General features: G+C 37.1%; 4 protein-coding genes across 6 annotated transcripts in view; 2 read left to right on the forward strand and 2 right to left on the reverse strand.

The window, feature by feature from the left end:
• The first annotated feature begins 35277 nt into the window (after nt 1-35277).
• Nucleotides 35278-90076, forward strand: LOC117342218 (neuroligin-2-like). The gene is made up of 5 exons (XM_033904271.1): nt 35278-35422; nt 42426-42614; nt 59186-59984; nt 77587-77678; nt 84934-90076. The coding sequence occupies exons 1-5, from the start codon at nt 35302-35304 to the stop codon at nt 85923-85925; spliced, it is 2193 nt and encodes a 730-aa protein (XP_033760162.1). The 5' UTR covers nt 35278-35301; the 3' UTR covers nt 85926-90076.
• A 6346-nt stretch (nt 90077-96422) lies between these two features.
• On the reverse strand, nt 96423-103516 carry LOC117342738 (zinc finger protein ZFPM2-like). Its single transcript, XM_033904973.1, has 2 exons — nt 103269-103516; nt 96423-97330 (listed from the first exon to the last, which is right to left on the reverse strand). The coding sequence occupies exon 2, from the start codon at nt 97325-97327 to the stop codon at nt 96485-96487; it is 843 nt and encodes a 280-aa protein (XP_033760864.1). The 5' UTR covers nt 97328-97330; nt 103269-103516; the 3' UTR covers nt 96423-96484.
• Nucleotides 103517-119762: 16246 nt separating this feature from the next.
• LOC117341908 (fibrillin-2-like) lies at nt 119763-122489 on the forward strand. Its single transcript, XM_033903768.1, has 3 exons — nt 119763-119793; nt 120607-121241; nt 121398-122489. The coding sequence occupies exons 1-3, from the start codon at nt 119763-119765 to the stop codon at nt 122487-122489; spliced, it is 1758 nt and encodes a 585-aa protein (XP_033759659.1).
• A 13869-nt stretch (nt 122490-136358) lies between these two features.
• Nucleotides 136359-144179, reverse strand: part of LOC117342483 (midasin-like) — an 11387-nt gene continuing 3566 nt past the window's right edge. For 2 of the 3 annotated variants that reach the window (XM_033904654.1, XM_033904653.1), the window contains 8 exons: nt 143895-143959; nt 143312-143373; nt 141503-142331; nt 141021-141103; nt 140577-140626; nt 140211-140306; nt 137862-137922; nt 136359-137159 (listed from right to left, as the gene is read on the reverse strand). In XM_033904654.1, coding sequence (XP_033760545.1) covers nt 136884-137159; nt 137862-137922; nt 140211-140306; nt 140577-140626; nt 141021-141103; nt 141503-142319 — 1383 coding nt within the window. In that variant the 5' untranslated portion in view covers nt 142320-142331; nt 143312-143373; nt 143895-143959 and the 3' untranslated portion in view covers nt 136359-136883. The remainder of the gene's footprint in view (nt 137160-137861; nt 137923-140210; nt 140307-140576; nt 140627-141020; nt 141104-141502; nt 142332-143311; nt 143374-143894; nt 143960-144179) is intronic. The other variant, XM_033904655.1, reaches the window with a different exon arrangement.

The raw sequence follows: 144179 nt of genomic DNA on the forward strand, positions 1-144179 counted from the left end.
GATGCTGTAAAAATGTGATGTCTTTTTAAAGATACCAATCTGTATGAAAAGCATCTCGTATTCCAGTTTTACAGTTTTTGTTTTGCAATCATTATCTAAGAAAACTTACCGGGAATTTACACTGTAGTGTTCGCTATAAAAAAAACACTGGTTGGCTAGCAACCGCTGCTCTAAATCATTCGGCGGTGTTGGAGAGGGACCGAATGTGACATTCTGGCTTTTACAACCCCGAGTTGGGCAATTTAACCATGGAATTTAAGTTCACGTGTTGTAAGATGGGGATAATGCTAAGTCGTTGATGGAAGTATAACTTACGTACCTTCCACGATATAAAGTTTCAATAACGGATAGCAATTTGTTGTAGAGGTTTTATACCAACGACTGTTTCTCTGATACCACAGCTTGGAACAAGTCAGTTCAGTTAGGTTGATATTCCATAGTTTTATATTTCATTTAAGACTAGCTATATTTATAAAGATGAAGTACTCACAGAAATGGTTAACGACTCGTGTTGGCTTTTGCCATATGATTATACGGATTTATTAATTAGCGTTTAGTTAAGCACATTTAACCGGCCAGAATAGCCAGCTGGTTGGCCGGATAGTTCTGAAGCCTGTATGGACCCCCAGGAGATGAGGCTCGGCGTGGCATGTTCAAGGTAATAAACTGTCAAGATCGTCAACGCCAAACCTAGGGCAAAATTGCATTATTGCAATCGACCATTTTTGAACCAACGCTACGTTGGCATTGTGTGGACCATCCAAGAATAATGATGCCAATATGAGAGGCGCATTCTCTGAATCCTAATTATTTGGTGAACGATATTTGTCGTTTTTTAAGTAAATTGAAATTGTATCGCTTAATCAACTATTTCCTGTCGTACGAGCGTTCCTCTTCTACATGAACGACCGCGCCATAGAGTTTGTAGATCTGTGTTATCAATGTTATTGGAGGAACAGTTGGTAGATTTTACTACTCGATGATAGCTGGTTGTGAGTGTGATAAATAGTCGCTATATTCTAACGTTTTATATATCTAGAACCATTGAGGAGCTTTCCATTTTAATGACTATTACACTTTTCCGTAATAGTTGAAACTACATTTGATTTAAATACTGATGTACAAACTGAATTTAAAATAACACGGAAGGTTTTTATTTTATTTGGTTCCTGATGAACAGATTATGCTGAAGACGTTTATCTTCCGAGAAACCAGGTGGACATTTCCCCGCTCTTTGCTATCGAAGTATCTCCCATCAACCTGTCCGATTTGTCCTACAAATATCATACGTTACTATATTATAGAATATCTGGTCAATATCTGGTTAACTATCTTCGCTCAAACCAGTCTTCCTGGCGTCGACAAGAACCAGTCTCATGGACGCCATTGTGTAGTATTTGTGTAACAATATTTAGATTTCATTTAAATGCACTCCACGAATATCCGCCTATGCTAACACACGTGCCCGAATTAGCTTCAGATTGTGATGATATTCGAGTGGATGTGTTTACGGATGAGTGCCCTCAACTCACAACGCTGTATCAACTTGTAGTATCATACCGATAATAATAATGTACCTGTTTTCAACATATATTGTACACACATCGCATTTCTCACTTAATATTCAAGATAACCGGACGTTGAATACGTGATTTCATTGCAAATGATACAATCAATTAATATTTTTATGAAATATCGCAAATCCAATACCTTTAGGATGAAATGAAAAAAAGGGACAGAAAAAGGACGTATTTCCTATAATTAAAAATACGTATATCATCACAACAGTTACTGAATAAGTCTATTGTTTGATACACGTGCATGCTTACCCGAGGGATTCGCTTTGTAAATCAGTTCTTTTCGGTAATTACAAAATCTTATCAAAATGGTTGATATTTCTCTATCGCCGGAGGAAGGAGGAATGGAGCTGATGAAGCGACATGTGCTGATAACAACAATTGATGAAGGGTTGCGGAAAGACATGGAGTCAACCGAGATGATAAAGAGATCTGGCATGATTTCTATTGTCGATGGAGCTCCCTGCTATTGTTTTTAGGACTAATGAACGTGGATGTTTTAAAAGTTCATATCACTCACGGAAATCAACATCAGCAGGGTTCATCGTAGTCATAAACGCAATTGAAAAGACCAAAAATTAGAATCGTTGATTAAGTTGACAACACAGTTTGATACGTATATAAAACTCTCCAGATGTCATTGTATGCTCGTATTGTGTTTATGTTATTGTATCATAGATGCTTTGACTTAAATTTCCTTTGAAATTAGTAATTTGAAACAAAATTCCCTGCCTCCAAGTCTCAGCATCTCTGCGTGTTTCACAAATCATACAGATGGCCTGAATTGTGATGACGCTGTGTGTGGTTTACGTCATTCACCTAATTTGAACAATGACAGTGATCTGTTTTCTCATTCATAGACAATGAAAATACATGGTAGTTAGATTGATGATTTAGGGAGACGCGAAATGCAATAGATGTATACTGTCTATAACATGAACAAATGAATCACAATACGTGAAAATATTTTTTTTTTTTTTTTTTTTTGCATTTTGATGCATGAAGCACAAAAATTGGTATGTGGAATGTGTACCACTATACCTACAATGTATATATATATATAATTGGAACACTGAGTACACGTTGATTATAAAATACAGTATGACTGAAGTTCTTTAGAGAAGTAATCCAAGCCATTACATGATTCAACATAACATGTATGGACGTTAATACCCCTTAAGTAAAGAGGTACATAAATAAGAATGAATAGTCTACAAAGTCGTGACTTTTGTCAGCACAATCATCACACCACGATTTTATGAGATCTAATTTACGATGAACAATCACGGATATCCTCTGGCGCACGCTATCCCACCAAGTCATCAAGCAGGGCTTTGGTTTACATAGACTTTCCACGACACCGCCTCCCACAACAGAAAACCACCACACCGAGTCACACAGCAAAGTATGTTATAGACAACCACCATCCTACGTCACACAGCAAAGTATGCTACAGACAACCACCATCCTACGTCACACAGCAAAGTATGTTACAGACAACCACCATCCTACATCACACAGCAAAGTATGCTACAGACAACGACCACACCGCGTCACACAGTAGTGTATGTTATCGACAACCACCATCCTACGTCACACAGCAAAGTATGCTAAAGACAACCACCACACCGCGTCACACAGCAGTGTATGTTATAGACAACCACCACACCGCGTCACACAGCAAAGTATGCTACAGACAACCACCACACCGCGTCACACAGCAGTGTATGTTATAGACAACCACCACACCGCCTCACACAGCAGTGTATGTTATAGACAACCACCACACCGCGTCACACAGCAGTGTATGTTATAGACAACTACCATCCTACGTCACACAGCAAAGTATGCTACAGACAACCACCACACTGCGTCACACAGCAAAGTATGCTACAGACAAACAACACACCGCGTCACACAGCAGTGTATGTTATAGACAACCACCACACCGCGTCACACAGCAAAGTATGCTACAGACAACCACCATCCTACGTCATACAGCAAAGTATGTTATAGACAACCACCATCCTACGTCACACAGCAAAGTATGCTACAGACAACCACCATCCTACGTCACACAGCAAAGTATGTTATAGACAACCACCACATCGCGTCACACAGCAAAGTATGCTACAGACAACCACCATCCTACGTCACACAGCAAAGTATGCTACAGACAACCACCATCCTACGTCACACAGCAAAGTATGCTACAGACAACCACCATCCTACGTCCCACAGCAAAGTATGCTACAGACAACCACCACACCGCGTCACACAGCAAAGTATGCTACAGGCAACCACCATCCTACGTCACACAGCAAAGCATGCTACAGACAACGACCATCCTACGTCACACAGCAAAGTATGCTACAGACAACTACCATCCTACGTCACACAGCAAAGTATGCTACAGACAACCACCATCCTACGTCACACAGCAAAGTATGCTACAGACAACCACCACACCGCGTCACACAGCAAAGTATGCTACAGGCAACCACCATCCTACGTCACACAGCAAAGCATGCTACAGACAACTACCATCCTACGTCACACAGCAAAGTATGCTACAGACAACCACCATCCTACGTCACACAGCAAAGTATGCTACAGACAACCACCACACCGCGTCACACAGCAAAGTATGCTACAGGCAACCACCATCCTACGTCACACAGCAAAGCATGCTACAGACAACCACCATCCTACGTCAAAATCGTCATTAACGTTACCACTAGGCTAGTCGTCTAGTCATTTTGTGGATTTGTATAGATTCGAAAACTTGAGGAACTATTCAACAACGTTTCCAAATCCGCGTTATTTCTGTTATTTGTATTCGATATTTAGAGTGTTTTGAGTTTTTTTTTTTTAATTCCAGACCAATGATAAAGCTTATACCTAACTTTTAATTGCGCTTATCATATTGTGTCGTATATGTGCCTGTAGAAGTCCCATTAAAGTGATTAGGACCTTCGCCCTTATTAAGCAAAGAGTTCGGTCTATATAATAAAATGTACCCAGTTAACATTATAGTCGCATTAGCAGACATTGTATTATTTTAAATATGAGGTAAATCTGTCCTGGTTGTTGTCAGTTTGAAAGTTAATGGTAGTAATATGCTCTGGAAGTTTCCCAATAATAAGTTCTATCTGAAAACTTGTGAGATCTTCAAATCTCACAGATGACTAGATGATTAACTTCCGCTCAATAGATACGAAAATAAGACTGAATAACATCACGCCGAGACAAACGTTTCACAAACTACGAAACTGCGGCTGTGGTACTCCCCATGGATAGAATGTGGCATTTTACATCTGCTATGGCACACACAGATTGTGAAATTATATCTGATAAGTAGATGGTATTTATGATTATTTCTAAAAATAGTTCTTCCTCAGCTACTCACCTACCCAGTAGTTGTGTTGTTCGTTCGTGTATATACAATATGGCGTCATACGAAGGCCCTGTTCACTATATCGTTTGTGACACAATCTTATCTTGAGGCTTACTAAGCGAAAGACATATCTTATCTGGGGATTACTAAAGAAAGACATATCTTGTCTGGGGATTACTAAGGAAAGACATATCTTATCTGGGATTACTAAAGAAAGACATATCTTATCTGGGGATTACTAAAGAAAGACATATCTTTTTCTGGGGATTACTAAGGAAAGACATATCTTATCTGGGGATTACTAAAGAAAGACATATCTTATCTGGGGATTACTAAAGAAAGACATATCTTATCTGGGGATTACTAAAGAAAGACATATCTTATCTGGGGATTACTAAAGAAAGACATATCTTATCTGGGGATTACTAAAGAAAGACATATCTTATCTGGGGATTACTAAAGAAAGACATATCTTTTTCTGGGGATTACTAAGGAAAGACATATCTTATCTGGGAACTTACTGAGCCGAAGACACAATCTTATTTTGGGACTTTCGAAGCGAAATACGCAATATGATTTGGGGGCTTTTCAAGCGAAAGACACAATCGTATTTGGAGGCTTGCTAAGCGAAAGATACAGTCTTTGAAATAAGATACCTGGTTGAGAATAAGATATTTATTTGAATCGTCATGTTATATCATTTATCTTGTAATTTATTTATTCTTAAGCATGACTTAGTTTCTAATTTAGATAGTTGCTTTTGTGTTATATAATGCGGTAAAAAAACGAATTGCTTTTCTCATATGTTCACAAGATGTAACACATGTACGTGATATGTGTATCTCGTTTTTTGTTAGTGTATTGTATTGTTAAATTAGAATCAGGGAGCCACATGAAGCGATACAGGAGAATGATACGATCTAAAATCAAATCCTGTGGTAGTATAATCTCCGTTATAATACTCAAATACGCCAAATAAAACACGTGTCTACAGATACCAAGAGCGGTGCGAGATTTCTGTAAAATAAGAAAACCGTATGTCGCCGTTAACGTTTTTCCCATTTATAAATGTTCTAAGGATAAGATTTTAAGTAAACAGAATCCAATACCGCATAGTTTGGTTTAAATCACTGACGGTATTTGGAACGAGTCCCATTCGTCGGCATATCTGACAGAGAAAACACGTTAATATGTGGTCGGTATCACCGGGTGTGCATTTCTATATCCGTTTTTGTGACACAATAAAGTAAAGAGCTTCATGTTTTATTTTAAAGCTTGAAGAGATAGAGTTTCATATCAGGATGTCTTGATGAGCTTATGTTTGTTTCTAGTCGGTTAGTCTGCATCTCTGTAGAGCTTGACAGATCAATTATATAGCGTCCCTCACTCTGACGGTGCGGCAATCATTCTAGTGATGGAGATCTTTATTAATTCGAGTTGACAGCGAGGCAGATAGAGAAGAGTACATTGAGAGTTTGTTTTCCAGTACAAGCTACAATGTATGTGTTGGTACAAATCGACTCTTCCTCTCCGTACACCCCCCCCCCCCCCCCCCCCCCCCCCCCCCCCCCCTCCAAATGCATGCCATTTCCAGCTCTACGTCCTGAGATAAGGCCCGATTCCACAGTCTGTATTGTCGGCTTAATTATCATTCTGTACTCCGTGTATCACTCGACCCAAACAAAGATTTGCTCTGACGCTGATGTGCCTTGGGAAGTTTATGAGGACAATAAAAGCATTTTCACAAAACTACCATTACTTAGAACAATGTGCATGCAAAATAATCGATAGATCATATAATGTCGGCATGCTGTTTCCGAGGAGCTGCGATAATGGGACACTACCATATGTAATAATGTTCAAAGAATTAAAGAAAACATATCCCCTTACAGAGATATCACTTTTATATTTCTGAACTCGAATGTGACATTTTTTATGCCGATAAGGTCGAAGACGCTAATTCTTCGGTAGTCCCAGGTCGTTGTACCCCTGTAGTTCACCAATGGTTTAGGTTTACCATTTGTTTTGCACATTATTTCCTCATTTCATATCGCAACTAAAATGTAATATTTGTCTTCGATTGGTGAACCTACACGGCGTTGAATCGATAATAACATTTGGCAAACGTTGTCTTTTTAATTAAAAAAAATCAAATTAAGGTGAAAATGAAGCAAATACACACCTGTCAAATAAAACAAAATATCCTGAAACAGGCGTCATGTGTTATTTTAAGAAATGTAAAATCAATATCAGTACTTTGATAACTTTATATAATATTAGTTTCAGAGTAAGTAAACAATATGAAATATGCGTATAAGTACGCTTTTAAGCTAATGTTTATCGCTTTGGATGAAATACTAATTGTGTTTTATACATACAATTGTCGGGGAATGATGGCTGCCACACACACTAATGTAGTAATTATACAGCAGGCTAGGCATGGGGTTATCTCCTGTCTGACGCCAGTTCTTTTATTATGGCTATTGAACATTGTTTATAACTAAGCTTTTAACATTTCTATAAATCAGCCCCCTCTCTCTATGATAGGGTGACACAAAACGAAAGGGCTCGTGTACTAATATCATCCATAATTATGAGGGGATTGATCTGTGTATCTCGTCTTAAATCTCGCAAATATGTCCAAGAAACGACATGTGAAGAAAAATGCAATGTAATTGGAATGTGGTCCACGGACAATGTCTGCCACTCCTAGCCTAACCTATGTGGTCCACGGGCAATGTCTGCCACTCCTAGCCTAACCTATGTGGTCCACGGACAATGTCTGCCACTCCTAGCCTAACCTATGTGGTCCACGGACAATGTCTGCCACTCCCAGCTTCACCAATATGGTCAAGGGGCAACGTCTACCACAGAATCGCACAAGACCGAAAATATATGACCGGTGCTATATATATATGAATATGTACTAGCACTTCAGAAAACAGTATAATGTCGTTGTATACAAGCAGTTGAAGATTTGCAAAAGTATCCAGGTTTAACGAGTGTGGTAATACAGATTAAGCATGTTGTTAGCATGTCCCTTAAAATACGGGGGTATGCACGTGGTTTATTTCGATTTCAAGACAACAACAAACATCAAAAGAAACCAAAAAGTATAAATTGAATCAACTAAAAAATTAAAAATACTAATACCAAGTGTCGATTGATGTTTTACTCTACTCTACTCTACTCTACTCTACAAGAAGTTGGCAAATCTTTAAGACATTGCAAATGTACACCGAACCATATGGTATAATTGTCCATTACATTTCATTATCAAATTAAATTTCATGTTATGATATGTTGATACTCATGTAAGACTTTTAAAACCGGTAACACTTGAATTCTTATCCACACTATCCCACAATCCGACAGATTGAAGTAACACAACGAAATCAATGCTCTCTTTGTTTCCCTGCCTGGCCTATTTTACTGGGTACACAGTAATTATTATCTGAATACCTCGGAACAGCAGAAACTGTGCCTCATCCCTCCGTTGCGTTATAACTGTGGGTAGACGACATGTACTAACAAATGGCCATAGACAATTTAATCCCGTCAACGGTCAGCTACGAGTCGATGTCCACGAGCCTCGATTTGACCTTTAAGGTCTGTAATCCTTACATCAGGGGAGATAACCTCACATAACTAGATAATTTACTAGTTAAGATGTGTCATACACAAAGCCGACATTCCCCATACACATAAACCAATTTCCTAATAGTACACACGGGTTACACCTCGATATTAACGTTCCCCCTTTTAGATTCGATCTTCACGCTATATTCAATTTCTCTCTAACCTTTTGAAAGGATGGGCTTCCATTTTTTCTCATTATCACTCGATAAGTTGGGTCGTTATTTATATTTGGTTTTGCCCGGATGATAACCTCCGTTAGTTACAAGATAACGGATAAAATTGCCTCAATCAACAAGCAGACACTACGATGAATTTATAGGAATATTATTGCTTCATTTGCTGCGCGACATGTCCCATTTGCTGCGGGATTTGAATTATTTAATGCGGGATTAGCTTTCTACTAGAAAATTCTCGGGATTCTTCCCTGTGAAGGGTTAAGAGATGCAATGATTAATGAATAGTGCATATTATATGGGAATCATTAAAGATAGATAATTATATAAACGCCAAAATCAACTGCTGTGAAACTAAAATATGATTTTGTATATTTTATCAATAAAATTAAGCTATTATATACTGACGTTTTATCTATCGTTTGAAGTATGTATACAGATATGTCCTGTTTGTTGTGTATACATGTAATTTAGATCTCGACTGTGTTAACGTTTATGCTATTTTGTGGTTGCGATATCAATAATGATACGCATGCCATTCCAAGATACTGTGGTAGACTGGCGTCTAGAATGAGCAGATTAAAATCTTTTTTTAAATAAAACCAGTCATAAACCCCACTGAATCTATACAGTTAGTACTTGATCTACATAATATATATTGTCTGTGTGCTAATACGTTTGTTTGATATAGCCCTACAACATATTAGTAGAATGCCTGTTTATGAGCACCGCTAATTAAAATCAAAGGTTCGCGAGTTACACGTAGCCCACCTGGGTTTGTTGTGTAATTTCGACTGTAATCGGGCGTCTCTCCATGTGACGGCTCTGTTCTCCGCGGGTTGCTACATAGACTGTTTAAATTTTATATACTTTGCTGCTGGTGAGGTTTGTAAATTTGATGATAAGCGTATTGCATTCAAAATGTATAATTGACGCTGAAAAGCCTTTCAGATTACACACAAGTGTCTGGGATGATAGTACTCCCGGAGTTTCGGCTTCAAAATAACGTGAATCAGTTAACGCCGTTGGCTCCAGTCATTTTCGTATCTGGTTATCGATTTGTAAGGAACAGATATAATAGTTATATTGTATTTTAGACATACGTATATTGTATCTTTGTGTAAAGATTTTGAACAATATATAGTTGATGGCTAGGTACGTCACAGTACCAACAAGTCCTGTTATCAAAGTCTGAGAATGTTAAGTCACATTATCGATATATATAAATATATATTTTTTATTTTACATATTAGCTATCCTTTGAGAAAGAGCAAATAGGAAAAATCTTAATGAGACAATATAATATATTTTGTTAACTGGTCATGGAGGTCAAAACTGCAGTGGATATGTCGATATCGGTGAAAGATTAAACTAATATATCGACAACACATCACTTATTGGAGCAATGAATCATATATTTCGTTATATCCGACCGGTTAATGTAAACATTATACACAGCAGGCCATGTACTAGTCTGAAGTAGTGTATCACAATCGACTGGATCCTTTTTAAATGATTATCTTTACTTTCAATGGATTACTTAATTTTAATTAATTAGAGGTATTGTTTAGTCTAATGGGATTGATTTGTTATAAATTCCAGGTGTTGTTTATTCTAATCAGATTGAATCTTATTAAAATTAATTCGAAGATGTTTACTATAATTAGATTGCTTACTTATTTATTCGAGGTGTTCATATGATTGTTTATTTAATTTGATGTGATTTTGGGGGTTACTTCTTTATTCGAGGAATATCACATACAGTGTATATATAAGAAAAAAACTATTGTTTACTTATGCAAGATGTCACGTGTTTCAATGTTGCTATTCCAACGATATGGTGTTACTAAGGACCCTCGCGGTGTGAGTGATCTTCAGTTGTAACATAGTACAGACCGTTTATACAATGTTTGTGTTTACTCCTTACCGTTGCTGTCAACTGTCACGACCTACTCAGATCCACCTTGTTGTCTATAGTACCATTTCTTTATAACGTAATCCCAAATAGTCTGGGAAAAAATCACATGCCCATAATGGCAAATTACGGACTCAGCAACTAAACCCAAATAGGAGATAACTCAACTTAGTCTCCGTTGTGTTACTACAGAGCGCGAGATACCAGTACTTTAATGGCCTTCGTGATAAAAGTTTCCGAGTTGGAACATGTACCTAAAGACAGAGGTGACATTTTGTCTCTCCCCGGGTGGGTATATAACGCCTGCTTTGACAGTAGGCCCATGTGACATGTAGATTCTCAATTAAAGACAACTTTCGCTGACATGTGCAGAGCGCGTCATAGAAACTGATGAGTCGTTTCCCTATTCGAATAAAACTCGTTCCTGCCTTATTGAACTGCATTTCAGCGAGTGTAGTGTCTCACAAAAATAGACACGTGGTTCCAGGGGAACCATTATTTTTCGAAAACCTTACTAAACCCACGCAGTATCTCAAACCATTTCAAGAAGAAATAACTTCTGGATTTGCTTCGGAATAAATTATTGCCTTGACTGTCAATTGTATGATTCCTGAGTACAGAGTAATATCATAGTATTTGGCATATCCACATATTTCACACACAAAAAAAATATTTAAAATAAAAAAGATATAGGCGGCCTATATAGAAACGCCTGTCCATAGCTAATAATATCTGCAGCACAAGGAGCGATAAAAAGCATACTGTATGTCTCATCAGACAAGGATCTACTTACGACGAGATAACAGCTCAACCATCCTCCCCAATATGGTCCAAATGTAGTCACCATGTCAACCATCCTCCCCAATATGGTCCAAGTGTAGTCACCATGTCAACCATCCTCCCCAATATGGTCCAAGTGTAGTCACCATGTCAACCATCCTCCCCAATATGGTCCAAGTGTAGTCACCATGTCAACCATCCTCCCCAATATGGTCCAAGTGTAGTCACCATGTCAACCATCCTCCCCAATATGGCCCAAGTGTAGTCACCATGGCCACGACGAGATAACAGCTCAACCATCCTCCCCAATATGGTCCAAATGTAGTCACCATGGCCTCTGTACCAATACCATGACATCATAGTACTACAACCATCCTCCCCAATATGGTCCAAATGTAGTCACCATGGCCTCTGTACTAATACCTCAACCATCCTCCCCAATATGGTCCAAGTGTAGTCACCATGGCCTCTGTACCAATACCATGACATCATAGTACTACAACCATCCTCCCCAATATGGTCCAAGTGTAGTCACCATGGCCTCTGTACCAATACCATGACATTATAGTACTACAATCATTGTTTTGTGTTGCCACAGACAAAACATTTAGTATCTACTGTTTTGTCGAGGTCACCTGGGGCCGTGTATAGCCGTAATGGTAGGAGCAGTATCCACATCAATCGTACAACAGTACATACTTGTGTGTCTATAATCGTACAACAGTACATACTTGTGTGTCTATAATCGTACAACAGTACATTCTTGTGTGTCTATAATCGTACAACAGTACATACTTGTGTGTCTATAATCGTACAACAGTACATACTTGTGTGTCTATAATCGTACAACAGTACATACTTGTGTGTCTATAATCGTACAACAGTACATACTTGTGTGTCTATAATCGTACAACAGTACATTCTTGTGTGTCTATAAGTCTGCGATCCCTCTGGACACTATCTAGTTGGTGTGCTACTTTCGTTATGGTGTTAGGTAGTTCATCTGTTCTGTTAAGTTAAACAATGTCTTTTGTCTATCCCTGATGTGGTGAAGTAACTATCAAAGTCGTCCGTCAGCAGTAGGAACGGAATGACACAAATTCTATATAGCATACCAACGTACATTCTTCGTACTTTCCGCGTAATGAAATAAATTGTATTTAAGGGGGTCTGTTTTTAAGTTTTTATTTCAATAGGAGAGGCTTTTCTCTATAAGAAAACAGCGGAAGTCAGATGCTGCAGTAGCTCGGTGATATCAATGTATCTTGTGTATGAGACAGACTTTTACCCGTACAGTCGCTTAATTGTAATTATCGTATGTCCGTACTTGCAATAACAGTCGTAATGAACACATGCATTTACATATATTGCAGTTTATTTAAAGATTGGATTTTACTTTGGCAGTCGAAAGTCGTAATTAACAGGACACATGCCGCTAATTAGACCGATATTAAAAGGAATGAAAATACGTAGTGCATTTACATAGCGGATTCAGAATTGGTTTTTTGTCCTTTTCTTGTCAAGATTCCTACTCTACTTTCTACATTCTTAGAAATCTTGCTTGACTCTCAGCATACCATCTCCTACCAGGCACAATTTCCCGTTTTAATTTCGTTTGATGGAAGGCTGCTGAGTTTGATAATGCGTCATTTTCTGTATTGAAATGTCTTTGCTGATGTAATCAATTTTTTCTTGTGTTGTAATGCTAAATTTGTTAAGGCTTGTTTCTCTGTCGTATTGCTTGGGTACCCCTAATACATGGTCATGCGAGAGAATCATAACAATTACACACAGTAGGGTATAATGCTGTGTTGCCAGGTTCTTGTTATTTATAAAATATTTGCTTCGAGAAATAAAAGAGTTGGTGTGTGACAGTTTTGATCTGATGCACACGAGTAGAGCAGAATTCGCTTTATCTTCACTTTTTAATTTTTTTTTAACTTTTGTTATTCCTCTCGATCGATAACGGAGCTAGTCGCATAAAGCACATACAGAGTCGCCTGATTAAATGGCATAGAAAGCGATTAATTATCAATCCCCATCAGAAGGATGAGATTACAAACCACAGCTATGCTGATTCAACTCACAACCAGCGCAAAATAATGAAAAGATATAACTATTTAGGCAGCCATTACAAACTGACTCTCACTTTCAACGCCTTTCATTCTATAGACAAAGGGCAATGGAAGTACGATTTCCCATTACATTATACAGGCTTTCTCTCTTAATTATTCGTATTAATCGTCTGTAAAATCGTATGACCAGGCCAATTTAATGAGTTATTTTGGGTAAAAAATGGACGTTGTGCAGCATGTGACTGTCTGTCAGCCATATTCTGTAGACAGCGTCGGTCCATTTACACCAAAATGTATTCGCTCTTCCTGGAAATAAATCGGTATGAATACAAAAGAGTGCTGGTAATGCCGCTAGATATTCCAGACGAGATTTTAGAGAGGACGAGACAAGGGATGCAAATTCAAATATCAATACACTTCTAGAGTTACATATATGGGACGTATGTGGCTAAAAAGTTAATCTCGGAGACAACAAATCATCCCTATACACCGTCCCGAATAGCTTTAATCTACACAAAACATCATCTCCTTTCCCCAAAGATTTGATGTATCGGTCCGCAGTGACCGTTCTACATCTCGCATTTCTCTATTCGAGCAAAGAAAAAATCCATATGTTATTCCCAATTTAGGTATTATTCTAGAGAAACTATAGTGAGGATGTTGAGGAAAGAATTCTGCCTTTTGCTTGGTTCAGATAAAGCCATCACCAGTAAAATCATTTTGGTTACTTTATATAGTCATACCAAAGGTTTCGTTATTTCTTTCTCTGTTCTGTCAGTAGGACGGATTATTGTTTATTTGCATTATTATTGACAAAATCGCCTGTCATGCCGCAGACATACCGTATATAAGTCTGACATCTCTTTGATACGTCCTTCCTATAGCCATTGTAGGACCGGAGTACGTCCTACCTATAGCCATTGTAGGACCGGAGTACGTCCTACCTATAGCCAGTGTAGGACCGGAGTACGTCCTACCTATAGCCATTGTAGGACCGGAGTACGTCCTACCTATAGCCATTGTAGGACCGGAGTACGTCCTTCCTATAGCCATTGTAGGACCGGAGTACGTCCTACCTATAGCCATTGTAGGACCGGAGTACGTCCTACCTATAGCCAGTGTAGGACCGGAGTACGTCCTACCTATAGTCATTGTAGGACCGGAGTACGTCCTACCTATAGCCAGTGTAGGACCGGAGTACGTCCTACCTTTAGCCATTGTAGGACCGGAGTACGTCCTACCTTTAGCTATTGTAGGACCGGAGTACGTCCTACCTATAGCCATTGTAGGACCGGAGTACGTCCTACCTATAGCCAGTGTAGGACCGGAGTACGTCCTACCTATAGCCATTGTAGGACCGGAGTACGTCCTACCTATAGTCATTGTAGGACCGGAGTACGTCCTACCTATAGCCATTGTAGGACCGGAGTACGTCCTACCTATAGCCAGTGTAGGACCTGCGACTACTATGGGTATATTACTTGTAACCTGTCAGAGATTTGATGAATATCTACATTAATATTTATCCACGATATAAATCGTGTATATAAATCTTACTCAGACAATAAACTAGAACTTCCTTATTTTCGAATAATGTCGGAACATCACGGACGACTTTATAATGGGCCATTTCCAATATTGTTCTTTGGGAGAGCTATCATTTCAATTTGTAGTATGGGTATCTAACGTTGTGCTGTCAACATTTCGTGTAAATGCCATATACATGACTTTTGTATATTTAAAATGAAGACAGTTATAATAAATCTAGTGTCTTTGTCTATTCAGACCTAATGGTATACAGCATGAAAGTGATCAGCAAAAATAGATTACAAAATAAATAATCACCCCTGGGTTGGAGGTTCTATTATTTTCCGTATTTCATTCCAAACATACAAATGCATTAAGTAAGAAAGTCTACAGCGGATACATGCGTTATGGAAATATGAATTCATAGGAAGTGTGATTTATATACAAGATCACGATTTCTGCCCAGACTAATTTTTCATGTAAATAAACGCTTTGTTTGAAACCAAGCCAAGCCTAATTCAGTAGGGACAACCATCGTATGGAACCATCTTTGTCTTTGCTTATATTGTACACAAATAAATAGCTTTTGTTCTCCATGATTTTAGGTTAAAGCACGAACTCCATGCTAGAGATATATTCGTATACACGTTTGGGGTGACCAGACGATCTTTGGTGTGGACAGAATACGCAAACAGGCGGAGTATTATGGCAAAGCTATTTTTTGTAATGATGAATGTCCATACCTATGCGAATATTGAAACCCAAAGTATGTTTTATTGGAATGTATTATGTGAGTGGAACGCCAACTACATTTATTAGCGTAATGTGAACTATCAATGTAATACTAATTAATAGTATCAACGGAACATACGGAAAAACAACGTCGACGGATACAGTCACTGTACCGTCGTCAATATCAGGCATAGCATCTTAAACAAACGAGAAAGGGGTGAAATGAATACGCTGGGGGCATGTACGTGCAAATGCGCGGACGAGAGGTAATTCTACATGATTACAGAGGAGACTAGCAGCTGCTGAACCCCAGAAAAGACTGCACGTGATCCCGTACCGTAACTAAGAGGCATTCTAACTATAGTGAAACGGATCTTAATTAAACATGCTCAAAGAGTCATAGACAACATATGTTAAAGTTTTACGTAATTAATAACATTAAAAACAAACTATGATCGGCCATCCTACACGATTCCAGGAACCCCCGTCAGCGTAATACGTAGAGTAAACAGTGCGCGAGATCCGATAACATAAGCTAACAACTGATGCCAAAACTCGTGGCAGTTAAACCTATCTGAACGCTTGTGCACCCAGGTAGTTTATAGTTATAGTTTTATTTTTTATCAATTAATTGCGCCAATATTTGAATCCATCAGCGTATCAACAAGGAAATACGTGAGCAAAATGGTGATATTAGCCAAATTCTTTAATAAAGATCAAAATATATACCTCCCTTATTTTTTATTCTATCAAAAAAATGCTAGTATGTATTAATTAATTAATTTTTTTACAGTATATAATTAACTTAATGATGATTTGATAGGTGAATGTTACCCGAAATAGCCTACTTGAATTAAAGGTCTTTTGTACTTAGGCGTTTGATCTGTTACGAGTTTTGTATTTGTCGCCTCGTACCATCAACACTATAAGCCTTTAGAATCTTTGACGAGTCCGGGGACGAAACAACTCCATGGTGTTGTCTTTATTTATTTTTGTCCTTATGTATCTGACTCCCAGTCTGTTTTATATGTGTTGATAGCTTGTGTCTTCTGTTCGAATCATGTACTGACTCGTGTTTAATCATCTAAGTAGTGAGATGTATGGTGGGTACGTTTAGAGGTGAATCACCAGCGTTTATGAGTTAAAACGTGGAATGAAATCAGATGTACTCAAGCATTGTGAACGGTTTCCATAAATGAGCTGGGTAGAAAAAGTAGCATTCCGCCTGTAGACAATAATGTGTGTGCTTTAAAACGTTGGGCCTTGGCGGCTATGGCGTATATAATCATATAAATTATAGTGTTGTTTATCGATTATCTATTAGAAATGGTAATGACTAGAGGAAACCCAGTAATTGTTTTATGCCAGCAATGTCCTTGCAAAGAAAACAAAAATAAACATAGGCAATCTTAACGTAGCCTTGACTTCTTTTTAAACCTCCAAGTAATTTATACACGACCTAACCATACCCAACACTCAGAGTTAATGTACTGATAGGCATTTTACATTTAAGGATTAGTAACGCAAATTTATACCTTAGAAACAAATTTAAAATGGTATACCATAGAAACGAACCTCAAATATATAACGTGAGAACGAACCCCAAATTTCGCTATTTTTTTTTAGTGTGCTAATGGTAGTTTATGTACAGTTTTATATGGCAAGTATTATGGGGCGGTAATTTATCACTGCGCTGTTCCGTTTAGATTATCTGTTGCGCTAAAATTTTAGCACGCCAAAATAAGAACGTTTCCAGTATACTGGCTACCGAATATCTATTCAAAGAATATATCCCACAGAGGCTGTGAATATTGGAACGGAAGAGTTGATTCCGTCCGAGAGAGTAATCAGACGACATCACTGAGTAACTGCCATGCGGAACACACATTGTGGAGAATAGAACACATTGTATACCTGGTAGTCCTATTGACGGACGAGGAATTAGTTTTCCGGGATTTTATAACTTTTTTATTCTCCTGTATGATCTTTGATAAAATCTCGGCTTTTCTTCACAGCTGGGTTTATGCCGATCCCAGCAGTCGAATCTTACAACAGACACTCCATGTAACCGTTTGGTTTTATGATGATAAACGGACTAGGTTTCATCAAAGCGTGCGCGGGTTTCATATCAAACATACAACACACGTGTTAGCTGAAAAGATATTTGAAAAACGAAACCAGCTCAAGTTTGATTGACAGCCACATAAATAGCTGTGTATACGTAACACTTGCCCACCTCAAAGGCTATTTCATTCCTTTTGATGGTTAGATCACTGGTATGCAGCTTTAAGGTTAACTTGGTATGATCGGTTATTGATGGCGAATGTATCCATTTGATGGTTAGATCACTGGTGTTTAGGATTAACTTGGTATGATCGGTTATTGATGGCGAATGTATCCATTTGATGGTTAGATCACTGGTGTTTAGGATTAACTTGGTATGATCGGTTATTGATGACAAATGTATCCATTTGATGGTTAGATCACTGGTGTTTAGGATTAACTTGGTATGATCGGTTATTGATGGCGAGTGTATCCATTTGATGGTTAGATCACTGGTGTTTAGGATTAACTTGGTATGATCGGTTATTGATGACAAATGTATCCATTTGATGGTTAGATCACTGGTGTTTAGGATTAACTTGGTATGATCGGTTATTGATGGCGAGTGTATCCATTTGATGGTTAGATCACTGGTGTTTAGGATTAACTTGGTATGATCGGTTATTGATGACGAATGTATCCATTTGATGGTTAGATCACTGGTGTTTAGGATTAACTTGGTATGATCGGTTATTGATGACGAATGTATCCATTTGATGGTTAGATCACTGGTGTTTAGGATTAACTTGGTATGATCGGTTATTGATGGGTAATGTATCCATTTGATGGTTAGATCACTGGAATTTAGGATTAACTTGGTATGATCGGTTATTGATGACAAAGGTATCCATTTGATGGTTAGATCACTGGTGTTTAGGATTAACTTGGTATGATCGGTTATTGATGGCGAATGTATCCATTTGATGGTTAGATCACTGGTGTTTAGGATTAACTTGGTATGATCGGTTATTGATGGCGAATGTAGACAAATGTTTCTCGTCTAACAATTCACACACAAAAAAATCATTTTTTTAAACTTTCCTTACTTCCACGTATCTTACGGTAATTATTTTATTCAGTATGATGTCCCCAGCTTGATAAAGCAGTGAGTACACATGCGTTATTAAGTGATAATCAAGCATGGGGAATACTCTTATTATAATGTTCCATTATCTAAGATAAACGTACGTATTGTTGTTGTTTGTAAACTTTATTTAGGATCAACTTTACGTCATCGTCGAAAGCAAAATCCATCAATTATAATTTTGATAAAGATGTAGGTTAAAATAATTGGCTTGCGTGTGAAGCAATTACAGATGATGTATCCCTGTACTACTGAGTCGACTCAGTTTTGTGTTACATAAAGTTAGTGAAAATGTGTGAAGTATGTGGTAAATACGTAAAAAGGAAACACTTTAAAGATATGATCCACGGAGACCCTAAAGAGTTTGTAGGACTCATTATACCGTTACCAGTGGTATTACGCTTTGCTATCTTTGCGACGAGCTAGCAATTTAACAAATGTTGTTTTCCTTGTTGTCTGTCTGGAAGTCTCGGTTTCTAACGATATTGATATTTATCAGAATCGCTTAACCGTGAGCATGGATATACAAGGGTACTTAATGCTTCACGTGACGTGTTTGGAGTGTCAGCTGAGGGTACGTATAATGTGTAGTGTCATCTTTCAGTGTGCCAGAAGGGGGTAGGTCTTGTGTAATCGATGAGAGTTTCAACTGGGTGCAAGTCTTGTGGCGAGCGTCATCGATTGGAGTTTAAGCTGGGTGTAAGTCTTGTGGCGAGCGTCATCGATGGGAGCTTAAGCTGGGTGTAAGTCTTGTGGCGAGCGTCATCGATTGGAGTTTAAGCTGGGTGTAAGTCATGTGGCGAGTGTCAACGCTGGTTGTAAGTCATGTGGCGAATGTCATCGATGGGAGTTTCAGTTGGGTGCAAGTCTTTTGGCGAGTGTCATCGATGGGAGTTTCAGCTGGGGATAGGCCTTGTGGCGAGTGTCATCGATGGGAGTTTCAGCTGGGGATAGGCCTTGTGGCGAGTGTCATCGATGGGAGTTTCAGCTGGGGATAGGCCTTGTGGCGAGTTTTATCATTAGGAATAGACTGGGCAGAGCATACAAGTATTACACTTATAATTATTCATTTTCGGAAGTATTGTAAGGAGTTACACGCTATTTTTAACCAGGGGAACTGATTAAATTTCTTTCAAAAAGAACTAGTTACGTTTCTGACTGGAGGGACTAATTAAATTACTAATGAGACATACAAATGTCTGATGAATTCATTAAATTGAATTTTAAGAACGTTGGCATCTTGCCATACAAACCTATTTTCTTGGTGCAGTGTCATACTTAGTATCGTCAAGCCAGTGGTTTATTCCCAGTCCACAGATCGCCAATTACTGTGTTATTCCCTGTTCATCAGAATCAACATTTACGTATGTCGTGTCCCAAGGGTGACATTACCTTTCTGTCACATGTTCTCGCGTGCATCGCGCGCGTGCGAGTAAATCATTCCAACGTACATAATTACGCTACCCACATCCAGATTTAATTTCGGGATCCGTTCGAGAAGTATATTTCCCCCTTGTTTCATCTAAATAATTGCTAGATTTCAAATTGACGTTTCGTATGACAGTAATTGATAACATCATAGTAAACTTACAGGATTTGTATTCGATTGTTTCTGAGTAGAATGTCGGCTGTATACCACACAGGGGCGTAGTATAGTCGTAAAATAGCTAAATACGTGCTGATTTTGTATCGCCATAAACATCAGGCCTTTAAGAACTCCCCTTTAGTCACTATCAAATATGTTTTTTGAGGTAATTTGGAAATTGACATATTGCCCAGTTTATCTTGTGTTTTCGTCGGTTCGTACGGTTTGTTCGCATAAATGTTTAATTCCTAGCACATGCACACATCAAGACGGGTCTCGTAGAAAAGATAAAGAAAGATAATTAAATGCATATCAAGATAAACCATAACAATTGGAGATTATTTATGAAATTGAATTGCTTTCCTAGTTCAAAAGGAAACACTTCTGCTTTAACACATACTAGGATACAGGAAGAATAAATAAATTCAAGTGTTATTTTTTAATTTGGAATCTTTTGACCGTTCTTGTTCAGCAGATCAGTGATAGGTGGCAGCAGGTCACCATTAAGGTGTATATGTATAGCACTATAATTATTACACTGTCATTAATACTCCTTTATATGGAGATAATACCAGTTGTTAATATATCCGACTCCAACCCAAACTACTTAGATTTTACGTAGATATTCTGGCGGTATATCTCATAAAAGTGGTTTTAAGACCGATAATTGCTGGTTTCCTTTCTATCCGAGGTTAACATACGATTAAGGGTTTTAAATACGATTAAAAGTTTATAAGATTTTAACAGCCTTGCCTCTCCCCCGGCGAGGTTCTGTCCAGTTGACGAGAGGACCGCTCACAGTCCTGGTGTTTGATTGATCTACGAGGAACCTTTCCTCGCAACACGTTACCTTCTATATTATCACAACGATCCAGTCACAAAGCGCCTACTTGGAGTCGTCTAGAAAGCTCGTAAGATGTCGCGAGGCTATCTGTCATTACGGACACAGCGACGGGCACATCTAACGAGGGCCGGGACCACCAGACTATAAGTAATGTCGACCTTGGTGGAAATTGAATTACTACTAGAGTTTACTCCCCTTCAATCACGTATAGAAATTGACAAAACACCAAATTAAACAACCTCCTTGAGCAGTCAGCGGACAAAGAGTTAACTTAACCTCAGTGATGGTCTACAGGGGAACCCGGATACCGTTATATGTCACAGAAAATGCAGGACAAAGAAAGCTTTTAATGATGGGTAAAGCATGATCATTTTACGCCCACCTGTTTCTTGTGACTTTTGTTACAAATGAAATACAATAAAAACAAGTTGATATAAATACGGAAAGACCAACACGTTACTAATATGCATTTTTTACTAGAGAGGGTATCTTTTGTTGCAGTTTAGCAAATGATATTTGACATCATTTTGAATTCGAGGGAATGCCAGGCATCCTCTTAAAAGGTCAACAACAACAGACGAACTCTTCTAAGCAATATATGTGTTAATGATTAGTATCCACGGTTATATGGCCGCCTGGTTACTTGGTTAGTTATATATGGAGAATTGATATAACCTTTAACTGTGTATTACCCAGACAATGTATTCAACACAAAACCCACCCGAATTTGTTATCCTTTTTCTATGGGAAGGTGACAGTATATTGCAAAGTCTATTTTAGAAAAGTGCCTGTTTCTATCCCAACGCTTGCACTTAACCTCAGGCAGCCTCCATTCTATTGTAAAACTGTCATTTGGCTTTTTTAACTCGATCTTCCTCCATACGGCAAATTTTATTATTTTCTCAGCTAAAACGCTATAGTCCTTCTGAAATAGTGTTTGTCCAGACAAATCTGATTTACAGCGAATTATGTCCTATCCCTCGCTGAAATACATAAACATGCCTAAAATGTCCTTCTGCATAAGGCAGGACTGTGGCAATGGGTACAGACGAGCAAGTGTATTGGCCCGGCAATGTTTATCTTTATGGTCCCCGTGATGTCTACAAATGCATTCACAGATTAAATAATTAAAATTTAGGAGAGCATAAGAACACCTCCCCTGTACGTCACGGATACTTACATATATAGGCACACGAGTTAGGAAGGAAGGCGTAAAGCTTATAGAACTTGGCCATTTTGACAATCTGGAGAAGCAATGGCATTACAGTGGACTTCTGTTCCTTTGTAAATAAGGAAGGTCACACTTTAAACAACCGCCATGTCCGTACTTACATATGGAAATGCACATTTACATGTAAAATGTCAATGTTTGTTGAATATATTACTAATTAATCGAAAAATGCATTGCCTTGAGTTCTTCAATCGTCCTATTTAGATTTACTCACATCACGTGCCTGGAAGCGGATTGCTCAGATCACCCTATGCTGTCATGAAACATTGTTGTAAATCTTCCTTGTAAAAGAATAATATTATCAAGTCAAATGGAAGAGTAATTGGTTCGAAATCCAGCTTTATTGCGAGCCAGCAGTCGTTAAGGTGGCAACAAAAGATGTTGAGCGGAAATCAGAGAAATGGCTAAACAGAAGAAGTGCACATTACCGTGTCTGCTTAATTAGGCCTGGGAATCCATTGAACTTTTAACATCTTTTTAAAACACATTCTACAGACGGTATATATACATTTATCATATATAACTGTATGGCGGTACAGCATGCCTATTGCCTACAAAATTTAAAGATTTAAGTAGACATTGACGCAAAATGATTACCTTTTGCAAAGCCATCATCTTACATATTGATCTGGTATGATATTTGTCTGTTCAGGCAAGTTTTGAACAACACTTGAAGAAAAATAACTGATTTCCGTTCTGATTTAGCTGCGGATTAGGAACGCTCATGCAATCTTTCCGACAACGACCGAACCGGATATGTAAGACTTTCAGGATTTCCTATGAACGAACAATGTTTCCTGAAATGTCTTTGAAGGAAATCATATGATGTCGAGAGCAGGAAACAAGGAGTCCACTATACTTTTTGAATACCAATACTGTGACATAAATTACGACTCGTATTATCGTCCCTGGAATCCGGTACGGCGACTGGCTTACAACGCATGTGCAGAACGGGGATTAATGATACAAGACTGTCAGGGACATAGAGTTGCCTGAAATTGACGTTTCAATTCGAATCGACATGACAGCAATCGAGATATCGTTGTAGTGATGTGTCAGGGATAATGGTTGTGTTCCCCTCTAACAACGTTTGCTCCAAAGCGTCTCACCGAAAAGGCTATTCCTGGACAGCGGTGAGGTCGGACATCGGGCCACCAACAGACTATTGTCTAAAGGGAATGGCGATCACATAGTATCTGATGTTGACACAACGACACGATCCGTGGGAGATTCACATGTTACATTTCATTGATGTGAAGGTTTTTTAATCTTGTTTTGAAGCAAGGATAGTTTCAGTAGCGGAAAGAAACATTTTGCGATATAAAACTTAAACAGATATATACAGTAGTCGTAATGTCTCACAATTTAATTATTAGTTTTGTTTTCAAATTGGGTCTGCTTATTCGTATGTTACATTCTTTTCACCCTCTTCATTATCGTATCATAGGCGTATATACATCATCGAAATTTTGAGTACAAAAATCTAGAAAATTTCAATACAATTTCACAACGGCTGGCACTTAACAGGTGCTTGTAAGTAACCCCTTATAGCTCAACCTTGAGCAGTCAGAAAATTGATAAAGATGAATTCGTTTGCTTTACAGACATCAGAACGTCTTAACACCTTACACATCGCCTAAGCAAAACCTTTAACTCCAATTGCACATGCCGATGTTTTCAAACGCTGTGATTATCACATAAAGATTTGACATTAGGTTTGTTTTGACATTTGATAAAGGGCCCCAATGGATTGAGCTATCGCTGTGTGTGGGAAATATGTATGTTTGGACGTGTTCTTGAACTCAAAGCTTTTTGGAAATAGTTTCCGGGGACAAAGAATGAGTTCAGCTATCTCTGTGTTTGACTAGTAGGAACTTGTGGTGAAAAGCTTATCTCTGCCGTTTATCGCACAAGGAATGCGCTGCCATGATTGGGGTCGGGATTCGACTGTTCTATATGTGTTTTGCAGTTTCTCATTTTCAACGCATGTATCGCAAACAGATATGCATGAGTGAGTATGAAACGTTACCATGGGTACCAGTATAAGAGGGCATACATTAAGTGTATAGAGATACAGTCGGCGCGTGACCAAGGAAGACGGCTTGTTCGAATGATGTTGAGGGTAATTCTGTACATCGTAAAGAATGCCTCGCCCACCTGTTGCCGGTACTGACCTCAGCCGGGACAAAATGCTTATTCCTGACATGATTTGAACGTTACAAAAATAAACATATTCAGATAAGCTCCCTTGTATTGGCAGTAACATCACCTAAAACATTCCTACTGTCTTCAGTAAGGTTTGAAAAGACAAAGGGTTATTCTTCTTCAGAACAAATCAGACGTTTGTTAGGCTGAGTGGAGTATTTGTTTAAACAGCCTAATTTCCATACGGTTGTTTTGACACTGTAAGCTCTAACTTTATCTATGGCGTACGGGAAGCTATAAGTTACAATCATATACAAACACACAACACCATCTCTTTCATGACAAATGTTAGCTAGCATTCTCATACTGGAATGGCAATATTTCACTTGTTCGAAATAGTTGCGGCTATTTATCAGTTTTTATAGCGTTCCGCATAACTTTCCATTGACTTCGGGCAGGTAAAGCTATTTTGCACTGACGATATGTCAAAGAAAATTGTTTTTTTGTCTTTTTCTAATGAAATATTGTTTCGTTTCGTGTTTATATACATCAAGAAGGTTGTTTAACTAAAGACTCTTCCAAACAAAATTTGAAAAAAAAAATTGTCATTTTACAACGCATATTTAAAAACACTTAATGTAACAATAAAACAACAAAACTTGACTTCATGTATCAGAGCACCAAATCTTTGATAAACTATTTACTCCGTTGGTAGCATGGCCACCATGACAAAAAAGATAAATCGCGAGACTGATGGACGAGACGTGATTTTGACAGATCTTTAGCTGTGTTAATGTTGTTATGTTGGACCAAGTCAGATGTGACTATTGCATGTCTTCAACCACTTATAACGTTAATTTTATTTTCGTTGCACTGGAATCTGTATCAAAATAGCATTGTACTCCCTATTAGAGGAAATAGAAAATGAGTTTCTTGAAGGGACAGGAGTTCAAAATATATATTTGTATGGAAATTATTTTTTTTTCAATAAATTCTTGAATCGGTCGACGAACCCTTTCAGAAGCTTGGCTACGTTTGTTGATATTGATCATATGTGTTTAACGTTATTTACCAGTTCACCTTAAACTGATTTTTATTCTATAAGCTCCTTCTGTATAGACGTGTTGAAGAGTTAAAACTGAAAATCTGAAAATATCAGCTGCCTTCGTTAAAATCCTACAACATTAAACTGATTACAGTAAACACATTTAAAACCTTGTACAGATACTTGAATATACCGTTCAATACATTTTATCTTGAATAACCAATCAGTTTTACGAAACATCAAGTGACTTTAATCAGGATAAGTTTGATGAATCTTGTATTTATTTTGAGGAGATGTATTTACATGACTTAATAGCACCATGAATCGTTGTCCTTCACATCGGTGTGTGTAAACATGGGTGAAGACGGACGGATGCGTCAAAGACAGCTCATACCTTCAAAGATTTTAATTGGGGAAGCAATTCCATGAAATCCTCTTCTGCAATTATTCCTAGCACATTATATCAGGTTTCTGCGCTTTCAAGATAGCATAAATCGCTCTTTTCTTAATTTGAATTTCACACTTTAAATGTGGAAGTGTGTTTTGTGTTGATATAAAGCTGAACACCGGATGTGACAGTCTCCAGGAATATTTTCGGTATTAACGCACGATCTGTTACTTGGTTAACATGTTCTTGTTTTTAATCTCCAAACAAGTAGCTGTCATCTGAAGAACAACTTCCATGTAGAATCCATTACCGTATCGTAATCATATTTTTCTACAAACACCCCACATCTAATTGCAATAAATTAATTGTTAGTAATACCATCGCTAGTTGCCATTCCCAGAAATTATTAAGGTTGCCAGTATCAGAAAAGAAATCCTCCCACGTTCCATCGATATTGATTGGGTTCAATTGTTCCGACTAAGATTCTATAAAACCGATTTTAATTAATGCCATATTGATCAAAATTTTGATGCGGAAAGCACTGTGGTTTTTCTAACAATATCCTGCATTTTCTTTTTTATAGAACCCTGTATAATTAACGACAATTAATTTAAGCCGTTTTCAATCAGAAACATTTCTAATCACATTAGATAATCCACACTCGTGATTCAGACATCTCGTCATTTTCGTATTTTACGATAAATTTTATAATACAAAATTATTGCTTCAAAACGTACGTATAAAACTAGATTAGTGTTAAACAACATAATACTAGATTAGTGTTAAACAACATAATACTAGATTAGTGTTAAACAACATAATACTAGATTAGTGTTAAACAACATAATACTAGATTAGTGTTTCACAGCATAATAGAAAATTAGCGTTTCAAAATGTAAAATTAATGTTTCAAAACATAATACGAAGTCAGTTTTTTCACAACATAACACTAAATCAGTGTTTAACATAAAATAAAATTAATGTTTCAAAAATAATAATATATTTGTGTTTCACAACATAATGATAGATTAGTGTTTTACAACAAAGTACAAAATAAAAGTTCTAGAACAGCTACTTTAATACTGCTTTATATCAAAATTATTTAATCTAATTTATACAACAATAATTTTTAGTGGGAATTGTTTTTGTTTTATATATATATATATATATATTTTTCCAATTTTTCAGTTTTCATGTTGTGAGTGCGCGGTAATACATATCGGTTTGAACTGATGACCTAATCGATAATGCAATGACCCCTGCTGAATAGCGTCGGTCCAATAGAAGCTTGACCCCAAATTTTCATGTCGGCAAAAATACGATAGGTCACAATTGGGCAAAAACGTCTTTTCAACTTTCTAGTGAAGTCAAAACTCCAATGATTAAGATGGATCAATACCGGAGAACAAGCAATAAATTCGTGTTAAAAGTATGTTTGTCTGATGTTTTCGGTAAAGTGGATCTGGCATGTCTATGTAGAGCGTCTGTCGACACTAGTGAAATATCTTCTTTGCATGAAAGCAAACATGTCTATATAATTCCTAGTATAGACAACTTGACACATTTGTAAAACATAAAGGTCATGCCTTTGTCTTAACCATGTTAATGTACAAAAAATGTGTTCCATACACTTTTACCGAGGACGTTTTTAACCGTCAAATGATATAACTTATCTCGTACAAAACATCACAATACTGACGGTGTGTACCGTCACATGATATAACTTAACTGGTATGAAACTTCACAATACCAAGGATAGTTACCGTCACATAATCTAAATTGTATTAAGGTTCATGACCAGACCTCCAGTAAATATTATTTGCTATTGAAATAATTTGTACAAACACCAGGGTGTTTGCGAGATTAGCTATGGTTTTACCTGTGTTTCTTTTGAAAATGGAACACTCTTGTATTCATAAATGCCTACTAACTCTTCCTAATAAACCAAATTGTTGGTTTTTTTATTGCGAGAACAAGTAGAAACTTCAAAAAAAATCTATCTCAAAACAGGTAACAGGTACGAAATTATACTTTTCTATGGATAACCATATGGCATTTACAAAGGTACACCTGTGCTTGAATTCTAAAAATTCATCTTGGATTTTGACTTTCAGTGTTGCAAACTCACCTACCCTATGTATCAACAGACCACTTCAGAGGGGTAGGTACACGTGTCAATGATTTTTTTAGTATTGATAATCAATACTCAGGTAAAATATTGATAGCAGTACCTTTCAGACAAATTGATAAACAACTTATTTTATTTTTATATTGATACTAGTTCCAGAAATGGCTCTGGATTTTTTTGAAAGGAAATACATTTTGCCATTGGATTTGCTAATATTGGGCAATGTATAGGTGAAATACACAGAGAGTATGTCCTTGGATTGTAAAAGTGCAAGGTAACCTGGGGTCCATTGCGGGTACAGTATACATTTTTCAATGGAATCTTACGTAACAACGTGTTTCAGTTTCGTTAAATACCCAATGCATTACCTCACCAGCCAACCTGTTTGGAAGTCAGAAAGGTGTCTGCGGTCAAGCATGGCGGTGATACAATAGGATTCACTGAGAGTGTTGTCTCAATAGCCTTGGGCATATACGACCAGGTTGTGATTACCGTAGTCGCTTCGTAAGAAGCCCTGGGTTTACAGGTAAAATAAATCTGAACGGAGATTTTATATCGGAAGTGTGGACATGTACCTTAATGATCACAATACCGGGGACATTAACCATCACATGATATAAATTAAATTGCATAAAACATTAAAGTTACATGTACTGCATGATTTAAAAACACATATCACGTTCTCACAGCTATATATTCATGGAATACTTACGCTACCCTGCGGGCTTCAGTATCCACGCATTAACAATAGGTATAGTAGCGTCCATCTACGTCCTGTACCTATCACTGCTGGTAATGACAATAGATAGAGTAGTGTCCATCTACGCTCTCTACGTATCACTACTTGTTATATTAGTAAACAAGGACACTTATCAAATTGCTTTTTTAGAACTCGACCTGTTTTGCTGCCTGACTTATCTGACAAATAGCACATTATCATCAACTTTTGAGGGGTTGATTAACCATTTCAATGTTGCATTGATTTGCTATATGTTTCATTTTCGGAAATGTTCTTAGTTTTAATACTTTCGTTATTAAAACTGTGTGGTAAAAATCCATATCTATTTAGTTAAAAAAGGTCGTGTATGTGGTCTATATATTTCACGTATATACAAGGAATATAGAGGTCTTGATGTGTCGCACACGCAACCTCTTCGTGCTAAAAGCTCACACGGGATCAAGGGCAATTTAATCAAATTGACACATTTGCCAAAGTAAGATTTTTGTTGTCAGAAATATGTGGCCCTACAAGCGTCTCAGCGACGTAGGCGACGCATTTTAGACATCGTAACTCATTTGAACAACACCAATTTATTATTTCCCAGTGTTTGCTTGAAATATGACCAAGAGGTTCGTAATCCTGTTAAGAGAAATTGCCATTACTAAAGGAGAGAGGAAAAGGTCGGCCATTCAGGCAGGTTAGCGTCTGGTGATTAGAGTCTGTAAGCGTGGTTTATATGGAAACCTGACTAGCTGTCAGCTTGGTGTGGATTATGTATCGCTAGAAAGCACACACTTCAATGTTATATTGTTAAGGGCACAGAAATCACTATTTTGTGCCAACATTTCCCATAGCTACTATACATTTTTATATAGAATCTGACTGTTTTAATAAGTAGTAAAATGATTTCAACGCCGGATTGATGCAGGTTTAGTGTTATATATAATACTGAACTCGTAACACAATATAATATTATAAAACTGTAGTGGTAGAATAATGATGTATACAAATAAAACTAACAAAGTTGGATAATATAAGGCCATATACAATACTGTAAAAGACGCAAAAATAATATCTACAAAGTACAGGAGCATTGGCATCATAATTACTGTCCTATTGTTTGCACAATGCTCTAGTTTTAATATTTCATATTTGTTATACATGTATTTCCATTATCGAAAAAGTATTTTTATGTGTTACATTGTAAAAATGCTTCAAGAAGAAACATCAAACTACGTTACTAGACAGCGAAGTACAATGTAAGAGTTATCTGTGTTTTATATTACCATTAAACCATCACATGATAGCGTTCTATCATGTACAAAACGAACTGCGCATGTCAGTTTTGACGCCATATTGTCTCCTCTTTGTCTCTTCCTGTGTTTGTGACTGACATATTTGTAAAAGACTGCGAAACACTACTTTAACTACAATCGAAGATAAAGTTCGTCAAATCATATGATTTTGTAAATTATTTACATTTTTGTTCAAGTTCATATATATGGTAACCTGTCAATCACAGAAGGCACTTGCTTTACATGACCATCTAAGTAGTAACTAGTGCATTTGTACAGTACAAAGCAGTCCATTTCTGTTGCATTCTCTACAACTGAAATTGCCAGTAGTTGGTTACCATTCAGCCCCTAATTAAGGCAGTAAAGACGAGGACATTTTCCGGAAATAGCATTAAGCTTGACTTATCACCTAATGATTGAATTTCTTGTTGAAGACACACAGCAAACCGCATTTAGTAGAACCACGGGATTACAGTATTGACGCCGAATCGGCGAACCAAACATCTACCATAATTTCAGTTTACGTCTGTGGAGTCTTAATCGCTGAAATTGATGGATTACATCATTACAGAAATTTCCAATTAAACGATCGTTCCTTACACGGGAAATTTCCAATTATTATTCGTTTAAAATATCTTGTTTCCGACCGAATGCAAATAATCTTACGAAATAGAATGAGTTCAAATATTACAAAATGTTCAAAATCACATTGCTATTGCATCACGTTCTTTTTTGTTTTCGCCAGGCTAATTGTTCCCATATCCTTTCGCATTATAGAGCGGATTCGTAAAAAATAGCGACCAATATATAACTGATGCTGTCGATCACGATCATGTAACGTATTTGTCACGGTCTTACTCTACGCGATCGTCTTCAATGTAACTTTCAACATATCCCTTCCTGCAATGGCCATGCAGATTGTAGATGTCTGGTAAAAACAATATCTATATCAACACCTCACTCTATATTACAAGCACACTGTTATATATTGCTATCATGTTTAACTTGAAGACCAGATATAATCAATTAAACAAGATTATGATTTTTTAAAATAACGCCCCTGCTGATGAAATGAAATCTATTCATATTTAATCCGAATACATTTTTAGTTAAGTACATTGATACAACTAACCGTTTTTAGCTGAAAATGCATTTTTTTTTTCAATCTAACAAACGAAATCCGATTATGAACAAGACATAGCAGTGATTTTGTTAAAGATTCTTGCCAAAATGCAACACATTCATTTCCGTTACATTTAAAGTACAGCAAATCGTTAAAACACAATTATGACTCGGCGTTATGTCGGCCGTTCTTGTCTTATCAGAAAATATATCAGTGATCATGCGTCAACACATACATCATTCGGTCCCCTAGTTATGAATCATTTCATCCTCCAAATACCCGTTTATAAGTTAATCAAGAGTCAACCCTACACATTTATTTTCGTCTTTCTATTTTTCTCTCCCCGTGTTTTCAATCCCGATGATGTGCCTGACCTGTATGATATCATTGTAACGTAGGGTGTCACCTTTCTACACCTTTCTGCCATTATCTGTGGACAACCCAAGTGCTATGCACTTTCCTCAGGACCGCTTTAAAGATAAAAACCGTTAAATTATTTGGGGTGTTATATCTGTATGGTGGTTGATGAAGTTCCTTTCTTGCCTGTGACGAAACTGAATTTATTTGCTCTGTTTTAGTAATTTGTCACGGTTATCACCTCAACTGTTTGCTACGAAGGTGGGAAATTTCTATTTTGCTGATCCCAAGCACAAAATCTCATGTCATTTATAACATTTACCCCAGAAATAAACGAATGAAACATAAAATTAAAGCAATATTTGTGAAAGTTTTGACAATGAAAACCTTATTTTGACAAAGTTTGTACAAACACAATCGGTTTTCTTAATATATAACAATAAACTATATGTTTACTGGAAGTGCAATTATGATTCTGCTACACATTTATCGAGAACATGAGATAAATTGCACTGTATAACCATTTAGAAAATCATATTGATCGTGTTTAGTTCAAGGGAAAAACGACATTCACTTTCTTTCATGTATCAAAGAATCTCGACAACTGAAAACGTAATATGATACGATGCAAGCTTTTAAATAACAAAATGAAGCTGACTTCAAATGTCGGTAATTCATGCAGAATATTTCAATCGTTAACGATCTTCAATATCCCTCTCGTTAATTACTTGTTGGAATTGTATTTTTATCATTGCTGTGGTTATATATGAGGCTTTAGAGATACTAAGTGATTTTTATCATCAGCGAGTTTGTTAAGGAACTGTATCAACGTTATGAGAGTCGTCGCTTACTTGTGATCTTAACGAAGTGAGATTAATAATGCTATGTTTGTAATTAAGATACAGACGCCGATGAGTGTGGTGTGATCAGATTGTTTCAATATAAATACTAAACATTTCACAGTCATCAATAGAAGTCTAAATTAGGTTTCTATTGAACTGTATCACGTGTGTTATCTCATCCTCGGCGGCAAAACATCCCTAATTGGGTACTAGTAAATATGCATTCACAGTATAGATGCTTGTTAATATTCTAGATTGGTCTGAATCTCATCGACATAGAAGCTGTCTCCTCTGGCAATCAAACAGCTCGTAAATAAGCTAGGAGAATCAAGGAGATTTTTAAACAGAATTGCTGCATAAGAACATCAATAACTTAATTTCAGAAACGACTTAAGTGACTGTCCAGTTGGTTTAAGTGACATTCGCCTCCAACAGTCTGACCGGACGTAGTCAATAGGTAACGAGACCAATCCTAAACCTATAACGCCTGCAATGGTTTCTCGAGACCAATACATGGGCAACGCATGCTAATACGGGATGATATTTCATTTAAAACAGAATACATTCCACGCAATGCTTTCTGATAGATGCTAACGTAAGCTTAGCCTAGCCACGACCTCATTTATAAAATGAAACCACCACTCTCGATCTGATGGGTTGCAAGCAAACAACTCTGCATAGCAATCTCATTTTCTTTCTAAATATTTACTTAGCTCTGTATATTTATTTCGTAAATTACAAGTACACACACATAATGATATATGGATCTGACGATTATGCAACAGAGAACGCCATCTGTCACCGTTATAGCCCTAAAATAAGTCGTATCTGAGTTTCGTAAAGTACTACAAGCAAAAAATGAGTATGCACTGTTAGGATCCAACCAGAAAGCATTGTCTAGGCATATCTTATAAAGATCGGATCTTTATTCGCTCCGATGTAGCCAAGCTAAATCCATTTTTTTCTTAAAATACAGTTTTATCGAGATAAATGGATCATCATCTAGACACATACATCATCTGTACGTGGCGGGAAGCTGTGGTTCCCTGTGATTTGTATTTTTTCTGTATAAACAGTCTCCCCCATTGGACTATTTTGATATATATTTACATTTTCATACGAAGACTATCTAAATAATTAATATGCTTGTCTAACGCTTCTTGTTTCCATGCCAGTTTAAATCGACAGGAGAAAGCGGACATGCCTTGGGTCTCGGATTTCATTATGATTTACTTAAATTTCGCTAAATATAGTTTTTGTGGGAAGAAACCCAAGGGAAAGCTGGAGTCATATATAGATACCACGAGTATACCTGCTCATGATAGAATTGATATATATTGTCTAGTGCAATCGAGTACACTTCATCGTGAATAAATTACATAAGCAATGTGAGAGAAATATACCTTAGAGAATTGTTATAGGTAACAGGGTACGGCCATTCATATTTTTACGTATTTTTCTAAACCTGTTCTGACATCTACATGACTTTGGAAGCGATGCGTATACTACTACTGTACTAAGATTGCATCATATCCTAGTATCAATGTCTGTTAATCGACCGTTCATACTATTTATCAAGGCTGAGTAGTGGCGGAGTGTATAGAGTGGCTGCTGCATGCAGTTTGAAATTGGTTGTTTTATCCTAGATTGTTCTTTTTTAAAGTCTTCGATCTAGTAATATTTGTGGTGAACTTCACTAGAATCCAAAGACCAACATTTATTTGTTCAATGATAGAATCAGAATAGCTACAGAAGTGACCAGATGTCGCATAAAGTCTAATTCGGTCCACTGGGTGGTCATTGAGGTCAGTTATTGATACGATTGTCCGAAACATTGACCGACGTGTCTGTCGAACGCATGTACATCGTATTCACCGTCAGATAATTTCGATCGTGCGGTCAAGCAGGGGTGAGCACCTCAAACAGATAAGGGGAAGATGGACATCTGTTTGGGCTTAATTAAATTACGTTTAACAATAATATCCTTTCAAGAATCTGCTTGCGTTCGGAGAGAAAATATAGTTCCTGTATCTGTAACAAATTAAAAGAGGTTGACCACATACCGGTCGCTAATTGATGCTCCACTTGTTAGTAGCTAAATGTATTTTGATAAGTTCTTAATACGTCATACCTTCAGTTTTGCTGATAGGATGAATTGAAATGTGTTTCTCATCTCTTTGTCGCTAACGCCTTTATAAGTAACGCGGATATATATCGTTGTAGTCATGACAGCTTCGGCTAGCGTATAGTGCAGACTTGTACTAATCAACATGGGCTTGCCTATTAATTAATATTTATATCATATTATAACGTTTCTAAATCAAATCAATTTGGATATTAAGACAATCGTTACCTTGAAATACAATTAAGTGTTGTGTACCGTTGTATGTATGTGTTTTGCCTACTTGCATGGTACAGGTGAGAAATGTGGGCAGACTACAGTTGTATTTTGAACATATGTTAATAAATTGCTTATGCAGTCTTTTGATTTATTCTTCTCAGACTAAATAAGCTTGTTTTTAGATTATACGAGTTGAATATATATCTTATTATTTGTCTTTGACAGAATGGAACGACACGACACCCCTCCCAGTCATGGTATTTGTCCACGGCGAATCTTATGACATCGGAACCGGAAACGCCTACGACGGAAGTGTCCTTGCCAGTTATGGGGAGGTAATCGTTGTGACGGTCAATTACAGACTTGGAGTTCTTGGTAAGATTTAACATTGAATCACATGTAAAACAACACCACACTGATCCGTTCATGAAGATACTATTTATACCTGTGGTTTTGATTTTTTTTGTATCCATCTGGTTCTGTTGTGTCAGATTAATGCGCGGAGACGACAGACAGTATTCATACAAACGTTGTAAAGATATGAATGGCCCGTCTGTTTTAAACTATCACGTGACAGTAAATAACTTTGGATTGGTATTCGGAATACTATTTATTTGACAAGATTGTAAAATCCATACATTTATTTACATTTAAACGTGAGCATTGACATTTACACTTATTCTTATATTTATGGTTAAAATGTACAACTCCAAATTTTGTGATATATGGAGATCTGTGTACAGAGTACAAATATCAGTAGAACAAGAATGAAAACGTATTGGTAACAAGTTACTGATAAGGGATGCAAATAGATATTATACTGTATAGCCTTTCGCCCCGTTATTATACTGTATAGCCTTTCGCCCCGTTATTATACTGTATAGCCTTCCGCCCCGTTATTATACTGTATAGCCTTCCGCCCCGTTATTATACTGTATAGCCTTCCGCCCCGTTATTATACTGTATAGCCTTCCGCCCCGTTATTATACTGTATAGCCTTCCGCCCCGTTATTATACTGTATAGCCTTCCGCCCCGTTATTATACTGTATAGCCTTCCGCCCCGTTATTATACTGTATATCCTTCCGCCCCGTTATTATACTGTATAGCCTTCCGCCCCGTTATTATACTGTATAGCCTTCCGCCCCGTTATTATACTGTATAGCCTTCCGCCCCGTTATTATATTGTATAGCCTTCCGCCCCGTTATTATACTGTATAGCCTTCCGCCCCGTTATTATACTGTATAGCCTTCCGCCCCGTCATTATATTGTCGATGACGAATCAGTCGTATGTAACTTGTAAGTTTTACTAAAATGTTTTAAAATTGATGTGATTTGCGTTACTTAATGATTATGAGATGTTCAGTATACTGTAGAATGTAAGTTATCAAACATATACTGTACAAGCATTATTTACAAAATTGGGAGAGCGATGTACAAACCTCGCCAAAAGCTATAATACAGAATTCAAATAACATGATACTAAATACCTCTTGAAAATTTAAAATAGAGTTGCATTTTGAAAATATTCCGGTTTTTTATCAAAACATTATCATCAAAACGGCAGATAATGATTTTAGATTCCACAGATACTCGTCCGGTTCTGTCGTTTTGTGTTCTGAGATAGTTTACTGCAATTAACTTTGGCTGTGCACGAGTCAAATAGTCCATTTTTGGAACAACTACGAATATTTATATGTATGTGTTCCGAACGCTTTAACCAATGATCAAAGTTTTCATCTTCATGCGGTACACACTGTTTATAATGTCTGAAAATTTGTAAACATATTCGGAATTTACTTTATGACATGCACGTCTAATTCCTATTTAGTCGATATGCTGCTCTATACACAAAAAGGGTTACAGTTACTTAATGTATGAATAACCTATATCAATATATTATAATGATGGTAGTGTGAAAACCTACTAACAGCCCGCTCAGACGTACTTTTTAAATGCTAACAATTGATGAGCACTGTACAAAAACAAAAACAAGACAAAAAACCACTAAATCAGATGTTGGTGTGTTGATGTATGTAACTGATTTAGACAGAAGATTTATGTCAAATCACTGCAACCTTGATTACACTTAGTTGTTCAGGCGTACTTAGAGAAATGCAAGAATACCTAATTACCTCAGCTCCTAGTTTCAAATCGTTCCCGTGTTTCAAAAGTATATATGCATAATATATTGAATCAGATTCATAAAAAATCTCAACCATTCTACCCAAAATCTTTTTCAACGATCATGTCAATTATAAAGTGCTTTTCCACGTCAAAAATACACCCTTCAAAATGTTATAGGGTTACCAATTAGTACCGCTGTTTCCGTGGCGGTAAACCATTCTGTTATCTCGGACTAATTACTACCGTTCGGTTGATGACGAAAGTACTGTTAGCAGTTCGTGTTTCTACCTGTGGGATAAACGAACCACTTGGGTGACCTTCCGCGGGGGAAACCTTACACTGTATCTGTAAAGGTCAGATGGAACCTACGGGAAATAAGGATCATATGTCTTAATGGGCAAAAACTAAGTGTAGTGATGGCCATCCGTTAGACCGTCAGCTCCATTTACTCCAGATCACAGGCAACCGGAAGAAATATGCGAATTTCCTAACGAGTAAAACGTATTCGTATCTTTAGAATTACTTGAAAAACCTTTCACCGTTCTGGAGCTTTGCAAATAGATTTTCCGGCTTTCTAAAACGGAAGAGGCCGTGCAGTTTCGGCATTAACGTAACTGTGCTTTGTATCTGCGTATCGAGTAACTTTGAAATTACCAGGCATGCTTCAGCGACCGTACATGTGTTCCGATCAATACAGAGCGAAAGGGAGTTTTGTAGGTGACAGGTAATCTACATATCCTGCCGAAATATACGCCAACATGTGTCGGTGAAAACGGTGACACTAAGATCAACATACTGATATAATCTTATGTCGCGGAGTAATATTTTTACGATGTAATAGGGTTTGGTATCTGGTAAGATAAGTGTTACCATCTTATTTATTTTCTTCGATATGTCTTTAAAACAAACCTGAGATAATTACAGCAAGCTGATGAGTAAACATATCAGGATCGTGTACGTAAATACATGTTTTGTCATTTAACATCCCGCTGATTAGGTGTATTCAAAACAGTTCCTTCGTAAATTATTGGTTTTGAGAGAGCACATGTCCTATTACTGCACATGTACAAACTTATCGTTATATTAATGACAATCCTGGTCGCTAAGAATACCAGCAAATTAGTCCTCGGCCGTTAATCATTACCTTACGCACGTGCTATCAACATGGATGTGAATTGTTTCGTTATAGTAACACTTTGATAAGGTTATGTATAAATAACGACTCACTACCATACACGGAGTAAGACTGTTGTTTCCATAGTGAAATGGATCTGTGATCGTCGCAATATTTCAAGGTGAAAAATCAAAAGTATATTTCTATGCTTGCTTCTCCAGTTATCAATATAATTCTCGTGATTATGTAATATTCATGATTAAACTCGTCAAAAAGTCATTACTTGTGAAATCAATAACATCTGTACTGATGTAAAATTCTCCATGTCAATGTTAAAAGGTTTTGCTTTTTTGTTTTTTTTATTATTATTTCTTCTTTTTTTATTTCTTCTTATTTTTTTTTGTATTAAATTCCTCCTCTCATCCAATATATACGCCATAAACAAGTACATGCGTATCAATCAATTTTCTGTTCTTCATTTATCTATAGCAAATTTGATAAATGAGGTGTCAACGTGTATTTCATTCCATGATAAAGGAGTGAATAATGATCTGAGTTCAAGGGCACAGTAACACCGGTATCTCAGAGTAGTGTTTATCTTAACGTAGAAATCAACGAGGTATCTCATCAAAACTCGTTAACATTCCTCACCAATCTTCCATTGATACACATAATGTAAAATTCAAAATAATCCAGGAACTTTCAGCTCGAACGATAAAATATCACTTGCGAAGTAGGTATGGAAATGCAACATTATTTCTAAATACTACCGATTGACTATCCAGAAATTAAAGAGAGGCTTCAGGGTGGTTTTGGTGAATATTGTAATACCGAAATAAAAGACTAAAATCAAATCAAATTAGAAACACCAATAAAATACGCAGATCCGGAAATATTCTTTGATCATTTTTTTTTCTAAATCCTTGATTGATATGCCCATCACTTAACGTTCATAACTTTATTGTATTTTTTTCTCATAATTACTGCATATTACTTAAAAAAAACTGTATCAACGTAAAGTGATCAAATAGCTCATAAACCAATGTGAAAAGCATTATTGTACTCGAGACATTTTTTTTTTTTTTTTTTACAGACGCAAAACGTAAAAAAAAAAAAAAAAAGATGGAAAATACAGCTTACTGTAATACGTCTTTAACAATACCTAACAAATCCTTATCATTGTATTTGATAGAATTAATTCGATATGGATCGGTTGATAGGAATTTTTACATGTTTACAATCAATATTCGCCGTTTATATGGCCAATCGAGGCACCAGCAAAGAGGGCTCCATATCAGTTAAAGCAATCTGAATATTTTCCTGGTAGTAGAAAGCATACCATTTACATTTCTTGCACTCTTGGTACACGGGATTCTGTATCCTAACACAACATCGATGGAGTTTAATTTTAGGAAGTATACACTTTTTACTAAATGAGAGACAAATATTGGATGCGTCACTGGATTCACACTGTACTCAGCATAAAACGTTACAGTTATAACTGAGAGAGGCGATATTAAAAATAGATTTCCGTACATCATTTTTAGATTCATATCAGGAAATGAAAATTCCAATCAATTAGTATAACTTAGGCTGTGATCTGCTAGCACACAAATGTAATTAATAGTATAGTATTTAATATCAGACTTTGGGTGTGATATGTTAGGTGAGACGATACACAGTTGTTAGATTCAGTGTGAGTTAATATAAAAACAGATTGTTAAATTTTGTGATAGGGTGACAGTGAAAAGTTAGGAAAGGTTCTATCTAGTAAAAAGGAATCTACAATGGCATCAGTAATCCATTCACTGCATCAATGATGATGTAAGAGTATCAAAATACAATCACTCTAATAAGCGGTTTGTTTCTAAACTAATAAATAATTCAAAATCATATTCAAAAATATATATTGTTTTTCGTGTGTAGACTTCAATTGAGACACGTAATATTGCCCTTGGAGTTATTTATCAGAACAATTTTTGATAAGAGACCTAGCTCAACATATTGACAATTCTATCAGGTAATAGTGATGACATCACATCAACCTAGCTGTACTATAAACTACAAGTGGCTGGATAAGGATGGTGAGACATCAATCCAATGTATGTTTTATATGTATGTACATTTTGTAACAGATGTCACGCGTGATAACATTTACTATTGGGGAGGTGTTAAATAGATTTGTTAGTGGGAGTGTGCTGTTATTTGATATGTTTTATAACCAAGAACATTATTGGAAGGAAGGTTTTATTTGTTGTATTCTCGGTTTTTATATTGGCAGCATGTGTGAGAAGTTTGATAAGGTATTTTAGTTTTCGTTTTACTATTGAAAACATCCAGAAGAAATTCATTTAATTGGCTTGGATAAACTGTAGACTGAACCTTTCAGCTACATGGTGTTCAAAACCATCGACGCAAGCATCTGTTTTGTAGGAGTGTTATTGAACCTTTGCAAGGTTGACGAACTTTATTGAACATCTTTTAAGTGATCTGTTTTAACTTAATCACACCGTCAAATAATGGCGAATTCACAGCCAGTAAGCATTCTTATAAATTCATAAGTTTATCACCTTGCATAATATTTCCATTTCTTTCCGACGGCACAAAACGTGTCCTTGGGATGCCCACGTGGTATCACGTGACGAATAGTGACCAAACATTATCATACGACTCTATACATTGGCGTAAATGTAAAGTTGTCTCTCATTGTGAACAGACTTTTTATATCATGTACATGTACACCCTCCTAGGTAATGGCACAATCACATTATCTTCTCCAACAACGATGTCACTCTGTCGACGAGGACTAACGAAGATCAAACGGCAATCCTACTCACCCTAAAACCCTGTTAGAGAGAACCGAAAACAGATCGGTCTTTAACGAGAGGTGCACATTGTAGAATACACTACATCGTGTCCCAGACATTGACGCTTGCTGTAATTGACTTTTTACAGGGTTACCACCTATACGCATGCGCCGTTGAAGGATACTCTTCCGCATTAAGGCAACGCTTATATTATGAATTTAGAAACCTACATATGTATCAATATTATCAAAAGAGAAGGAAGTAATTTAAATGAATACCTCTTGTTACCTCACTACAGGAAATGTTGCTACCAGACAATGTCTACATTAGTAATATTTCCCGTCTGTACTAATTTTGGAAAGACTTCAGTTCGGAAGTATATATAGAGGACATGTTGATATTATATCCGCGCAGATATTATCGACGGTGAGTGTTTAAGATTGTTGAACCCCCTGAACGCCTGTTACAAACACATATCGCTTTGTATTCCTCTAGGGGATGAGATAAGTACACAACAGTTAGATCTGGTAATGCAGTCTTAGCTACGATCTGCATTTCTGACACAGAATATAACGGGATTTCTCTAATAGAATCGGTCAACACTGATGACTACATAAGCTTATTGCACTCGGAGGAGAGGTTAATATCTTTAGCGATACACTCACTTATATAAAACACTGCACCGTTCATAGATATAAATTCCCAGTCAGATGATAAGATGTAGGATTTATTGATATTTCTTACTATGTGTATGCCGTACCTATTACCAACACGACTGTTTCGGAATCAGTCAGTGTTATAAACGAGTCCGATTGGGAGCATTTCAAAATATGTTTTGACAACTTTAAAAAAAAATCTGAATATCTTTTCCATAAAAAGGTCGAGCTTTGCTTAGCCTCAATGTGTTTGACTGGCTGATATGTATATACACACACATATATATACACCATTTGATCATGAGACAAAACAACTACCGCACGCGATAAAGTCTCGATCCCTCACGAGATGTCATCCCGAGATTCTTCGTAGAAGACACTGTGCATATGTGTACAGAGAAACAACAAAATGAAGGGCACTGTTAATATCATCGTACTTGTCTATGTCGGTAAAATGAAACAGGTATTGCCCTTGTTGTGGCTAGGGAACATGAGTAGTTGTCTCCTTCCATCAATCAACTTATACTCGAGTCTCGACGAACATGAGAAATATTGGTTAAAAATAAATAGAGGATATTTAATGGTTGCCCGTTTAATCTGAACATATAAAGTAAATGTGTATGGCAGAATATCAATAGTTTACACGGGTGTTTTATTTTTTATCTTGGTTTCAGGATTTCTGAGTACCGAGGACAACAACGCTAATGGTAACTACGCCTTACTGGACCTCCTGGCTGTATTGACCTGGCTTAACTCCAACATTGGTGAATTTGGTGGTGACGTCAAGCGTATTACCTTATTTGGTCACGGATATGGAGCGGCGTTGGTGAATCTCCTCCTGCTGTCCCCAATGGCTGACGACAGTAAGTGTGGTTTATCATTCCGCATAAATCCATCACCAAGGACCATTAAAACAAAGGTTTTACTTCTAAAAATAAGACAGCAAAGAATACCGATAACATAAAGACTTTATCTGCTGATAGAATGTTCAACAATACTTACCCAAACAGACATAATAACCATTACATCATTCAAACTTAAAATCGATCAAACCAGCGAAAAATATATAAACAAAATAAAAACATTAAATTAAGACTCCTAAAAAAGTACAAGGACACTAAAATGCGGTGTTCAGGGGAGAATAACTGTCGTCTTCATCGATAACACCCATTATACAAATTTAGGTCAAATTGACAACACCCGTCATATAAATATAGGTCGAATCAACAACACCAGTCATACAAATCTTTGTCAAATTGACAACACCCGTCAAACAAATCTAGGTCAAATCGACAACGCCCGTCATACAAATCTAGGTCAAATCGACGATACCCGTCATAAATATCTAGGTCAAATAGATAACACCCGCCATACAAATCTAGGTCAAATCCAGGTTAAGTCACACATTTAGGCTGGCGACAATTAACTACTAGGCATATCAACATATACCAAGCACGTCCTGTTGAAGCTATATGTGGCCACCCTACTTACCTAGCATTGATCAATCAAAGTTCTTGGGATAAAAAAAGAATATAAACACTATAATGATCAAGTCGTGAAGTAATGCATATGTATTGTTAGTAAAATCACTGAGGAGTACTACCCAGTTACTATATGACTAACTTTTGAAATGTAAACAACCATTCTGATAAATGACAGCTTCAGAGAAACATAAGATACATACATGAGGGAATTGTATCTCCGTTTAGCTAAACTGTGGCCAGACGTTAACTTTAATCTCATCCGGGTTATACCTGAAGGGCATGACCTTGACCTTAGATATAATTGTAACATTCTGACAACGGGCGTGACCTTGATGTAACGCTGCCTGATACATAACTATAACAATCTAACAAAGGACATGACCTTGACCTTATACATAACTGTAACAATCTAGCAAAGGACATGACCTTGACCTTATACATAACTGTAACAATCTAACAAAGGACATGACCTTGACCTTATACATAACTGTAACAATCTTACAAAGGACATGACATTGACCTTATACATAACTGTAACAATCTAACAAAGGACATGACCTTGACCTTATACATAACTGTAACAATCTTACAAAGGACATGACCTTGACCTTATACATAACTATAACAATCTGACAAAGGACATGACCTTGACCTTATACATAACTATAACAATCTGACAAAGGACATGACCTTGACCTTATACATAACTATAACAATCTGACAAAGGACAAGACCTTTGATATTAAATAGCCTTATACATTACTGTAACAAAATGACATTTCCTTTTGACAAATATTATAAAGCTGATGTGAAATTTGATTTAGTTTGATGCAATAGACCTACAGCTGATAGAAATAGTTCATACAATACAGGATGTATACTCAGCTAGATGTTGATCCATGAACATTATTTTCAGATTACGATTTAAACATTGCCGATCAACCTACATGTATTTGAGAGTAAAACAAGTCCGGTGATTATAATCAGAAAGTAGATGTAGTTATATTTAATGCATACTATGCTTATTATTATAAGAAATATATTTTGATTGGAAAATTACAATTTCATGATAAAGTTTACAACCCAATACACGTGTATTTGTAATTAAACATGTTTTTTTCTTGTAACGCGTGTATCAGTACCACTGGGTATACCCGTACACCGGAAATTGGTACTAATCAGTATTTTATGCATTTACACCGTAAATACTAATTGTCCCTTTGAAACCCTTTATATATGTGACCCGTATATGTCACTGATATCCTCTGTATAAGACATTTTTGTGTCCAAAATTGCGCATGTTGCCTAGTACCGATCACAACTGAGGACAAATCATTATATGTATCCTTGAGACCCCCCCCCCCCCCCCCCCCCCCCCCCCCCCCCTGAGGATAATGATAATGTCGTATTTATACGATTGACTCGTGTCTTATATGCATGTACATGCCAGGTACTGAAAGTCAATTGTGTTTTGCTTTAATCAATGTGTCGTACATGCACAGTAATGATCAGACCCGTACACCTGGTCAATTTATTCCTTCCTGGTAAAGGATTCATAATGACAACAAAACCACCGGGCATACATACAGACTTATAAACCATTATACACACCCAGATAACACGTAATATGTTACCAGGCTTCGTCGTCAACTGACGCTGTGCGTACGGTACCGGGAATCATGTTTGCAGTACTTAAACACAAATCTTTTTTTCAGAAAATGCTTAATATACGGGATCTAAGGATAATACATATACTGTCTTTGAGGGGGGAAATAGCTACAAAATGGTGTCAATGGATAGAACACTACAAGTCTTTGCAAACCCTACATGTGTGTCATTCCTTCTCCAGTTACTTAGTACCAATTTCCGGTGTACGGGTTATCACCGTGAAAACGATTTCCTAAAATCCGTATGACCAGTTACGTTTCACGCATACGTCATCAGTTTATGTTTGATGGTGTGTAAGTAGGTTGATATTTTAGAAGCATGCGTACATATATATGACCTTAAAATAACGGGTAAATATAAATGGTGTACCCAAGTAATATAACAGAACGCATTCCACTTATGGATGGTAACTCTCGTTTTATCTTCAACGGGCATATCTTACATAGCGATTGGTCAGGTTTTCACATCAAATCCAAGCAAGCACAAATGTCCATGGGTACAACAAATATATCTAGTATACAGATGTACCAAAAATGGAACCCTTGGCTTTCGAAAGTAACCGACGTTTTGTTTTCTTTTTGTTTTTATGATCAATTAATTGCTTAAATGTTCAATTTCAGTTGCTAAAAAAATGATGATGTCTCCAACAGGTAAAATCCACTGTTCTGAATAGATTGAATGTCAGAGTCACACTGTGCTTCATTAACATTAATGAGTTAATTCATGGCGGCCATAACATTTGAAAATGCAAAGCACGTGTGAACGCGAGTTTGACATTTAAACCACCCGCACTGAATAGCGTATATAAACACATGGGCGTGATATTGGTGACGTCATAACGTCTGTCTTACTAATGCACGTGCGTAACTCCATTGCGTATAGCACAATACGTCGTTTGGTTAGAGAGTTGACGTGACTTGTATTTCTCGTCATAAGTGTTTGTATCCGTTCAGTATAATTAAAAAAATCAACGAACATTTGACAGGGATGACCGACACCAAAAAACTGCACATGCACGGTACCGATATCAATAGGCCTAAATGCGAATGGTCCACCCTCCCTTGTTTTTTTTTTTTGTTCAATCCATTTGTTTAAACATTGGAATGCGTATATTTAAAAAAGGTTCGTATAACAATTGTAATTTTTCTCTTTATAAAGGAATTATGCCAGAAAGAAATCTGCCATAGAAGTATAATTTACACGTATACTGTAGATTTTCTTTTCAGATAAAGCAGCCTTTTAAAGTCATTACAACTGTACAATATCATCATACGTAATATTGTCTTAAAAACATACCATAACAAAATCCTTTAATTACTGAAATTCAAAGTGTTCGCAATCGTCCTTTAAAAAAAAAACCCATTCAGTAGGTCCTACAAGGAAGCATTATATCACTGGGCTGCGAGGACGCGTCATTCGCAACCACGTGACACAATTCGACTTTCTCGTGTATCACTGTATCTTAAATCCATTTTACTATTTAACAGAAGACATAACCGTTTAATGGATATGATTGAGAGTCGTTTTAATACCTTTCCCCTTCTACTTTATAGAATATGTCTAATATATATGTGTTTTATCTACAAATTGGCGTTATCGATAAAATATATCTATATACATACATTGTATAATGTGATTTGATTGATACCATGAAATCGCGCGCTAGACCTTTCGTTTCTCCCACCGTCCTCGTAGGTAGCTAATTTTCGACACGATACCGTGTCAACCAACAAATTGTAGCCTGGAAATCTGTTGATAAACGAGTTTTACTAGATTTTCACACACTGATTTTCCAGATTTACTTAGATCGATGTCTTTTAAGCTTATAGACACGAAATTGGAAACAAAAAACGAAAAGTGGAATTATGCGATTTAGGTAGGTGTTAGGTCTAGCTATTTGTCTAAATCAATGAAATAGAATACCTATTGACGGTCTACATCAGGCTTGTCCATTACTCATGACGCTGCGCAGTGATAACTCTGCGTTTTAATGCAGACATAATGTCACCGCTATCGAGCGCCATTGGAGGAGAGGCTCATGGGAGATACGAAATCAGCAATCATCGGCAAAGTATTCAGGGCCTTCTGTCTTTGAGATACGATTGTGAGGAATACTCGGTAGAGAGCACTCCCTAGAGCTCTGGCTCAAAACCATTCCATACGTCGCCCTTCCAATTCTCATTAGCATACAGTTGTTGATCGCGGTGTTGATGTGTAAACAATTCCAGACCTCTTTGAAGTTACCAAAATGTCGGATTGTAGAACTTCAGTACCGCCATGTATAATGGTCGTATATAACATACACACTCATCGCTGGTGGTATCATTGAACAACTCATTGAACTTGTCATCAGGCAATGTGGAACAGCAACACTGCTGATCTTCTCATGCTTAAAGGTCTCAAACAAATTTAAATGAGCATGGATTCAAACAGACCCACATGTACCAATTGATTCAAATATATATATGTGTGTGTGTGTGTGTGTGTGTGTGTGTGTGTACGCGCATGCAGATGTATATACATATTATGTAACCTGAGTGTTTAGTATAAGCACATGTACGTGTGAAAAGCATGTGCATAACTATTTTTGTGCATTGCTTGTATCTGAATGTCCAAATACCGAATTGTAAATTGTACGTAGATATTTCAGCTGAAGCGAAAACAGCTTTGCTTAATGAGTTACCTCCTATAAGTCATACAAATCCAATGATCATTTCAAGGCTCTTTTACATATTTTAAAGAAATAAAATCTGATTTTGTCCTTGATAATTGATATGATATAAATTTTCCATCTCTGCTTGAAGCTATGTCCATCTTTTTTTCCGCTGTGCTAATTACATGTTTATATTTTAACTGTACATTCTTAAACATCATCCGATTCACGAGTCTTAAGGAAGAAATATTATTTTACTATGTTTTAGTGACAATCCAGTGCTCATATATTGTTGATTAGAATATTTGTAAAAGGAACCATATATTACTACATCGTACGCAAATCACGTGCATAACGATAGATGTAGCATGTAGCCCTAACTCTAACACAAATTTAAATAATACCCTTACATCCCAAACAACTAAATATAAATAGTATATAAGGACGTTACCTCAATCCAGCATGAACAAAAATATATAAATATCTATTATACTACACATACATACTTATAGGTAACGCTTTAAACATAATATAACACTGTGGGGTAGCGTACGGTGTCAGATAGTCTATAGCCTTAACACAATCACAAGGGAGCATACAGCCTTAACACAAATCACAAGGGAGCATACAACCTTAACACAAATCACAAGGGAGCATACAGCCTTAACACAAAGCACAAGGGAGCATACAGCCTTAACACAAAGCACAAGGGAGCATACAGCCTTAACATAAATTACAAGGGAGCATACAGCCTTAACACAAATCACAAGGGAGCATACAACCTTAACACAAAGCACAAGGGAGCATACAGCCTTAACACAAATCACAAGGGAGCATACAACCTTAACATAAATTACAAGGGAGCATACAACCTTAACACAAATCACAAGGGAGCATACAGCCTTAACACAAATCACAAGGGAGCATACAGCCTTAACACAAATCACAAGGGAGCATACAGCCTTAACACAAATCACAAGGGAGCATACAGCCTTAACACAAATCACAAGGGAGCATACAGCCTTAACACAAATCACAAGGGAGCATACAGCCTTAACACAAATCACAAGGGAGCATACAGCCTTAACATAAATCACAAGGGAGCATACAGCCTTAACATAAATTACAAGGGAGCATACAGCCTTAACATAAATCACAAGGGAGCATACAACCTTAACATAAATCACAAGGGAGCATACAGCCTTAACATAAATTACAAGGGAGCATATAACCGTAGAATACAACTTAAAGACAAAACACAAGTGTAAAGTAGAATACAACCTTAACACAAGTCGCGAGTGTAAGGTAGCATACAACCTTAACACAAGCCACGAGTGTAAAGTAGCATACAACCTTAACACAAGCCACGAGTGTAAAGTAGCATACAACCTTAACACAAACCGCAAGTGTAAAGTAGCATACAACCTTAACACAAGCCACGAGTGTAAGGTAGCATACAACTTTAACTAAAACCACAGGTGTAATGTAGCATATAATTTTATCTTCAACATTAATGCGTGAACTATATTTTGATACATTAAGGTAGTATATATCATTAAGAAGCCAGTGTGACAGCCATGTTTTTCCGGTCCATTAGTATGAATCTCGGGCTAAGTGACCTCGACTGTGAGTTAGACCAGCATGTCGTGACAGCTTGATCCCTCAAACTATCGTCAAAGTCAGCCTTTATTTAATGTGTACCACGCTAATGATTCGATTCTTATCTAATTTACTGGGCATGCGTCGCTTCATCTTATAGTACAGGTACAGCAGGCTATAATGGTTAGTTTGTAACCCAAATTACGGGACCTAATTAGGCATGGCGCGTGCACTAAAGTCACTTCCGGTTCTGTTGCATACGCTCACCCTTAGACAAGTCTGATACGATCTCGAGAACTTGTACGAGAGCATAAGCTATGTTATTAGGTTGAGTTTCTGATAAATATCAAGGGATTTTTTCTATGATTGATTATGTTATCTATCTTACATGTAGATAAGGACTTGTATGGTGTACCAGCACACAGCTACATGTTAAACATACACATAGATGTTGTGATGGTGTTATGTGTTAAAGGGTAGAAACAAACCGTATTGTGTCATTTTAAGAAAAAAATGAATTCACACTTGTTCTATTTTATTTCATTTTTTATCAAAATCTAAAAGTTCCATACATCTGATGAGCCACGTCGATGTTGATATGCTATATTGAATAAACGAAACCAGACATCTACAATCTTATCTGCCATCATATTATATTTGGCAATGCTATGATGTTAAGTTGTCATGAATCTTGGAATCAATAAAATATTAATCATCAAAAGGAAAACACAGTTTGCCTATTCGCGTTAGGAACCTAAAAGAGAGCGATTTATTCTGTTAAACGTGTAATGTCAATTAAAATAAAAATAAAAAAGGTTTCAGAAAGTACGCTAAAACGCTGCACAATTCATCTCTCTGCATGAAAACTAAGTTAAATTAGAAAGTTGTCGGAAGGAATACATTTGAAAATTAATATCCGCTTTTGACTTCATTTTCGTAAAATTACCTTGCAGAATTAATGTAAAAATTGTCGTTCTCCAGTCTAAATTAGATTGTAAGGGACCAGAAGATGGGAGTAGAACAAGAGTATTTGTCGGCAGAGAGAGGCTCTACAGGAATAGAGCCATGCCTGTTATACCATAATTGTCTCCGACGGATACTAACTGCCGCTAGAACAAGTCTATAACGACAAGTATCGCCTCGCTTGATGACGCCACGGAGCACCGTGTTCCGTAACATTCCAAGTGTTTTTTTATCGTTTTAATAGAATGACACGGTTTAAGACGCCATAAGTCATTTATGCCAACATAAAGTACATGTTGCTCCGAATAACAACAAACGTATATTTCATTCTGCAATTTCTTCCGAGCTGCCTTACTACATGTAACTGTCAGGTGTCACACGTGTAAAGAGGACACACAGACACACTATCGGTACTGTCATGTGTCACACGTGTGAATAGGACACACAGACACACTATCGGTACTGTGAGGTGTTACACGTGTAAAAAGGACACACAGTCAATATCGGTATTTTGTGTGAAATGATTAAATGATCAGGTATATCGAAAAATGGTCTATCTACGTGTGCATCTATCCATTGGAAAGAAAGATCGACGTGGGTAATTGTCCGCAATCATGTCTTCTACACACTACCATTCGGTAGGTCTTTCAAGAAAATACGTTACCGCACGCGCCGCACAAACTCACGTGATTCCATTCGGTTGTCTTGGTGACGTATTGTTTACACACATCAGCCGATATAAACATATAATTGTAGCTTATAAAACCAGTAAACATCTATCTATATAACATTTTTATGGCATAGACAGCGGTATCGCTATATCTTAAACTAATTTCACTGGTTATAGGAAGAAATCAACGTTTAATGAATACGAAATCTATAGTTATAGTCACGTTTGATTCGTAGTAAAATTTTACGATCGAAGTAATGTATGAGGCAACAGCATTTACATGTATATATACAGTATATATAGACATAAATAGGATCCAGCGGAAGTCGTATTCATCGTAGGAGTAAAGTTATTTATATCAAAAACACAATTAAAAACGTAAAATTGTGATAGAATGGACAGGATCCAGGTAATTAGCATTAAGGTGTGTGTCCACTTAACACCGGCTCAAACTTGTCAATATTCACAATCTGTGTGCCTAGTTAACCTTAGTTTAAACATGTTTTATTCCAAAACGTTTACAAACGGATTGGGTACAAGTTATTACAAGTTATGTGACCACTGTTTCCTTAATAATGTACAAAATAAAGAAGACTATGCAATTGGTATATTATACATAACATTATTAAACCATTTTGTTGGAGGGAGAAAAAGAGAAAATGGGAGTGAATAGGGTTGGAGAGGGAGAGAGAAAGGGATGAGGAGAAACGGAAGGGTGAGGAGAAAGGGAAGAAAAGAAGGGAAGAGAATAAGTCAGTCTTTTTATTATTTGAATCTATTGCTAGTTTTGATGAAAGTATGGACATCCAAGAATATTTCTGAATTACACTCAAATGATAAATCTTCGTTACCGAATAAAAATAAATCTAAATCACAAGGTATTTCTAAATTCATATTGTTCAGGTGTTGCATCAGGACGTTTCTCTCAACAGTATAAAGGCTACATTGAAAGAAAAAGTGATGCGCATTTTCACATATATATCCACATGAACAGCTAGGGGTTTCCACAAGGTTATTCCGGAATAGGTCGTAGTTAAGAGAACTACATTGATATCTCAGCTTCGTATGTTTAATATTTAATTTACGATCCCCCATGTAAAAATATGAAGGAGAAAAAGCAACAACGGGTTTTAAGAATTGTTTGAATACGTTAAGCGATATTGATGACTTTACAGATTTTTCGAGGTTATTACAACAACGAAGGGAAAAAGGTAAAAAAGAAGAATTTGTTGATGATAACTTGTAAAAAGGGATTATATAGTTTCCCATATTTCTTAGTTAATAGCCAACACGATCTTGTACTGTAGAGGGGAGTAATGAAGAAAGATATTCAGGTGTTTGATGATTATGCATTTATAAAAGAGCTGCAGTTTTTTTTTCTTTTTCTTCTCGAAGATATCAATTTATTCAAGATATTTATTTTCTTCATAACTGAAGAATATATTGTTTTAATATGTTCCCCCCCCCCCCCCCCCCCCCCCCCCCCCCCCCCCCCATTTGCCACTCGAACTACAGTTATGTGATCGCAAAGGGGCCGCGGTGGCCGAGTGGTTAAGGTGTCCGACACTTTATCACTAGCCCTCCACCTCTGGGTTGCGAGTTCGAAACCTACGTGGGGCAGTTGCTAGGTACTGACCGTAGGCCGGTGGTTTTTCTCCGGGTACTCCGGCTTTCCTCCACCTCCAAAACCTGGCACGTCCTTAAATGACCCTGGCTGTTAATAGGACGTTAAACGAAAACAAACCAATATGTGATCGCACAACGTTCCACGATGTGCGATGTGCGTACGATATGCGATACAGATCGTGCATGAAAATGTGCGCACGATGGGCGATTGGAACGGTACATTTGTACATGTGCGATATGTATCGTGGTCGATATAAAATGAGGAACGCGTCATCTAATTATTTAAAGGTGTTGAACGATTGTAAAAGATATACAACGATTAACATTTTACGAGGCAGCTAATTATCATATTTTTGGTGAAATATATGCAATAATTATTAGGAATGAAACTAAATACCGATGTATAGTTAAATAAGTAATCTAAATGATTATTAAAGAACTTTATATAATTTGCTCGGACGTCGTCGAGGACATAACTAGGCCTTGGTGAGTCGAAGAAATGTGAATAGAAACATTTCTGTTGTGTTTAAAAATACATAATATATGTAATGTATGTATTAAGTAAGATAAATAATCGTAGTGATGTCCGTCTACCATTCTGGTACATGTATACATGTAGATGTATCACCAGGCCGTCGAAAACATCACGAATACTTGCGAGACAAAATGACGGTACTTAAATGGCAAAAATTAACAGGTCATGCATGTTCCATGAATGAAAACAATTGTTATGCAGCACGTATATATAAAAGCGACCATCATATATCTTTTCGTATAACTAGTTATTCCGTAATATTTATAACCCTTATCGTTAGCTGTGCGGTTTACATCGCACAGTTGTGCGGTTTGTATCGCACATCGCACATGTGTGCGCACGATGTCTGCACGGTGTGCGCACGATGTTTTTTGGAACGTTGTGCGATCACACAACTGTAAAAGTAACGCCTAAATGCTTGTGACGATCCGTAAAGTCTGAAATATTACCGTTAAATTCTAATTCAACTTATTCGTCGATAGCATTACTATTTGAGATAAAAAGAGCATCAGTTTAATCGGGATTTAATGTTATTAACCAAGTTTTTGCCCATCAGTTTAAAGATTCAAGGTCTCTGTTTAGGATAGTTTGAATGTCAAGACAGGAAGCAGAAGAGCATTGAAGAGAAGTATCGTCAGCGAAAAGACGTGATGCAGAGTCAAAGACATCGGCGATATCGTTTATATAGATCAAGAATAATGAAGGACCTAGGATAGAACCCTGTGGAACTCCTGTATCAATAGAACCCAAACTCGAAAAGGACTCATTTACACAAACTTTTAGCTTTTTTTTATAGAAATAATCTTTAACCAAGCCAAGAACTCCCCGCTAATTCCAGAAGATTTTAACTTAATGTACAAGCCCTTATGCATCACCCGATCAAAAGCTTTAGAAATATCACAAAATACAATACATGTATGCTTTCTTTCTTTAAGTGATAGACATATTTGATACAGTGCGTTTGGCACGACGACAAAATGGAAAGCACCATGCAAGACATGTATTAAGATAACAAATTAAAACAAAACAATAAAGAAAAACAAGCAATTAATTAATCAAGTACAATATACCCTCTCGATATGATACATCTTCCTCTCACATCTTCCGTATATATATACATGTATGTATATATTTTTAATGAAAACAAATTCTCGTGATAACAAAACCACACATTCACTTCATCACAAGGCAGAAACTGTATAGCAAGTTGTGACGAGCACAACGTGTACCACAAGAGCGATAATAAACATAGAATTTGACTGAATGAACTCATTCTGTCGGTATGGATTTAAATGTATATGGTAATTGTTCTTTTTTTTTTTTTTTTTTTTAATCCGTCAAAATTTATTTTACTAAAATTGCCTTATTATTTTCTTATCTGTCTGAATAAGTGTCTTGGAACTTTCACGTAGACTTGGAAATTGGTAGAATTACAAAATTATACGATCTGTATAATATACTCGGTAGACATATTACAGAGAAGGAATTGTTCAATATCGTATTCCACTTGAGATGTAAAAGCTTTAATACAAAGCGACAACTTCCGACCAGTGCCGTATAGAATAAACGTCGTCATCTGTAGATAAACAATAGACTATTATAGTTTCAGCCGAAATGTACAGATATTGCATGCGAAAGTTTCATAAAGGCAGGTTTATTATTTTAGGGTACCGCAAAATGATGAATATCAAATACAAAACAGGAAATAAATCGAAAAGATAAAGGTATTCTCTAAGGCTCCTGAGGGCGTTTAACTAACATTGCAGACATACTAAACTTTTAAACTGTTTAAATATAGATTTATAACAACATTAAAACTTAAAATATTTTTTTGATTTAATAGTCATCCTTTGTATCTGTGTACGACTGTCATTGGTTCTGTGAATTTATTTCAAAAGGAAAGTCAATGAGGACAAAACATCAAGGCCAGTGTGCTACCCTTGTGATCCTCATTTTAAGATCAAACAACAAAGCAAGTGTGCTACCCTTGTGATCCCCATTTTAAGATCAAACATCAAGGCCAGTGTGCTACCCTTGTGATCCCCATTTTAAGATCAAACATCAAGGCCAGTGTGCTACCCTTGTGATCCCCATTTTAAGATCAAACAACAAAGCGAGTGTGCTACCCTTGTGATCCCCATTTTAAGATCAAACAACAAAGCGAGTGTGCTACCCTTGTGATCCCCATTTTAAGATCAAACAACAAAGCGAGTGTGCTACCCTTGTGATCCCCATTTTAAGATCAAACATCAAGGCCAGTGTGCTACCCTTGTGATCCCCATTTTAAGACGTTTACTATTGAATATTACCTTATTTCAATATTTAAAGCAGTGTTCGGTGTAACTGAACACAGATACTGGAACAAAAAGTGTATACCAACCCTTTTCTGTTCGACCTTCATTGCTGACGTCATTGAATGACACATTTTTCTATTTCATCAAAAGTTTAAAATAGTTATTTCGTTTATATATTTTAACAAATTATTACAGAAAGGGAAAACTATAATAGTTTAATTCCTATGGTACAGGTTTACCCGCGACGGAGTATGTATTGAACACGAGGCAATCATTAACCGTTACCGTACAGACGCCATGCTGTGAGTTGGCGTACCAACCAAATTCGAATACATTATTTCATCAACAATTTAACAACATCTGGAGATTAACTTCATTACATAAGTACATTGTAATCACTTGGAATGTGCCCGGTCGCCTTGTTCAGAAAAAATAATATAACAGTTCTGTCCAAAGTATTTGTTGTAAGGATAATCCTAGAACTCCATTGGTACCCTTTCTTACCTACGCCACCTGCTTACGTGGCTATCGGGGGACGTTAGCTGCTGACAACTAGTCCGTTAAAGGTTAGAGCTTTTTTCCCAGCGCATCGCCCCGTGATAGAGGATCATTAGGACAACCCCCGAGGGGAGGATTTCGGGGATGTCCCGCTGAGTTATATACGCATGACATCGTTACTAAAGAAATACAGTGTATAACGGAGGGTTACTGTCTCCCACTGTAGATAACGTCTGATTTCATTGCTTTTTGAAATTGGAATTCGCTGATAAGATGTCTGTGTTATATACAGAGAGACGAGCGTAAGAACACGTGCTGTGGGTACATACAGCTCTACCCCGGGACCCAGACTCTACTAGTCGTCCACGTCCTAATCAGCGGTGCAAGTTATTTCCACATTTGCAACTGCATGTAACATGGAGTAATTTCCCCAGACGATGCTGTTCTGGGAGGAAAATGTCTGCAATACCAACTCGTTACTGCTTTCAAAGAAAACATCGATTTTGATGTATTTTGTAATTGAACGGAAGAAAATGGGCTTCCCGAATACCGTCAGTAGCCGGGCTAGGTTATCAACGGTAAACACAATTGTCATATCTTTCGTGTGTCGACTTCGTTCGTCTTTCTCATCGCTGCTGTCCTTAATATCTTGCTTTGTTTCCATTTTTATGACCATCAATCAGTCGCTATCATGATTTGATATATTTCTATTTACTCACTATTTCAAATAGAAAAAAAAGTCAAATTAGTTTTCATTTTAAAATGAGTTATGTAACACATATGAATGTAACTATTAATGTGACAAGCATGCACTATTTTTTTTAAATTGAATTCTATATGAAATTAACAGAATACAACAAAATATTTTGAGTTTATGTCTACTTGTCATGATGTGTATTGTCATAGTCACGAATCTGATCATTATTTCCTTATTCGACCTTGGAAATGTCTTCTAGCGCAGTGGCGTTTCGAATTGAGTGAAGCCTGGCGTAAATAACCGAAGGCCAGGAATAAAAAAAAAAATCTAAAACGTTACTTCCACTCGACAGTGCTATTTGTACATCCTGACGCAAAAACTATGTAATGTGCCGATCTTTAGACGTCAGTCGAGGTAAACTTTAACATAAATTTGCTGAAGTAATGTTAAAACATCAAATAAAAATAAAAACAACGAAGCAAATACATTGCATGAAGGTCCTCCGGTGAAGTTATGTAAAACGTATCTGTCTGAGCCCATTACTATCACAATCGAAAAGACATGTCTGACATAATATGACTTGTGTACAATAAGGGTAATCTTTCCGCGTCAAGTCGATGTAACATAACTCGGTTATGATTCACTTCGATAAAACACGACGCGGCGATGTTTCACGTCGGTGCAACATAACGCGGTGATGTTTCACTTCCATATAACACGACGCGGCGATGTTTCACTTCGATAAACACGACACGGCGATGTTTCACTTCGAATATAACACGACGCGGTGATGTTTCACTTCGATTTAACACGACACGGCGATGTTTCACTTCGATATAACACGACGCGGCGATGTTTCACTTCGATATAACACGACGCGGTGATGTTTCACTTCGATATTACACGACGCGGTGATGTTTCACGTTGATTTAATTAATTTCCCATTGTTTGTACACAGAATGCAGTTTTCTGATGGGTTGAGATTTTTTTTCATACCTAGTCTATATGAAAAAAAAATCCTAAAAATGGCACGAAAAATGTGACGTCACAATACGGCCATTGAAGTTGCGTATTGCTTTGTGAAAAAGAATCCCTTATAAGATCAGTTAGATTTTACATAAAACATGTTTTAATTTTTAGAAGCAATTTCAAAAATAAATTATAAGCGTTGATGTCGATTATTTTCTAGTTCCACAGGGGTATGAAAAAAAAAATTGTTTGCAAAATTTTGTAAGAATCTGCTACGAAAAAAAATTACATCAATGCTTGATTAACATGACGCGGTGATGTTTCACGTCGATTTAACCTGACGCGGTGATGTTTCACGTTTTTGTATCCTGACGCGGTGATGTTTCACGTTTTTGTAACCTGACGCGGTGATGTTTCACGTTTTTGTAACCTGACGCGGTGATGTTTCACGTTTTTGTAACCTGACGCGGTACAACTAACCATACTTGACCGTTTCGTTGTAATGATGTAACTACGATTAGTGATTGATTTAACAATGAATCGTGTTACCGGTCCTTGTGGCTGCTAGACACTCTTTGTCCATTACTCACTCAATGCCGCGGCATCAGAGCCTGAAATGAATAGAATGGAGAGAATAAAAACATCCGTAACAAAAGATCGGGGTAAAATGAGGAAACACAGAAATGAACAGGATGATCGAATTTAGAGTTGGTAATGCTTTTCCAAGCTGTAGGATTTCTGTTAAGTGACAGGCTGTTGAATACATTAATTAAATTGCGTTAAAAATGAGATATGAAGAATCATTTTGACTCACATGAGCATTATTAGCTGGCACATCCTACTTTGATTAATCTGCTGACTTCAATTTGACAGATCCAGCGAATTCTACTGCATCGAAAAAAAGGTTATACGTCATGAATTATTGAACTGCCACTTCTCAAATATCAAATCGTATTAAACAATAAAAAAACTAGGTAATTGAAGGTGAAAAGAGTCTGGAAAACGGCTGAGGATTTCCGAACGGAATGCCAACCATACTGATTTTCTAATTTACGCAATATTGCCTCGCCTAAAATTCGTAATCATTTCTATCACAATGAAAAAAGAAAATTAATAAATAAAAAATATGATAAAAAATATTGATGACAAATCGCAGATATTTCTGTGAGATGTACAGAACACATTTATAATGAAATATGACATGGCGGAGAGAGGTTTCCATTACAATACATAGCGAAATAAAATACAACGGGCTACATGTAACTTCAGCATCAACACATTTAGAAAATACTGAAAATCGATCAGATTATGTGTCGCAGTTTTACTTGACGATATTTTACCATATTCATGACATGACATGCAGAAAATTAAAAAAAAATGTCAGATGCCGCATCCAAGTAGCGTAAATTTATTGGACCGCGGCACTTTTAACCTCAGATTACGATATACATACCTACATACTTGTATATATATCGATGTGCTAGGTTTATATGTAAGGGTAGCAACGTCAAGTTTGAAACCCTCTTAACATTTTTTTTTATATTTCTTATAAGTGACGATTAAAAAGATTGAATATTGTTAACAGACACTGTACATATTATAACTACGTGTCGTGAACTCACACCGTAATGTAACAGGAGGTGAAAAGGCAAGAATACGAAATGTAGCTTGATTATGCGTTGTTGTAATGTTGACAACATTTTAGCCTACAGCTGAAACAAAGAGTAATATATTCATTAATCATGATTAATATCAGATTATATTTTTTGTCATTCCAGGCCAATTCTTCCAGAGAGCCATTCTACAGAGCGGTTCCGCTTTCAGTTCCTGGGCGACCTCTGTGGATCCACTGTCATGCGCGAAATACTTCGCAACTAATCTCAACTGCTCAAATTTTTCTAATGACACTAAAAGTTTAGTGACGTGTTTGAGAGCAAACAAATCTGCAGAAGACCTGGTAAACAACGTCCCACTTCCTCCCAAATACTACTCGTGTTTCGCCCCAACGCCAGCTCCAGGAGAATTCATTTTCCCAAGCAAAGTTGAAGATCTATTGAAAAGACGGTCCACGTTTTCACAAGCACAAGTTATGTTTGGCGTTACAAAAAACGAAGCATATTCGTTTATGAAACAACACGAACTGGACCATGGGATTAGCAAAGAGAGAAAGAAGCAGATCATCAGAACATATGTCCAAAATCTCTTTAAATTCCACAGACAGAAGATATATGAAATTCTCGACCATCAGTATTCAGAATGGGACCGCAGCCAGAACGACAGTACTAGACTGGACAATATCATGCAGATGTTGAGTGATGGTCAGTATGTGGCGCCACTGGTGAGAATGGCACAGGAGCATGCAAAGCGGGCCGATACATACGTCTACGTTTTTGCCTATTCAACCAAATCCGAGAAGTTTCCAGAATGGTCAAGTGGTGTCCATGGCGATGAACTGCCCTATGTGTTCGGTGCTCCACTCGTCAACGGAATCTCACCTTTCCCTTCGGAATACAGTCGGGCAGAGAAGCGGCTCAGTGAGGCAGTTATGACGTTTTGGACAAATTTTGCAAAAACTGGGTAAGTGAATATCTTCACGCATTTTAACTTACATTTAATTAGCTTATTAACATTTTTGAGTAGTTGATTAGTGCCGTATTTGTAGACATACACGTGGCCAGACAAGGTGGACGATTAACTGTAGTACTACATAGTATTGCACGTGCGGAAAGTTAGAGTACTATACTGTATTAGGGAATTGAAGGAAAGTTTCTCTGTGATACAAATTCGCCATCGTGACATTTTTGTTTGCGATGCAGGCGTAAAAAGGAACTTGTGATCGTTAAGAGCTAATCCTGATAGATTAATGCTTAAGCGTAGAAAAAACGGAACACTAATGTACTGATTTATACAGGAATAGGGAATGAACAAAAAGCGACACCTGGCACTCCCTATATTTCCTCATATCGTGAGTTACCTCCCTTGGGACTAAGTCCCATTTTCGCTACCAATCTTCTTCTGTTACAGAACGTGTTTGGCTAGATAGAGGCATGTAACCACGTGCTTGTGAATGCTGGTGATGATTTGTGTGGTAGATATTGGACAAGGTTCCACAGGTCACCATTATCTATATCGATCCAGGGCTGAAGTCTGAGATATGGTCCGCACATAGGCTTTCAATTCATTATTATGTGGGTTTACATTCATTGAAGACCAGTTCATCATGGTTTCACGTAGTACTTTAATTTTAGAGAGTAGAGGTTGTCTACCATTGGTGTGAAGCATTTACCTTGTACCGATATCGTCATATCAGATGACTGGTATCATCGCATCGTGTCCAACTCCAATGTCTTATAGTGAACCATCCCAGTCACCAAGGAAAGTTTTATTTCTAAGTATACAGGTCGACGTGATTAACCCGATAGAACAAACAGACGAAGGCATTGCCGTATATATACCGTATAACATCTAGGATTATTTTAACCTTTGATGAGAATTTTTAATCGCAAGAGTCAAACGCAGAATGAAGCAGTCCTGACACTGTGGTGGGTGTTACAGTCCTGACACTGTGGTGGGTGTTACAGTCCTGACACTGTGGTGGGTGTTACAGTCCTGACACTGTGGTGGGTGTTACAGTCCTGACACTGTGGTGGGTGTTACAGTCCTGACACTGTGGTGGGTGTTACAGTCCTGACACTGTGGTGGGTGTTACAGTCCTGACACTGTGGTGGGTGTTACAGTCCTGACACTGTGGTGGGTTACAGTCCTGACACTGTGGTGGGTGTTACAGTCCTGACACTGTGGTGGGTGTTACAGTCCTGACACTGTGGTGGGTGTTACAGTCCTGACACTGTGGTGGGTGTTACAGTCCTGACACTGTGGTGGGTGTTACAGTCCTGACACTGTGGTGGGTGTTACAGTCCTGACACTGTGGTGGGTGTTACAGTCCTGACACTGTGGTGGGTGTTACAGTCCTGACACTGTGGTGGGTGTTACAGTCCTGACACTGTGGTGGGTGTTACAGTCCTGACACTGTGGTGGGTGTTACAGTCCTGACACTGTGGTGGGTGTTACAGTCCTGACACTGTGGTGGGTGTTACAGTCCTGACACTGTGGTGGGTGTTACAGTCCTGACACTGTGGTGGGTGTTACAGTCCTGACACTGTGGTGGGTGTTACAGTCCTGACACTGTGGTGGGTGTTACAGTCCTGACACTGTGGTGGGTGTTACAGTCCTGACACTGTGATGGGTGTTACAGTCCTGACACTGTGGTGGGTGTTACAGTCCTGACACTGTGGTGGGTGTTACAGTCCTGACACTGTGGTGGGTGTTACAGTCCTGACACTGTGGTGGGTGTTACAGTCCTGACACTGTGGTGGGTGTTACAGTCCTGACATTGTGATGGGTGTTACAGTCCTGACACTGTGGTGGGTGTTACAGTCCTGACACTGTGGTGGATGTTTCAGTCCTGACACTGTGGTGGGTGTTACAGTTTTGACACTGTGATGGTTGTTACAGTCCTGACACTGTGGTGGGTGTTACAGTCCTGACACTGTGGTGGGTGTTACAGTCCTGACACTGTGGTGGGTGTTACAGTCCTGACACTGTGGTGGGTGTTACAGACCTGACACTGTAGTGGGTGTTACAGTCCTGACACTGTGGTGGGTGTTACAGTCCTGACACTGTGATGGGTGTTACAGTCCTGACACTGTGGTGGGTGTTACAGTCCTGACACTGTGGTGGGTGTTACAGTCCTGACACTGTGGTGGGTGTTACAGTCCTGACACTGTGGTGTGTGTTACAGTCCTGACACTGTGGTGGGTGTTACAGTCCTGACACTGTGGTGGGTGTTACAGTCCTGACACTGTGGTGGGTGTTACAGTCCTGACACTGTGGTGGGTGTTACAGTCCTGACACTGTGGTGGGTGTTACAGTCCTGACACTGTGGTGGGTGTTACAGTCCTGACACTGTGGTGGGTGTTACAGTCCTGACACTGTGGTGGGTGTTACAGTCCTGACACTGTGATGGGTGTTACAGTCCTGACACTGTGGTGGGTGTTACAGTCCTGACACTGTGGTGGGTGTTACAGTCCTGACACTGTGGTGGGTGTTACAGTCCTGACACTGTGGTGGGTGTTACAGTCCTGACACTGTGGTGGGTGTTACAGTCCTGACACTGTGGTGGGTGTTACAGTCCTGACACTGTGGTGGGTGTTACAGTCCTGACACTGTGGTGGGTGTTACAGTCCTGACACTGTGGTGGGTGTTACAGTCCTGACACTGTGGTGGGTGTTACAGTCCTGACACTGTGGTGGGTGTTACAGTCCTGACACTGTGGTGGGTGTTACAGTCCTGACACTGTGGTGGGTGTTACAGTCCTGACACTGTAGTGGGTGTTACAGTCCTGACACTGTGGTGGGTGTTACAGTCCTGACACTGTGATGGGTGTTACAGTCTGTATTGTACCCTACCAAAACATGAGTAACTGTATTGTACCCTACCAAAACATCAGTAACTGTATTGTACCCTACCAAAACATGAGTAACTGTATTGTACCCTACCAAAACATCAGTAACTGTATTGTACCCTACCAAAACATGAGTAACTGTATTGTACCCTACTAAAACATGAGTAACTGTATTGTACCCTACTAAAACATGAGTAACTGTATTGTACCCTACTAAAACATGAGTAACTGTATTGTACCCTACTTAAACATGAGTAACTGTATTGTACCCTACCAAAACATGAGTAACTGTATTGTACCCTACCAAAACATCAGTAACTGTATTGTACCCTACCAAAACATGAGTAACTGTATTGTACCCTACTAAAACAGTAGTAACTGTATTGTACCCTACTAAAACATGAGTAACTGTATTGTACCCTACTAAAACATGAGTAACTGTATTGTACCCTACCAAAACATCAGTAACTGTATTGTACCCTACCAAAACATGAGTAACTGTATTGTACCCTACCAAAACATCAGTAACTGTATTGTACCCTACCAAAACATGAGTAACTGTATTGTACCCTACTAAAACAGTAGTAACTGTATTGTACCCTACTAAAACATGAGTAACTGTATTGTACCCTACCAAAACATCAGTAACTGTATTGTACCCTACCAAAACATGAGTAACTGTATTGTACCCTACTAAAACAGTAGTAACTGTATTGTACCCTACCAAAACATCAGTAACTGTATTGTACCCTACCAAAACATGAGTAACTGTATTGTACCCTACTAAAACAGTAGTAACTGTATTGTACCCTACTAAAACATGAGTAACTGTATTGTACCCTACCAAAACATCAGTAACTGTATTGTACCCTACCAAAACATGAGTAACTGTATTGTACCCTACCAAAACATGAGTAACTGTATTGTACCCTACCAAAACATGAGTAACTGTATTGTACCCTACCAAAACATGAGTAACTGTATTGTACCCTACCAAAACATGAGTAACTGTATTGTACCCTACCAAAACATCAGTAACTGTATTGTACCCTACCAAAACATGAGTAACTGTATTGTACCCTACCAAAACATGAGTAACTGTATTGTACCCTACCAAAACATGAGTAACTGTATTGTACCCTACCAAAACATGAGTAACTGTATTGTACCCTACTAAAACATCAGTAACTGTATTGTACCCTACTAAAACATCAGTAACTGTATTGTACCCTACCAAAACATGAGTAACTGTATTGTACCCTACCAAAACATTAGTAACTGTATTGTACCCTACTAAAACATGAGTAACTGTATTGTACCCTACCAAAACAGTAGTAACTGTATTGTACCCTACCAAAACATTAGTAACTGTATTGTACCCTACCAAAACAGTAGTAACTGTATTGTACCCTACTAAAACATGAGTAACTGTATTGTACCCTACTAAAACATGAGTAACTGTATTGTACCTACCAAAACAGGAGTACTGTAAGGTACCTAACCAAACATGAGTAACTGTCATTGTACCCTACTAAAAATAACATTAGTAAATGTAGGTACCCTACTGTATTACCACTACCAAACATGAAGTAACTGTATTGTACCCGACCTAAAACATTAAGTAACTGTATTGTACCCTACTAAAACATGAGTAACTGTATTGTACCCTACCTAGAAAACAGTGAGTAACTGTATGGTAACCCTTACCAAAACATGGAGTAACTGTATTGTACCGCTACCAAAAGACATGCAGGTAACTGTATTGGTACCCTACCAAAACAGTGAGTAACGATGCTATTGTACCCCTACAAAACAGTAGGTAACTGTAATGTACCCTACTAAAACATGAGTAACTGTATTGTACCCTCAAAAACATGAGTAACTGTATTGTACCCTACCAAAACAGTAGTAACTGTATTGTACCTTACCAAAACATGAGTAACTGTATTGTACCCTACCAAAACAGTAGTAACTGTATTGTACCCTACCAAAACATTAGTAACTGTATTGTACCCTACCAAAACATGAGTAACTGTATTGTACCCTACTAAAACAGTAGTAACTGTATTGTACCCTACTAAAACATGAGTAACTGTATTGTACCCTACCAAAACATCAGTAACTGTATTGTACCCTACCAAAACATGAGTAACTGTATTGTACCCTACTAAAACAGTAGTAACTGTATTGTACCCTACCAAAACATGAGTAACTGTATTGTACCCTACCAAAACATGAGTAACTGTATTGTACCCTACTAAAACATGAGTAACTGTATTGTACCCTACTAAAACATGAGTAACTGTATTGTACCCTACCAAAACATCAGTAACTGTATTGTACCCTACCAAAACATGAGTAACTGTATTGTACCCTACCAAAACATGAGTAACTGTATTGTACCCTACCAAAACATGAGTAACTGTATTGTACCCTACCAAAACATGAGTAACTGTATTGTACCCTACCAAAACATCAGTAACTGTATTGTACCCTACCAAAACATGAGTAACTGTATTGTACCCTACCAAAACATGAGTAACTGTATTGTACCCTACTAAAACATGAGTAACTGTATTGTACCCTACCAAAACATGAGTAACTGTATTGTACCCTACTAAAACATGAGTAACTGTATTGTACCCTACTAAAACATGAGTAACTGTATTGTACCCTACCAAAACATGAGTAACTGTATTGTACCCTACCAAAACATGAGTAACTGTATTGTACCCTACTAAAACATGAGTAACTGTATTGTACCCTACCAAAACATGAGTAACTGTATTGTACCCTACTAAAACATGAGTAACTGTATTGTACCCTACCAAAACATGAGTAACTGTATTGTACCCTACTAAAACATGAGTAACTGTATTGTACCCTACTAAAACATGAGTAACTGTATTGTACCCTACTAAAACATGAGTAACTGTATTGTACCCTACTAAAACATGAGTAACTGTATTGTACCCTACTAAAACATGAGTAACTGTATTGTACCCTACCAAAACAGTAGTAACTGTATTGTACCCTACCAAAACATTAGTAACTGTATTGTACCCTACCAAAACAGTAGTAACTGTATTGTACCCTACTAAAACATGAGTAACTGTATTGTACCCTACTAAAACATGAGTAACTGTATTGTACCCTACCAAAACATGAGTAACTGTATTGTACCCTACCAAAACATGAGTAACTGTATTGTACCCTACTAAAACATTAGTAACTGTATTGTACCCTACCAAAACATGAATTACTGTATTGTACCCTACTAAAACATGAGTAACTGTATTGTACCCTACTAAAACATTAGTAACTGTATTGTACCCTACTAAAACATTAGTAACTGTATTGTACCCTACTAAAACATGAGTAACTGTATTGTACCCTACCAAAACAGTAGTAACTGTATTGTACCCTACTAAAACATGAGTAACTGTATTGTACCCTACTAAAACATGAGTAACTGTATTGTACCCTACCAAAACATCAGTAACTGTATTGTACCCTACTAAAACATGAGTAACTGTATTGTACCCTACTAAAACATGAGTAACTGTATTGTACCCTACTAAAACATGAGTAACTGTATTGTACCCTACCAAAACAGTAGTAACTGTATTGTACCCTACCAAAACATGAGTAACTGTATTGTACCCTACTAAAACATGAGTAACTGTATTGTACCCTACCAAAACAGTAGTAACTGTATTGTACCCTACCAAAACATGAGTAACTGTATTGTACCCTACTAAAACATGAGTAACTGTATTGTACCCTACCAAAACATGAGTAACTGTATTGTACCCTACTAAAACATGAGTAACTGTATTGTACCCTACTAAAACATGAGTAACTGTATTGTACCCTACTAAAACATGAGTAACTGTATTGTACCCTACCAAAACATGAGTAACTGTATTGTACCCTACTAAAACATGAGTAACTGTATTGTACCCTACTAAAACATGAGTAACTGTATTGTACCCTACCAAAACATGAGTAACTGTATTGTACCCTACTAAAACATGAGTAACTGTATTGTACCCTACTAAAACATGAGTAACTGTATTGTACCCTACTAAAACATGAGTAACTGTATTGTACCCTACTAAAACATGAGTAACTGTATTGTACCCTACTAAAACATGAGTAACTGTATTGTACCCTACCAAAACATTAGTAACTGTATTGTACCCTACCAAAACATCAGTAACTGTATTGTACCCTACTTAAACATGAGTAACTGTATTGTACCCTACCAAAACATGAGTAACTGTATTGTACCCTACTAAAACATTAGTAACTGTATTGTACCCTACCAAAACATTAGTAACTGTATTGTACCCTACTAAAACATGAGTAACTGTATTGTACCCTACTAAAACATGAGTAACTGTATTGTACCCTACTAAAACATCAGTAACTGTATTGTACCCTACCAAAACATGAGTAACTGTATTGTACCCTACCAAAACATCAGTAACTGTATTGTACCCTACCAAAACATGAGTAACTGTATTGTACCCTACCAAAACATCAGTAACTGTATTGTACCCTACCAAAACATGAGTAACTGTATTGTACCCTACTAAAACATTAGTAACTGTATTGTACCCTACTAAAACATTAGTAACTGTATTGTACCCTACTAAAACATGAGTTACGGTACTGCACCCTTCCAAACTTGGGAAAACGAAATGAAATGACCGGCATATCGGATTGTACAAACAACACCCAAATGGCTAAGTTGACCATGTCGTTTGTACTTCTGGCGACAATCAATGTCCATCTAATTACTAGTGGTCGCCGTCCAGCCATGGTCCGGTATCATGTTCCAGACAACACTGCCCAGATCCAGACCTATCTGTTTTATTAATATGTTTCATTCAATATTGGTTTTACACGCTTTTTGAAGCCAGACAACCTGTGTCATATTTTCTTAGCTCAGTCCTCCTATATCTTGTTGGAAGTGTGTCAGTTGTCTTCATATCAAGTCTTTATCATGGCGCATTTTGAGGTTTGCGGAACACCCCAGACCAATCAAATACTATACATGTCTCTCACTGATATTTTTATTTTTTTTCAATTTGATTTTTTCTCTCATAAAACGTTTAGACATATGAATTCCCTAAGTGGCATTGACGTCAAAGCTTTAGATGGGCTATTTCCTAACAATTTGGCCGAGTGTTTCACGGATATGACTAAACAGTTTTTACGTATTTGACCTTGTGCCTATTTGTGTTGACCTTTCAACTTGTATGAAATTCAACCGCTTTGTAAACACCACAAAGAAGTGTAATTTCTTAATTTCCATAGACAAGCCAAGGTTGGTGTGGCAATAAAATTCTTCACAAAAGATCGTATCCTGAACAAATTGAACCTTTGAACTTTCTCTCCGGAATTTTCTCTCCATTTACAGTGTAACTATGAATAGAAACAGAAGTGGAATCGATCACAGCTAGTTTTTAGGATTATGTTCTAGGACTAACTCCAATCAATATTGAATTTGGAATAGAAAACAACATATCGCCAATTTCAGTTGATCCACGTGAAAGTTTTATGGTATTTCAATCAGCCATAAACAAAGATAGTTTCCATTAAAGCTAGATACACTATATTGTAAGTCCAATCTCGTTATCTCGAAAACAGCAGGTTAAATAAAAAATCGAGATATCCCGAGCATCCGGGATAACCTGATATATTTCATATCGTGTTTAACTGCGAGAAGTAAACTTTTACTTCCATTAAAACAGGGTTTTCGAGTTATCAGAGTCTGAGAAAAGAAAGTTTGACTATATATATGTATAATGACGGATTGACAGGTACAAAACAAAGTTTTGGAAATCAAATCGCAGGCCCTATTTACATGATGCTAAGTAAACGAGCCATTTTCTGAAGATCTCGTAAACTAGGAAGATAGTTAGAATGTCGCATATAACGATGTAGTGGGGAATAACGGGGATACCTGTCTGATTGATAACGCGCAGTGGTGCGGACAAACTTTAATTCTCCGGAGACTACTTCTGCTTCCGGTCAAGTCTCCGAAAGGTCGTCTACAAGGACGAACATGCTAGATTCACTACAATAATAAAATTTCAAACGATTCGAAATAAACACGGCATCATGTTTCCTGTTGGCCATTTTCTCATACGAAAGGACAAACTGTCGGCGTTGTTGTGAGGGCGAATGTACGCTTAAAATAATAAGTAGCATAATTATAAATGATTAGTAGACTACAAATCATGAATAGTAGCATACTAACACGGTTAAGTAACATACTAACTAGGATTAGTAACATATTAACAAGGATTAGTAACATACTAACCAGGATTAGTGACATACTAACAAGGATTAGTAACATACTAACACGGTTAAGTAACATACCAACACGGTTGAGTAACATACTAACAAGGTTAAGTAACATACTAACAAGGTTTAGTAACATATAAACACGGTTAAGTAACATACTAACAAGGTTTAGTGACATACTAACCAGGATTAGTGACATACTAACAGGGTTAAGTGACATACTAACAAGGTTTAGTGACATATTAACAAGGATTAGTAACATACTAACAATGATTAGTAACATATTAACAAGGATTAGTGACATATTAACTAGTATTAGTGACATACTAACCAGGATTAGTGACATACTAACTAGTATTAGTGACATACTAACAAGGTTTAGTGACATACTAACAAGGATTAGTGACATACTAACAAGGAATAGTAACATACTAACCAGGATTAGTGACATACTAACCAGGATTAGTGACATACTAACTAGTATTAGTGACATACTAACCAGGATTAGTAACATACTAACTAGTATTAGTGACATACTAACCAGGATTAGTAACATACTAACAAGGATAAGTGACATACTAACAAGGTTTAGTGACATACTAACCAGGATTAGTGACATACTAACCAGGATTAGTGACATACTAACCAGGATAAGTTACATACTAACCAGGATTAGTGACATACTAACCAGGATTAGTGACATACTAACTAGGATTAGTAACATACTAACCAGGATAAGTGACATACTAACTAGGATTAGTGACATACTAACCAGGATTAGTGACATACTAACTAGGATTAGTGACATACTAACCAGGATTAGTGACATACTAACAAGGATTAGTGACATACTAACTAGTATTAGTGACATACTAACTAGGATTAGTAACATACTAACCAGGATTAGTAACATACTAACAAGGATTAGTGACATACTAACTAGTATTAGTGACATACTAACTAGGATTAGTAACATACTAACCAGGATTAGTAACATACTAACAAGGATTAGTGACATACTAACTAGTATTAGTGACATACTAACCAGGATTAGTAACATACTAACCAGGATTAGTAACATACGAACCAGGATTAGTGACATATTAACTAGTATTAGTGACATACTAACCAGGATTAGGAACATACTAACTAGTATTAGTGACATACTAACCAGGTTTAGCCAAATATTAACTAGGATTAGTGACATACTAACAAGGATTAGTAACATACTAACAAGGATTAGTAACATACTAACCAGGATTAGTGACATATTAACTAAGGACTAGTGACATACTAACCAGGATTAGTGACATACTAATAAGGATTAGTGACATACTAACTAGGATTAGTAACATATTAACTAGTATTAGTGACATACTAACTAGTATTAGTAACATACTAACTAGTATTAGTGACATACTAACCATGATTAGTGACATACTAACAAGGATTAGTAACATACTAACCAGGATTAGTGACATTCTAACAAGGGATTAGTAACATACGAACCAGGATTAGTAACATACTAACTAGTATTAGTTGGGACATACTAACAAGGGAATAGTAAACATACTAACGAGGATTAGCAACTATACTGACAGGATTATAAACATATAAACTAGGATAAGGCATACTACAAGGATTAGTGACATACTAACCAGGATTAGTGACATCTAACTCAGGATTAGTAACATACTAATAAGGATTAGTAACATACTAACTAGGATTAGTGACATACTAACCAGGATTAGTGACATACTAACTAGGATTAGTAACATACTAACAAGGATTAGTGACATATTAACAAGGATTAGTGACATACTAACCAGGATTAGTGACATATTAACTAGGATTAGTAACATACTAACAAGGATTAGTAACATACTAACTAGTATTAGTGACATACTAACCAGGTTTAGCCAAATATTAACTAGTATTAGTAACATACTAACCAGGATTAGTGACATACTAACAAGGATTAGTAACATACTAACCAGGATTAGTGACATACTAACCAGGATTAGAAACATACTTACCAGGATTAGTGACATACTAACAAGGATTAGTAACATACTAACACGGTTAAGTTATATATCAACTAGGATTAGTAACATACTAACCAGGATTAGTGACATACTAACAAGGATTAGTAACATACTAACTAGGATTAGTAACATACTAACCAGGATTAGTGACATACTAACCAGGATTAGTAACATACTAACCAGGATTAGTGACATACTAACCAGGATTAGTGACATACTAACAAGGAATAGTAACATACTAACCAGGATTAGTGACATATTAACTAGGACTAGTGACATACTTACCAGGATTAGTGACATATTAACTAGTATTAGTGACATACTAACCAGGATTAGGAACATACTAACTAGTATTAGTGACATACTAACCAGGTTTAGCCAAATATTAACTTGGATTAGTGACATACTAACAAGGATTAGTAACATACTAACAAGGATTAGTAACATACTAACCAGGATTAGTGACATACTAACTAGGACTAGTGACATACTAACCAGGATTAGTAACATACTAACCAGGATTAGTGACATTCTAACAAGGATTAGTAACATACGAACCAGGATTAGTAACATACTAACCAGGATTAGTGACATACTAACAAGGAATAGTAACATACTAACTAGGATAAGTGACATACTAACCAGGATTAGTGACATACTAACCAGGATTAGTGACATATTAACTAGTATTAGTGACATACTAACAAGGATTAGTAACATACTAACTAGGATTAGTGACATATTAACTAGGACTAGTGACATACTAACCAGGATTAGTGACATATTAACTAGTATTAGTGACATACTAACCAGGATTAGGAACATACTAACTAGTATTAGTGACATACTAACCAGGATTAGTGACATATTAACTAGGACTAGTGACATACTAACCAGGATTAGTGACATATTAACTAGTATTAGTGACATACTAACCAGGATTAGGAACATACTAACTAGTATTAGTGACATTCTAACCAAGATTAGTGACATACTAACAAGGATAAGTTATATATCAACTAGGATTAGTAACATACTAACCAGGATTAGTGACATATTAACTAGTATTAGTGACATACTATCCTGGATTAGTGACATACTAACCATGATTAGTGACATTCTAACCAGGATTAGCAACATACTAACCAGGATTAGTGACATATTAACAAGGATTAGTAACATATTAACAATGTTAAGTAATGCATAAAACAAATGATTAGTAATGTTTAATTAATGTAATCGGTTTTTACCCGTATTTTCCGTTTTATAATCACCCAAAATTCCGAAAAAGAAATAGTAAAAAGCTTGATATACTCCTCTTCTTTATTATAACGTAAATATTTGTAAGATTCAGATTTACATCAATTATAATGTGTCTATCTTATATGTATATTTAATGTGATATTCGCGGCTATACCAAGTGTACAATCCCGATTACATCTATAGTAAAATATGGGAAGGAAACACAATTTGCTGAGGTATTGAACATTGAGGTCAGGGAACATGAAGGGAATTCTATTTACTAGGAACCCTAATACTAACACATTTTTTATTTTACTTTTTGACAATAATACCACTATTGAAATACCATTATATTTGAATATCGGAATAGAGAGTTATATATGCTCTATGTCTATTTATTAGAGTTAGTATTACCCTAGTTATTTCAAGCATGCTGGCTATTGTTAAAGCAATACCTGTCCCCTACCCCCCCCCCCCCCCCCCCCCCCCTCCCCTTCCAAAAAAAAATTATAAAAAAAAATAATAATAATAACAGTGATCTTGACCTTGACCCATAACCCTGAATCTCGAAGTTGGACTGGAACTACTTATACTAAGTTGCATTCCAAATTTCGCCAACATACATTAGAGTATGGCCTAAAATAGCGCGGAAAACTGAGTTTACGGATGGACAAACAGACAGACAGATAGACGGACAGACGGAAGGGGAGGAAACCTATATTTTGCCGCCGTACTCTACAATGGACCGGCATGGCTGGGACGTCGTCACAGAATCTTCGCACCTTAAAATACATCACTGTTCATTATGTTTAGTTACGGACGTGAATGTCCATACCTCAATTAGTGAAATATTACATAAACAACGTTATTGCCAAATTACCCTTGTAGAGTGTCAACGTTTCTGAAATAGGTAGTGACAGTTTTCTACTGAACACAGCCAACAGTAGACAACCCAATGGGAATAACCAAACATTAATTATCCCCCAGACTCATTACTCTCTCCAAATGGTAATGTTTGAATTAATTTCCCGAGTTTTCGTTAAACAAATTTGCAAGGTCTTGGTATATTTTAAAACCAAACATTGATTTTGTAACAGTTGTGTTTAGCGATTCCATATTTCCCAGTCGGGAGTGGCTTTAAGTGAGACATAGACACAATAGAGGCGATAACAGTAGACTTGTACAGCGAACCTGTCCGACTTTGTCTTCTACCGGCGCAGTTCATGTCGGAGAGAAAAGATATTATCGGAGCAGAGTCATTCCTACAATTCCATCGTAGGTAAAAATACACCACAGTTATAGATTTTCACGAGAAACCCCCGTGATTGGTAGGTAGAACCAGAGATTGAATATAAATAATTTGTTATGAACTTGAAGTTTTCTCATTAAATTTTGTCATTTTCCAGTTTGAAAAAAAAATGACTGCTATTGGTTCTTGACAATTTCATTTTAATTAGATTGACATTTTAGGTAAAATTGATTATCCATTCCGTTCAAACTCATATACACTAATCAAGCCTAATCCAATAGTTTATATAATCGTATTTCCTACAAAGTCCGCGCGTACTTGTGGTGAGGAAGAGTAGCTCTTAACATTACTCCAGACAACAGAAAGTTGATTGATTTTGGGTCGAAAAATAAATTCCCTATTATTATACGTTGTATTTCCTTGAAGTCAAACATATCTATTTTAAGCGAAAATGTTGAGAACATATTAAGATTATGCAAAATATCAAAATGTCATTACACAAACTGATAACCAAAGTATCGGTAGACTATGTTTTTGTTAATACCATCTCCACGTGAAAATCACTCGTACACATGCATTATATGGGTAGCGAGGTATATCAACGGATCGAAAAAATACCATGATAATTTCTAGGGTGTTAACACTACCCAGAATACAGCATTGTGGTAAACACAAAGCATTAATTATATAATGTATTCTGTAAATGTTGAGATGTGAAAATAACGTTAAACCCTTCAGTTCCCTTCTTCTAGTACTCGTCATCGATGTTAGGGGTCAACAATGCTGAAATACATCCCTTAGATGTGTAAACAGTAGAAGAATAAAACTTAAGGATTTGATGATTTAATCAGATCTTCTTTCACGTTTTGTTTTATTGCTGATCTTGTCCATCTCGATATTGTAAATTTCAATTAAAGAGAAGTGGTTTAACATAAGCTTGTACAGCTTGTTGCCATATCCTGTTCAGTCTAGAAGCGATATTTGTTGTATTTTGTTTTGTCTGTATGAAACGAAACAACGTTTATACTTAATGCATGGGAGATCTTTTCCATGCCTAAATACTTCAATATATCATTACAACTTGAGGTGGATAGGCACACCACGAATACTCCCAATGGAACACGAAGGTAGTCATCCATTACTGAAAAAAAGGGATTACAATTGGGGGGGTGTCTTCTCAGTTGAAATTATCGAAGTTTAGCTCTCCTTGTTACCTCTTATGTTACAAACAATTAAATTAGAAAAAACTGTGAAACAACGAAAGACGTCAGAAAGTGACATCAATGAATATCTCCTTAAAACATAATCAATTTGATAAATTCTCTGGCCGTTAGGGGAAGACACTGAATACAATTCTGTTTAATTGCTATTAAACCTTACGGGAATTTCAGTCATTTGTTTTCGTCGGTTTTTCCTGTTGTCAACAACTACATATCACATATCTGTGCCGAGGCCCCGTATCAGCTGTGTATCTGATCTAATTCACCTGCTATCGGGAAATGATTTACAGTCAAATAGAAGCGTTTCGTTAAAATGAATACTAACCCACATCCATCATCTTACCGATACATCTGTAAACCTTCGAGTGTCGTGTTCCACTTCAGAATGGCAATCGCTTGTGAAATTGAGATGCCAATCGAACGCATGTGCTATCCATTATACGTTTGGCATGAAGAACTGAGAGCCGGGAAACTAGTTAAAAATTAAGATACAGACATTGAATCGTTGTAATTAAAGCATATTTCTTGTCGAAATTTCAGAATAGTAAGATATATCTTACGGTAGATAGATAAAATCAGCCACATTAACAACAAGCAATCTGGAAGTGTCTGTTGGCACGAGGTATGCCTTATAAAAAATAGACGAGGGGGCTGAATTCATTCTTAATTGGTTTACATAGACTAGTCTGATCAATGTGGGATCCCCAATGCTGTACGGCCGCCACTTTAGAGTGCATTTCAGGGTGTCATGTTGGAATGTGAATGATGAAATGAAGTAGTAAACGTGAGGCAATATCTGTAGAACATTATACTAGCAGTGGGTGTCATTTGGTGTTGTTAGTTTGATGTTGTACTGGGGAAACTGGATTTCTTTTTCAATCAGGAATATTTACAAGATAACTCATGTTATCACTTAAAGCCACTATTGGGCTAGACGACCCTGTATAGAATCAGACTACTGACTGGCAACATTGAGACACAATTAGCTGAAAATAAGCCGCAATTTTTGAGAGATATGTATATTGCATTTATCAAAGTTAACTCTTTCTTGAGACGTCTAGAAATTCAAATTTGTTTTCATTACATACACTTTGTATTTTCATTGAATCGTTCCTTTTAAGAAAGAACACTCCACTTATTGTGACACGGTGACATAACGACATCCGCACTGATGTTATTTATCACTATAGATACATATCTGATCTACATTGATATGACTTTCTATAACGGACTCTTTTCTGTGAGATATATTACTTCCTAGCTCTTCATAGAAATCACTGCAGGGGTTTCAGCAACGCCATTTAGCTTGTTATACGCTGATCTTAGTACAGAAAACCATCCATAATTCGGCACTTGATATTAAACTTCTATACCAATACATATATTTTGTTTTCTTTGAGTGGGACGACTGTTTCGCTCCTTGCCAGTATGATGTGACCGGGTGCAATGTCCTGCTGGGACAGGCAGTAAAATAGGACGTTAAACAATACCAAACAAAACCCAATCCAAACAGGGGGTCTGTCTTTAAATGATCATAGCTGTTGATATGACGTTAAACAATACAAAATGAAACCCAATCCAAACAGGGAGTCCGTCTTTAAATGACCATAGCTGTTGGGTCTTCATCAGTAGGGGAGGACGTAAAACAGTACTAACCCAAACCAAACGTGCATATGGTATACCACCAGTGGTACACCGCGGACTATTTTTTCGTGACTACACGAGCTACAAGGATGTAGATGTTAAGTAGAAGTACACTTAACCCTGTTTATATATACAATCGGACAGCAAGTGGTAATAAGTTGAGAAAAGTATGCATACATCACTCCCATTTCATGTTTGTGAAATATCGATCACCCGTCTGGTTTACTGCCACAAAACGCCATTCCTCCCCACCACTAATTGTGTTCACGCCGCTAACACTTATCTTCTGACATCTTTATTGCATAAACAGTAATGAAACCAATATCATGTTTGGTACATATGTTCATTATCATATATTTTTTATCATTTTTATGGCATTGCACAATGATGGAGGGTAATAAACACGACATATACTGCAGTAACATTAAAACGTCACTAACCAGTCATATCTAGATTCCATGTCTATTGATTTAGTTAATTTTCACATTATCCCGGACTTTACGTAGATAAATATTATAAAACTTGCAAAGGATTATTAACTTTGAATTTGATACACGCAATAGGGAACGATCGGAAATTAAAATTATCACTGTTTTTTTTTTTTTTTTTTTTTGTTTTTTTTTAATCAAAGAAGCGAAAATAATTAATTATACCGTTATACCATCCTCTAATAGCAAACACCGGGAAAAGATGAATCCAGGGGAGGTAACTTACCAATAGTGAACAAAACATATTATCGTTACAGAGGAAACTTAGCCAATGTGACGGATAACGTGGAATCAGATCCTACAGAAGAAACACAGCGAGGAATGTACAATGTTTAAATAGGCAGTTTTTATTTACCTGAGTATACAGTCGAATATTCCGAACATATGGGGGAGGGTCAGTCAAATGGAATAGACCAGGGTAGAATGAAGAGGAACTGTTGTTGATTGTTTACATGTGTCTGCATTTAATTTTCTGTAATTTAAATATGTTATTTATCTGTATTTTGCAGGAACCCGAATCAGCCACGAAGTGCCGCGGATAAATTCGCTGATATCACGTGGCCCAAGTACGACATCAATACGCAGAACTATTTATTAATAGGTAAGTCAAACCATCCATGTCTAATCACCAGAACTATTTATTAATAGGTAAGTCAAACCATCCATGTCTAATCAACAGAACTATTTATTAATAGGTAAGTCAAACCATCCATGTCTAATCACCAGAACTATTTATTAATAGGTAAGTCAAACCATCCATGTCTAATCAACAGAACTATTTATTAATAGGTAAGTCAAACCATCCATGTCTAATCACCAGAACTATTTATTAATAGGTAAGTCAAACCATCCATGTCTAATCACCAAACCTACTTATTAAAAGGTAAGTCAAACCATCCATGTCTAATCACCAGAACTATTTATTGATAGGTAAGTCAAACCATCCATGTCTAATCACCAGAACTATTTATTAATAGGTAAGTCAAACCATCCATGTCTAATCACCAGAACTATTTATTAATAGGTAAGTCAAACCATCCATGTCTAATCACCAGAACTATTTATTAATAGGTAAGTCAAACCATCCATGTCTAATCACCAAACCTTAGAATCACAAATGAGTTTTCGTTTCATATGGAATTTTGTGATTTTTTTGCTAGCATTGGCGAGCAAAAAGTAAAACTTTGAGACGTGTTTCATCCAATCTCATATGACATGAAAACAGTTTTAACATAGTTTTTACCACATAAATCAGAATGTGTTTTGACAGGTTTTAAAGAAAGACAGCCATTTTGTAGCGCCATTCATACACGTAGTTCATGACGTCACAGTCGGTTCTAACTGCTCCAGGGTATATTATAATAGTAATAGATTCAAAAATCTTACACGAATTAATTAGGTAATAGGACGATTATGTGATAAAAAACTAACTAATATAGTGATGTTTACAACCGATTATGTTCCTTGTTTCCTTACGCCTTCCAGAAATGTGGTACAATGTATGCACACTTCATACAGCAAGACCAAACTTACAACAAACCCTGTCACGTGATATATGTGACGTCTGGTAAAGATTGGAATTTCAAAGACATGATAAAAAAATTTACAGAAGAGGCATGAAAATGCATCATGAAGAATAATGTAATTTACTGAACTAATTCAAAAGGTGTCGGAGTTTAGAATATACCTCATAACACAATATCATTGCGTGCGTGCAGCTAAATAATTTACTCACGCCAGACACTAGATTATCCCTCACACACATTCGCTAGTTAATTATATACATCACGTAATGTTGCAGGAGGCTTCGAACAAGCGCATGTCAAGCCTTACCCAATATCATGCCATATCTATGTGTATCTGTATCCTTGTTTTAACTGTTAAAGCCAAATAATTCATTAAGGAAAAAAGGAATATATAGTATATTGTTTGTTACAAAGATAAGATTATGCCAGTGAAACTCATTGTCTTATGTAGGTATAAATTGTGTTATGTAGGTATTCATTGTCTTATATAGGTATTCATTGTCTTATATAGGTATTCATTGTGTTATGTAGGTATACATTGTCTCATGTAGGTATTCATTGTCTTATGTAGGTATACATTGTGTTATGTAGGTATTCATTGTCTTATGTAGGTATACATTGTCTTATGTAGGTATACATTGTCTTATGTAGGTATACATTGTGTTATGTAGGTATACATTGTGTTATGTAGGTATACATTGTGTTATGTAGGTATACATTGTGTTATGTAGGTATATATTGTCTTATGTAGGTATACATTGTCTTATGTAGGTATACATTGTCTTATGTAGGTATACATTGTGTTATGTAGGTATATATTGTGTTATGTAGGTTTACATTGTGTTATGTAGGTATATATTGTCTTATGTAGGTATACATTGTGTTATGTAGGTATATATTGTGTTATGTAGGTATACATTGTGTTATGTAGGTATACATTGTGTTATGTAGGTATACATTGTGTTATGTAGGTATACATTGTCTTATGTAGGTATACATTGTCTTATGTAGGTATATATTGTCTTATGTAGGTATACATTGTGTTATGTAGGTATACATTGTGTTATGTAGGTATATATTGTGTTATGTAGGTATACATTGTGTTATGTAGGTATACATTGTGTTATGTAGGTATACATTGTGTTATGTAGGTATACATTGTGTTATGTAGGTATACATTGTCTTATGTAGGTATATATTGTCTTATGTAGGTATATATTGTCTTATGTAGGTATATATTGTGTTATGTAGGTATACATTGTCTTATGTAGGTATACATTGTGTTATGTAGGTATATATTGTGTTATGTAGGTATATATTGTGTTATGTAGGTATACATTGTGTTATGTAGGTATACATTGTGTTATGTAGGTATATATTGTGTTATGTAGGTATACATTGTCTCATATAGGTATATATTGTCTTATGTAGGTATACATTGTGTTATGTAGGTATACATTGTCTCATATAGGTATATATTGTCTTATGTAGGTATACATTGTCTTATGTAGGTATATATTGTCTTATGTAGGTATATATTGTGTTATGTAGGTATATATTGTGTTATGTAGGTATATATTGTGTTATGTAGGTATACATTGTCTTATGTAGGTATATATTGTGTTATGTAGGTATACATTGTGTTATGTAGGTATATATTGTCTTATGTAGGTATATATTGTGTTATGTAGGTATACATTGTGTTATGTAGGTATATATTGTGTTATGTAGGTATATATTGTCTTATGTAGGTATACATTGTGTTATGTAGGTATACATTGTGTTATGTAGGTATACATTGTGTTATGTAGGTATACATTGTCTTATGTAGGTATACATTGTGTTATGTAGGTATACATTGTCTTATGTAGGTATACATTGTGTTATGTAGGTATATATTGTCTTATGTAGGTATACTTTGTGTTATGTAGGTATATATTGTGTTATGTAGGTATACATTGTGTTATGTATGTATACATTGTGTTATGTAGGTATACATTGTGTTATGTAGGTATATATTGTGTTATGTAGGTATACATTGTCTTATGTAGGTATACATTGTCCTATGTAGGTATACATTGTCTTATGTAGGTATACATTGTCTCATATAGGTATATATTGTCTTATGTAGGTATACATTGTGTTATGTAGGTATACATTGTCTCATATAGGTATACATTGTGTTATGTAGGTATACATTGTCTTATGTAGGTATACATTGTCTTATGTAGGTATACATTGTGTTATGTAGGTATATATTGTCCTATGTAGGTATATATTGTGTTATGTAGGTATATATTGTCTTATGTAGGTATACATTGTGTTATGTAGGTATACATTGTCTTATGTAGGTATACATTGTGTTATGTAGGTATACATTGTCTTATGTAGGTATATATTGTCTTATGTAGGTATACATTGTCTTATGTAGGTATACATTGTCTTATGTAGGTATATATTGTCTTATGTAGGTATATATTGTGTTATGTAGGTATATATTGTGTTATGTAGGTATATATTGTGTTATGTAGGTATACATTGTCTTATGTAGGTATATATTGTGTTATGTAGGTATACATTGTGTTATGTAGGTATATATTGTCTTATGTAGGTATATATTGTGTTATGTAGGTATACATTGTGTTATGTAGGTATATATTGTGTTATGTAGGTATACATTGTCTTATGTAGGTATACATTGTGTTATGTAGGTATACATTGTGTTATGTAGGTATATATTGTCTTATGTAGGTATACATTGTCTTATGTAGGTATACATTGTCTTATGTAGGTATATATTGTCTTATGTAGGTATATATTGTGTTATGTAGGTATATATTGTGTTATGTAGGTATATATTGTGTTATGTAGGTATACATTGTCTTATGTAGGTATATATTGTGTTATGTAGGTATACATTGTGTTATGTAGGTATATATTGTCTTATGTAGGTATATATTGTGTTATGTAGGTATACATTGTGTTATGTAGGTATATATTGTGTTATGTAGGTATATATTGTCTTATGTAGGTATACATTGTGTTATGTAGGTATACATTGTCTTATGTAGGTATACATTGTGTTATGTAGGTATACATTGTGTTATGTAGGTATACATTGTGTTATGTAGGTATATATTGTGTTATGTAGGTATACATTGTGTTATGTAGGTATACATTGTGTTATGTAGGTATACATTGTGTTATGTAGGTATATATTGTGTTATGTAGGTATATATTGTCTTATGTAGGTATACTTTGTGTTATGTAGGTATATATTGTGTTATGTAGGTATACATTGTGTTATGTATGTATACATTGTGTTATGTAGGTATACATTGTGTTATGTATGTATACATTGTGTTATGTAGGTATATATTGTGTTATGTAGGTATACATTGTGTTATGTATGTATACATTGTGTTATGTAGGTATACATTGTGTTATGTAGGTATATATTGTCTTATGTAGGTATACATTGTGTTATGTAGGTATACATTGTGTTATGTAGGTATACATTGTGTTATGTAGGTATACATTGTCTTATGTAGGTATACATTGTGTTATGTAGGTATACATTGTCTTATGTAGGTATATATTGTGTTATGTAGGTATACATTGTCCTATGTAGGTATACATTGTGTTATGTAGGTATACATTGTGTTATGTAGGTATACATTGTGTTATGTAGGTATACATTGTCTTATGTAGGTATACATTGTGTTATGTAGGTATACATTGTGTTATGTAGGTATACATTGTCTTATGTAGGTATACATTGTCCTATGTAGGTATACATTGTGTTATGTAGGTATACATTGTGTTATGTAGGTATACATTGTGTTATGTAGGTATACATTGTGTTATGTAGGTATACATTGTGTTATGTAGGTATACATTGTGTTATGTAGGTATACATTGTGTTATGTAGGTATACATTGTCTTATGTAGGTATACATTGTGTTATGTAGGTATACATTGTGTTATGTAGGTATACATTGTGTTATGTAGGTATACATTGTGTTATGTAGGTATACATTGTCTTATGTAGGTATACATTGTCTCATATAGGTATATATTGTGTTATGTAGGTATACATTGTGTTATGTAGGTATACATTGTGTTATGTAGGTATACATTGTCTTATGTAGGTATACATTGTGTTATGTAGGTATATATTGTCTCATATAGGTATATATTGTCTTATGTAGGTATACATTGTCCTATGTAGGTATACATTGTCTCATATAGGTATATATTGTCTTATGTAGGTATATATTGTCCTATGTAGGTATACATTGTGTTATGTAGGTATACATTGTCTCATATAGGTATATATTGTCTTATGTAGGTATACATTGTCTTATGTAGGTATACATTGTCTTATGTAGGTATATATTGTGTTATGTAGGTATATATTGTGTTATGTAGGTATATATTGTGTTATGTAGGTATACATTGTGTTATGTAGGTATACATTGTGTTATGTAGGTATACATTGTGTTATGTAGGTATACATTGTGTTATGTAGGTATACATTGTCTTATGTAGGTATACATTGTCTTATGTAGGTATATATTGTCTTATGTAGGTATATATTGTCCTATGTAGGTATATATTGTCTTATGTAGGTATACATTGTCTTATGTAGGCATATATTGTCCTATGTAGGTATATATTGTCCTATGTAGGTATACATTGTCTTATGTAGGTATATATTGTGTTATGTAGGTATACATTGTGTTATGTAGGTATATATTGTCTTATGTAGGTATACATTGTCTTATGTAGGTATACATTGTGTTATGTAGGTATACATTGTGTTATGTAGGTATATATTGTCTTATGTAGGTATACATTGTGTTATGTAGGTATACATTGTGTTATGTAGGTATACATTGTGTTATGTAGGTATACATTGTGTTATGTAGGTATACATTGTCCTATGTAGGTATATATTGTCTTATGTAGGTATACATTGTCTTATGTAGGTATATATTGTGTTATGTAGGTATACATTGTGTTATGTAGGTATACATTGTGTTATGTAGGTATACATTGTGTTATGTAGGTATACATTGTGTTATGTAGGTATACATTGTCTTATGTAGGTATACATTGTGTTATGTAGGTATACATTGTGTTATGTAGGTATACATTGTGTTATGTAGGTATACATTGTCCTATGTAGGTATATATTGTCTTATGTAGGTATATATTGTGTTATGTAGGTATACATTGTCTTATGTAGGTATACATTGTGTTATGTAGGTATACATTGTGTTATGTAGGTATACATTGTGTTATGTAGGTATACATTGTGTTATGTAGGTATACATTGTCCTATGTAGGTATATATTGTCCTATGTAGGTATACATTGTCTTATGTAGGTATATATTGTGTTATGTAGGTATACATTGTCTTATGTAGGTATACATTGTGTTATGTAGGTATACATTGTGTTATGTAGGTATACATTGTCTCATATAGGTATACATTGTGTTATGTAGGTATACATTGTGTTATGTAGGTATACATTGTGTTATGTAGGTATATATTGTCTTATGTAGGTATACATTGTCTTATGTAGGTATATATTGTCCTATGTAGGTATATATTGTCTTATGTAGGTATACATTGTCTTATGTAGGTATACATTGTCTTATGTAGGTATACATTGTGTTATGTAGGTATACATTGTGTTATGTAGGTATATATTGTGTTATGTAGGTATACATTGTGTTATGTAGGTATACATTGTGTTATGTAGGTATATATTGTGTTATGTAGGTATATATTGTGTTATGTAGGTATACATTGTGTTATGTAGGTATACATTGTGTTATGTAGGTATATATTGTCTTATGTAGGTATACATTGTGTTATGTAGGTATATATTGTGTTATGTAGGTATACATTGTCTTATGTAGGTATATATTGTCTTATGTAGGTATACATTGTCTTATGTAGGTATACATTGTCTTATGTAGGTATACATTGTGTTATGTAGGTATATATTGTCTTATGTAGGTATACATTGTCTTATGTAGGTATATATTGTGTTATGTAGGTATACATTGTGTTATGTAGGTATATATTGTGTTATGTAGGTATACATTGTGTTATGTAGGTATATATTGTCTTATGTAGGTATATATTGTCTTATGTAGGTATATATTGTCTTATGTAGGTATATATTGTGTTATGTAGGTATACATTGTGTTATATAGGTATACATTGTGTTATGTAGGTATACATTGTGTTATGTAGGTATACATTGTCTTATGTAGGTATACATTGTGTTATGTAGGTATATATTGTCTTTCCAGGAAAGAGGCCCCAGAGAAAGCATCACTACCGTGGTAAGGAACTAGCCGTTTGGTTAGACCTCATACCGAAAATAGACAGCAAGGACCCCGGGGAGAAAGCTAATTCCCCTATCCATAATCTCTTAAATGCCAACAATAAGTCCACGTTCGATGATTATAATCGACTCATCACTCAGTTTCACAAGCTGTTCCCTCCCTCCCCTCCCATCCCTCCTATAACGCCGTTCAATGTCCAGGGAGATGGTGATCACACGTTTAATACCGAGACAGACGGGGGCTCTAAAAACAATGGACAGCAATCAACACAGCAACCCAACCGTGACAATGATGTCACCGAGGATGGAAAAGATGAGGCTTCCACACAGGCGCCACCTGTCGTCGGCCCTCGACAGGATATATCACTAGTGCACACTTCCGTCCCTCTAAGTATCACGGTTGCTATTGGTTGTTCGTTATTGTTCCTTAATATTCTCATCCTTGCTGGAGTTTACTACCAAAGGGAGCGTATTAAGAAACTACGTCGGAGTGATAGCTCCAACAGCGAGGAAATGCGTGTAGGACGGAAACTGGATAAAGATGGCCGAGACCAAAAAGGACCGGAAACGACGTCATTAATGACTTCAGCTCAACATAACCAGCTATCACCTGTAAAAAATGTAAATACTCATCAAGAAGTGAAAAATAACCCTATATACACCGCAATAACCAAATCCTCTGACACAAACCCAGCACCGGGAGGGTATTCCTACACTGCGGTCCCCACTAACACTGCGTCGCCTATGCATCGTACTACAAAATCTCATCATTCTCATACCAATTCCATCCCCTCATCCAATAAAACCGGAAACTCAATCAGCAATGCTACAAGTGGCCGACCACCGGATGTGTCGCCACGAGTTGACAGTATGAAGAACGCTTACCAACATGATAAATATAACCAAATAACAGCGAAGGAACAACCCAACTCTAATAACGCTATAACGATAGTATAGCAAAGAGCTCAGCGTCATAGTCGTCAGGGGAAAACTTTTCAGTATATGTTTCATGTAAATCAGTGAGAATTTTTTACCGGTAATAGATGTCCTTTATAAGGGTTGATTATCATATCTACTGCTCCGCGACATGGCAAGTTGAAAGATTAATTGTTATTTCACTTGAAGCCCAATAAAACTTGTTACTATGAATTTCTTAAAATATCTATATCAGTAAATACGTGTTAATCATTTTGCAATGAAAGGGTATTATTTATTTTCCGCTCGACATTGATATATTTACTCATTTCTGTTGAGAACGTATACCTACCTGTATATATCCTCCTCTCTTTAGAACACTTACCTGCATCCGTTTGATCTTTATTTTGTGATAAAACATCTCTGGGATTTCTATGGCTTATCGGAATGATGACTCGCTCTCTCGTTTTATTATATAGCATGTCTGTAATCTCAAGCTGTATATATATCAACAGGATTACCCATCCTGTATACACATGCTTTTACGTCGCATCAGGCAAGACCCCAATACATATGTATGTAGAGTTTATATAAACAGGCTGAATGGGTGAAAACAGACGTCCAACCCGACTCGTTTAGATTTTGTTTATTCTAGTATTGTTACATCTTTAATGGCCGTTTTAAATGATTCCTTAACAACATCAATCTGTCTATAATCAAAAACACTCGATTTCAATTTTGACGATAAGTATTACTTACCTACCTAGATAAAGAAGTTCGTGTAGACATTGATGATACACATCATTGGGTGGTCCACAGTAAGAATATATCTGTACGGCAATAAACTGTCGACTAAACTGTCGGCTTTGATCGCCATGGAGAAAACAGAACTCGTGATCATTGTTTAATGTTTAATCAACTTTAGGTTACGGCTCATAAGCATACCAAAGATTACATCATACAATTAGCAATCCTTGATATGTAATACAAATCAACTGAAGATGGACAGCATTAATATAATTACTTTGCATATATAGTAGATCTATAAAAAATATATTATATTGGGAAATACTACAGTAAGTTAACACATGTTTAACAATTCTGAGCGTCAAAATTGAATGAATGAGATGCATAGCTCAATATTTCATGCAAAACATATGTCATTAATCAAAGTTGTACACGCCCGAAAAGACAATTACAAACACGTATATGTTTGTGTTTTGGTAAGACGGAAGCTGTTTAAACAATGGATTTTACCAACATATAGTTTACATGCTCCTCAGAGAAAGTAATATTGCATTCATGAATTCTTTCCTTCTTTTCTATCCGTCCGCATATCAAAACAAAAAAATCAAAACAACACTTTCATGTGATTTTAATCAGAATATCAAATATGAGTACTTAAGTTCCTTTCCCTCCTTCGATAACACTTATTTATAGGAACGGAGTCTCCCTGCCTTATTTTAAGAAAATAAACGATGAATATGAAAAAGTATACCATATCTTGATTTTCCTATGTCGAACCACTATTGAAATCATGTTCTGTGTGTGACATGGAGCAAGTGATAGCAAATCTTAACCCTTAAACACACTTCATGGAAATATTGTATATATATACCGAAATACAAACAGTCTTAAATATCATCTCTCATATTTCAGTATTATAGAAAACATTGATGAGAATGATTTTTCTTAAGAGAGCAATGACCTTAAAGGTATTATATAGCTAGGTCTACAATGTTGTTTGGGGTGCTTGCTTATCATCATTGTGTTGTATATCTGTAAACAAAATCATTCGCTAATCATACATACAAGAGTGTTTAAAAGCACGTGTTGAATAATTCTCGCAAAACAAAATTCAAAAGAGACGTCAAGTGATTCACTGGTCAATCTTAATTATTGGGTGTTATGTTTCGCGTTTTCAATTTTGATTATATTCCTACATTCGATTTTTTTTTTTTCAAAAAAAAAGATAAATTTAGAAAATACTACATTGTGTAAAATGATACATTTTCAGTCTGAACTTTGCTGAGAGCGTTCGACCACGTGTCTTTAGACTTGTGTAACGATGTGCCTTGTCCGAAACCAATATGACGTTCATTGCTTTGCGCATTTTTCGTGTACATTTGTATATATGTATGTTACGCCCATGGGTGGGGACAAAGATGTAGCGATTGGTTGTAATAAGTGTGTGTGCTCTAAATCCTTAACCAGTATATGTCACATGTATATAAAACTATTAACTTTGTATTTATGTATAAATTTGTACAGACTTGGCGATTTAGTTACACAATATCAAGTATTCTGAAAACCCTGAACATGTGGAGAATCTGACACTTCTCAATCATGCATGGGGTATTCCGACAGTTGACGGAAATTACCAAGTTTTGCCGAGTGATTTTATTGAAACGTGTATTTTTTGTAGCTCTCGAATATTTGCGTATGTACGTTAAACTGAATCAAACCAGCGTGAAAGTACAAAAAAGCATACACATATATTTATACTAAAGATATGAATGTACGAGTGATTATGTTATATTTGGAATGTCTGTTCGTTATGGAGACTTATGCACACATTTGGAATTTGAGAGACTTCCCCTCCCACGATTTTTGTACCTACATAGATGAGTATGTTTATAAGTGACTCTGTGACCATTTGTAAGCGTTGTTGTTGTTGTTGTAATCGTTATTATTCTTCTGTATTTTTTTCTAAATTGAATATGTTTCCATAGTGACAAGAATGCAAATAAGCGTGGGTGGTGTGATGTCTTGAGCCCCAACAGCGGTCGAAAGTACCGTACTCTATACATATCCCGTCAGATACAGTTTTGAAAACAATCATTTACATTTTGACTTAATCCATATTACAATTTTTCGTAAGTAGAAACATAGCTATCCGAAACGGTCATTTGTTTGAAGTGTTGCATAGTATAGTTCCATCATTAGAGTTCGACAAGTATTTGGATTATCTCGTCATAATTATAGAAATCATTCACTATCGCTATTTATCTACAATGTATTAATCGTGAAAATTATCTGATAATTTCTTCGGGAAGAAACCTGTACAGTGGTGATCAGAAGTATCAATTGTTTCCATTTAATAACAATATATCTTATATATACATATATATGTATAAAAAATGTATATATTGATGGAAGCAAAAAAGTTTGATGGTATGGAGAATTTATTTAGATGAGTTTTGAACATGCATAGATACGTGTATGACCAGTGATTGAATCACACTTTATTTCTGTTAATACTATAAGCATAACTTGGTGTGAACATTTAGAGACATATTGCCCGTGTGAGTTTCAACATTTAGAGACATATTGCCTTGTTTGTTTTCAGTTGTTTCCATGTTTGTTATGTTCCATTCCAGTTAGTGTAGAGAAAGTGTCTCCATCTTTTTGTCAAGGCGAGATGTTGGCGATGCTATTATATACACTATTTTGTATATATCAAGAAACATTTGTAAATAAACAGCCATGTCGGTTTGAACCGTTCTGAGTAGAACAAAAATATCACAACCCCGAAATAGAAATTTCATTTCATACAATGTTCATCGTTAATATGTTATTTCGGAAGTTCTCTTCTTTCGAAATCAGCAATATTTTTACTTGTAGGATTAGTTTCGAAATAAATCCGATAATCCTTTAATCTTAATCGAGCAGTATGGTAATTGGCATCACTTTCTTTTATATCACGTTATTACGTAGATTTGATTAATAAATATCTATTATATACATCATATATCACTAGCCTCACGTGCATAGTTTTGATATAAAACTAAGTCACGTGATTACTGTGTAATGATGTCACAAGTTCAGACAATAGTTCTTGTATGACTCTTGTCTCATTCTGAGTATAATCATAAAGTATTTAATACCAGATACAGTTCATGCTGGTATGTATCGGCTATTTCTGGTATGTATCGTCTATTTCTGGTATGTATCGGCTATTTCTGGTATGTATCGGCTATTTCTCTGATTAAACCCTCGTTACATCACGATAAATAATATTGTATTAAACTGAACACGTTTTTGTCGTTTCTGAAGAGCAGCCAACTCGTCACAGACTCTGAGTAGTCAGTAAGGGGTAGTCTTTCATTGTGTAGTCTGTAAATACAGTGACGAGTGTGACATAGATCAGTTTGAACAAATGTTGTTTGGTAATAAAATGGGTACAAGTTACAGAGCATTGTCATGTTGTCTTTGTTTACATGTGGTACACACATTAATCAAGGAAAGTAGATGAACAGAGGAAGCTGTTAATATATAGTCAAACTCAAAATCAGGCATAAGCATATGGTTTTCAGGGAAATTTGACGAAGGCAACGGGAGATGTATATTGTGACTAAGACCAGATGATCTCCTAGACGAAGCGTCTCCTGTTTCACAAAGGACGATGGCCGCTGTGTGAATTACACCTCGATTAAGGTAACACCCTTCCAAAGCAAGGACAAGCGAAGTGGATTCAAGAAAATTATGGAATTATCATCAAAGCGTAAAACAATAAAACGATATAGTTTTCTAATGTAAAGCACGATACAATGATAATTTATTTTAACGTTCAACACTATAAAATGATATTTTGTTCTAACTTTAAACACTATAAATCATAACTTATTCTGACGTTAAACACTATAAAACGAAAGTATTCTCTTGTTATGAATGTTACCCTTTGAAATAATTTACTGAATAGATGATCAGAGCTGGGAACTTAAAATCTTGAGTATTTTACAAAATTGTCAGACCGAGATTCCAATGATATTCGAATTACTATTGTGTTCAGAGTTGATATCTGAGAAATGTTTAGCATCAGGGAAGAAAAAAAAGGAGAAGAAATATATTGGGAATAAAATCGTGAATGTGATATAACTGTCCAAAGTCCTTTGTATTTGGACAGAACTCAGGGGCCAACAAATACAGAATACAAAAAGGGGAAACAAAAACAAAACGGGCCTAGTAGGCATTTTAAATGGAGCACGCAGGGTAACGACAAACATCGGGAAATATCCAGCAAAGAATAGCCCAGCAACTCCCGCACGTGAATATCATCGTCAGTGAAACTCAAGTAAAACATAAAACACCACTGTTTCTTCCTGCTAGGACTCGTCACAGCTACGAAGACTTAAAGTCAGTGAGTTTAGGAACGGACAAAGGACCTACTGTGTTACCATGTCAACCGTGAATGGCTGATCTCCAACATCCTGGAGGTTAATCTGCATGCCTAACTCACCCTGTACAATGTGACCGACAGGGACGGTCTGACATTAAGTTATAAGATTAGAGTGATTTACTCCCTGTACAATGTGACCGACAGGGACGGTCTGACATTAAGTTATAAGATTAGAGTGATTTACTCCCTGTACAATGTGACCGACAGGGACGGTCTGACATTAAGTTGTAAGATTAGAGTGATTTACTCCCTGTACAATGTGACCGACAGGGACGGTCTGACATTAAGTTATAAGATTAGAGTGATTTACTCCCCTGTACAATGTGACCGACAGGGACGGTCTGACATTAAGTTATAAGATTAGAGTGATTTACTCCCTGTACAATGTGACCGACAGGGACGGTCTGACATTAAGTTATAAGATTAGAGTGATTTACTCCCCTGTACAATGTGACCGACAGGGACGGTCTGACATTAAGTTATAAGATTAGAGTGATTTACTCCCTGTACAATGTGACCGACAGGGACGGTCTGACATTAAGTTGTAAGATTAGAGTGATTTACTCCCTGTACAATGTGACCGACAGGGACGGTCTGACATTAAGTTGTAAGATTAGAGTGATTTACTCCCTGTACAATGTGACCGACAGGGACGGTCTGACATTAAGTTATAAGATTAGAGTGATTTACTCCCTGTACAATGTGACCGACAGGGACGGTCTGACATTAAGTTATAAGATTAGAGTGATTTACTCCCTGTACAATGTGACCGACAGGGACGGTCTGACATTAAGTTAAAGATTAGAGTGATTTACTCCCTGTACAATGTGACCGACAGGGACGGTCTGACATTAAGTTGTAAGATTAGAGTGATTTACTCCCTGTACAATGTGACCGACAGGGACGGTCTGACATTAAGTTATAAGATTAGAGTGATTTACTCCCTGTACAATGTGACCGACAGGGACGGTCTGACATTAAGTTATAAGATTAGAGTGATTTACTCCCTGTACAATGTGACCGACAGGGACGGTCTGACATTAAGTTATAAGATTAGAGTGATTTACTCCCTGTACAATGTGACCGACAGGGACGGTCTGACATTAAGTTGTAAGATTAACTCCCTGTACAATGTGACCGACAGGGACGGTCTGAATTAAGTTTATAAGAGAGAGTTATTTACTCCCTGTACAATGTGACGACAGGGACGATCTGACATTAATTGTAGATTAGAGGTGATTTACTCCCTGTACAATGTTACCGACAGGGACGGTCCCTGACATTAAGTTAGTAAGATTAGAGTGATTTACTCCCTGTACAATGTGACCGACCAGGGGACGTCTGACATTAATTTGTAAGATTAGAGTGATTTATCTCCGGTACAATTTGAACCGACAGGGACGGTCTGAACTTAAGTTTAAGATTAGAGTGATTTCTCCCGTACAATGTGAACGACAGGACTGTCTGACATTAAGTTATAAGATTAGAGTGATTTACTCCCCTGTACAATGTGACCGACAAGGACGGTCTGACATTAAGTTATAAGATTAGAGTGATTTACTCCCTGTACAATGTGACGAAAGGACGGTCTGACATTAAGTTAAAGATTAGAGTGATTTACTCCCTGTACAATGTGACCGACAGGGACGGTCTGACATTAAGTTATAAGATTAGAGTGATTTACTCCCCTGTACAATGTGACCGACAGGGACGGTCTGACATTAAGTTATAAGATTAGAGTGATTTACTCCCCTGTACAATGTGACCGACAGGGACGGTCTGACATTAAGTTATAAGATTAGAGTGATTTACTCCCTGTACAATGTGACCGACAGGGACGGTCTGACATTAAGTTGTAAGATTAGAGTGATTTACTCCCCTGTACAATGTGACCGACAGGGACGGTCTGACATTAAGTTGTAAGATTAGAGTGATTTACTCCCTGTACAATGTGACCGACAGGGACGGTCTGACATTAAGTTGTAAGATTAGAGTGATTTACTCCCTGTACAATGTGACCGACAGGGACGGTCTGACATTAAGTTATAAGATTAGAGTGATTTACTCCCTGTACAATGTGACCGACAGGGACGGTCTGACATTAAGTTGTAAGATTAGAGTGATTTACTCCCCTGTACAATGTGACCGACAGGGACGGTCTGACATTAAGTTGTAAGATTAGAGTGGTTTACTCCCTGTACAATATGACCGACAGGGACGGTCTGACATTAAGTTATAAGATTAGAGTGATTTACTCCCTGTACAATGTGACCGACAGGGACGGTCTGACATTAAGTTGTAAGATTAGAGTGATTTACTCCCTGTACAATGTGATCGACAGGGACGGTCTGACATTAAGTTGTAAGATTAGAGTGGTTTACTCCCCTGTACAATGTGACCGACAGGGACGGTCTGACATTAAGTTATAAGATTAGAGTGATTTACTCCCTGTACAATGTGACCGACAGGGACGGTCTGACATTAAGTTATAAGATTAGAGTGATTTACTCCCTGTACAATGTGACCGACAGGGACGGTCTGACATTAAGTTGTAAGATTAGAGTGATTTACTCCCTGTACAATATGACCGACAGGGACGGTCTGACATTAAGTTGTAAGATTAGAGTGGTTTACTCCCCTGTACAATATGACCGACAGGGACGGTCTGACATTAAGTTATAAGATTAGAGTGATTTACTCCCCTGTACAATGTGACCGACAGGGACGGTCTGACATTAAGTTATAAGATTAGAGTGATTTACTCCCTGTACAATGTGACCGACAGGGACGGTCTGACATTAAGTTATAAGATTAGAGTGATTTACTCCCCTGTACAATGTGACCGACAGGGACGGTCTGACATTAAGTTATAAGATTAGAGTGATTTACTCCCTGTACAATGTGACCGACAGGGACGGTCTGACATTAAGTTATAAGATTAGAGTGATTTACTCCCTGTACAATGTGACCGACAGGGACGGTCTGACATTAAGTTATAAGATTAGAGTGATTTACTCCCTGTACAATGTGACCGACAGGGACGGTCTGACATTAAGTTATAAGATTAGAGTGATTTACTCCCTGTACAATGTGACCGACAGAGACGGTCTGACATTAAGTTATAAGATTAGAGTGATTTACTCCCCTGTACAATGTGACCGACAGGGACGGTCTGACATTAAGTTATAAGATTAGAGTGATTTACTCCCTGTACAATGTGACCGACAGGGACGGTCTGACATTAAGTTATAAGATTAGAGTGATTTACTCCCTGTACAATGTGACCGACAGGGACGGTCTGACATTGATGTACATAACCTATTGTTTAGTTTGATGGACGACACCACGATCTACTGTACTAATATGTAACCGAGGATATGGTGATAGGCTTTCCCATGATGTCTGCTCAGTGTTATCTAAATCGGAAACATTCATTTTATTTTTTTTTTCTTCGATTTATTTGATTTGATTCGATTTGTTTTGATGGATATTACAATCGAATTTCTGTTTCATTTTCATGTCTAATTGTTATATAATTAAAATACACCAACCGCTGACGTCACCTCATAGATATCACGTGTTATGCAACACTATAGATTAGTTAAATATTAGCACTTTAGCTGAAGATTTGATAAACTCTCAGTCGTCCTAGAAATAGGTTAAACAATGACCTTTTGAGCTCGAAACGGCCGCAGGACTAAATCACGTCCAGACAAATAACATCAATTTGAACGGAACTCAACATAACACAAAGTAATTGTTTGTTTCATCAGATCAATATTGTATTAAGAACGATCTTGTCCCATTATTTATCGGGGGTGATTACCGAATGCCTATAACTGTATTACTTAATTTAAGTATTTGATGTTTCAGTGAAGTTTTACATGGTAACTCTGTCCCGGTAATGGTTACATATGACATCCAGTCGACCGCTGCCCCGGGGTCGTGTTTCTAAACCTTATAAATACGTTACTCGCACGTGGAACGTCCCCGGAGATTTCCCCGCCCGGAACTTTACCACGAGAAACAAAATAACGAAATATCTTGTACATAATTACATTTCTACTGCTAGGAAGTCGTAGCCAATGAGTCGTCAAGTGAGATACAGCTGTAAATAAAGAGAACATGGAAGTCAGTGTTGTCTGCATCTTGCTTATATTGTGTTAACTGTGTAATGTTATCAATAATTTCACCTCACAAAAAAATCCTTCGTGGTGTGATTGATCAGAAGGATATCGCTAAACGATAAAAAAAAGGCTGGGGAAATGATGTTTGTGTCACCACGTATGAGACGATGATACGTGGGGAGGGACATTGTTAGTAATACTTCTGACACACACGGAAACATAACTAAGGTATCGAAGTTAACTATACCACTCATTCATGCATTATTATCATACTGTGACGTTTACAAATGGGTTCGTCACTACCTCTAATAGATCCTGGTTAGTGACTAGTCTACAGATGCAAATATATACAAATATTACTACTATTTGGTAGCCTTTAACATTTAACGAGAACATATAACACATAAAATATAAGTTTTATATATACAGTGGTCTGTCTGACCGCTGACACTTAATCTTAATACTATAACTCGTCCCGTACCACTCACAACGGCTAGTTATAATTACTGGTCGCCGGTCTGTGTGTGACCGCTGACTATACGGCTACGGGGATTCAGTGACTAGCAATATGTGTAATCGAACATGATTATACGCTCTGACTGTTCCTATGTATTTTCATCGGCCACCTAACCCCTGGTGTTTGCTGCTGACCACCAACACTACTTATAGTATGGTCGCTGACATGCCCGCCGACTACCTTGTAGTTGCTGACTTGACCGTCGACTACCTGCTTGTAGTCGCCAACTAAATTGTAGTCGCTAACCTATCAGCCTCTGCCAAACACTCGGTGTTAAAACGATTAGTTGATGGATCAAGGAGAAGACCGTGGTCACATCTATCTTTCCATAACTAGCTACCTTTCTTAGGGTCTCTCCGCTTCTGTCTGTACAGTTTGGATGCCGAAATCAGAGTCCTTGTGTTCTGTCAGAGCCGGCTTTTATACCCTCCGATATAGACCATCTGAGTCATTCAAGTGTTTTACATGCAAGGGTAGGATTACATAATCAAGCGTGCGGGAGAATGCACGAGAATAGTTCAGGACCCGGATGAACACATGTAAACAATACACAACGATGCCTGATCGGTATGTGTTATCTATTTTCATTACACTACCCACGCCTTCGAGGTTGAAGCTTCCATGCTTCTTAATTATGTTAGAACGAAATCAAAGAACCAAAGGAAAACAATTATTTACAAAACAAATAAACTTTCTTTATTAATCCAGCAGTGTTGAAACACTAGTATACGGACACTTCGTTTAAGTGAGGTCCGTCCAAATGTTGTGGGCATCTAGCCTATTCTCTATTTCCAGTGAAGGTATCCAAATAAAAGTAGGTTTCATCTACCGTGGTTTGTTTCACTTGCTTGCCTGCCTCATGATATCGACAAGTGGTCGTGACTGTCCGCTTAGTTTTGTTCATGGCGGGCTCCGTCTGGACTCCAACACTAACAAAACGTCGACTAACCGTACTCGTATGTCGCTTCGTGGGATGATCCAGAGTTACTGGTTTCGGGATGACATGTCGCAGATCTGTGGCACGTAGCCTTTTGCCTGGTTCACCACTTTGTTCTGCTATTCTCTTCTTATGAAATGGCAGTGTAGGTTTTGTTGATTTCCTGATCACCCGACCCATCAAAGAATCATCCGGGGGTACAGGATTTGTGGCCACTGCTGTAGCTGAGGTTGAAGGTCTGTTGTCAGATGGGACAACTGGCTCAGTAGTTTCTTTCTCCGACTCCTCGGACAGTAAGCTCCCAGGGTCCTGCTTTTGCCAATCTTCTGTTTCCTTAGGCGAAGGATAGGAATCATCATCCGACCCATCGTCACTATCACTACTGGAGCTGCTTGAGCTGTCACTGGATCCTGCGGTCTGCTTATCCTCTGGTAGATTAGACACATGGACGGTCTCAGGTTGGCTGTTTTTGTCCATACCCTTCTCTTCGATATGTCTTTTCTCATGACGGGTAAGGTATACTTGCTTTGTAGTCGTGAAATTACAATGAGTACAGGCAAATGCATTCTTTTCAGAGTGTTTCAGACCACACATCACAAGATGCTCCCTGAGCTCTTCTGTTCCAGCGGTTCTGAACTTGCACATAGGACAGGCCTTCATTGGGGTCGTCTTTGTGTTTACCATTCTCTGAAAGTACCAAAAGCTTTGATTAGTGGTATATCTTCTTCATGTGATACAGGTATTTTATAAAACATCTCAAGACATAGACTAGTACAAAATATAGTCAGAGTGTTTGGCAGGTGCTTTCCTATGTCTGCGACCCTGTTTTGGGTTAGTTTCTATATTCTTAGAACTAATATTCTTAAGGTCACTCCCAGACTCGTTTTCACTCTCTTTGAAAGTAGTACTCTCCTCACACCAATCACTTCTACTGTCATCAACTTGCTTGCTCTCGAAACAACTCTCGTCAACCTGAGTCTGTTGCTCTTTAACTTTTGCAAAATCCTCTGCATTCTCATTCCTGAGCATCTGAACTTTTTTTGGCTTCATGCGGTCTACATGAATTACTTGTAGCTTCCCTTTTCGCCCACAGCGTACGCGATATGTGACGTCAGTGAGCTTTGATATCACTCGGAATGGACCCTTCCAGCGACAGGCTAGCTTTGAACTTTGTCCTGTCTTGACGTTGGGAAAGAAAACGAATACATCATCACCAGCTTTGAATGGTTGCCAGGAGAGTTTCTGATCATGAAGCTTCTTCTGTCTAAGCATTCGTCCCTTTACACTTTCTCTGACTAACTGATGTGCGTCTTCCATCTTTTCCTGTAGCTCCCACGCCCATGTATTCTGTGGTAATGCTTTCAGATTTCGTGGCATTGAGTATTGTAGATCTAGTGGAGTAGAAGTTTCTCTTCCAAGCATCATAAAGTTGGGGGAATTGGAAGTGGTCTCATGTTCGGTTGACCGATATGCCATCATGACATATGGCAAGTGTCTGTCCCAGTCAGTGTGTCGCTCATTCACAAATGCCCTCAACATGGTAACCAGTGTCTTATTGAACCGCTCAACCATACCATCTGACTGCGGGTGGTAGGGAGTGGTACGGGTCTTTTGAATTTGCAGTATACGACACATTTCCCGAAACAATGCACTCTCAAACTGAGAGCCCTGATCTGAATGGATAATACTGGGGACTCCGAATCGACAGACGACTTCTTCTACCAGTATGCGTGCTACGGTCTCTGCGTTCATGTTTTGCATTGGAAAACTTTCTGTCCACTTTGTGTAGTAGTCGGAGATAACCAAGATGTGCCTGTTGCCATCATCGGTCTCCGGCAATTCGCACAGAATGTCCATAGCTATGCGCTCCATTGGGTATCCCGATTCAGTTATCTGCATAGGTGCTCTCTTGGTTTTTGTCATGTTCTTGCTCTTAGCACACATCGTGCAACCAGTGACATATCGTTTGATATCATCTTGTATCCCAGGCCAGTAATACTGTTGGCGGATCTTGGCAAGAGTCTTTCTTGTTCCCAGATGAGCAGCTGTCTTGTTATCATGGGCATGACCAAGGATTGTGCGACGTTCGTTTCTAGGAACTATAATATGAACTACTCCTTTTTGTGTTTTTCTCACCAATAGATCATCTTGAATGGACAGTATTTCAAACTGTGACCATAGGGATTTCACTGTTTTGTTTCTGCCACCTATGGACTTATACCCAGGTCTTTCCCCTTTCTTGACCCAGTCAATAACCAGACCTAAGTCATCATCTTCCTCTTGTTTTTCGCTCAGGGTTTTCTCACGTTTTTCTTTTTCATCAGATTTACAAGGGTCTATGCTCCTCACTATCTGAGCTGTAGATTCAGTTGCTCGATTGTCTGCCTTCAGTTCCCAGTCTGGGTCAAAGTTGCATTGACGACAAGGGATCCTGCTCAGTCCATCGGCATTCTGATGTTGCTTCCCTGGTCGATGAATGATGTGCATGTCATATGAGCTTAACACCTGAAGCCATCTTGCCATCTGGCCCTCTGGGTCTTTGAAATTCAGCAACCATCTGAGCGAACTGTGGTCTGTTCTGACAGTAAACTTTCTGCCATACAGATAATGCCGGAAGTATTTTGTGAAATTGACGACAGCCAGTAATTCTTTACGCGTTACGCAATACTTCCTCTCTGCCTTGGTCAATGTTCGTCCTGCAAATGCTATGGGTCTCTCTATGCCATCAATTTCCTGTGATAGTGCAGCCCCAATAGCTTCATGACTCGCATCGGTGTCGAGTATGAACTCTTTACTAAAATCAGGGTGGGCCAGAGTTTTTGCACTTGTCAATTCTCTTTTCAGAATCTCATACGCTTCCTGACACTGAGGTGTCCAATCAAATTTCCGTCCCTTTTCTGTCAGCTTGTGTAGGCATTTCGCAATCACAGAAAAGTTCCTGACAAACTTTCTGTAATAACTACAGAACCCCAGGAATGACCGCAGTTGTTTGATGTTGACTGGGACTGGCCACTCCGCAACTTTCTTCACCTTATCTGGGTCGGTGGAGATACCTTCCTCCGAGATCTTGTGGCCAAGGTAAATGACTTCTTTGGCAAACAGACAGCATTTTCTCGCCTTTAGCTTTAATCCAGCTTCTTGTAAGCGTTTGAACACTTGTTGCAGATTCTCAATCATGTCTTCAAATGTCTTCCCGGTCACGATTATATCGTCTAGGTAAATTAAACAGGTCTGCCACTGTAAACCTGCTAGTACCGTTTCCATCAGTCTCTCGAATGTCGCAGGAGCTGACGCTAGACCAAAAGGCATGACCGTGAACTCATAAAGACCTGTTCTTGTCGCGAATGCAGTCTTCTGGCGATCTTCAGGAGCCAAATCAACCTGCCAATAACCGGAGTTTAGGTCGAGTGTTGAGAACCACGAGCAACCTGACATTTGATCAAGAGCCTCGTCAATACGTGGAAGTGGATACGCATCCGGAATGCTAACAGCATTCAGCTGTCGATAATCCACGCAAAATCGTAAGCTCCCGTCCTTCTTTTTCACGAGGACGATCCCAGAACTCCATGGACTGGAGGATTTCTGTATGATCCCTCTGTCAAGCATATCCTTTACTTGTCTATCAATCTCGGGACCAAGATTGCCTGGCACTCTTCTTACTGGCTGTTTTATGGGTTTGGCACCCCCAGTGTTGATCTTATGTTGAATCAAGTCTGTTCTACCCAGATCGTCGTCAGTAACGGCAAACAGGTTCTGATGTTTTAGCAGCAATTCATACCCAGCGTTGTATTGATCTGTTGTAAGATTATTTTTGGAGTCATTCAACAATGTTTGGATATCTGCCCTAAGTCCAGCTACTTTGTTAGGTGTCGGTTCGTCGACGGTTCCCATTACACCATCAATAGTGCTGACCTGAGCAATCGTTGTCCCTGGGTAAAATTGTTGACTCTCGTTGCCCAGATTCATTAATCTTACAGGCACCGTAGTATCATACTGCACAAGTGCCCTAGCGACTAATGCTCTCTCTGTCTTAAGAAAAGTCGCTGGTTTCTCAACTAGAAGTAGTTTGCTGACTGTTTCACCCTCTGGTAAACATACCTTCCCTTGGACCACGACCTCACTGTTGGCAGGAATGGTTACCTTCTCTGTAAGTGAAAGTCGGTAGCAACCCATAGCACCCTCGTAGAATGTCGGTACCGTTACATCATCAAGTGTGAGAACACCTTTCTTGAAATCAAGAGACCCATTTCTCTCCTGCATTATGTCTAGACCCAGAATACCATCGGTATTAATCTTAGCAATAATTGCTTCCACATAAATGTCTTTTGTCTTATTAAGCCGGATGACAAAACTCCCTTTGCCCTTGACCTCAAGTTTCTCACCACTAGCTGTTAAAACATCTTGGTGAACTCTACTCAGGCGAGGTTTAGCCGATTCTGTAATTTTATCAAACACTCGCTCTGATATGATGGTGACTGTTGCCCCTGTGTCAACCAATAGGTTTACTTTAGTTCCATGAACTTCGGCAGTTATATACATGCCTGCTTCCTGCACGGCTGTAGACAACCCAATGCCAGCTCTTGGTTTCTTTCGTCTCTGTCGACGATGGGTGTTCACCTGCTGGGCCCCTGGTTGTTTCTGACTTTTATTAGGGTCATTCTTTTTGTCAGGCTTGGGACAATTTCTACGAAAATGTCCCTCCTCACCACAGTTAAAGCAGTTCTTGTTCCTGACCACATTAGACCTACTTCTAGACTTCATCTTTCCAACGTCCTTTTCCAGAGACTCTAGCTTTTTCTGCATGTCCTGGAGCAGTTTTAACATCTCTGACCCCTCAGATGTTTCAGTATTAGTATTTCTAAGATATGATTGGCCTTCCTTTGATTTCTTCTCACAGCGGTTGTATGCCTCTAATTCAACCGATAGTTGTATGGCCTCAGTCAAATTCTTAGGCCTCGACTGTTTGATTCTTATGCGCATCTCGGAGTCTGCAAGTGCTTCAATGAACTGTTGCATAGCCAATGTCTCCCTAACATCATTTGGCACTGTGCGATATGCCAAGTTCACAAGCCGTCTAATCGCTTGTCCCAGTTCTGGTAAACTTTCCGATGCTTTTTGACGCCTCTCCATTAACTGAACCCTATAAAGCTCAGTCTGGTTTGGGGGAGCAAACCTCTCCTCCAAGGCTTTGACTAGCGACTCATAATCCTGCTGCTTAGGAATGTCAAGGTCACCCAGTATCCCTTGAGCTTGGCCCCGCAATGCTACTGCTAAGTGGAGACCTTTCTCATTATCAGTCCATCGGTTTATTCGAGAACAAGCATCAAAATGTGATTTGAAGTCAACCCATGGAGATGTGCCGTCATATGTTGCCGCTTTCACGGTAACCATTTTACTTTTATATTTTGTCGACATGTCCCTGACTTCATCGTCTGTTTCTTCAGCATCCCTCCTGCTGGCAACTCTACTCATTCTTTTTTTTTTGGTGGTTACATTGTCATATTTGTGACCATCTAGTCTGTGATCATTATCCACACCCAGCGGACATGGTACAGATGTCATTGGTTTAGTGCGAGACAATAGATTGTGACTGCTAGCCTGCATCTGTTTCATTTGTTCTCCGAGCTCTTTAATCTCTTGTTCAAACTTTTGTATACTTTCGTCCCTTAATCCAAGACTATAGTCTGGAGAGAACTTCTCCGGTTTTAGACGAGTATCTTTTTCTTTGGTTCCAAACCCAGAGTCGACAACTGCGTGCTTCCGCATCGGTATATTGGGTTGTGTGATAGGGGTTGAGAAATCAAAGTGAATATGACCGGTGTTGTTAAAGTCAAGACCATTATCTGATTCCCTGTCAGACTGGTCACTGGTATAGCCTTCTGCCATATTAAATCACAGTGAGAATATAAGTAACAAACAATTTTTTTTTTTTTTTTTTTTATTATTATTATTACATCAACAATAGTTTATAAACTATAGACAACTAAAATGTCACAAACCAATTGTCAAATAACCAGGATCCCACCGCTGCCACCAAAATTTGTGACGTTTACAAATGGGTTCGTCACTACCTCTAATAGATCCTGGTTAGTGACTAGTCTACAGATGCAAATATATACAAATATTACTACTATTTGGTAGCCTTTAACATTTAACGAGAACATATAACACATAAAATATAAGTTTTATATATACAGTGGTCTGTCTGACCGCTGACACTTAATCTTAATACTATAACTCGTCCCGTACCACTCACAACGGCTAGTTATAATTACTGGTCGCCGGTCTGTGTGTGACCGCTGACTATACGGCTACGGGGATTCAGTGACTAGCAATATGTGTAATCGAACATGATTATACGCTCTGACTGTTCCTATGTATTTTCATCGGCCACCTAACCCCTGGTGTTTGCTGCTGACCACCAACACTACTTATAGTATGGTCGCTGACATGCCCGCCGACTACCTTGTAGTTGCTGACTTGACCGTCGACTACCTGCTTGTAGTCGCCAACTAAATTGTAGTCGCTAACCTATCAGCCTCTGCCAAACACTCGGTGTTAAAACGATTAGTTGATGGATCAAGGAGAAGACCGTGGTCACATCTATCTTTCCATAACTAGCTACCTTTCTTAGGGTCTCTCCGCTTCTGTCTGTACAGTTTGGATGCCGAAATCAGAGTCCTTGTGTTCTGTCAGAGCCGGCTTTTATACCCTCCGATATAGACCATCTGAGTCATTCAAGTGTTTTACATGCAAGGGTAGGATTACATAATCAAGCGTGCGGGAGAATGCACGAGAATAGTTCAGGACCCGGATGAACACATGTAAACAATACACAACGATGCCTGATCGGTATGTGTTATCTATTTTCATTACAATACATTCAATTTTGTTTGCTATTTAGATTCCGGAAATAAACTGGTGTGCAGTATCAAATGCGAGTCGGTAACATTGATACCACTTAAACAAGTTGATAAATGTTTGAGTTTATAAAAGGAATTGAAAGAAGACAAACAAATAAAGGTTAATTCTTAAATTTCATGTTTAATCCAAGGTTATCATGGTTTCTAGATTTCTTTATCTACGTTTCGTAATAATAGAAATTGTGATCGTGTAACTCTCAGATTAGTATGACCTTCGAGGAGTTACAAATTCTCCATTAAAATGTCCATCTCATAGAGCATATAAGGTGTTAAAGATAAAATGATGGCTTTTAATACCGTACTGTATTCCATACCGAAGAATCACATGCACTAACATTACAGTTAAGATAACAGAAATATTCCCCAAAAGTCAATAAAGAAAAGTACGTGGAAACATGGTTCAGAAAGAGTAGACACCTCGGCTTAATCCAAGATAACCACTTACAAATCTAGAGAAAACCCGGGAAATATCACATTTTCAAGGATAATCGGACCAGGAGATCTGGAAGAGAAAGCGTCTTTAGCTTTATCGACCACACCCGCCTTATAAATCTAGTTAAATCTGGTTATCATCACGTTCTCAAGTTGTACAATTTGTCTGGACTTTGAATTTGACACCAGAACCATCAGATATACTGTATATATCAATAACCAGGCAGATTTTATATCACAAAATCAAATATAATACTCCACGATTTCTATATCCTTCATCAGCCTTTATATCAATGCCACATTTTACGCCTCCTTGCTTCATTTACATACCACGTGCCACCATAGACAACCGTAAACAGATCGCGGTGTTTCGTTTTTTGATGTGACGATAAGCCCTAATTATAGCCCCCTAATTTCCCCTTATTACCTATGTTACGGCAACATGCATAGCTAATTAATGATTGGAGAACATATAAAATATTATAAATATTATTCACAAAAATTAACTTAAACGCGCTCAAAGTCGCATAAATATCATCACCACAGGGCACGTTTGACATGCGTGTACATGAATGAAATGGCTACAGAACTACGGTACCAAGAAAGACAAAATCGCAATAAAGTTGTAAAATTATTTATTGTGGTCCGATGCGGTAATATTTAGTTTTGATGTCTGTGATTTGTCACCACGGTAACAAGTGTAACTTAGACCTGAACTTAATTACGAATATGTCGATTCCTCGTTCCACTCACCCCACACAGCTTCCTTCGCTCTCTTCCTAAACGACATGTCATGATGATCGCTATCTCTTGCCGTGTCCCCATTTCCCCGCTGATTCCGATTTCAGTGACCCATTAGCTAATCGCTTCCTCGGGGAGCAGCGTCCTTTATTTTCGTTTTTGGTCGTGAACTTGTCTGCGCATGCTCGTATTTTATAGTCGTTGGCGACAATTAATTTTCTCTCTTCGGGTCGAAGCTACATTTTCAAAAAAACATTAAGTTTTAAAAACTTTGGATCATTTTCGGACTAGTTGTTGTGTTACGGTAAGTTTATAACTTTTGTTCTAGTTGATAAGAATACAAGATTCCCGTTTACTTTTATTTTTATGGTACATGTATAAACTCATTTCATACGAAAGACCAAATACATGCAAATTCATAAATTATTCAATTACTCAACATAAACTTATCTCATTGGTTTAATGTATTATTGATATAAACGAGGCCATCCTGTTTTACCATGCTTGATTGTTATCCATTTGTTAATATTCAAATTCATTGCACTGTACATTTTTTTAAATAAACAATAGCCATTGTCAATGCCATTGTAATGGCTATTAGAGGAATCCTACTCCGACCGTTGTGTATTCTGTGGACGAATGAGGCCACACCTCCCATACTCTGGTTTTATTAAGATACAAGTGTGACCGCTTTGTATTCTGTGGACGAATGAGGCCACACCTCCCACACTCTGGTTTTATTAAGATACAAGTGTGACCGTTGTGTATTCTGTGGACGAATGAGGCCACACCTCCCATACTCTGGTTTTATTAAGATACAAGTGTGACCGTTGTGTATTCTGTGGACGAATGAGGCCACACCTCCCATACTCTGGTTTTATTAAGATACAAGTGTGACCGCTTTGTATTCTGTGGACGAATGAGGCCACACCTCCCACACTCTGGTTTTATTAAGATACAAGTGTGACCGTTGTGTATTCTGTGGACGAATGAGGCCACACCTCCCATACTCTGGTTTTATTAAGATACAAGTGTGACCGTTGTGTATTCTGTGGACGAATGAGGCCACACCTCCCATACTCTGGTTTTATTAAGATACAAGTGTGACCGCTTTGTATTCTGTGGACGAATGAGGCCACACCTCCCATACTCTGGTTTTATTAAGATACAAGTGTGACCGTTGTGTATTCTGTGGACGAATGAGGCCACACCTCCCATACTCTGGTTTTATTAAGATACACGTACAAATGCGCTGTCGTGTAGATCAACTTTAAGGTAATATGACAAACTGGTTTTACCGACACCTGTTGTGGTGATAGTTTTCGGAGAGGGTAGATTTTAAACACGGACGACAGATATGATGATGATTACCATTATATACAATTATAGACGTTACATTTCGGTTAATACATGGTTTTATCAATCCAAGAAAACACACTGACTATGTATAGACAATCTAAAGAGGAAATGGAGGTTTGATAAGATAATATAATAAGTGATTAATGTAAAATGATAGTAATTAATATAATACGTAATTGATTTAATATAATAAGAAATCAATTTTATATACTAAGTAAATAATATTAACAATAAACAACGAAAATAACAATTTTTAGTAATTAATGAAAAAAAAATTATGATTGGAAAAAACTGTTGTAACAAAAATGAACTATGCTATTAATCGTATTCTATAAAACAGCTATGAGAATTATATCAATTTAATAAATGATTAATCATTTAAAATCTTGTCTGGATGCTTGCTTAGGGTCGAGGGGAGGTAATCCGGAATATATATTCCAAACATCTGGTCGACGAGACTATTCTCACCAAACGACGATTTCTACTTGTAAAATATTAAATGGTTTAAAGATTCATTAGAATATGGCATTGCTTGACAACAACGTTTAAGTGGTAATGGCGTTGTGTAATACCAACAAATAAGGAAGCATATTTTTGTAATGAAAACTCTGATGTAAGTGATAATCCGGTCTGAGTCGCTAACATTTCGCCTCAGGTTTATACAAGTATAGACCAGGATGTCGATTTTATCATCGTCGGTTAAAATGTTTGTAATACACTTTTTACGATGTCGTAACAAAATGAAATTCATTAAATATTTTTATCAAGAGAACCATATTATACAACGTGCCTCATATAATAATGAAAAACAAAAATAAAGTAGATTTTCATTCTCAGTCTGACGCCAAGTGTACTGGGGTTATCAGCTGAGCGGTACCGGAAGGAACTATGTCGTTACAGTGAGAGAACTTCAGGGACAGGAACAGCAGGGAAGGCATCTCCGGTATTTAGTCGCGCGAGATGGGCTCTGTTGATGTGACATTTTATTTGAAAACCCAAGAATAGATCGAAATATAATTCAGGAACCATCCATTATTATGTTCCAGTTATTTTAATTTGTCGTTCAAATCATTAGTAGGCATGTTTTTAAATCTAATATCGATCGTTTCCTTATCTGGTGAATGGGAATACTTAAGATTGATGAAACAGAATCAATGGAGCTTACAATCAAAGCTCTAACTGTCAACTTTGCGATTATGGAATAGCTAAGTTTTTTGTTTCGAATTTTTTAAAGTGAAATTTCGAAAATGATTCATTTTCAAGAAGAAAATCAAACGAAATGTAACAAGAACATGTCAGGAGGTATCTGTATACTTAAGGACGACGCAGGGATGTCAGGAGAACGAGCTACCTGGAGATGAGTTATCTTTTATTTAATTCGGGGCCGCGGTGGCCGAGTGGTTAAGGTGTCCCGACACTTTATAACTAGCCCTCAACCTCTGGGTTTCGAGTTAAAAATCCATGTCGGTCAGTTGCCAGGTACTGACTGCATGTAGGCCGGTGGCTTTTCTCCGTGTACTCCGGCTTTTCTCCACCCCCAAAACATGGCACGTCCCAAAATGACCCTGGCTGTTAATATCACGTTGAACAAAAACAAACCAAACCAATCATTCGGCAAATCTCGGAAAATTTCAGTCAACATTCAACCAAGGTTATAATTTATGTAGGGTACCGGAATCTGCCGATATTTGCTGAATGTTAAACATCTATGATGGTATAATACTAGAAACGTTTTATATTATAAAAGTACATGCATTGCATATTCCCAGATATCAAGTTTAATTTTTTTTCTGAGAGGGATTATTGCCGGAACCCTATCTCATTCTATCAGTATGCGGTATATTTTCTCTTTTTAAATAATATTACTTTTTCTTTCCCTTTTCTGTAAATTGAGAATTTATCCACGTTCCGTTCCTCAATGTTTTTCGGTCTTCTGTTTTACACCGAGACCTTCTTTATTGTTATTCTGTTTTACACCGAGACCTTCTTTATTGTTATTCTGTTTTACACCGAGACCTTCTTTATTGATCTTCTGTTTTACACCGAGACCTTCTTTATTGTTATTCTGTTTTACACCGAGACCTTCTTTATTGTTATTCTGTTTTACACCGAGACCTTCTTTATTGTTATTCTGTTTTACACCGAGACCTTCTTTATTGTTATTCTGTTTACACCGAGACCTTCTTTATTGATCTTCTGTTTTACACCGAGACCTTCTTTATTGTTATTCTGTTTTACACCGAGACCTTCTTTATTGTTATTCTGTTTTACACCGAGACCTTCTTTATTGATCTTCTGTTTTACACCGAGACCATCTTTATTGATCTTCTGTTTTACACCGAGACCTTCTTTATTGTTATTCTGTTTTACACCGAGACCTTCTTTATTGATCCTCTAGTTTACACCGAAACCTTCTTGATTGTTTTACACTGATGTCTTCACTAAAAAAAACTTATTTTTAACTGTATTTTGTGAAATCAGAATTTTTGAGCATTCTTAGTTTCATGCTATTCTGAATGCGTCTCATGTCAGTGTAAGTAGAATCATGAATATCACAATACAAGCATTATACACCTAACGTTGGCTACTGTACTGTACTGATTCAGCCTAACAAACATCTAACCTTTACGTGTAAAAGCCGTAGAACTGACATGTTACGTGTACAAAGAACAAAAGCGCTAATCACAGACAGACACACACACACATAAATATATAATTGTATCTGAAATCACCACACTGACACGAAGTTATGTGCTCTGGGAACTTTAAAAAGAAATCTTCGGATTATTATTGACCATTGCATCTAATTTCATTTATATATTTTGATGATTTTCTAACAGCATACGGGACTGTGAACGGGAATCCTGAATTACATTGATCTAATCAATGCCTTTCAGTTCTGCTAATATGCACATAATAATTTGCAGAGAAATGTACAATTTGATAAATATCGAATGTCCATATGTTCTGTTGGCCTATAAGTTTGCATCAAAGGTGAAAAACGAAGACCTATGTCAAACACAACCCCTGTTTGGATAGATGTTTAAATTTATATCAGAGGTCAGAGACGTAGAGCTTCCTCTGTCAAACACATACACTGTCAGGATAGATATTTAAATTTATATCAGAGGTCAGAGACGTAGAGCTTCCTCTGTCAAACACATACACTGTTTGGACAGATGTTTAAATCTATATCAGAGGTCGGAGACGTAGAGCTTCCTCTGTCAAACACATACACTGTCTGGATATAGATGTTTAAATCTATATCAGAGGTCAGAGACGTAGAACTACATCTTAATTACTAACCGGATTAGTGAACCACTAACAGCTACAGCGCCATATACTTATTCCACTCGCGAACTTATAATGCAAGGCGCTTAGATCAATTTTCCTTTTTGTGCATGTCAGCTGAGAATTCTACTTTTAAAACGTTTTACTTTTAATGAATTTAATCTGTTTTATTTGAGAAATAATGATGTGTGCTACACTAGCTACCTCAGTAGGCGGCTATCTACTGTTACAAATGTCAACCGTGAACAGTAGGGTACCGTACTTGAAGGATTGGCTGCTAATCTTTTCTCTAAAATGACATTTTATAGATTACACGTTTGGAATTGATGTTGGATTTTCATAAGCTCAGGTTTAAAATGTCGGCAACGGCATAAGTTCTGGTGAAGAACATTCAGAACATTTACGGTACGAATATTAACATTTAGAACATTTACGGTACGAACATTAACATTTAGAACATTTACAGTACGAACATTAACATTTAGAACATTTACAGTACAAACATTAACATTTAGAACATTTACAGTACGAACATTAACATTTAGAACATTTACAGTACAAACATTAACATTTAGAACATTTACAGTACGAAAATTAACATTTAGAACATTTACAGTACAAACATTAACATTTAGAACATTCACGGTACAAACATTAACATTTAGAACAATTACAGTACGAACATTAATATTTAGAACATTTACAGTACGAACATTAACATCTAGAGCATTTACAGTACGAACATTTACATTTAGAACATTTACAGTACGAACATTAACATCTAGAACATTTACAGTACAAACATTAACATTTAGAACATTTACAGTACGAACATTAACATTTAGAACATTTACAGTACGAACATTTACATTTAGAACATTTACAGTACAAACATTAACATTTAGAACATTTAGAGTACGAACATTAACATTTAGAACAATTACAGTACGAACATTAATATTTAGAACATTTACAGTACGAACATTAACATCTAGAGCATTTACAGTACGAACATTTACATTTAGAACATTTACAGTACGAACATTAACATCTAGAACATTTACAGTACAAACATTAACATTTAGAACATTTACAGTACGAACATTAACATTTAGAACATTTACAGTACGAACATTAACATTTAGAACAGTTACAGTACAAACTTCAACATTTAGAACATTTACAGTACAAACATTAACATTTAGAACATTTACAGTACGAACATTAACATTTAGAACATTTACAGTACGAACATTAACATTTAGAACATTTACAGTACGAACATTAACATTTAGAACATTTACAGTACGACCATTAACATTTAGAACATTTACAGTACGAATATTAACATTAAGAGCGCGCCCCATAGAATACATTCTTAGAGGAATTGCTCCATAAAAGCATGGTTAACATAAAAGTGAAATCCAATCCCTATATGTTCGTACTTTGTAATGGTTCTAAATGTTAATGTTCGTACTGTAAATGTTCTAAATGTTAATGTTCGTACTGTAAATGTTCTAAATGTTAATGTTCGTACTGTAAATGTTCTAAATGTTAATGTTCGTACTCTAAATGTTCTAAATGTTAATGTTCGTACTGTAAATGTTCTAAATATTAATATTCGTACTGTAAATGTTCTGGATGTTAATATTCGTACTGTAAGTACTGAAGAATCTTTACAATGCGAACATTAACATTTAGAACATTTACAGTACGAACCAAAATATTCAAAACATTTACATCATGGTATCATGGGAAAAATGAAACAACACGAGATACTATGTGAGTGGTCGTATTACTTTGATTTGATTGGTTAAACGAAAATTATCACAGGAATAATTAAAAATAATGACGGTCTTGCATCAAAGTGAGTAGATAAAATATTAAATACTAGCGGGAATTTTTTTTGTCTAATATAACTTATAGACACGCGGTCTTAATTCATGTAAATTTCACATCGTGCCGTTTGCAATATGTTCTTCAGTTAAAATTCAGTCAACCGTGACCAAGCTATATGCTTTCGACAGATTAAAAAAAAAGTGCGTACGGGGTACTCTCGTAACACCATATGTGTTGGCAATCACTGCGAATCGAACATTGGAACAGTGCAGATCAGTTACACAGCATTTTCGAAGCGATTGTACAGCGAAACCCCGCGATTGAGTGAAGTCAATACGGGTAGGGTCATTGCTCTGATAATGCAGGGGTATTCGCAACGTCATGTAGCCAGCCATATGGTGTACATGAGACAACAATATCCTGTTTAGTTTGGTGTCTAAGAGCCACAGGGAGATTGGGTGACCGTCCAAGAGCGGACGCCCGCGCATTACATAGTGACGTCAAGATCGAGGTATTCGCCTCTCGCACGTCCGTAACCGATTCCAGACGGTCACTTCAAATTATCGGTACCGTAGTCGGCCAGTGTGTCCGAGTCGGTACCGTAGTCGGCCAGTGTGTCCGAGTCGGTACCGTAGTTGGCCAGTGTGTCCGAGTCGGTACCGTAGTCGGCCAGTGTGTCCGAGTCGGTACCGTAGTCGGCCAGTGTGTCCGAGTCGGTACCGTAGTCGGCCAGTGTGTCAGAGTCGGTACCGTAGTCGGCCAGTGTGTCCGAGAACAGCTAGGAGTCGGTTGCAGGAGTTCCCTATAGGGCCACATCGTTCCTATTCTGTTCAGCCACTAATCGTTTTCGTTTGGCTCATTGGAAACGCGTGACTGACGAGTGTTGTTTACTGACGAGTGTTGTTCACACTGACGAGTGTTGTTCACTGACGGGTGTTGTTTACTGACAAGTGTTTTTCTCTGACGAGTGTTGTTCACTGACGAGTGTTGTTCACTGACGATTGTTGTTCACTGACGTGTGTCGGTTTACTGACGAGTGTTGTTTACTGACGAGTGTTGTTCACTGACGAGTGTTGGTCACTGACGAGTGTTGGTTCACTGACGAGTGTTGGTTTACTGACGAGTTATGGTTTACTGACGAGTGTTGGTTCACTGACGAGGTTTGGTCACTGACGAGTGTTGTTCACTGACGAGTGTTGGTCACTGACGAGTGTTGGTTTACTGACGAGTGTTGGTTTACTGACGTGTGTTGTTCACTGACGTGTGTTGTTCACTGACGAGTGTTGGTCACTGACGAGTGTTGTTTACTGACGAGTGTGGTTTACTGACGAGTGTGGTTTACTGACGAGGTTTGGTCACTGACGAGTGTTGTTCACTGACGAGTGTTGTTCACTGACGAGTGTCGGTTTACTGACGAGTGTTGGTTTACTGACGAGGTTTGGTCACTGACGAGTGTTGTTCACTGACGAGTGTTGTTCACTTACGAGTGTTGGTCACTGACGAGTGTTGGTCACTGACGAGTGTTGGTTTACTGACGAGTGTTGGTCACTGACGAGTGTTGGTCACTGACGAGTGTTGGTTCACTGACGAGTGTGGTTTACTGACGAGGTTTGGTCACTGACGAGTGTTGTTCACTGACGAGTGTTGTTCACTTACCAGTGTTGGTTCACTGACGAGTGTTGGTCATTGACGAGTGTTGGTCACTGACGAGTGTTGGTCACTGACGAGTGTTGTTCACTTACGAGTGTTGGTTCACTGACGAGTGTTGGTTTACTGACGAGGTTTGGTCACTGACGAGTGTTGTTCACTGACGAGTGTTGTTCACTTACGAGTGTTGGTCACTGACGAGTGTTGGTTCACTGACGAGTGTTGTTCACTGACGAGTGTTATTCACTGACGAGTGTTGTTCACTGACGAGTGTTTTGGTTTGGTTTTGTTTTGTTTGGTTTTGTTTAACGTCCTATTAACTGCCAGGGACATTTAAGGACGTGTCAGGAGGTGGAGGAAAGCCGGAGTACCCGGAGAAAAACCACCGGCCTACGGTCAGTACCTGGCAACTGCCCCACGTAGGTTTCGAACTCGCAACCCAGAGGAGGAGGGCTAGTGTTAAAGTGTCGGGACACCTTAACCACTCGGCAACCGCGGCCCCTACTGACGAGTGTAGGTTCACTGACGAGTGTTGGTCACTTGTTCACTGACGAGTGTTGGTCACTGACGAGTGTTGTTCACTGACGAGTGTTGGTCACTGACGAGTGTTGGTTCACTGACGAGTGCTGTTCACTGACGAGTGTTGTTCATTGACGAGTGTTGTTCATTGACGAGTGTTGTTCATTGACGAGTGTTGGTCACTGACGAGTGTTGGTTCACTGACGAGTGTTGGTCACTGACGAGTGTTGGTTCACTGACGAGTGTTGTTCATTGACGAGTGTTGTTCATTGACGAGTGTTGGTCCCTGACGAGGTTTGGTCACTGACGAGTGTTGGTCACTGACGAGTGTTGGTTCACTGACGAGTGCTGTTCACTGACGTGTGTTGTTCACTGACGTGTGTTGTTCACTGACGTGTGTTGTTTACTGACGTGTGTTGTTCACTGACGTGTGTTGTTCACTGACGAGTGTTGGTTTACGCTTTTTAGGTCATCTAGACGATAACGTGTCTGCGGACGTCTTAGTGAGCGGTATTGTGACTCTGTGGTATGTGAAAGCGACAGATTCGGGGGAGGTCCTGTTTTAGTATGGACGGGGATATCTAAAGGCGTGAAAACACCTCAGGTAGTTTTCAATGGAAATCTTAGCGCAGTAAGATATCGGGAAATGGTCTTTAGACCACACATAAGACCACGCAGGACAACTCGTGGTCCCATGTTACCAGGATTGGTCTTGACCTTCTGGTTCTAAACGATGTTCAAGTTCTTTTTTTATTCATGCAAACACCATCGGTGATAGGACAACAGAAAACATCACAATGTATTCAGTAATGATGATATACAGCTGGTTAACGTCTAAATGAAACTAAATCATGAGCTGTTATATCCACGACTATCTACGGATGATGGGCTATTTGTAAATATTCATGTTAAAGAAATGAAACCTCATAGTTTGGCATCAAAAATTGACGTTCATGTCAAATAAATAACACAAACAAATAACAGATACAAACAAAATGTTTCCATTGTTTGGTATGATTGTATAAGTTAAATAACAACTGTACAGAGGTCAACTTCCTGTATAAAACTTGGAGTTGCTATATACTCTGTATGTACAGGTGGCGGGTTCCATGATAGGTACATTATGTAAAACAACGGGTTTTGTATTTCTACTCAAACGTACAGTTTTAAATGTTGTAATTGTGATGAGAAAAGAAGAATGTCGTAACAGCTATGGGCAGGTAGTCTAGAGATACAGGCCTCGTTGTCTACACAAGTCGGTTTGGAAAGTAAGTGCTGACAAGGGAACATTAAAACAATGCATTGGAATGTCTATGTGTAACAATCGTCGCGGGGGGACCACGTCCGATTCGGCATGAATATGTGTGTTGTGTCTGGGGAGGACGACTTTATACTGCTCTATTGTTCCGTCAGGGATAAGGATGACATCAAACAACTATAAAGGAGGCGGGGATCAGGGAAATAATAGGTAACTGAAATCCTAGTCGGTCCGACACCCTTGGGACCTGTGTCAGTCCAGGCTCGGATTAAACCCGCACGTGTCGCCATCTTTTGCGATCACACAATACATTTTCAGCCTGTTCAAGTAACATTTGAACTTAGAACATTAGATGTTATCCCCGTGAGTTGTGGTCTACTGTATTGGTACTTCCTGGTAGTTCTGTCTGCCCGAGGACAGTGTCAGTCGTGGACGTAGGAAATAAGAGTCATGATCAAGGGTAGGCGTTGTCGTCTGTAGCCTGGGACAAACATGTTGTTAAATCTATTGTTTGTATATCTGACTGACGCTGATCTGCCTAGAGGGATGGTTAGTGTCACCTACATAGTAGTGGGGTTTTAGATGTAGGACATGTAGCGACAAATCCAATGATAGTTAACATACAATATCACCAACACAATATAACTTACAATATCGCCAACACACTATAACTTACAATATCACCAACACACTATAACTTACAATATCACCAACACACTATAACTTACAATATCACCAACACACTATAACTTACAATATCACCAACACACTATAACTTACAATATCACCAACACACTATAACTTACAATATCACCAACACACTACAAAATTACAATATCACCAACACACTATAACTTACAATATCACCAACACACTATAACTTACAATATCACCAACACACTACAAAATACAATATCACCAACACACTATAACTTACAATATCACCAACACACTATAACTTACAATATCACCAACACACTATAACTTACAATATCACCAACACACTATAACTTACAATATCACCAACACACTATAACTTACAATATCACCAACTCACTATTAACGTACAATATCACCAACACACTATTTACAATATCACACCAACACACTATAACTTACAATATCACCAACACACTATAACTTACAATATCACCAACACACTATAACTTACAATATCACCAACACACTATAACTTACAATATCACCAACACACTATAACTTACAATATCACCAACACACTACAAAATACAATATCACCAACACACTATAACTTACATTATCACCAACACACTATAGACTTAAATATAATCACCAACACACTATAAACTATCAATATCACCAACACACTATAACTTACAATATCACCAACACACTATAACTTACAATATCACCAACACACTATAACTTACAATATCACCAACACACTATAACTTACATTATCACCAACACACTATAACTTACAATATCACCAACACACTATAACTTACAATATCACCAACACACTACAAATTACAATATCACCAACACACTATAACTTACAATATCACCAACACACTATAACTTACAGACCAGTAACGTTACGTTAACGACAGGAACTGATGTTGTCTGTGGTATACCTGATAATATATAAACGACAGGAACTGATACTGTCTGTGGTATACCTGATAATATATAAACGACAGGACCTGATACTGTCTGTGGTATACCTGATAATATATAAACGACAGGACCTGATACTGTCTGTGGTATACCTGATAATATATAAACGACAGGACCTGATACTGTCTGTGGTATACCTGATAATATATAAACGACAGGACCTGATACTGTCTGTGGTATACCTGATAATATATAAACGACAGGACCTGATACTGTCTGTGGTATACCTGATAATATATAAACGACAGGAACTGATACTGTCTGTGGTATACCTGATAATATATAAACGACAGGACCTGATACTGTCTGTGGTATACCTGATAAGATATAAACGACAGGACCTGATACTGTCTGTGACAGGACCTGATACTGTCTGTGGTATACCTGATAATATATAAACGACAGGACCTGATACTGTCTGTGGTATACCTGATAAGATATAAACGACAGGACCTGATACTGTCTGTGGTATACCTGATAAAATATAAACGACAGGACCTGATACTGTCTGTGGTATACCTGATAATATATAAACGACAGGACCTGATACTGTCTGTGGTATACCTGATAAGATATAAACGACAGGGAAGTGGACTTGTTTTATTAACAAAGGCGTTTTATTTTCATTTACTAAGTATAACTATGATTATTATTTTTGTTCAGTTCTAGAGACTTCCTGCCCTACAATACTGGGTTACTATTTATGTCATTCCATGTAACATTTTAACACGAACACATACAATTCGCAAATATTTAGCTGAAATAGTTGCTCTGCATGAAGTCCTGCATTTCCGCCGATCGGATTCGAACGTACATCGCCTTACACGGTAGAGGGAAGATGGTACTAACAACCCCGCCATCAGTGATAGTCACCGGTCCGATAACAACCCCGCCATCAGTGATAGTCACTGGTCCGATAACACACCAAGCGGCGTGAGGCCCATTATCACATTCCATGAATCAGTTGATAGATCTCCTCGGAACTTTTCCATTGGGATTTGTGCTCCCTAAGACAGATCTGAGTCTGGAAGGTGACGACAGATTATGTTTTAGTCCTAATCTCAGCCCAATCCTTATCACCAACAGAAGATAAATCACTTCAGAGGTCATTACGGACGAAGAAAAAGTAACGGCCATTTGCTTACTCACTGGCCAAATTGAATGTAGATCGGTTGTCATATGAAACACATAATGTGTACCCCCTGGGGAACTGTTATATCGATAAGTGTAATACTGTCGACAGTCATGGCACACATGGGGAACACATTGTTTGTACCCTCTAGAGAACTGTAACATTGAGAAGTTTAATACTGTCGAGATTTGGGGAACACATAGGGAACACTTTGTTTGTACCCTCTAGAGAACTGTAACATTGAGAAGTTTAATACTGTCGAGAGTTAGAGAACACATGGGGAACACATTGTTGGTACTCTATGGGGAACTGTATAATCGATGACAAATATAAATTGTACATAATATTTGATGCTTATCGTCCTGAGATTTTAAGATGATACTCTGATCTGTTTTAAATTACATGTATTTGAATAGTAAGAAGGTTCTACAATCTAAGATGTTCATTGGACGTGGTAATTGTTCTCCGTAATCTACGAGGTATTAAAACGTTATGTCTTAAGTATTATTGGTCATTCTAAGGAGTTTAAGTTTAAGGAATTTATATGGCAATAGCAGCCAGGTCCTCGCGTGTTTGCTGAAGTCATAGTACACGCCTTAAGCTTGTCTTTGATAGAGTCAGTGCCTCGATTTGGTCCGGGCGTGGATAAAATGTACGTCGGACTTTAATAAATTTCTTTTGGAAATGAACTGAATTCTCCAAACTCCAGGCGGCAAGCCTGGGTTTAATTTAACAGGGACATGAACTGTGTTTTACAGTTCGTGAGTACAACTCCTATTTGTTGCATTTTTAACAATGAAATATCGAAAATTATTCTTTCTTTAAATGGTATTTACAAACGACAATGAGAAAACTTTAAAACTGCCGCGGTAGATTTTGCTACCAAATGTAATACGCACTCAAGAAAAAATTCAAAATGTTAGCCCCGATCTTGAAATATATTCGGTATTAATGAAGACACTGTTAGATATCATCTATATCCTCAATACTGTTGGTGTCTCTGTTTCAAGTTTGTTTGTTTGTTTTTTTGGTGTCTTTTTTTGAAGAGCCAAGTTTGGTTCTGCTGTGCGCCTAAAACATCACTCGCATATGACGGAATTGCATCTAGAAAAATAACCCGGATGATTCAGACTTGTTTAGAACCGCACGCGTACACAGTTGTCCCTGGTAGCATTTAAAGGTATTAGCCAGCTCCATTGAAATTTCCTCCCAGATTACATGAGGATGTGTTGACTCAGCCGAGATGTCCTATTTCATACTGGTCGATGGAACCTGAAAATAGATGCTTATCTTGGATGTAAAGGTCAGAAGTGGCGATTTTCTCCAAACTGGAGTCGGACCCCCCCAAAAAAGGATATCAACGTTACATCTCAAATTGTCTGGATCAAATGCAAACAGAAACGATTTATTCCGAGAGCCCGAGAAGGATAGAAACTCCAATACTCAATGAGTTATAGACAGCTTCGGCCATTACAGAAATAATATCATTTGTGGTTTTAAACAAATCATTAGTGCCTTTGATTAACCCAATTCCATGAACCAGAAAATATGTTCAATTAAAAAAAAAAAAAAAGGGGGGGGGGGGGGGGGGGGGGGGGGGAAGAAAGAAACGTGAACAAGTGTATGTAGAACGGTAGCAAGGGAGTATTCGAGAGACAGGTATGGAGTACCGGGACGGCGATTTCATAATACATGTACTACAGGTACGGAGAATTCCACGATTGAATACGTTCACAGCCAAGATTTTAAACTTTGGTTATAACGCATATTAGTATGGGTCTTCTGAAGATCTTACGTCTTCAGCACTGAGAACGTGCTGCTCGTCAGCCAGAGGTTTATAAAACATTATAAATTTCCATACACCTTTTAAATCTGACAAGGATACCCTATGAAGTTCCTCCAGAGGGAACTAATTGTCACACCTTTCCAACATCATTCGTATCATAAAAACGCACTAAAAACTCTGACTAGAACACGTCGTAATGCCAATAATTCTAAATATCCATCTCCCTATGATGACTGGTACCAAGCTGAAGTGTTGTTAATATCACTAACATATCATCACAGTCAAAGTAAGAATGATGATAGTAAACGGGATCTAATTCCCAGATAGCGCTTTGTAACGCTGAATAGCCTTGAAGCTAATACACACAAATTAGCGTACATTATCGTCCACGACAGTCCGGGACATCGTGAATGTTTCATTCTCATCAAATATAAATATGCAGTAGATTAGCACTGGGAATCGGGGATAATCAAAGTATATATGGTATGGAGAAATTAAAACTTTACTGACTTGTCCTTGAACATAGCGCAACAATGCAATGTAAACAATCACTGCTTGATTGGAGTGAGTAATTAATGCATGATTCGTGGTTTATTGTAATGAATGGATGACGAATTTCCCTGACAATGTGGAATAGGGTATAATACAGCTCCGCCGATCTATGTAGCGAAGTTACTGATGCAACAAGTTGTGAAGCACATAAGGGCAAGAGAGCAGACAACGTAAAATCCAAACTCAATAAAAAAAAAAAGTGTACCCACGTCACACATCTGACTAGCACCTTATACACGTGTATACGTACTGACAGATCCAGGCGATAAAAATAGAAATGAAAGTAGAAGAAAAAAAACCTGCTTCATATTGGCGTTTTCTTTTGCAAAATGTGGTATATTCGTGCATCTGTGGTACAGTTTTGTAATACCTACGTAAAAACTTGTTTTATAAGTCTATGTATGTGTCCGTCTCTAAACTTGTTTTACAGATCTGTAAAATCCCCAGGATACAAGATTTGTGTTAAATCCCCAGGATACAAGATCTGTGTGAAATCCCCAGGATACAAGATCTGTGTGAAATCCCCAGGATACAAGATTTGTGTGAAATCCCCAGGAAACAAGATCTGTGTGAAATCCCCTGGAAACAAGATCTGTGTGAAATCCCCAGGATAAAAGATTTGTGTGAAATCCCGAGGATACAAGATCTGTGTGAAATCCCCAGAATACAAGATCTGTGTGAAATCCCCAGGATACAAGATTTGTGTGAAATCCCCAGGATACAAGATCTGTGTGAAATCCCCAGGATACAAGATCTGTGTGAAATCCCCAGGAAACAAGATTTGTGTTAAATCCCCAGGATAGAAGATCTGTGTGAAATCGCCAGGAAACAAGATCTGTGTGAAATCCCCAGAATACAAGATATCTGTGAAATCCCCAGGATACAAGATCTGTGTGAAATCCCCAGGATACAAGATTTGTGTGAAATCCCCAGGAAACAAGATTTGTGTTAAATCCCCAGGATGCAAGATCTGTGTGAAATTCCAAGGATACAAGATCTGTGTGAAATCCCCAGGATACAAGATCTGTGTGAAATCCCCAGAATACAAGATCTGTGTGAAATCCCCAGGATGCAAGATTTGTGTTAAATCCCCAGGATGCAAGATTTGTGTTAAATCCCCAGGATACAAGATCTGTGTGAAATCCCCAGAATACAAGATCTGTGTGAAATCCCCAGGATGCAAGATTTGTGTTAAATCCCCAGGATGCAAGATCTGTGTGAAATTCCAAGGATACAAGATCTGTGTGAAATCCCCAGGAAACAAGATTTGTGTTAAATCCCCAGAATACAAGATATCTGTGAAATCCCCAGAATACAAGATCTGTGTGAAATCCCCAGGATACAAGATCTGTGTGAAATCCCCAGGAAACAAGATCTGTGTGAAATCCCCAGGAAACAAGATCTGTGTGAAATCCCCAGGATACAAGATCTGTGTGAAATCCCCAGGAAACAAGATTTGTGTAAAATCCCCAGGATACAAGATCTGTGTGAAATCTCCAGGAAACAAGATTTTTGTTAAATCCCCAGGATACAAGATCTGTGTGAAATCGCCAGGAAACAAGATCTGTGTGAAATCCCCAGAATACAAGATCTATGTATAACCTCCAGGATACAAGATCTGTGTGAAATCCCCAGGATACAAGATTTGTGTGAAATCCCCAGGATACAAGATCTGTGTGAAATCCCCAGGAAACAAGATTTGTGTAAAATCCCCAGGATACAAGATCTGTGTGAAATCTCCAGGAAACAAGATCTGTGTGAAATCCCCAGGATACAAGATCTGTGTGAAATCCCCAGGAAACAAGATTTGTGTAAAATCCCCAGGATACAAGATCTGTGTGAAATCTCCAGGAAACAAGATCTGTGTGAAATCCCCAGAATACAAGATATCTGTGAAATCCCCAGGATACAAGATCTGTGTGAAATCCCCAGGATACAAGATCTGTGTGAAATCCCCAGGAAACAAGATTTGTGTTAAATCCCCAGGATGCAAGATCTGTGTGAAATTCCAAGGATACAAGATCTGTGTGAAATCCCCAGGATACAAGATCTGTGTGAAATCCCCAGAATACAAGATCTGTGTGAAATCCCCAGGATGCAAGATTTGTGTTAAATCCCCAGGATGCAAGATTTGTGTTAAATCCCCAGGATACAAGATCTGTGTGAAATCCCCAGAATACAAGATCTGTGTGAAATCCCCAGGATGCAAGATTTGTGTTAAATCCCCAGGATGCAAGATCTGTGTGAAATTCCAAGGATACAAGATCTGTGTGAAATCCCCAGGAAACAAGATTTGTGTTAAATCCCCAGAATACAAGATATCTGTGAAATCCCCAGAATACAAGATCTGTGTGAAATCCCCAGGATACAAGATCTGTGTGAAATCCCCAGGATACAAGATCTGTGTGAAATCCCCAGAATACAAGATCTGTGTGAAATCCCCAGGATACAAGATTTGTGTAAAACCTCCAGGATACAAGATCTGTGTGAAATCCCCAGGAAACAAGATCTGTGTGAAATCCCCAGGATACAAGATCTGTGTGAAATCCCCAGGAAACAAGATTTGTGTAAAATCCCCAGGATACAAGATCTGTGTGAAATCTCCAGGAAACAAGATTTTTGTTAAATCCCCAGGATACAAGATCTGTGTGAAATCGCCAGGAAACAAGATCTGTGTGAAATCCCCAGAATACAAGATCTATGTATAACCTCCAGGATACAAGATCTGTGTGAAATCCCCAGGATACAAGATTTGTGTGAAATCCCCAGGATACAAGATCTGTGTGAAATCCCCAGGATACAAGATCTGTGTGAAATCCCCAGGATGCAAGATTTGTGTTAAATCCCCAGGATGCAAGATCTGTGTGAAATTCCAAGGATACAAGATCTGTGTGAAATCCCCAGGAAACAAGATTTGTGTTAAATCCCCAGGATAGAAGATCTGTGTGAAATCGCCAGGAAACAAGATCTGTGTGAAATCCCCAGAATACAAGATCTATGTATAACCTCCAGGATACAAGATCTGTGTGAAATCCCCAGGATACAAGATCTGTGTGAAATCCCCAGGATACAAGATCTGTGTGAAATCCCCAGGAAACAAGATTTGTGTAAAATCCCCCGGATACAAGATCTGTGTGAAATCCCCAGGAAACAAGATTTGTGTAAAACCTCCAGGATACAAGATCTGTGTGAAATCCCCAGGATACAAGATCTGGGTGAAAACCCGAGGATGTAAGATCTGTGTGAAATCCCCAGGATACAAGATCTATGTATAACCTCCAGGATACAAGATCTGTGTAAAACCTTCAGAATACTACGTCTATATGAGATTCCTAAGAAACAGCTCTCACAAAAGTATTTTCTTAGGGAAATAAAAAAAATGTGTCATTTTTATTCTCTTTCTTTCCCTTTTTATAATCTATCAAATAATGACATGTTTAGTGGATTCGACGAAACGGTAAAGGACACTCGACATATGGCATGTGTCGGATTGCTTGACACTAAATTATTCGGAAAGTCCCATCGGTGGGGGGCTTAGGTACAGCTTTGTATGGCAGAAAAAAACAGGATTGCAAAATTATGCTACTACCAATTAATCATCAACGATACATGTATTCCTTGGCAATACTTTTTTAGTATACATAACCGTACTGTTAAACCCAAATACAATTAGAAATCGCCTCTAGGGAGTTGAGACTTTTGTGGATTGTGTGTTTTGTGTACTCGAAAAGAGAGGCCACATCGTATACATGTATACACGTAGTCTTCCCCTAATTTGATAACACCACGATGTTCGGGTGTATTGAAATACTGCCACATAAGATAAGCTCACCAATTTTTCTAGGAACTTGATACTATACGTCACCTAATACGGTCACAAACGTTAGTATTAGATAAGTTAATCAAAAATAAAAACTATTCAAAATGATGCCAGCTCAACCTAGACCAAGTGGTCATAACACAATACGATGTTATATATGATATACATGTAATGAGATGCTATTTCAGTCTGTATCAGAATACCCTATTCAGAATTGATAGTCTTTCACGAGGTGAAATTGCTTCCACAGTGAGAACACGCTGTACCATCAACACGTATTGAAGGATTAATAACATCAACATTGACTACAGTTAGTTATCATTAAATACTGTATCTTAAATAATTATGTAACTTTAGTTATCATAAAATAATATATCTTAAATGATTATGTAACTTTCATTTGATTTTAATTGAATTTCAAATAACAACAAAGTATAAAACCAGAAGTTAAATATATTTACTACATCAGCTTTCATGGAAAATCAGGCCAAATAACTTTGTGCGTGGCAATCATTCACAAGATATCTGTAATTTGTTGTTTTTTTCGTTATTTCCTTCGCAATAATCATGATTTCTCGAGAAGATTCCAAAGTTACACAGTATACCTCGACCATTTATCTGAAGCGTTTTAATGACAAGTTAGTACGCATGAGCAGAAAAACGTAGTATAGTACCACATCACGGGAGTTGAGAGTGCACGCTATCTTCCTAAAGTACGTTACATGTACCTTGTCAATCGGCGTGATATCTGTTTGGTCAGGATGGAAAGCTAAGTGAACATAACCCAGTCAATATCGATAGGAAAAAACAAACTTACTTGCACCGGGAAACTCCAGAGAGTAGTTTGTCACTGAACAGTTTTCTTTGTGTCGGATAAAACGACAGCGTGGTTAAGATATACGTCTACAAAAGAAAGAAACCTACGAATTTTAGCTACATATTTTAAATCGTTCAACAATTAAACTTGAACACCATATCAAATCTGATTCGATACAATCCGACTGACATGAGCAATCATGACCACAAAGTGCGACTCAGGAAGACGCAGGACGCCGAGCAATCACGTGTGTGTTGTTGACAGAGTCTGTAAAAAAAAAAAACAACAACAACAACAACAAAAAACAAAAACAAAAACCAAAAACAGAACATAATCATCGTGTTACCAAGATTAGTGAAAGACAGTCAAACAGGGTAAAATAAAGAGACTTCAAAATAAAATTATCGAGAGTGTTTTACTCTTGTTTTATAACATATCTTGTTTTCCAGCATTTATAACACTCAATATTGAACTGATACAATAGTCCAAGCGATTGAACGGGAATATATATCTGCACAATGTTCTGATCGACTCTGAACATTATCGCCTATCAACGTTCAGTAGTATTCATGAAATCAACATGTAAACAAAATCGTTAGACTTAATCAAAATTGATGAATGTATACCAATTAGGGGAAAAAACAAATACCCCGGATGTATTAAAGACGACACGACTACAGTGATGAGTAGAGACAGCGTGTATGATTGTTGGTGACAAATATTCCACATATTGCTGCCAACGAACCTATTTTAGCGGTAATCTTATTTTGGCGCGTTCCTGCTAGAAATCATTACATAGAATCAGGATTGCGCCGATTGCACTATTAACTGTTGTTATGTAGAATATCATGTGCGCGCCATTTCATTATTGCTAATCTGTTAATATTGGGAAATGAGTACGTAGGTAAAGATGAATGTAATGTAGAAGTTGTCCTCTCTTCGATGACTGGTCATCATGAATGCATCTAATGCTGTTGAACTACAACAGGAAATAAGCGATTTTCAATCAAATATATATTATGGTGTTACAAAACATTTTAGATGTAGAACTATCCACAAAATGATTTACTTCCGGTAAAAAAATTTAGTATACCGGACGGCTAGCTGGATAGAATATTGTAATTCAACAAAAATGTCAGCTATTTTTGTATTTTAATTGTATGTTTTAATTATGGTCAATCTCTAACATGGCTGTCACATGATGGTATCAAAATCAGCCATCAAAATAAGACTATTTAGAAATACGCTTTCCTTTTTGTAGGATATACATTTGTACTTGAACATATATATGGCATCTGTGGAGCGCTTTGAAGGTAAGGAACAATAAAAGAATAATAATCGAAAGGTTACAGTTCCGATCGTTGGTTCTTAGCGTTCAACCTTAAATGTGCATATGGCTTTTTTTGTGAAAGCAACTAGGCTTCAGAGTGTAATTTAAACAATAAATAAAATTTACTGACCATGTTGATCCATTTGTTCGACAACCATTTAATGAACATTCCTTAAGGTCGTAGAACAAGACAAAATACAAGTACCATCTGCAAAGGTGACTACTGTAGATTTCCTTAGAGATTTCCTTGGAGAAACGGTCATTTGCTTTCGTACACTCTTCACTAATGGCTAACCGATACCCTGTATTGGCCTTTTGGTCAGCTTGCCAATACAAAGCACTGGTGTGATGCGTGCTAGAGCCCCGCCCCGAAATAATCAAAAATGTTCTACAAGGGGAGACATTGAGGAGATGTTGCTCAAAGTGCATTTTTTGTCATTCTGGTTTCTTTTTCTTATGTGCTTTGTTTAATTATGTTTTGCCTTCTTAAAACTCGGTCCCGTCTGGAACTCGCATAACAAATAGTTGGTAAAACCGGCTTGTGTACCCAATTATCGCATTTTATTGTGTGATCATAGTCATAAACTATAGAGAAAATGTACAAATCCATAATTGGTAAATCTTATCTGACAGTCTGGGGAGATGCGAAAGTTAAGAAAGGTGGCGCTGCAGTCGTTAACTTAGTCTATTTAAGGAATAAACATTGTTTCAAGTGTGTGTAATGCAAATATTCTTTTTTTAAATGTATATTCATATGATTTAATGTGCTTGTTGTTTATGATAACCCGAGGAGCTACATTATTTTGTTTGGGGTATTGGATGATCTGAGTATGAGCTTGCTCAACAAAATGTACATAACAAAATGGCGAAGGAAGACAACTTTATGGCTCGTGCCCTGATCGAGCCTCGATCTCAAGATCTGCGGCACCAAATCGCCACAAATACCCACAGCTTGTATTGTTACGCCACACCGACGTTCTTAGAAAATAACGTTACAATGGGGCTGTTGATGAACGGCCTGATATATACTTAAGGAAAAAAGTTTTTTTTTTTTTTAAATGCATTAAAATATGTTTTACATTATCTTTGATAATTGTTCAAGCTGTGTTGTTCTAGATATATCATCATTACTGAATACATTTTGATGTTTTTGGTTTTCTTATCAAAGATAGAACGTGAATACCGTTAACCCTATGCCGTTTATTGATCCAAACAAGTAGAGTGTGTGCCCATCCTTGGCATCTGTCGCTGCTCTTACTCTCCTCAACATTAACCTCATCAAGGTGTTTATTGCCCTTTGGGAAATATTTAACTCCTGAATAAGGGCCTGCGTGAGTTGAGCGACGTTATATAGGACATTGACAAGCTTAACTTTCCTGTCTAGCTCGTACCACAAATGCTCGATTGGGGACATCTGGACAGTATGGTGGTCAACAGGAACTGGGACGATGTTTCGAGGAGAACGTCGCGACAAACTCTAGCAACATGGGACCTCGCGTTGTCCTACTGCAACAAAAAGTTTGGTCTCAAGACAAGATCTCGATATCTTACTGCTGTGAAATTCCAATGGATAACAACCAGAGGTGTTGGCGGACAAACATAGGGACACCTTCGCCGTCTGAAATCGGTTTCGGAGGTGCGAGAGACGTATGCCTTCATCTTAATGTCGTTACATAATGCACGAGCGTCCTCCCCTGGGACGGTCACCCAATCTCCCGGGGACGCTGAGACGGTCACCCAATCTCTCGGGGACGCTGAGACGGTCATCCAATCTCCCGGGGACGCTGAGACGGTCACCAAATCTCCCGGGGACGCTGAGACGGTCACCCATTCTCCCGGGGTCGCTGAGACGGTCATCCAATCTCCCGGGGACGCTGAGACGGTCACCCAATCTCCCGGGGACGCTGAGACGGTCATCCAATCTCCCGGGGACGCTGAGACGGTCATCCAATCTCCCGGGGACGCTGAGACGGTCACCCAATCTCCCGGGGACGCTGAGACGCCACACTAAACGGGATATCGTTGTCCCATGTACACAATATTGCTCGGCTACACCACGTTGCAAAGCCCCACGCATTTTCAGAGTAATGGCCCTTCGCGAAGAAATGAATGTTTGATTTGAAATGACTTACCAGCATATATGGTGCAAGATTACTGCGGATGCACGCTTTCTCGAAAAATCTGCTAAAATCATGCAGCGTCGAGCGGGGTCACGATCAAATGAATTGTAACTGAAGATCATTTTCACAGTGCACTGGGGTAGCACAGTGTGAATTTTTAATCAAATTTAGACCACGTTTCTGAAAGTTATACTAAAAAAAAGTATTAGGAGAAAACGAACAAGCGTTCCTTTTTTTCGCTAGTATATATACATGTCTCACATAATTTTTTTTTTAACAAATTGGGATTAGGTTTCATTAAGACAAACAACCCAGAAATTAAATTCACTTTTATTGGGAAAAAAAATAACGTTATTGCTCCTTCTTCATGAATACTTAATACTGAATCCCCCGATACCAGGCATTTATACTTGTTAAGTATGAAATCAAATCAAATCAAAGTCAATATATATATGTTTATCACAAACTTCAGAAAAGGGGTTTAAAGTCAAAATCTGAGGGAATTTATCAAACTAAGACAGCTATTTTGTTGCGCCATATTATGACCTCACAATTGATCACGGACTTGTCCAGCCAATAAAAGAAATTCGTACCAGGGTAAATCTTCAATATATCGTACTTGTGTCATGTGATAAATATTACACAAGCCAATTTACTGGTAACGAGCCGATTATATGATCAATGTCTGTATACACCTGTTTTTCAGCGTCTTAAATACAATGTAACGAGTGTGTAGTTCTAACATCGCTGCGTGCGACTAAAAGGTAGCGACCAGGCTCGTTTTAGCTATCTTGTATAATTGAAAAATACGTGTGTGATATTTGGAATTGTTACCGACCCTCTACATGTATGTGATTGTTAATAAAGTAGGGTCTATACTAGTATTGTTTCTCGGGACATATGCTGGAAAATCACACGGAACGTCTGAACGGACCAAGGCAAGATTCTAATATAATTATGGAGTGTCTCTCTGATCGAGAATGCCGATGTAAACAGCAATTAAGCATTGATGTCATTTTTTAGTTTCATTGGAGCATGAAAAAAAAATTGTTTGCAAACTGTATGAATCCGCGTAGCGGATTCTTACAAAAGTTTGCAAACATTTTTTTTTTCATTCACCTATGAAACTAAAAAATAATTGACATCAACGCTTATAAATAATTTTTGAAATTGATTTTCAAAATTAAAACATGTTTTACGTACACTTTATCTGATCTTATAAGGGATTAATATTGTGAGTTCACATATTCCGCGCCATCTTCTCATTTTTTTTTTTCATATACATTATGTAGGTATGAAACAAATCTCAACCAATCAGAAAGCCGCATTCTGCGAACAAACACGGAACAATTAATTATTACTGATTTAAAACGGTATGACAGTAAACAAGACCAGGTCTTTAGATGTGATTCTAAGATTGCCTAAATTTGATTTATTTCTGGCTATTCAGGTAACACAACAGTTCTCTCTTGCCGTTGATATAAGTCAACAATCATAAGTATTTTACGAGTGGCTTGACTGTTGACTAATTGACATAAAACAATGGATTGTAAGTTGTTTCCAGACTGAAGCGTTCTCAAGGAAAGTCCAAAAGACCGTCTTCCTGAAGAGATAAACATTTTCTTATCTCTGTGCGTCCTGGTTATATAACCACTGAGAATTGTGACAATATGTTACAATGTCACCATTTTAATCATCTTAAAACATGGAGTAACATGTGTGTGTAGCCTTGTTTGGTAGGGAATCCCTGTAATAAGACAACTCACATCCTAGCATGCCTTACAATCAAGTCTTTTCATTTCGACACACGACAGAACACCCCCTAATTGACACCACACAAATTAAGTTGTCTCTCTATATTTCATTTTTCCTTCCTAATTACTCTGTTCTGATCATGTGATGAAGGTAGTCCAGGGATTCCCTCCACACACTGTTTTGTTACAGGGTGATAATTTGAATTTCTCTCAAGGACAACTGTCACGTCACTGAAATTGGAAATAGGAGAGTAAATTATAGGGGTCACGCCAACTACAGTTCGATTCTGTCCAAATAAATGCTTTTGTTAAATAAAATAAACTGTTGAGACAATTATCTGGTGTTGTTCTTGGGTAAGTTTTTACTTGACCGGATCCTCATGATACGAGATTTATATAGTTTATATAGTACGGTGCCAAAAAGGCACTGAATTATTCCCTATGGAATTAGTTTTAGAATATCCATATTCGTATAAATATAAGCGGCCTAGTTGTCACATGTATATAAAATTTAAGGCAAACATTGTACTTAATTATTGTAAATCCTTTTAGTGTAAATGAAATCTACGTAAGTTAAAATTGTCGTTTCGGGTCAATGAAAGCGATTAATTACACAGCCCTATTGTCTGTCCCACTCTATATATTATCACGTGACTCCGTTTGATATCACGAGTCCCAATATATAATTCATATCTATAAGGGGTCGCGGTGGTCGAGTGGTTAAGGTGTCCCGACACTTTAACACTAGCCCTCCACCACTGGGTTGCGAGTTCGAAACCTACGTGGGGCAGTTGCCAGGTACTGACCGTAGGCCGGTGGTTTTTCTCCGGCTACTCCGGCTTTCCTCCACCACCAAAACCCGGCACGTCCTTAAATGACCCTGGCTGTTAATAGGACGTTAAACAAAACAAAAACAAAAAAAAGGTATCTATATATGCGCTTGTTTTGGTGTAAAACAAGTTTGTGGAAGACCCCATGATGATACAGTGTTATTTGATAACATTTAATAAAGAATGTACACTTCAGTGTCCTCCTGTCACAACAAGAAAACATCACCATGTCACATCAAGGAAACGTCATCCTGTCACAACAAGGAAACGTCATCCTGTCACAACAAGGAAACGTCATCCTGTCACAACAAGGAAACGTCATCCTGTCACAACAAGGAAACGTCATCCTGTCACAACAAGGAAACGTCATCCTGTCACAACAAGAAAACGTCATCCTGTCACAACAAGGAAACGTCATCCTGTCACAACAAGGAAACGTCATTCTGTCACACTGAAGAGACGTCACCCTGTGATATCAAGAAAACGTCATCGTGTCATACAGAAGAGACGTCATCCTGTCATATTAAGGAAACGTCATCTGCTATGGCATGCTCATTGTGACGAACAAAATTATTCCTATGAATCTTAAAGGTAAAGAAACTTCGTGAGGTTAAATTTGAACGGCATTGCTTATTGTCCAAGATTGCTCAATGTTTCTTACTGAAGAAATATAGTACTGTTCATTCTTACAACACACATGTAATTGACAATTAATCATATTGGGGGGGAAAAAATAAATAAATAGAAATAACACCATGAACATTGTTTCCTGGGACCTTAATGACACATTCAGCACGCGATACAGGCAAGAAAACATATATATGGAAAGTTTAGAATAGCAGCGTAGAGCAATGATATGAGCGTCATCTCACCATCCCCACTGTTACTGGAATGACAGGAGAAAGATGGATCGGGGAACAGCAGGCTAAATTTAATGAGAACACATCCGGCGATATCTAGTATGATTAAGAACAGCTTATCAAACAACTATAAATATCTATCATTATATTGTTTTACATACGGCGGCAAGGGAACCCAACTGTAAGCATCAAAATGGTTTCCTAGCCAGACATACCGGCACTGTAAGTCGGAAGTGACTGTGGCTGTGGGGTTTTGTATATCAGAAATCAAACGTCTATGAGAATGCACAGGCAGTGTCTTATTTTACAGGCACCTGCCTTATACAACGTGTCACTACTACAAAATCAATGACGATTTTAACATTTTCTCGATTAACACATCGGAATACGTATATTGACTTTTGGTACGATGGAATAATATGGCTTCTCTTTGTGTAGTAATGTTAACGTGGGAAAACGCGCGGAAGGAATTTACACAAAACTCGCGAAGAAAAATTTGGCCACGAAAATTCACCTCGCGTGTATTGTTTTGTGATGTATTCATTGAACATGTGAGAAAAGGAAAATGGTTCATGGATCGCGAGATAACTTGCACTCGTATAGTTTATCCAGTGAAATTGCGGCAAAAGAAAAGAAAAAAAATACCGACGCAGAAAAACCCCGAACACATGTACGTCCAGAAATAACCCTGACGCGTATAGTACATCCTCATAGAAACATGATCTTAACAAATGAAATGGAACCCAGAAAATTATACATGGTAAACATGTAGTCGCTCATACGACACACAAGATATGTAGGGGTTATCGGGAATACTTCATCAGCTAACTATTGTCAGTGTCATTCAGGACAATTTCAATCCACATCACCATGGGTTTTTTTTATTTGAAGCAATATATTATTTCATATGTTAAAATAATGCCGTGTTGGATAAATGCAAGCACGTTGTTGACTGGTTCGACTTGTCTTATTTGCAATTCGGATTCCCTAACCTTTCGTCAACAGCATCAATGTGTGTGTTAAAGAAGAGCGAAACACCGGTATGATAATGTTATATTGAATACACATTACAAATCATTTCGTTTGATTTGCTGTCCATGTTATTTAGAACATTCTTTGATTTGTTGTCCATGTTATTTAAAACATTCTTTTGATTTCTTGTCCATATTATTTAGAACATTCTTTTGATTTCTTGTCCATGTTATTTAGAACCCTGAACGATTCACATTACATTTGTCCCACTTGCATGTGGATTTAACTCTGTTACGTAACTGACACGTTTTATGAACCTGTCTCCTTAATTAATTGCGTAAATTAACAGACTAACATGTTCGCATGTTTGAGGACTCACACAACGTTAACTAAATCAGCCAATCAGCGCTGGTTTTTGCCTGAAACAAGTCCCTGAAGAAAATGGGTATTCTAGGTTTGTAGCTGTTTTCTGTAAATATCATATGAAATGGGTACTTTCTATATACGAAAATAAAGAGTAGGGTCTTGAGATTTTGAAAGTCAAAAAAAAAACCCCGGGAATTACCAACGTGGGGGTTCCCAAGTGCACCGTAAATGTCAAGGTGACTGTCTTTCGAGTACCCGTGTGCTCTTACTTGTCCTTAAACCAAATCAATATCAACATTTATCAGATAAGGACAAAAGTCAAACCTTAATTTAATATTTCACGTATTTGACATCATTTGAATTTCAAATGAGCGAATGAAGGAATGGAGTCATTAGTAATTACATATAGCAAAATATTTAGTTGTGGGAGCCCTTAATGTCTTTTTACACTATTTCTGGAGAAATAATTAAATTCCAGCTAATTCAATAATATCAAATTGCAGAAATATAATGTTTGTAACATAAACGTATTGCATCAACACTCTAGACGATAAGATTTTAATTATCTTAAAATTTCATATAGTACAAAAGTCAACATAGAATGTTAAGTTTGAATGTATTTTTATTCTCTTAAGGCGTTTTATACACTACAGAAATTTATTGCAACCAGTAAAGGAGAAAGGTGGGAAAATGGGCTTCGATAGTACATGGAAGAAATGGAAGAGGTAAATTGACTTTACTGAAGTTTTATCATAATTTATTTCCAATTGCGATATTTTATTATTCATATCTCCAACTGAATATCATTTATTATCTTAACAAATGTACATATGTCTATTACATGTACAACCTCACTAACCCAAACTTCTCTTTCTCCTCCCTACCCTCTCTCTCTCTCTCTCTCTCTCTCTCTTACTCGCCAATCGGTGCTTATGAGGAATTGGTAACTACACGACGTTATGGGGAACACAACTTCCAGCATCAATCTCTCTATACTTTCATCTGGACAACAGCGTATGCATCCACCGAAATAAATACACTTTCAGCTATTTCCAAATATTAAACCATATCCAAGTTCTCTCTCCGTTTTAGTATATGGGGCAAAGACAATTTTATGGGGATCATTCGGAACACCTCCGTAAGAGATTTATGCCTCATAAACCCTTTCTTCAAGGGGGGATCGAGGGGGGACCTAAATACATGTATTCACCATAAAATACCTGCAATAAATAATCCTTTTAAACCTTCATCAGATGGATATTAAGTCTACCCGACAGAAATATAGTACTATAAATTCTCTAAAAATACTTATCATTGAGAATGTATTCATCAATCATAAAGCCTTTTCACAGAGAGATACGAAGATGTTCCCCACAAACACTTATCAGTGAGAATGTATTCGAGAGATACCAAGATGTTCCCCACAAACACTTATCAGTGAGAATGTATTCCCCATAAACCCTCTTCACAGAGAGATAGGAAGATGTTCCCCACAAACAATTATCAGTGAGAATGTATTCCTCATAAACCCTCTTCACAGAGATACGAAGATGTTCCCCACAAACACTTATCAGTGAGAATGTATTCCTCATAAACCCTCTTCACAGAGAGATACTAAGGTCCTCACAAACACTTATCAGTGAGAATGTATTCCCCATAAACCCTCTTCACAGAGAGATACCAAGATGTTCCCCACAAACAATTATCAGTGAGAATGTATTCCTCATAAACCCTCTTCACAGAGAGATACCAAGATGTTCCCCACAAACACATATCAGTGAGAATGTATTCCTCATAAACCCTATTCACAGAGATACCAAGTTATTCCCCACAAACACTTTACAGTGAGAATGTATTCCTCATAAACCCTATTCACAGAGAGATACTAAGTTGTTCCCCACAAACACTTAACAGTGAGAATGTATTCCTCATAAACCCTCTTCACACAGAGATACCAAGTTGTTCCCCACAAACACTTAACAGTGAGAATGTATTCCTCATAAACCCTCTTCACAGAGATACTAAGTTCCTCACAAACACTTATCAGTGAGAATGTATTCCTCATAAACCCTCTTCACAGAGAGAAACTAAGGTCCTCACAAACACTTATCAGTGAGAATGTATTCCTCATAAACCCTCTTCACAGAGATACCAAGTTGTTCCCCACAAACACTTATCAGTGAGAATGTATTCCTCATAAACCCTATTCACAGAGATACTAAGTTCCTCACAAACACTTATCAGTGAGAATGTATTCCTCATAAACCCTATTCACAGAGAGATACCAAGATGTTCCCCACAAACACTTATCAGTGAGAATGTATTCCTCATAAACCCTCTTCACAGAGAGAAACTAAGGTCCTCACAAACAATTGTCAGTGAGAATGTATTCCTCATAAACCCTCTTCACAGAGAGATACCAAGATGTTCCCCACAAACACTTATCAGTGAGAATGTATTCCTCATAAACCCTCTTCACAGAAAGGTACTAAGTTCCTCACAAACACTTATCAGTGAGAATATATTCCTCATAAACCCTCTTCACAGAGAGATACCATGATGTTCCCCACAAACACTTATCAGTGAGAATGTATTCCCCATAAACCCTCTTCACAGAGAGATACCAAGATGTTCCCCACAAACACTTATCAGTGAGACTGTATTCCTCATAAACCCTTTTCACAGAGAGATACCAAGATGTTCCCCACAAACACTTATCAGTGAGAATGTATTCCTCATAAACCCTCTTCACAGAGAGATACCAAGATGTTCCCCACAAGCACTTATCAGTGAGAATGTGTTCCTCATAAACCCTCTTCACAGAGAGATACCAAGATGTTCCCCACAAACACTTATCAGTGAGAATGTATTCCTCATAAACCCTCTTCACAGAGATACTAAGTTGTTCTCCACAAGCACTTATCAGTGAGAATGTATTCCTCATAAACCCTCTTCACAGAGAGATACCAAGATGTTCCCCACAAACACTTATCAGTGAGAATGTATTCCTCATAAACCCTCTTCACAGAGAGATACCAAGTTGTTCCCCACAAGCACTTATCAGTGAGAATGTGTTCCTCATAAACCCTCTTCACAGAGAGATACCAAGATGTTCCCCACAAACACTTATCAGTGAGAATGTGTTCCTCATAAACCCTCTTCACAGAGAGATACTAAGTTGTTCCCCACAAGCACCTGCTGAATCCATCAACTCAACAGATGTGATTGATACAATGGATTTATTCACACAAAAACAAATAATAACAACTAGATAGCTAGCACTAGCTGTAAAGATCGCAATCAAATCAACAGTGAACATTTTTTATCTTCAATACCAAATTAAACAATAACTGAAATTCAAAAAAACAAATCTCTCAGTCTTTAAAAGATATCAAACATTGCATTGTTTTGCATCGAAGGGTATAAATATCCAAATAGCCTTAGGCTTAAACATGAAATGTAGTAAGTTGAAAATAACATGGCATCATACTAATACTGAATGCAATATTGCATTAAATAAACACATACAATGTAACATTTCACATTTTCCTCTGCACTATATCTGAGATTTGTTATCATTGAGAGTTCTCTAATACTTCCATAGTACTATGTAAAAGGTCAGGATTTCTTATTCCAATATATGACCTTGATGACATTGATTATATATATTTAAAATCATCCATACAAATGAAACAGGTCCTAATTTTATCTTTTTTAATGAAAAATAGTGGTAACAAACATTCGCTTGTATATCTTGCATTGCCACTTAAATGTCAAACACAGGTATTTCCCTGGATCAAATTAAGACGAGTTATTTTGGAGAGTGAATGGAATTATTATTAAGAAACAGAAGAAGCCTTAGAATAAACATTGAGGATTTTGCCACAAAGGCAAAGACTGACGGTGATGGAGACATAAGGATTCAAGCTAAATGTTCAAAGGGAATTCGCAAGAAAATTATTTAAATTTTGTGAGGAGAAAATTGTATGTACTAAATGTCTAACTCATTCAGAGCACCAATTAACATTTGCTGATATAAGTACATATACAGTGTATCATTGGATGTAAAACAAATGTACGTAGATAATTCTATCCTAGGTTCTTCCAAGAAATGGAATTAATTCAACCGAGTCATTTCGTCGTCACAAGTAAATAAAAGTAAAGTAAAACACCAAAAACGGCACACTCTTCATTATTGGAATCAAAACATTTCTTGACGAACATAACATAGATTTAGTTCCGCAAAGAAGATGCTTGCAAAAGTTTCATCTTTTTTTTCTGATGCTGTTGTGTCAGGCTCCAAACGTAATACTTAATACACTTCCAGCCTCTTTTTTCGAACATTGTTTTCACGTAAGTGTTTTTCCTTGTCCCTAATAAAACATCATTTTTTGTTGGAGGCTTATTTGATGTAATACATGGATGAAATATGCGCTTAAGGATTTCAGTGTCAGCTTTGGTCCAGGGCACCCTGTTTTTTTTTCTTTCTTTCTTTTTCCAGTGAAGGCTCTGAAATTAAAACAAAATATACATCGGTATATGAAAATATGCATTTGCTGATCTATTGCGGGGTCATAAAAATACATTTTATACCACAATATGTGGGTGTTATTCAATTCTCAGTGTATCAAATAATTACTTAATGCAACTGTTGAATAAGTATATAAGTACATTTTGTATACATATTGCACAAATAAATTTTAATGGTAAAATGAGCAAGAAGTCCATCGGTCACAGTCAATTATTAAATAACTTACTGCTACTGAATGGTTTCAAAATTTTGGTGAAAGTGATCATACTATGTTTGTTTTATGAAAAATACAAAGACTCAAATATTATTGACCCAGGTGCCATGTTTAATGGAGTCATTAGTCAAGGGAACCATCATAAAGGTCAAAAAGGACTGCTGGTCACCTTAAACACAAGTTAATGTAACGTACGCCAGGTTTTGTAGTTGAATGAAAGCCGGAATACCCGGAGTGAAAACACCGATCGCGACCTACATTCAGTATCTGGCAACTAACTGCCCCAAATAATCTTAAACATGAAACCTAGAGGTTAAGGGCATTAAGTTGTTGTGATCTGGATTTAGTGGCTGAATACAGGGTTTCTGTAGTGTAGGGGGATAAAAACTTTGAAGGTATTTGGTTGCATTAGACAGTAAGTCGATATAAACAGGGGTTCGTAAGACAGGTTTGACTCAATTGATACCTTTCTTTTCTTGGTGATGGTCAATGCACTGGAATCATTGTGGTCACTTGCATCTGTCTCACTGAAATGTATTAAAACTGTTTTTGTTTAAGAAGAAACAAGTTGTAATGTTTCTATAGCATGGAATTGATCTTATTTTTTCAATAATGAAGGGTTAGACAGGGAAGAACATGTGCAGTATGCCATATAGCGACTTTGATTCTTATAACAATGACAAATTGTTGTGTTCATCCAATATTATAGTATCAGTAACCTCACCAAGTTTCGATTCAAATGGATGGCAATGCAATAACACTGTTTAAAGTAGACTTTAATTTACGCAAATACTGATGTGGCCGTTGTTGCTGTCGCCGTCGTAAAAGTAACACGGTGACCTTATGTTTCACTTTCCGCGACCATTGTCGAAGGCGAGACCAAAATCATAATAGGATGTGCATGTTTTTATATCATTTATATTAGGATATCAATAAAATACTGAATGAGAAAATATTTACATTTTCTGAACAAATGTCTACATTGCTAAAGCTATGCCTTATACAAGAAACTGCCATGTTAATGTTGTGACTATACAGGAACATGAAAATATGATGGGTTCAGACTACATTCCTAACCTAAAACATTTGAAAGAAATGGTATTTTCAAAAACAAATAATACCGTCAGTATTACTTAGATGTGCAGCATAATCATAACATGCTAATTAAATCACAGATCATCTGGATAACAGCTGCTCTCTAATGATTTGATTAAGATTCAAAATGTATATCTTTACTTATTCTAGCTAACTGTCATCTGCTTAACAATTCAAATACATAATAATATCTTAATTACTTCCACACCAGGACCAAATTGTTTTCATTCAATGTGTAGTTAATATCTCAGTTTTAGTATATGCTACTTGTATATATATGTACCTTGTATCACAAAGATTTTTAAATGTTTGATGATCCTGTTTTGGTGTTGAAATTACAAATACATGAATTGGCTTTATAGTCCACAAATACTATCATAACATTATCCATTCTCCAGTCCATGTTATGTTCAGATAGATCAAACAAAGTTAAAATAACAGCAAAGACGTAATTGTGTAGAATATCCCACTGAACCTTTCAGAAGAGCAAAATTGCTTGCAGCACAACATTTCAGAAAAATTATAAAACAAAATGAAATTTGATCCACATATCTGTAGATCCAATACATCCATGTTCTTATCACCACAGAAGGCAAGGATTTCACTAAATTGAAAATCATTTCCAAAACAAGCAAATCCACCAGAAGGAAACTCCATATCTCAATCTAAAACTTGTTCTAGATTCCACTTAATCATATTAATTTCAAACATTTTAATGACAATTTGCAAACATTTCAATGACAATGATTTCAATAATTTTGTTCCCCATAAATTCAGAGAGAAATTAAAATATTTCATATCAGGTTAAAGAATCCACATCAGGCCTGACCTGATTTTTCAACCAATCTTGGTAAGAGTAAGCTTGATTTTCTTGATCACAAATTTGACAGAAAAAATAGGCTGTAGATGAGAGAATGCTTGATAATCTGATATTTCTCACAAACTTGACAGAGAGAAAGTTTAAGGTAATATTCCTCACAAACTTGACAGAGAGAAAGTTTAAGGTAATATTCCTCACAAACTTGACAGAGAGAAAGTTTAAGGTAATATTCCTCACAAACTTGACACAGAGAAAGTTTAAGGTAATACAAAAAAAATTGTAGTCCTCACAAACTTGTCAGAGAGAAAGTTCTAAGGTAATATTAATATTCCTCACAAACTTGCCAGAGAGAAAGTTTAAGGTAATATTCCTCACAAACTTGTCAGAGAGAAAGTTTAAGGTAATATTCCTCACAAACTTGTCAGAGAGAAAGTTTAAGGTAATATTCCTCACAAACTTGCCAGAGAGAAAGTTCTAAGGTAATATTCCTCACAAACTTGCCAGAGAGAAAGTTTAAGGTAATATTCCTCACAAACTTGCCAGAGAGAAATCTTGATATTCATCATAAAGTTGACATTTTGATTCTTGATCCTGACAGGAAAAATGTGTTTCACAGTTTGAGATATAAATTGGTCAAGGAAACGAATACAGCATCTTAAATTTGAATTGTGTAAAATATCTATTGAAATGCATGAAGCCAAAATTTTACACAAAAATTTGAAGTCTAAAACTGCACTCGACAATTATTAACAACATGAATGCAAGTTATTTGCAGGAGTTTATGAAATCTCTGACAAATAATTATGCTGATTGTGTAAATGGTATAAACATCCATTTGTAATTTTATGTGACCATTTCATGCAAGTTTTACATATTTTTGTTCATTGCATGTATACATACCCATCATCAAGTCTATCATGCTTCTGTGGCTTATAAGAAGGGTCTCTGCTGTCAGAATCATAGTCATGAACACTACTATCACTGTCTTTATGTGAGCTACAAAATAAATGTATTTGTATATAACATCAAAAGAATTTTTGTTTTAAAAATAAGTTTGGTGCATGGTTTGATATCATGTGCGAAATCATTCAATCATTGATATTTTTTGTTAAAGCTGCATGCACAATTATATAATCATTAAAATCCCAGCGCAAATCACATGTACCCGTGATGTGACCTTGAACTTTGACCATGTAAATCAACGGGAACCTTCTTCTGTTAATACATTCATAACATGTGATGCACACCCATAAACAATATACTCACTCATTGGTTTTCCATCTCTTTAAGATTCTGGTCTTTCTCAGACTAACACTCTGTAATGCACATAATAACAAATCATAAAATATCCATTAATCGGTTATTCGGGTTAACTAGGTTATATGTTAAAGGCACTTTAAATGTGGTATTTTAAATGGGGTACACTTACACTATACATACAATTTATATGGCAATATCACTGGGATATTGTGATTTTATAAAGGAACTAGTAGAAAATCATATCTTTACTTCTAAATGTATGTGTTTTATCCAGTATCTATGGTAAGCATCTGCAGTGCTACACAATGGATGATAAAAGACTCAAGTGTTAATCATATGTAAATGTGAACAGCTGTGACCTAGGCAGGGAGTAATTAAACTTTTTACGGGAAAAGCTGTACTGGATTAAATTCATTTCTTTTCAAGTCATGGAGACAACTTAATACATACCAATATGGGCCAAATCAGCGAGCAGTTGCTGTCCTCGCTGCAAGAATCCATTACTTCCTCCAGATCCGGCTTTTCCTTAACAACTGTGTGAAAGAAGAATAATGTAACATTCATCATAGCATCAAACTACTAGAAATGATATGTACATAATTGGAATAATTGAATAATTTAAATGTAACGGCGAATAATTAAATATTTTCTTTAAGCATAAAATGATGTCATTTTTTCCAACATGCAGATGAGATTGTGAGCACCAAATGAAAGTCTTTTAAAAGAAATTCTTTCTTGAATAACTTCCTAAAACATTGCTGACCAAAACTGCAAGTTAGCTTTCCCTAAGTACAATAATAAAACAATTCCTGTAGGGTATCTTAATTTTAATACATATCTGATAGATAAAACATGTATAATTTTACCAAACTACCAACCCTACCCTATCCACACCCTTTACCAGTAGTATAAGTAATGAAAAAGATACCAACCACTAAAGGCTTCTCTGTTTTCCTTCAGCATGACCATGTTTCCATCATATCTGAAACTCATGTTTCCATCATGACCATCTGTTAGTGTTATGCTCTCTAGTTCATCATCTGATCTCCTTTCTAGTTCATCATTTGATATTCTTTCTAGTTCATAATCTGACCTCCTTTCTAGTTCATCATCTGATCTCCTTTCTAGTTCATCATCTGATCTCCATTCTAGTTCATCATCTGCTAACTCTCCATCCTCCACCAACATCTCTTGGTCATCGTCCTTCATCTGTCCATCCATCACAATCTTCTCTTGGTCATCATCCATCATCTGTCCATCCTTCACAATCTTCTCTTGGTCATCATCCATCATCTGTCCATCCTTCACAATCTTCTCTTGGTCATCGTCCTTCATCTGTCCATCCTTCACAATCTTCTCTTGGTCATCGTCAATCATCTGTCCAGCCTTCACAATCTTCTCTTGGTCATCATCAATCATCTGTCCATCCTTCACAATCTTCTCTTGGTCATCTTCCCTCATCTGTCCATCATTCACAATCTTCTCTTGGTCATCATCCACCATTTGTCCATCCTTCACAATCTTCTCTTGGTCATCATCCATCATCTGTCCATCCTTCACAATCTTCTCTTGGTCATCGTCCTTCATCTGTCCATCCTTCACTATCTTCTCTTGGTCATCGTCCTTCATCTGTCCATCCTCCAATATCTTCTCTTGGTCATCATCTACCTTGCTACTCTCTTCAAGCCTTTCTTGTTCATCAATGTTATCATCTACTATCTCTTCTTGTCCATCAGCATGTCCTGTCATTCCACTGCCTTTCTGTACATATGAAGTGGTAGCATTTTTTAAAGACATGGATGTGCGGAAAATACATAAAAGGAAAATGCATGTATATATCAGGCCAGTAACCACTATATTAAACTAACAATCACCTTTTCAATTACATTAAACAACCTTTTTTTAAAACCATAACAGGACGTAGGGTGCTCTATGTACATTTTAACAGGAACCTGAACATTATTGTCAAAAGAATAATATTTTTTTGCCTTATTAGTGTGTTCAGACTCTTCATAAAATATTCACTAATATTAGTTGCAGTTTTGTGCACATATTTATTAAGGCTGTTATGATATACTTATGCCATGATACTACAATGTATATACCACGATATCTACTCGCGATAAAAATTTTAAATGAGTCACCATATTTGATGGCATCGGCGACGCATATTATTTTGGTATATTGACAGGGATTTGCAGACTGGAAAAAAGGTGTTTGAGGGAATTTAGTTTCACCCCCGCCAAGTTTCATATAACTATACATGTACTTATTGTACAAGGACACATGTTTGTTACTTGATGGCATTTATCACGAGAGCCTATCAAATTTTACATTACATGAAATATTATTTCCGGCAAAAATTGGATCCATACTAAAAAATGGACCAGATCAGACCAAACTGACTCAAACAAAAATACCGAAAAATGAAAAGTGTACCAAACCTAAGAAATTTATCATAGTTTTCGGTGCACCTCAGTGTATCTTAACAGCCCTAATTTTTATTGTCTCATTCTTCTATCTGTGAAAGTGCATACATGAATGGAAATCACATGTATAAATACCAATGCGTGGGAGCAGAGCTATATACAGTGATTTTTGGTGCATACAATGTCACTTTTAAACTCATTCAGAAAATCAAAATGTGATACTCTTACTAAATAAATATACAAAACATTCAAATTCATGGTGTTGCCAAGTATTACCTTATAAATGCATGGACACTTTTTATAAAAACTAACCTTTGACTTTGTTGCTTCCAAATCATCAAAAAATTTCCTTTTATTTCTACCTTTCAGTTTGTCTGTTAAAATATAATTGATTCTCATAACATCACATGGGAATATAAAAAACAAAACAAGTAAAACATCTCATTCTGGAAAGGTCAATTAAGTTAAGCTCTTACATTAAGGCTTCAAACAGAATTTAAGGAGTTTTCAAAATATTGTCAACCAAATTCAAGCACCATTTTGTACTTATAAATGCTATACAATTACATCATCACTTGAATAGTAAAGCTTGAAATGTTTCTATATCGAGAGATATTTTTAAGGAATTATTGTGATAGTAATTAACTCTCATGCAATCTGTATAAATTACATGTTTACCTCATGTTTTTGTAATGTTATTCCTTAGTTTTATTTTTATTTTTTTTTCAAAGAAAAAGCAATATGGATAAATACTACATAACAAAGCATAACAAGATTTTCAATTATCTTTAAGGGGTTTTTCAAGACTTTCATTAATGTTCAAGAATTTTCCAAGATCTGCACCTGCCTTACTCTTTGATTTATGAAAACAGATTAATTTATAACAAATTAATACCTAGTGATTTCCTCAGCTGTTCATCACTGACTGTATATTTCCAATTAGATTTGTTGAGGGTTATGCTGTAAAATAAAACAATAAGTCCATGAGCTTTAGCAGTCTACTGATTTTGAAATTATTCTGTTAATTTGAACCTTTTGGTCAAATCCATCAGCCCATATAGGGCCTATGATTTCCTAATATAAACTATAGCAATTTTTCTCACAAATTCAAGACGTTAACTGTACTCTAAAACAAAATGATGAAACAAACGAAAACCTGCAAGAGTAAACAAGAGTTACG

Source organism: Pecten maximus, chromosome 14, assembly GCF_902652985.1.
Source record: "Pecten maximus chromosome 14, xPecMax1.1, whole genome shotgun sequence".
Classification (NCBI taxonomy): Eukaryota; Metazoa; Mollusca; class Bivalvia; order Pectinida; family Pectinidae; genus Pecten; species Pecten maximus.

Excerpts from the sequence above, each read along its gene's own strand:
- LOC117342738 (XM_033904973.1), bottom strand. The coding sequence starts at position 97,327 with ATGGTAAACACAAAGACGACCCCAATGAAGGCCTGTCCTATGTGCAAG.
- LOC117342218 (XM_033904271.1), top strand. The coding sequence starts at position 35,302 with ATGGTATTTGTCCACGGCGAATCTTATGACATCGGAACCGGAAACGCC. Across the intron at positions 59,985-77,586 it reads ACAAATTTTGCAAAAACTGG|GAACCCGAATCAGCCACGAA; the intron begins GTAAGTGAATAT and ends TGTATTTTGCAG. Across the intron at positions 77,679-84,933 it reads GCAGAACTATTTATTAATAG|GAAAGAGGCCCCAGAGAAAG; the intron begins GTAAGTCAAACC and ends TTGTCTTTCCAG.
- LOC117341908 (XM_033903768.1), top strand. The coding sequence starts at position 119,763 with ATGCAATGTAAACAATCACTGCTTGATTGGA. Across the intron at positions 119,794-120,606 it reads ACAATCACTGCTTGATTGGA|GAAACAAGATCTGTGTGAAA; the intron begins GTGAGTAATTAA and ends TGAAATCGCCAG. Across the intron at positions 121,242-121,397 it reads CCCCAGGAAACAAGATTTGT|ATCTGTGTGAAATCCCCAGG; the intron begins GTAAAATCCCCA and ends CCAGGATACAAG.